We start from the raw sequence: 139,025 nt of genomic DNA, 5'->3' as shown, positions 1-139,025 counted from the left end.
TGTGCGCAACCCCCCTGCCCAGGGAATCCTGATCCTGACATGGAGAGACCACATATAAAGGGTGAGCAACCCCCAGAGTTCATTCTGTCCGTGGCCTGTTTCCAAGCAAAGTATTCAAGCTGAGCCAAACCTTTTGACACTCCCTCACCAGTCGTGTGTGTGTGTGTGTGTGTGCGCGCGCGCAATAGGGGATCCCAGAGGACTTCTCCATGGCCCACCCTCAGTGGCATGCTGCATCACTCCAGCTGCATCACTCTGGTTGTGATCACCTCCACAGACAGGGTTGGTGGGGGTGCCACAGGCTCCAGAATTGCTCAATCTGCTAACGAGCTATGAGTAGAGGGAGAACAAGACATTAACAGCTTCAGTGCTCTGTCACTTACCACCTGTCTCACCTGAGTAGCCAGCACTTCATAGGCTGTTGGCACTGCAAAAGACGCCTTCCCCCCCCCCCCCACCTCCTAGGAGCTAGCAGAGAATGGGTTAAGCAACATCCCAGCCTCCCCTTGCCCTGAAGGTCCAATCGCATTTCCCTCAGGTCTCTCCCATGGTGCTCCCCTGACGTGGGCCTGGTGAGTGGAGCACCTAAGGCAGTTTTTAGCACAATACCCCTGAAATGTTACCTGCACGTGGCTCTGTATCACTCCTCTACTTAAGCAGAGCCTGAAGGCTTCTCGGTGACCACATGTGGATAAAAATAATCCCACCCTTTCTGCCTTCTCCTCCTGCGGGGAGCCACATTGTGCTCACCACAGAGCTGACACATACGCAAAGGCCCCAGGGCTAACCACCAGTGGTCATCGTGCCTGTAACATGTCACGTGCAGCTGCAAGCGATAGAGTTCGAGGGTCTAGCTCCCTGCCGCGGCTCCGCTGGCTCCCCTGACACCCATTTACATCAGCAGAGAACTTTCACGGGAAAAGTCTGCCATGAGGCAGCTCTTCCAGCAGCTCAGCAGAGCTACTAAGACAGTAGGTGCTGCCAAGTGGCGGCACTGAAGACAAATGAGGGGCACTTCATGTCACCATATTTCTTCGCCTGGCATAGCCCTTTGGGCTCTGAGGTGCAGGATGTGTCTGGTCTACGTGGCACTTGTCTTCAGGCCACTCAGCTCTTTGATCTGTGCATTGTCCCAGTGCTGCTTTCTTGATTTCTTCCTCCCAGGTCCCTGCAGAGTGGCCTGCACCACTCACCTTCTAATAGTTCCCTACCTCCCAGGGGCGTTGTGAGGTGCTCACGCACTGCAGTGATGGGAGCCCTAGGAGAGCATAGCCAGAACCTGGAAGGACAGCACACACCCTTGCATTAGCAAAACCATAGACTTGTATGGCGTGGCTAAAAGGCTGCACTGACAAGAAGCCATGAATGCAAAACATTCAGAGCCATGAGTGCAAATCATCAGCACAGAGCTTTAGGGACGCACACTCGCCTCTTGCACTGTTGAAAACAAATAGTTTCTATTCAACCACATTAATGTCATTAAACATAATAATAGTTGTGTTCACGAGCCACCTCCCCCTGCTAAGGCGCTGGGGCTCGGGACCAACGATTCATAATAAAACCTATTCAGAAACCAACCATCTAATCAGCCTTATCTCCCTAAAGCTGCCCCACAGACAAATAGCGGGGGAGACTTTATATAGGATAAAAGGGGCAGGAGAAAGGATTGAAGCAGAAAGGGGACTGTGGTTATAATGAAAAACTCCTCTGGAGAAAGAAAGGAAGTGTGATTAAACATCAAACAGGACCTTGTAATAACTCCTCTGGGTTTAATTTCCATTGCATTTCCCTGAAGCAGTGTGTACTTTCTTGAAATCATTTTGAACGCACAATAAACCTTTGCATTTATCTTAATTTATTAGGCCTTAGAGCCTTTTGTTACTGTATAACAAAGCTGTTGTGTAGCTGAATACAAGCTACTCTTACCGTAAACACATGAGGATTTAGCAACCCAGGGCCATCATGTGACGGGATCCCCGGGGTACAATGTAGAACTGTGGGACTGCTGTGCCCCCTTAACACTCCAGCCTGGGCTGTCTCTCACAATGCTTTGCCAGTGACCAATTCATTTGCAAACTTAACACCATCAATTTGGGCTTGAATAGGGACTGAGAGTGGCTGGCTCACTACAAAAGCAATTTTCCCTCTCTTGGTATTGACACCTCCTCATCAATTATTGGGAGTGGACCACATCCACCCTGACTGAATTGGCCTGGTCAACACTGGTTCTCCACTTGTAAGGTAACTCCCTTCTCTTCATGAGCCAATATATATTTATGCCTGTATCTGTAATTTTCACTCCATGCATCTGAAGAAGTGGGTTTTTTACCCATGAAAGCTTATGCCCAAATAAATCTGTTAGTGCCACCAGACTTCTTGTTGTTTTTGTGGATACAGACTAACACGGCTACCCCCTGATACCTATTACAGATAGCGGAAAAAGAGAGAGACTGTGAGCGTCAGCTAAGAATGAAAGAACTGGAGATGAAAGAGAAAGAGGCTGCTAGAGGGGAGGTAGCACGTCAGTGGGCCCTAGATCTGAAAGCCAAAGAAGCTGAGCAAAGAGAGAGTGAAAACACCAGCTGGACTTGCTAGAAAAGTAGAACCAGAAATCACCAAACCCAACTAGTCCCATCACTCCAAGAATCCACAATTGGGACCAGTTATGTCCTGCATACAAGGAAACAGATGATATCACAGAATATTTTACTACTTTTAAGAGGCTGTGTGCAGTTCATGAAATTCCTGCTGACAAGAAAGTCCCCACCCTGATTGCAAAGTTAACTGGTAACGCTCTAAATATATTCAATGAAATGCCAGTTGAGGATGCTTTCAATTACTGTACATTTAAAAATACTGGTTTGCAAAAGTTTCAAATCACCCCTGAACCATATTGGGTAAAATTTAGAACTCTTAAGAGGGGTGCTGGTACGAATAATGGTGAATATGTAAACAGGATGAATGACCTGATAAGAAAATGGGTGAGGGGGAAAGGGATTGAAAACCTTGAGCAAATGACTGACCTCATTGGCCAATAACATTTCCTAAGTATATGTAAAGATGATGTAAAACAGTGTTCATGGGGTAGAAATGTGCTCTCTGTGGAGGAGATGACTTCTGTAACGGATGCCTTTGGGTAGACCCAGGCATCTATTGAAAGTAAACAACAGAAAGAGGGGTTTAAACCAGGGGGAAGGGAGGTTCCTGTTTTACCACTGGGAGAAAGGAGGGTGGCTGGGAGGCTGGGTATTCACCTTCCCAAAACCATTCCTCCAATCCCCATCACAAACCTCCTATGAACACAGACAAGCCCAAAAGGTGCTATCGCTGGAATTCCACGGATCACCTGAGGAATAAATGCCCTATGCAGGCAACAAGTAGCCCATGTTAATGCTGCTGTCCTCAGCACAGAAGCCTCTGAGGTGAAACTTATCATACTGGTTTTGTGGGATTGGATTCCGCAGAACCAGACATAGAGCATACAAAAGTTGTCAAAATTAATGGCAGGGAATACTTAGGATGGGAAGATACAGGTGCACTGATTTCTGTGGTTAAGCAGAGTTTAATTTAAAAAGGTGACATATTTCCAGGACAAAGGGAGAGCTTTTATTATTAGGAGGATTCAGGATTTTTATGCCTTTAGCCAAAATGCATGTAGAAATGGATGGGTTAGAAAGTGAATTAAAAGTGGGAATAGTGGACAGTATCCCCACTGACATGCTTATTGGGAATGATTTTTCTGGGTAGCTTAGGCTGTTAAGGTGTTTGCCCACAGCAAGAAGGAATACTGTGCTGGGACCCCAGAGGGGAAGGGTGAAGTCCCAAAAACTGCTAAAGGAATGGGAGAAAGTCTCTGATTCCTCTGCAGTATGCTTCCAGGTGTAGTGGGGGGTAGAGACTGGCTCCTGCACCACAGCTAAAGGCAGCATCTCCTCAGGAAGGGAGAGGGGTGGAGTACCTATCACTGTTCCAGATGTTAGCTGCATGCCCGGCAGATGAACCAGGGATAGATCCCACTCTAGTGAGCACAGAAAGATGTGTCCTAGAGGGGACACCAGAGAAGGAAAATGGGGAAAGGATTTCTGTAGGAGATAAGCAACCCTGTAAGCAATTGGCTTTGCCTAGCCAGCATCATGGGGACAGAATAGTTAGAGCACATGAATGTCTCCTCAGTGGTCACTTGGGAGAGCACGCCCAAGACAAAGTGGCTGATTCAGCATCTGTGCACCCACAGCCTGTAATTCAGATCCAGGGAGGGAACTGTGTAACTGACCTTTCAGAGGGAAGCAGTCATACAGCTGACTTCTTGGGGATAGAGAAGGGAGTGATGGGTGGTGCCCCAATCCAGGTCTCAGTTTTCCAGGACATTGGTCCTGACATGCTTGTGGAAAATAACTGTGTCTCTTTAAGTCAAGATGCAGCTCACACACCTGTTACAGCCAAGAGGTTGAGTCCAGGAAGCTTCAAGGCATCGGTTGTCTGTGAGCACAGAAATGACCCCCCTGGCTGAGGGGAGGGGTCTTCCTCCAGGTTGGTAAGGCTGCTGCGAACAGAAACATCTGGTCAAAGAGTGAACACTCTGAACCCAGAGAGCAGGGATCACAACAATCTAGGGAAAGAAGGTGGGGAAGGACTCAGTGCTGGGAGTGGGGAACACAGGGTGATCCTAAGAGGGGAGATGGATTTTTTTTGCATATGTACAGTCCCAGGGTAGAGAGACAGCACCACAAAGGGTCAGCCAAAATGCAGGATCCCCCTTAACCCTTACCTCCCCAGGCCCTGAGGTACCAGAATCCCAGAGCTATACGTAGATTAAGAACCCATGCAGAAGGGAACATGGTAGTGAAAGCAAAGGCAATAAATGATTACATGCAAAGGTTCAAGAAGGAGAAGAAGACACAATGGGTATTGAACAAACAAACCTCAAAACCAGAATGTCTGACCAGAAGGCATGGTATGATAAAGATACTTGTAAACACCCATCTGGTATTAATGTTAAATCTTGTGATAAGATATGATACATGATGCACAATTTTTGGGAAAAGCCTTTGGACATGCTAGGAATGGTAACTGAGGACATTTGTAATGTCAGAAGCCTTACAGCCTTCTCAGTTACTACCTGTAAACAGACTTAAAGCTTCTCACAGCAGAGAACCCATAATAAACCTGGTCTGCTGTGCGGAAGGGAAACTGAGGCCCACCACCTCATTGCTTTAATGACTGGATGCCAAGATAACTACATGCTAGAAAACATTAATATCTACATTGAGTTAACACTAGTTGGGAAAGCAGAAGTGTTACCAGCAATGCAAAGGTACAAAGAGATGCTTTCTAGTAACCCAGAGAAACACACTTGTTAACTTATGAGTTCACCAGACTAGTCAACAGAGTGCTAAAAAGTACATAAACTAAGCAGAAGCATATGTGGTTAACACTACAATGTTTAGCAACACTTGGAAATTATGTTGTTAAAATTCAAAAGAACCTTAACATACACTGCCTTTGAGTTTGTCAGTGACTAATCCTCTTGCAATAAAGTAAGGAGGGAGATGTAACATGCTGTACCTCAAAGTAGCACCCCCATATTCATCACTGGTATATGGTTGTGATATTTCATACACAGCTTGCCATATAAGATACCATAGGAAAGGCCACAATCTGATGAAACTCATTTTCTGTCCAACTATGTATATCATTAGTATGTCTGAAGTTATGAGACTTTGCTATATGCTTGTTATTGAAATATGTTGTGAGTTTGGGAGTCACCCACTGCTACTTCTCTAGTGACAACAAAGGTGGTGACCAACACCCAGGCGGGTGTTAAATGACCACTGACCAATGGGGGAACTGTAAATGAGAAATAAACAATTCAATAAGAGACAGTTGCGCAAACACCACACAATAGGGATTTCTCAGCTCTGTGACTCCGGCAACAAGAACACTGGGATAGAAGGATAAAGGGACACAAATCGGACATCAGGAATGGTAACATACAAAAGCCAGGAGGAGACCACTTCGGTCTCCCTGGACATCCAGTGACAGATTTAAAAGTAGCCATTCTTCAACAAAAAACCTTCAGAAACAGACTTCAAAGAGAAACTGCAGAGCTACAACTTTTAGACTAAGCAAGAGTTGAATCGAACAGCTTTTCTCGCCTCACTGGATGTTGCAGGCAGGTTACAGATCTTAATGCAGATCTTGAATTTCCTTCTCAGTCTGGGACCAGCATCCTCAGTTCAAGTCTTTGTCTTCCCAGTGTTCTTGTTGCCTTCAGCATAGGTGAGGGAGGAGAGAGGTGGTCTCATGATGCCACTGTCATGTCCCTGGAAAGGTACTGGCCTGGGAATGTCCTGGTGAGCCTTGCTGAGTCACAGAGCTGAGAAATCCCTATTGTGTGGTGTTTGCGCAACTGTCTCTTATTGAATTGTTGATTCTCATTTACAGTTCCCCCATTGGTCAGTGGTCCTTTAACGCCCGCCTGGGTGTTGGTCACCTCCTTTGTTGTCACTGGAGAAGTAGCAGTGGGCGACTCCCAAACTCACAACATATTTCAATAACAACCATATAGCAAAATCTCATAACATCACACATACTAATGATATACACAGTTGGACAGAAAATGAGTTTCATCAGATTGTGGCCTTTCCTATGGTATCTTACATGGCATGTTGTATATGATATATCACAACTATATACCAATGATGAATATGGGGGTTACAGGGTGCTACTTTCAGGTACAGCAAGTCACGCCTGATACTTCTAAACTCACCCAGGCAACAAGGTCATCATAATCTCCCTTCAGGGCAATAAAGGTAACTAACTGACTTAACGCCAAACCAGCTGGCTGAATGCTCACTGATTAGGTGGCTGCGGTGCAGCTTTGGTGGAATGATGGCCTCCCAGTGCAAGTCAGCTGCATGGAGCTGATCCTTGCACAGGACCCATTTTTTTGATACTGCTGCTGCTGCAAGGTGGGACCTTTCAGTGAAGGTATATGTGGGAGGTTCCAGGCGGCACTCTAGCCATGCCGTCTCCCACTGCAGGGAATCCTCAGGGGCTTGGTTAGAACAGTTTGTAAATCAATAATAATAATAATGCCCAAGCTGCAACAACCCAAGGGGGCTGAGTGTGACGCAGGATCTGGTCCTTCATATGCAGGTTTCAGTCCTTCACAGAGGTGGGTGTGGGTCATGATTGCCATTTTCCATTAGGGTAATTGAGGCTAAGGTCAAGACGTTAATGCTGCATAAACCTGATGGTCATCTCATAGGTACGTATGCTACTTTAGCAACAGCTTTCCAGGAAAGTTCTTCAGGCACCAAGCCTGGCCATAAGTTTCTTGGACAAGGTCACAGAGGGAGGCAGTGCCACAACCAGGACTAGAATCTGGTTTCATGTCTTATTACTGGACCAAGCAGCCCCTGTGGCATTGCAGAGGGGTAGCGGAGGGCAGAATTGGCCTGCGGAAGCTTTCTTATTGGGACTGACGCACAAGAAGGAAAGACGTCAACTTGACTCTCAGAGTCATAGCTGAGTTTGCAAGACTGGCTGTTAGGAAAAAAACCAAAGCATCTTTTTACTGGTAAAGAGAGCACATTTGCTACAGGCCTCCCTGAGATGACAAGCAGAGCTTCTCCTACCCCCATTTTAACAGAGACACTTTTCAGAGTAGAACCACAATTTAAGGGAAAATATGCTTGACAGAAGGGTGTAGTTTTAAGAAATGTAAATATCTGAAAGGCAGGAAATTCAAAGTAAAGGTTACACTTTAAAAAAACCCATTCTTTGGAAGGTACCAAAACTAACCCGAGGGGTGTCGAGAGACCTCACTAATGCTTTTGGGTCAGAGGAAGGCTCAGGAGTCCCTAGCTCCGCACTTCCAGCTTCTCCTCCAGGATACACGGTGATGGTCATGCACCAGTGACGTGCTTGCCATACGAACCTCACTGTAGAGGATATTGTCAATAAACCATACTCAACATCTCCAAAAATAGCCCAGGGCTCCAGTCCTCTGCAAGGGCAACAGAAGAAAACAAACAGAGTTTCTAGGTCAAACCATTTTTTATGATATGATGAGCCGACAACCACCCAGAAGAGAATAATTCCACACAAATGATTTGCACGCGATCTTCTGCACTCTCATACCAAGCAAATGACTTCTCTGAATTGCCTCAGTCATTCCAAAGAAATTCTACACTGACATGTGATCGTGCATGTGTAAATTTCCAGGGGGCTGGTTTGTTTCAGTCACCTTGGAGAAGGGGGGATCAAAATCAGGCTTTTAATGGACAACTATGCTTCACCCTTAAGTAGGGAAAGGCTAATGCATCCCCATTGATACATCCAATCTGAACCTCAACTTTTTGCATGTCTATGTTCAGATATGAAGTCTTGATGTGACATTAACATAGGCTTTTGTATTTAATTCCCGTGTCTGATTCTCTGTTTTAAAGACAGAAAAGAAACCAAAAGGAGAACATCTTCACTGGGGCTCTATGAGGATGGGAGTGTTGCTCAACTTAATAAAAAAACATCCCGTAGCTTCACTAGCATAATTTCATAGGAAATGATGTAACTAGCAACCAAAATTAATGGGCCTGATCCTCAGCTGATGTGAATCAAGTGCAGCTAATTGCAAGCAATGAAACTATTCAATTCTTGTACTATGCATGCACACTAGGGAGTTTCTATGTATTTTTTTCAGACCGCCCAGCAGGTGTTCCTCATGGAGGACTAACTGCATGTGAAGTTGGATGTCTTACCCTGCTGCCATTTTGGCCTCATCTGCGTTCAGCTAACATCGTATGCGTTGTTTGGAAAGAGGAAAAAAGGGTTTTTTTCTGCCAACTCGCTTACATTGCCATGAGCATCAGCTTTCCAAAGCTATTGATATTTGGGCTGAGAGCAGGCGCAGCCCGAAAGGGAACTGGGGGTGGGGAGGAGTATAATAAATACTGCATTGCAAGTTTAGCGATAGGTTTTGCTACTGCAAAAGCTGCGGTGCTGTCCAACCACACAGGACCTGGCTCCATGACCTTTATTCCCACTGAGTGGTACCTTAGGCTGCAGGCAGGCTCCTGGAAACCCATGGAACTAATCACAGAGTAGGCTGCTGCATGGGGCTTGTCTGCAGTACAGATTTTTGCACCGATGTAAATGACATTGTTACAAAATCGCTAATGTAGGCAGGATAAGTTGCATCGAGGGAACAGTGCTTTACTCCAGGGCTAGGGTTGCCAATTTTGGTTGGCTGTATTCCTGGAAGTTTCATCACATGATGTCATCTATAATGAAAGATTAATCTGTAATTCCTGGAGACTCCCGGGCAATCCTGAAGGGCTGGCAACCCTCACTGGGAGCACACGTATGCTGGCCATTTCACTACGACTGGTGCAAGCAGAACCCCTCCAAGTGGGGAAAGAGTTTTGGCATCCGGACCATAAACATTTAAAGCATTTGATTATGAGGAAGGGATCTCCACCCTAGCTTTGTCCTTCCTCGATTGCCAGGGCGCTTCAGCCCCTACCGTAGGCTAGTCTAATTTACGCTGGCTGGTTACAGACCCCAAGTGGCCATTACACCAACTGGGGCTTGCTGGAGCACGGTAGCACTTAGCCCACACACCTCCTCCTTGGCTATGCCCTCTCCACTAGGGTGTAGCTGGCTGGATTCTTTGTCTGCCTATGCCAGGCAGAGATTTCCCTGTCTCAGGAGTACTGAGTTTATGCCCTGTTATGGCTCCTTTGTGCTGCCAGATTATATGGAGCAGGGCACTGAGGCCCATGACATTCACAGCAGATTGTCTCTATTGGAGACTGGTGTGTTGTGTTCTCCACTGCAGCATTTTGAGCACGAGCTTGATGCCGCCCTGGTGTCTGGACTGTAATGCTTGGCGTGAAATGGTGTCCTTGAGCCCCTGTGACAGGGTGCTCCATGCCCCACTAGGATGGCGTCTCCTCCTGGTCACTCTGGAGAGTAGCTCGCGAAGTCAATGCCCCTTCCCACGGTTGCATGCCATCCTCTGCCTTTCTCTTTGGGTTTGCGGCCCCTCTCTCGCTCCACGAGCTGCTGCTGCTTCTTCATAACTTAGCCCTCCGGCCAGGTCACTAGATGTGTTTTCCCCTTCCGGGGTATCAAAGTCCCTTCTCCCTAGCAGTCTCAGGCAGTCTTCCCTCTCACTGCCCCAAGGTGCCACTCCCTCAGTGTCTGGTCGGGGAAACCGGCCCCATCCTCTACTCTTGGTTCCAGCTCAGGGACCCTCTAGCCAGCAGCTAAGATCTGTTCCCTCTTAGACCTTACTGCCTTTCCCTGAGCCCTTTCCTAACCTTCTGGCTCTCCCTTCCTTCACTGGGTCTGCCAGCTTCACCACTCCCTGCTCCCAGGGAGCAACTGCATGTTACACGACTTTGCAGCCTCCAAACACTCCTCCCTTCTCCCGGGGAGTGACTGCAGCCTTTCCCAGCAGCCCTTTCTGTTGCCAGCTACCTGGCTTTATACAGGCCCCTCCTGTTCCTGCTGGGCTTAATTTACCCTCTCAGGTTTCGTGTGGGGAGTTACACCCCACACAGCCCTCAACCGCAATCTCTGTAAAAATAACCCTTCCTGCTCCCTCAAACCACTGTCTTACTCCTGGAGTCTCTGTATTTGAGGCCTAATCTCTCTCACACCCACTTTCCATGCTGGTCTATCGGTGACAAAGAACTAACCCATTCCCCAACACTCCCTGAACCCACTTGTCCAGGTTGGCCGTCGCAGCGGGAGAATCCCACAAGATCCCTACGTTCTGCTCCCTGAAATTGCCCGTCCTGGAGCTCTCTGTGACTTAGGGTTCATCTCCCAGACCCCTCCGCTCAGCAAAACCTTCTGCTGGACCTGTGCTAACACCTCAGAGGGGCTGAGGCCTGGACGCAGGGAGTGTTCAGCTCAGTGATCACTGCGGGCGTGCCGCAGTTCTGCTCCAACACCACGGGCCATGTTTGTGCAGCCCTAACCAGACAGGAAATGTGATCTGCTGTACTTCAGAGAATGCTATTTGTGTGTATGGGGGACGGGGGGAGGGAGGAGTGGGCGTCAGGGGATGTATGTGCACCACTGCTTGTTGTGAAGTGTGGGACGTTTGAGAATTGGGTGAGTTTGTGTCTATCTGGGTGTGTAGTGGGGGTGGAGGCAATATCTGAGTGTTGTGAAAATGTGCCTGAGTGCATCTTAGGGAATCATCTCTGTGAGGGCTGTAGTGTGAAAGGAGCATTCTGTTCTGGTCACTACAGAGGAGAAGGTGCCAGGACTCCTAGGGCTCTATTCCTGGCACTACCACTTACCTGGCACTTACCACTTCATAACCTCTCTGGGCCATTTGTAAAATGGGCCTGATCCCTGCCTCACAGTTGTGTTGTGGAGATTAATTAACTGAGCCCCTCAGGTGGCAGTCAATGTAGACACCCAGAGCCAGCGATCATTATTTCTGTGGGGCAAGAGGTCTGTTTGTGTGAGTGGCATGTGGGCAGACGAGTTCTGTATGCGGGAAGGATGTGTTTGCATGTGGTGTGACTGTGTGTGTGTGTGAGTGGGGAGGTTGTGTCTCAGGCCCTCTAGACACACAAAGTTGCACTGTCTGAACTACAGGCATGATTTCAAACTGATTTAGTGAAGCTGGTGCAACGTGCGTGTGTGTGGTTGCTTTTAAATCAATTTATGCCTGGCTTATATCGGGGTTGGTACTGGGTATGTGCGGTGGCAATATAACCCAATGTAACTAGTCTTAAACCGATATCAGCATGTCCACGTGTCACTGTGGGCGTGTTTGTGTGCAGGGGGCACAAACCCAGAGATATATCTTTGTGCAGAACTGTGCATAGACCAGTCTTCAGTTCAGCCTAGTGCTGCAGCCTCATACCTGATTCCTTCCCGCCCCCTCTCATCACCTTTACCGTCAGGAAGTGGACGTGGTTTGGGGCTTTTTATTCTCGGCCTCGCTAGCCATTTCGGGACTCCGGCGCTTAATCTCGCTTTGACAGGGCAAGTTAGATGCAGTTTCCTGTGCTCAAGGTGAAGAAACGACAGATCGCTGGCAAGCCCTTTGTGCTTGCAGAACTGCCTGGCTCTGGCCCCTGTCTATTCCCACTAGCAGCGCCATGTGCTGAACTGGAAGACACCCTTGTCCCACCCCACCTCTCGCCATTTGAAGGCCGGCGCCTGAGTTCCACTGGACGGACTCGTCCAGTCCCTGAGGGCCATCTCTGGCACGACTGCACAGCTAAGGAGGCCGTCGCATAGGAAGGTAACGGGGCGATGCCAAGCGGCTCCCACACGGGGGTGGCTGAACTGAGAAGCTTCTTGGAAGGAGTTTCAATCTGACACATTTTTCTAGCTGTTGGCAAGGTCTGATCGCTTGTTTATCTCTGTCTCTCTCTCTCTCTGTTTCCACATCCCTCCTTCTCTCATCGTGCCCCCTATCTCCCAAGAACCGGACGGTTGTTGTTTGTTTGCTCTCTTTCTCTGAACTGAAATCTTTTATCAGAACTGGAATCTGACCGTGCCCCATGGCAGCCCTCTGGCAAGCCGTCACAAGTCCTGCCCCCTCTCACAAGGGTCCAGGGTTTGCTCAAGACCCCATCTCGTTTTGTACAACAAACCCAGGGCTCCTCTTCTGAGCACAGAGAGGGCTATTTCCTCCCCCCCCACACACACCACCATCACCATCCTGGGCAAAACGAGGTGCCATTGGAGGAAAAAAAAAATTGCTGCATGAGTTTGGGTGAAGCCTGGGACTGTACGGATATGGGGAGCGAATGCTCCTTCCAAGGCAGGGCTGGGTGGGGCCCATCCTTGAAGCCATGTGTGGGGTATAGCTCAGGATTGTCCAAACATGGAGACTGGGGGGTGTGAGTATGTTGAAACCTAGCTCTATCAAACATGAAATCCTTTCTATGATCCTAATTTTCCCTGTCCCAGTCAGGTTCTTCTGACTCCGCCCACTAATCCCTAGCCCCTCCACTAACACTCCTGAACACCCAGAAGGCCTCTGACCCCACAGCCAATTAACTACAACCACTCCCTGAAGTCACTAGCCCTTAGTGTTGAAAAGAAACCCCTTCATAATGTAAACTGGGTGTGACTCCAGCAGTACTGTCTGCCTGAGTCAGCAGCCTCCCTGAAACAACAACTCTGAGTGGTGTGCTCTCATATTCATTTCAAGAAGGCATTGACTTTGTTTTCAATTTAAATGCTAGCATTGCAAAGTGTTTCACTGCTGAGCAAAGCACACAAGGAAGGAGACAGGTCAGATTATGGAGATAGGTGCAATCTGTTGAGTGGGATTTCATCTGGGCATCCGGTGTGAGCAGCTTGGGGTGTATGTAGAGCTTCAGTTGGGGGCAGACCTTGGAAGTGCCTCCGACTCCTGGTAATAGCACCAAGGGAGAAGATTACTGCAGGGACCACCTCCACAGAGAAGTGTGGAACTTTGTCATCCTCACCTGTGCTGGGGGTGGGGGTGGGGAATCTTCTTCTCTCTTCCAGTGTGGGCCCCTCCTGTGTACGGCAGGGATGAAGCCTTCTCCTCCCCTTCTGCTTTGCCTCTGGCTGTCCATCCTTCTAGATGTTTCACTGGCATCAAGAATCACTCAGGGTAAGAAAGCATCCCCCTATGTCCCAGCAGGAGAATTAGGGAGGTGTGTGGGTGGGGACACTATTTATCCTTATGTGATATGGGAAGATCACTGCAGTTTGAAGGTTTGTCCATGTCTTGCAACAGGGCAGGAAGCACTAAGGCAAAGCAGCACAAGAGTGACACAATATACAAGTTCCTATTGGGAGTTCTTTGTTTTGGGGCATTGAAGAAGTGAGAAGGGCCATAGGTTTCTTCCATTCTTGTTTGGAGCTGTTCCTTGGATGTTTCTTCAGGGCACTAGCCAGGCTATGAATTGGGCACTGCATGGAACTGGATGATATGATCATTAATGCTTAATGCCTTTGTCATGACAGGGTTGATGTAATGGTATCTTTCTCCATTCACAGGACCCTCAAATCTAACTTGTTTTTATGACTCGCGGGCGACTCTCTTTTGTGCCTGGGCTCCAGACAGGAATCACACAGAAGCACCGTGCCGACTTGATGTTTTTCACAACACTGAGGAGAGGTATGTGGCTGAAATTATTTAGTAAAGCCAGTGAATGTCAGGCTCTAATTGTCATCATGGCTACCTTTGATTCTGCACAAAAAGACCAGCTTCCTTGGAGGTCTAACTCTAATATAAATGTAGGGCCAGATCCTTAGCTGGAGTAGCGTGATTGATTGCAGTGGAGATGCACGGATTGATACATGCTGAGGAGCTGGCTCTCTGGGGCCTCTTCCCCTCTCCCACCTCTAGGCTAATTAAGACCTAGGCCAGCTACTCAAGTGTCACTCCTCTTTTCAGTGGAAATCCAGCTTGAGTTCTTCTTCTCCTTCCTGTTTCTGTAATTGATTCATTTTCCAAAGAGCTCAACTCTTTGTGGGCTGTCCCAGTCCCAGGCCATAGTGTAAGGGACACTAATAACTGGACTGGGGTCTTGCCCATCTGCCGAGAGAGGGGTATAGTTTTAATGGGCCACTATACTCTTCTAGTGAAGGGATGGGCTCCCTCATAGATGTTCTACCTCAGGCAGCAACATGTGGCATTACCTGGGTAAAATATTCTCCCCCCACAATAATATCCGCTAACTCTTCCACCCTTCTCACTTCACCATGCTTACTCTTCCCTATCACCTCCATTACCTGTTCCACGCTGCCCTTGGTGGCTGGCAGGGGCTTGGTGGTCTATAGCTATGGGATTGTTGGTCAGGTGAGGAACCAGTCCCCCTTTGGTGGTTAGGTGGGTGCTCATTTGAGGAACAGGTCTGCTTTGGTTCTTGTGGTTGGTGGGTCTCCACTGTCTGCTGGTGGCTTCCCTGAGACGGTGTGGGTGTATCCACCGTAGTAGTGGGTTCGCCATGGCTGATGTGTGGGGTGGAAAGCAGAGCAGGTTTCCCTTGCATGGGGACGGTGGGTCAGAGCAAATGGGCTCCAGGTGCCCGCTCAGTACTAGGTCTTTGAACTCTGAGCTGGGTGTGGAACTGGGCAGGCCAGTACCAGTGGGGAGGGATGCAGGAGGCAGTTCCTCTTGCAGCAGCAGCTGCCACAGCGGCGTTGGGAATAAAACAGAGTGGGTGGCTGGCAGGGTTTTGCCTGTGAGAGCATCAGGACTCTGCAACTTGCCCCTCTTCCCGGTCCATAATATTTGGAATCTGATGACTTTCTGGGCACACTGTCAAAGCCATCTGTTTGAGATGGGTTTGGGAGAGGGGCTGAGGGTGTGCTCCCCACATCTGCGAAGGGCCTCTGTAGGTGGCCGGCTGAGTTCCTGTTACCATTAGTTTAATTTCATTGTATTGTAGTAGCAAGGATGTCTGGGTGCCTAATGCCTTGGATGGGTGTCTGTGATGATTTCAAATCTAAATAAATAACTACATGCATACAAGCCCCTCCAGCTCAGCAGTATTCTGTTCTTCTCTCTGACAGGAATCTAAAGAGTTGTGAATTTCCTAGCATGGCACCCAGGAGATGTGAACTAGCCTTCCATAAAAATATTGATGTAGGTAACCCAACTGAAATGTACTGGCTAATAAAAGGGGCTGGGGGTGATCGGTATATGGGTTATCTCTGTAATAACAGTGTGACACACAGAAATGCTGCTATGAGATAAAACTTTATTTCCTGGTTCCAGACCCCTGACTTGGGGCAGGGTTGCAAGGGGTTAATACTCTGGCCTCTGACAGAGGTCAGTATCCAGTCACCATCCCAGCCAATCTGTGACAAACCCCAGGAGGTGACACTCTGATATTTAACAGTGTATTTAGCTCCCTTCCTTGCATCACCAGTCACAGCCCATCAAGAACTACGCAGGCCCCCAGTGCCTGTTTCCATGGGTCAGTCCAGAGCTCTGCAGCCTGAGGTCACAGGACAGTTACAGTGCTCACAGAGTTATGTCAGACATGTCAACACAGCCTCCCCAGGCACTGACCGTGTGTACTCACAAGGTGATGCTCTCTGAGGCTGCGTTGTCGTGGCATAAAGACAGAGAAGCTGTGACACAACCTGATTATTGCATCCTGCAGGACTGAGGATACTTAGGAGCAGACCCTGCTACCCCTACCCAGCTTCAATCTGCTTTACACTCCACCCCTTGTGGAAAAAGAGATAACACTTCTTGAATATTTAACTCATCTAATCTCTGTCCCTCATTTCCCCAATGGGGCAAATCTAACACTGCCCTGCTTATTAAGATGTGAAAAGCACTTTGAGATTCTTAGGGTGGGGGGAGTGATGGTTGTGCATTAACGTAGCCTGAGACGCTAGAGGCCTTAGAAATGTGAACAATACATAGTGGGGGGACTAGTAATACTAACAGCAAATTTCCCTGCAGTGTCAGGTCTTCACCATTGTAGACTCACTTCTCCTGACTGTGTCCTGCCAAGCTGGGGAAAACGGGACAACTGTGATACAACAGCAGAAATTCAAACCGTGGGACAACAGTGAGTGTTAATCAGTGTTTGATCCCCCAAGGCTTCAATCTGTGGTTAGATGTGTCCCCTGTGCCACCTTGGCCTTGCCGGGCATCCTTCTGTTTAGCCCATGCCTGATCTCAGGCTTGCCTCATCTCCCTGCCCCACTGCCACTGTATGTTCACTCGGTCATGCCGTGCCACAGATTCGCCATGCCCCCTCCTGTTGCTTCCAGCATGGCACTGCAGCTTCCCTGAGCATTGGCTCTGACATACTGCTTGGTACCAACCACCCTCTGTCCCCAGCCTCGGTGCATTGATCTAGGGATAAGAGCTTCGGCTGTTAAAGCTGTGTCCTTTGGTGGCAACAGTTGAGCTAGATCCTTTGCTGATGTAAATCTATGTAGTGCTACTGACTGCAGTGGGGCAGTGCCCATTTACCCCACCTGAGCAACGGGCCCTTTGTACTTAACGGGAAAAAACATCCTAGCAAGACTACAGATTGCTTGACTCTGATCCTGCTCCACTAAAGTCATCGGGAATTTTGCCATTGATTTCAATGGAGACAGAAGCAGAGTGCCCTGGGGAATAGGAAAAGAGGCAATATTCACAAAATGAATTGTTCAGGATAAATGACTGGGGCGGGTTCACAGATGCGCACACCCAGTGGAACGGCCCGGAGCCCATCCCCGGAGAGGGGTGTCTGCCAATGAAGCCACAAAACACAGAGAGAGCGCAAACCGCTATTGTAGCCTTTGCTTCTGTTTCCCAGGGTGTGTATCCCAGCACCTCTCTCATTCTTCTCTCCCCAGTACAGCTGAGGCCACCTGACAACCTCCAAGTGGTAAACACCAGCGACTCCAGCTGCAACTTAACTTGGAGAATTCCTATTTCCTCTCACTACTTAAACAATAAACGGGAGTTTGAAGTGTGGTGCAGAGATCGCACAAAGCCCCGGGAGGTGAGTGCAGGATCCCAGACTAGCTTCTCCGGCTGATGGGCCTCAGGCCTGTAACTAGTGGAGGAGGCAGAGCCGCCTTACTGCAAAGAACCTGCTATTCCCGCTTGTGCTCTAAACCCTTCCCCAGATGGCTGCAATGCCATCGCTTCAGAGGAGAGGCCAAAGGGGGCAGTGCCTCCTACTTCAGCTTTATCTGCATCATCCGCTTCCAGCATATGGTGATGGCAGGGAAGCAAAGGGAAGTTCTAGTCGGCCCAGTGCTGGGATGAGAGGCATCAGAATGGTGCCCTCCCGGTATGGGACAGAGAAGACTGTGGAGATGAAAAAGGTAGAACGGGACTCCTCCCACTGTAGAGCAGAGGGGCTTTGATGTGAGCAAGAGGTGCCCTCCCAGTACAGCACTGGATATAGGATATGCTGGCTGTGAGAGGCCCAGAGCCAACTCTGCTCTAATTGAACAGCCGAGAGGTGTGATGGTGTGGACTGTGGGTGGGAGAACATAGCAATCACTCTGTAACTTTTACTCCATCCCAGACTGCCATGCTCCTCCCTATCAAGCAGGACCAGGAGTGGGTGAGGATTGAGAACCTTTCGCCTGACTCAGATTATGAGGCTAAAGTTCGCGTGAAGCCAAACCGATATGGCGTGTGGAGCAACTGGAGCAAGACACTCACATGGAGGACAGATCGTAGTAATGTGAATCTTGGATATTCAGGTAATGAGACTCAGAGGAGTGGGTAGGCCAGGGCTTGGAGATAGGTGAGGTGAGAGCAGGGCCAGCCCTAGTCCAAATGGTGCCCCAGGCGAGGCCCCCGTTAAACTTTTGAATACCTTATTTTTTATTGAATGTGTAGGGCATATCACGACTTTGATGCATGATTTGCCTGCATGATTTATCGCTAGCATATAAGATGATACATTTGCAAGCTAGGATCTATAAATCTGTATTTATTCATGCCATATATAAGCAAATAAAAAAATTCATTTCCTCTGAGCTTATAGAAACTTTTTAATTTTAAGGATAACTGAAGTGTACTAACATCAAGAAATTGAACTGTGCACCAACACTGGGTGGGGCAGTATTAAATAGTGTTACAGTGGGCGACAGCCTTAGAATGTTAACTATAGTCCTTTAGTTCAAAAGAAGTAACAGCATATTCTTTTATATTATAACCCCTATAGATAGGAGTTCGATAGATATCTCTGGTGTTTCATTAAATATGTCCTTTATTAGTCGCTACTTACTCTCTTCAAGTCTTAAAACAGAAGTAGACTGTCACAATTACACAATAAAACAAGGTTCACAGTATTGCAGATGGGCTCTCACATCACGTCCCTTCATTCTTATATCTCACTGACTGACTGGCGACGCCCCGCCCCTTATATACCCATGAGGGCATCGCTGACAACATTCTAGGATGTTCAAGGAGAATGTAGTTTTCAGAAATTCTGGAACGTTCCATGAGATTCTACAAAGGTCCAGAACATTCTAGGGGGTTAGTCAAAAATGAATCCCCATACGGAATACCTGAAACATTTTACTTCAAACATTCTATTTTCCCTTTTGTCGCTAACAACAAAAACAGCACCCCAAGCCCAGCACCCCAGGTGCTGACCTGGGTCGCCTGCCCCTAAATCTGGCCCTGGGGGAGAGGCACGGGAGAAAGGGGAGAACAAGAGCTGGAGTTATGTGGGAGCAGGAAAAGTAGGGGAGTGGAGGGATGCACAAACCAAAGTACAATAGAAAGACTAGAAATAGCTTGAGAGGAGCCTTTCCTGTAATCCTAGACCCAGGTCAGGTGAGCAGGGCCTGCTGGTCCAAAGGACAAGAGCTCCAGAGTGAAAACCTGGCCCCATTGAAGTCAATGGGAGTGGGGCCAGGATTCCAGTTACAGACTCCAGTGGAGGCCCCCTCGCTAAGTGCAGCAGAGCAACTCCCTGACCAGGGGAGCAAGAGGCCTGGAAACACTTTCCAGAGGGCCCCTGTAACTTCGGAGCGTAAGTCCCATTTTCAAAAGTGACTTGGGCCTTTCAGGCTTAAGGCTCACTGAAAATCAATGGGACCTAGGCTCCGAAGTGCCGTGGGGCCAGAAGTTTAAATGTCCTTGGGTGCCTAACGCCTCCTGAAATCAATGGGAGTTAGCTGTCTAAACAGCTTCTGCAAAATGTTACCCCAGGCCTCTCCTGTGGGCAGTGCAGAGCAGGGCTAGCTGTCCAGGCCAGTCAGAAGCCTGAGCAGCTTGCAGCCTTGGCAAATACCATCTCCAGCAGGAGTGTCTGGTGAGTCCTCAGCTCCTTGTAGTTTTAGTTTCTTCACAGGAAGTAGGCAGCTCTGGGGTCCCCCCACGCTGAGGCATGTAGTGATATAAACAGAGCAGCTATGTTTAGAAAGGGCAGTGTGTTGCTGTGGCAATCAAACTTTGATAGCATATGATGTCAGTGAAAAGGATTCAGCTACAACCAGTTGTCGTGGCAACTGGGAGCCAAAGTTACCTGAGGTGGAGGAAACAAAGGGATCTTAGTAACATCTCAAGGACATGAAGGAAAAGCTTCTCCAAAGGTGTCCCACTGTTCCAGGGCCACCCAGAGGATTCAGGGGGCCTGTGGCAAAGCAATTTCGGGGGGCCCTTCCATAAAAAAAGTTGCAATACCATGGAATACTATATTCTCGTGGGGGCCCCTGCGGGGCCTGGGGCAAATTGCCCCACTTGCCCCCACCCCGCCCCGCCCCGGGCAGCCCTGCACTGTTCCTCTCTTTCCCCTCCCTCTTCTCTCCTCTGCATCCTTCCCCCTATTCCAATGGTCTCGACAGGTCCAAAACGAGGTGCGCTGGCAGAGGGGACATAGGATGAAGAGTAACAGGAGTGCAGCAGGACGGAGCTGAGGTGCATTTGCAGAGCTGTGTAGGAGAGGGAATAGCAGGGGGGCAGCAGGTCAGGGCTGAAGTGCATGGTCATTGCAATTGTGTGGCAGTCCAGGACAGGAATAGCAGAGAGAGGATGTAGGTGAGCTGTGAGGTGCATTGGCAAGACTAGGGGGGCTCAGATCTGTTCCTAATCACAAAGGCATGCTGGCTGGCAGACTTGTGTGGCCAGTCACCCACTTATCTTACCTGGATCTCAAACCTCTTTGTTCAGAAGTGAAATAAAACCCAACTGGAGTGACTGGGGTTCCCACTTCCTCTGTTCTGGCTGGCATTTTCTAGTAACGCTCTCTCTCCCCTTGCAGAACTTCCCCTGGGAGACCCCCAGCTTACGATGCCAGCCCTTGTGGGGACCATCTGCACCATCTTCTTCGTTGTCATCATTGTCTTGATCATTACCTCACAGCCATTGAAAAGGTAAAAGGGACACAAGTGGTCCTCTCCAGTCCTGTCCCAGGCCCAGTGTGTCTTTCTGTCTTCATTTTCTTTCTCTCAGATGAGGCCAGAGTCTCTTAGTCTGATTTGGAGCCAAGTCATTCTGCCTCTCTGGGTTGCTACTGGCAATGTCTGAAGGGACGCCCTGACGGCGAAGGAATTCAGTGTTTGCACCATGATGCTGAGATACAGTGGCACAGCGTGACGTCATCACATCACCAAGCTCAAAATAGCCACAGGACACTTTCTCTTTGGGCCAGAATTTTAAAGGAACTCACATTGAAATCAACAGGAGTTAGGTTTCTAAATATCTTTAGAAATCTGACCCTCTAGCTGAAATTCACCTTTGTGTAGAAGAACCAGAACAAGGCCTATGCACCTCTTAATCTCTCAAAACAGGGCTAAAGTGGAACAAGAGCAGTGTTTGGATTGCATGCCCATCATTTCTGTTCTAATATTGTTCTTAATCAATGCTGAATGTGCCACACAATGGCACCCGGTACAATAATATAGAGAATAGCCTGACAGCATCATGGAAATTGGAAGTGGCTTCAGATTTAGTCACCTCATTTCAGAAAGGGACACAGCAGAATAGAAAAGGCACAGGGAAAAGCAATCTAAATATCAGAGGGGCGAGGTGCTTCCATATTAAAATGGATTACAGACGGGGACTATTTCATTTGTAGAGGAGGAGAGATTATAGGAGTGTGTAAAATGATTATGGGAATAGAGAAAGCCAACTCGCCTCTCCTGTTTGCCCTGTGTCATAATGCGAGGGCAAGGGAGCACTCCATTTACAACACATATAAACACAGCTAATCCTCTTCCCTTGATGTATAGTTAACCCGTGGAACTCAGTGATGCAGGATAATACTGTGCAGAAAAGGATTAGACATGCAGGAAGGAAAATAGCATCTGCAGTGATGCAAGCTAGTATAAATGTACAAGAACTATCAAATCCTCCTACTTCAGAGCACAGGGGCCAGGAGGAATTTCCCTCACCATAGATTATTGCACAGTAAAGGTGCATTAGGAGACCTTTAGGGATCTGAAGGATTTGGTATTGGCCACCTTGAGAGACAGGAAAAGCAGACCGGATGACTTGGCTCTGGTATGGTCTGGCAATACCAGTGTAGCTTGGTATGTCATGATGGTGTAAGGCATCATGAAGTGGTGCTGCAATGTGAATGCCATACAACACTGCCATGCTGCATCCTGATCACAGGGCACGGAGACTGTGGTGTTGCCATCTCGTGCTGCCATTTCATGATGGCAATGCAATCTCTGCATCACTGTGATGGCAACCAAGTGAGGCACAATCAGCTCATGGCAACCAGGCCTTGGAAACCATGCCAGCAATTTGGACCAAAGATGGCGTCTCTCCCAGCTTGGCAGCTAATGAAAGGAATGGACAGGCCTGGGCAACAGGGAGAGGCAGGCAAGGATGCTGGTGAATGGTGGCATTATCAGCTCTGGGGATAGGGCTGAGGGAAATAGCTTTTGCAATGCCATTTTCTCTCTCAGTTTCTGTGTCCCCAATACATCCATCTGCAAATGCGGAGATTTTCTCAGGCTACTGGTGGGGGATGGGGGATAAAGAGCCCTGGGGCTTGGTTCTCCCTTACGTACACCACTTTTACACCAGCATAACTCCAGTGACTTTAGTGGAGTTACTCTTCATTTACACTGGTGCCAGGGAGCGGAGGGTCAGGCCCCTGGAAGACCGCAGGTCTCCACATCACGTTCATTTCTCTCTCTCTCCGTGTCTCTCTCTCTGGTGAAGGCTTAAGAAGGTGCTGAAGATTTACATTCCCGACCCAGACAAGTTCTTTCCCCCGCTGAGCACTGTGCACAGAGGCGACGTTCAGGTATGGGGACCTGGGGAAGGCGGGCTGTTTGTGGGAGGGGGTCAGAGAAGGATGAGCAGGGAAAGAAGGAGAGGACTGGCTGCCTCCCTCAGGCTGCAGATGGATGGGAAGGACGTCCAGCTCCCAGATCTAGTGTGTGCATCGCTGGACCCTCCAGCACTGGCTGCTGCTGGGGGATTTGCTTTAGTTTTATTTTTGACCTTTCTAAGCTGCCACTTGGCTGCTCCATCTCTAATTACAGAACCGAGAAAGTGCAAACCACCAAACCTCAGAGCTCTGCTCTGCTGACAGTAAGGGCTGAGAGAGCACACAGGAGTATAGGAGAGCTCAAGACTCTTGGAGTCCATCCCACCCTGCCTCCATGTCTTCTTCTTCACTTCCTCTAGCCCCTCCTCCTGCCGTTTGTCATGTTCTCCCCCTTTCACCCTTCAACTCCGCTCTCTGATACTCTCTCTCTTTCTCTATTGCAAGATCCCTTTCTCTTTCCTCCTCCCTTTCCTTATGGAGATCATGCAGGGAAAGCTCTTGAGGCTGGCTCCTTATTTTAAAATGGCTCAGAGCCTGGTGAGGGATCCCCAGGGACCTATTGCCTGTGGAGATCCCAGAGGAGCGATGATAAGGGTGTATATTCTGTATGGGAGATGTCTGGAGTGTATTCATCATGGGCATGAAGTAAGAGACCCTAGGCTTCTGTGTCTCTGCTGTGAGAGTGTTATACTGCTGCCACTTTGAACATAACAATCTCTCTTCTGTGTTTCCCCTGCTTCCCCTTCAGAAGTGGCTCTCCTCTCCATTTTCCACATCTCTCTTCAGCGTGAGCAGTATCTCCCCAGAAATCTCAGAGCTAGAGATAATTCAGAAGGAGAAACAGGACTCCCAGATCCTCCTTCCCAAGGCCTTTCTCACCTCTGGTGCTCCCCCAGAAACCAGTGGGCACTCACTGACCAGCTGCTTCACCAACCAAGGCTACTTCTTTTTCCACCTCCCTGACTCCTATGAGATTGAGCCCTGCCAGGTGTATTTCACCTACGAGCCCTTCACCCGGAAGAGCAGTGGCAGTGAAGATGGCGATTCCTATGGAGCACTCCCCTCCCCAGATCTCTGCATGCTGGAGGACGACCTGCCACTCTTCTCCTCTGGATTTCTTCATTGCATCGAAGCAAACCAAGGTTTCCAGAACAGTTCTTTTGTGGGAGAGATACCGAGCACAACCAATGGGCTTGGGGCACTTCCTGAGGCTCTTCTGTCACCCGAGAGCTCCTCCCCAGCATTGGTATTGGAGCAGGATGAGAAGGTGAATGGAAATGTCACAGTTTTACAGCTCTCTGAATCCCAACAGAAGCCTGGCATGGTCTTCTCAGATATCCCAGGGCTGCCTGACAACGATACCATTCAAACCACAGAAGAGGCTGGGGATGCAGACCCTCAAATCAGTTCCACTACTACTATGGCAGATGCAAGCTCTTCGTTTTCCCAGCCCATGCCTCTGAGGCAAGGTCAAGCTGATGATCTCCACAGGACTGCTTCCTCCAGCCAAGTCCCAAACACTGGGGCCTACCTATCTTTGAGTGAGCTCCAAAGCCAATACAACCATCATTCAGTCTAAGATCTGCCTCAAGAACCTTCTGAGCTTAAGGCCTTCTCTGGAGGGAGAGTTGGACAAACAGACAAATTGTCTGCGAGAACAAGAAGTTGAACATTAGTTTTAACAAACCCAATGGGATTTATCTTTTGAGTAGCATGGAGAGAGACCCTTGTACTTTTCACTGTTGCAAGGGAATGGGACCTTTGGTGGCACATGGAATGAGCATGATCCAAACCTACAACCTGAAGGGAAAGTAAAGGCCTTAATAGGTCAGCTTTGGATTGGGGATGGGTGAACATATGAAGGGATGAAAACCTAAGAAAAAGGATGCTCAGGAAGAGAGATGTGTGCATGGATGGATTCCGTGGTACAGACAACACCATGGATAAGCTGACAGCTTGGTAGATACTGTGGCTGGATGGATACCATGGAAGGAGAACTAGATAGATGAATGGGTAGACAAATGGATAGAGATGAAATTGAGAAAGTCAGAAAGGGGCATTACAACTATTAAAGTACATAGAGCAAATGGAGAAAGAAATTGGATTGCTCTGCAACTCGGCGTGAAGATAGTACCAAACTCTGAGGCTGAGCAGCCAAACTTTCCAGCCCTTAAGTACCAATTTACAGGGCATGCAAGCATCTACAGGGGAATAAACATACTTGAGAAGGTGGAGGTGGTGAACTGCTAGTGAGTGCTGGGAGCTGCTGAGGATGGAGGTGATGGAAGGTGTTAAGGGTGGTCCTTACTGATTGGCCCACGGTTTAGTTCATTTCCTGCATCCTTCCCACTCTAGTCTGTGTGAAGTGAATGTTCTAATTGGCTTGGTCCCAACCAGATATCTGGGTTTGGGCTTGGGTCTTCAAAGACAATTCAAAGCCAGAAATGAGTCAAGTCATGAAAGGGATGTGATAAAAAAACAATCCCTACTATCAGCAAAAAATACTGGGGAAAATTCCCCCATCTTATGGGGTGTGGGGGAAGCAAGCAAGATGCTAGCAATAAAATAGAGCACAACATTTCCCATTCTTGCTGCAATCTCTTAATGAAATCAAAAGTCTCTTTGCCCTACAGACCAAAACCCTGTCATTTGACTGTGATAAGGTATGTGCGGAAGAGTCCATCCCACATCCTGTAGTAAGTGGAAATCATCTAATTGGTAATCCCCATTCCTTCCTTTGCTTGAGGGGAAACATTGCCCAGTTAGCAGTAAAGACAGATAAATCAGCTCCAGATAAATGACTGCAGATCATCACCTTTGCCTAAAACCAAAAATCAGTCCATTAATTTGGCTCAAAAAAAAGTTTGGATAGCATTCTGTAGTGCCTCCATATTTACTGATTTGGGGCAGAAGTGCTGAAATAATCCGGAGAGGTCAGGGATAGGGGGAAGACTGTTGATGTTGGTTCCATGATATCTGTCCATCCACCCCTCTGACTATCTATTGTATCTTTTTCTTGCCATCTTTCCAGACCTGTCTAGACATGGGAAATACCAACCTCATGTTAAAAAGACCTGATCTCACTCACGAGATTTCCAAACCAAAGAAATTTGGATAAGCATCCAAACTTTTGAGGAACTTATCCAAACCTTTAGGAAGCTTCTGTAAACCTTCCGAGATTCACCCAAATTTAGTTCACTGTTCCCCATTTCCACACTAGTGTTGAGTTTCCCCCTTTGTCCTGGTACTCGTGTTCCAGCACCAAAATTATTCACCCGGTTTTTGTTCTCCTGAGTTATTAAATTGAACGCTGTGCTTGTCAGATAAGTGGGTGTCCATTGGGTTTGATTTTGTCCTTGAAAGTGCTGCTGATACTGCAATAGAATGGAGCCTGGCCTGGTTAGCACAAAGAAGGTTGCAGGGAGCCAACCCTTTCCTGTATTGCTTTCTCCAAGCCACTGCACATGTCTCAGGATGCCTGTCAGCCCAGCATCTCAGAGAGACTGGGGATAAAGAAGGGATAACTGCTTCCCAGCTGAAAGAGGACAAGGCTGCTCAGTGTATTTACCGTGCTATTGGGAGCTCTCAAGATGCAGCATAAAGAGTAATAAGCACGGCCAGGCTGGATGCTAGCTTACATGGCCAATGATCTCATAGTGGTTCCTGTGTATTTCTTCATAAGCTTCTTAATCATTCTTGCTGCTAAAATGAGTAACAAAACCCCCCTGCCTTTTTGTCAATAAAATAAAAATTAATGCAGTGTCAAAATAGCACGTTTTTCATTGCCATTTGGTAGGGGAACTTGGATATTCACAAACGCTACTGGTTGGATGGAAGTGAGTTCTCGATGACAGTTCAGGGATCAGGAAGAGGGCATGAGTGGGTTAGCTCTTGGTCACAGATAGTCTGCTGCCTAGACAATGAGTTCAGGGGACAGAAAGGGGATTTGCCTTTAGCCAAAGATTGTTGGGCATTGGTAGATTAGGCTCAGGGAGCAGAAGGGGTATTTTAGGGGATTATCCTTCACTCATAGACAGTTCAGCCATTGAGCCTGATCCAAAGCTAGTATCCTGTGGGCTGCAATCCTTTGGTCTAATTTCAGTGGTTGGGTTTAATGTGAGGGTGTGGCTGGTGTTGGTGGCTATACAGGAGGTCAGATTAATTGTGCTCCCTTCTGGCTGCTTATTAAAAGAATGTCAAGACTCCCATTGACTTCAATGGGCTTTGAATTAGACCCTTTGGACAGCAAATGTAGGGATCAGATAGCAGTTTCAGGGGGATGAACCCTCATTCACAGACAGTCAGGTGCTGGAGTACTGGGCTCAGGGAGTGGAAAGGAGGCATCGGGAGGAATAGTTTCCAGTCACAGACAGCTGGGTAATTGGATAGCCGCTTCAGGGGAAGGGGAAGACATTTCAGGGGAATTAACCCTCAGTCACAGACAGTGATAGGGAGGGTGGAAGTAACATAAATTGTATTTTAGAACCTAGTCACTATGATCCTCTCCAGATAGACTCAGGAAGTATCGCTGGCAGCGAAACTGCTGCAGGCCACCGAGAATCACTTGGCCGACGAAATATTTTCCCACTTCTGAAAATACGCATGGTTTTCAAGCATGTAAGCTGCTAGAAGTGAGACAGCAGCCACTCTGGGGTGTGAATGTGTGACATGCTGTGGCAGGAAGTGCTCAGCGTAAGATCTGAAGATAACTGGACCTTTATTCCAGGAAGCTAGGTCATGTGGTCTAAAGTTGCTGCAGATGTGAGATTAGTTGAGTTGTGGCATAGAAGAGCCATTGCCAGTTGCTTCATGACCCTTTTCTGCTGAGTCCTGAAGACTCTTTGGAAGTGCCATGAAGGTCTAAAGGGCCCCAAGCGGATCCAAATGTAGCATGGATAAAGCCAGAAAAAAAGTGCAACACAGGACAGTGTCCATCAATTATAGTTTCCTTATTAAATTGAACTCCAGCTCCAGTGAAAAGTGCTGGGCCAGCAGTCCTGGAGAGAGTCCACTATTTATCTTGAGCACAGGTACAACATAGATAGCAGCAATGCAGGTTTACACACACACGCTACCCTGACATCCTACCAATGTACCTCATTTCTGACCTGCAGAGAGCTGCACAACAGCCAGTCCCCATCCCGCACCATGGGAAAGTGGAAATTCAGGGCCAAATTCAGCCTTGATGGTGCAACTCCTTTGAAGTCAGATTTACTTTTGGGTCTGTGTTCTTGGTTTATTCATAGATACCACAGTGATGAATGTGGTACTCAGATTGGTTAGATTAGATTAATGTCTACACATACAGCGCTGCAGCGGCATCGCAGCATTGTGTCTCGTGAAGATGCTCCATGCTGATGGGAGAGAACTCTCCCATTGGCATAATAAAACCACCTCCCGACATAAGGCTGTCCACAGCGGTGCTTATGTCAGTGAGATGGTTTACTCACACACCCCTGTGCAACATAATTTCTGCTGACATAAGTTGTAGTGTAGACATAGCCTGGACTCAGTACTTGGCCTCTCTACAAAGACCATAAACAAAGGCGAGGCAATTGTTTTCTGGAAGGAAGGATGGATGATCTTGTACTGAAGGTACTAGCCTGGGAGTCAGGACATCTGGGGTCAATCCCACTGCCACAAACTTCCCATGTGACCTTGGAGCACAATTTTCAAAAGCATCCAAATCACATAGGAGCCTAAGTCCCATTTTCAAAAGGAATTTAAGCACCTAGGAGCACACATCCCATTTACTTTCAATAAGACTTAGGCTCCTAAGTCATGTAGGGGTTTTCTAAAATTTTACCCTTAGGTGCCCAAGTGCCAGATTTGTAAAGGTATTAGCCACCTAGAGAGACAGATAGGCACTTAAATGCCTTTAAAAATATGTCCCTAAATTGCTTTTGAAAATGGGACTTAGGCTTCTACGTCCATTAGGCACTTTTAAAATGTTTACCCTTAGTCTCTCTGTTCCTCAGTTTCCCATCTGTAAAATGGTGGTGATAATAACCCTTCCCTGAGTCCCAGGGTGTAAGGAGGGTAATTTCATTAATGGTGAGAGGAGCTCAGATACTACAGTGACCAGAGTTGGATAATAAACACATAGTTGTGGTGATCTGAGCACTTGTCCACTAAAAACTGAGGTAAAGACACTGTATAGTAACAGATTTCATTCTCCACTGGCCCAAACCTAGATTGGAACCACTGACCTCCCGCTGAAAGACTATTGCTCACCATCTAATAACAGCCTAGTGACCAAATTCTCGCATACCAAGGGAGAGCTATACCAGGGTAACCTCTGTTGGCTAAGAGGGAATTTCCACTAACAATTATCACTGAGGTGACCCCATTTACTTTGTTGCAGCCATGTTGGCCCCAGGAGATTAGCGTGACAAGATGGATAAGCAGCAAAGAGTCCTGTGGCACCTTATAGGCTAACAGACGTACTGAAGCATGAGCTTTCGTGGATGAATACGACAAAGTGAATACCCACGAAAGCTCATGCTCCAATACGTCTGTTAGTCTAGAAGGTGCCACAGGACTCTTTGCTGCTTTTACAGATCCAGACTAACACAGCTACCCCTCTGATACTTGACAAGATGGATAAGGTAACATCTTTTATTGGACCAACTTCTAAAGCTCGTCTCTCTCACCAACAGAAGTTGGTCCAATAAAAGATATTACCTCACCCACCTTGTCTCCCCACTTGGTCTTTATTTATTTATGGTTAAAGCATAGTTACTTCTGGTAAAAAACGAGGTGCATTTACAGAGCACAAGGTGCATGTACAGTGGGGTCCCTGGACTATACACCAGAAGGTGAGTCGGATGAGATGTATTATCAGAGCTGCATGGAGAGCCTGGGGCTAAAGAAATGGGATGCTCCAAGCTGGAAGGAGGGGCATTAGCAAAGCTGCGTGGGAGCCTAGGATTGGATTAGCAAGGGTGCTATAGGGTGAGAGTGAGGAGAATTGGCCAAGAAGGGACAGGGGGAGGCTCAGAATTGGAGTGGCAGGGAGCATTACAGGTCAGGACTGAGGGGCACCGATAAAGCTTTGCCTAGTTCTTACCCGTGCTATTAGTTTGGACAGTGCTAGCCCCTGCCACCTCCCATTGTCCCTCTTTTGTACAGCCCACTGCCTTCAGCCCTCCCCACCCCGTCTGAACAAGCCTTTTCTTCTCAGTGCCATGTGTGCCTTTTAGCTCCACTGGGACCCAGGAGCGTAACTAAGACAGAAAGCAGTTGCTGAGCAACTAGTTGCCCCCATAGAGGGAATCTGTGATCCGTCTGCACCTGCCTTCCAGGTTAGGCTTCTCAGGGGATGGGGGACTGTTACCTGGGCTGTTTACAGCATCGTCTCTTTACAGCCTGCAGATCCTCTCTCTCGGCAAACCTCCTTTCCCTCTGAGCCATCCTCCATTAGAGAAAGCTGTGTCTCTCCTGGGCACACTCAGCCTTCTCTGTAGGGCCGGACAGGGCAAAGGCCAAAACAAAGGGACATGGCCTCAGATTATTGATCGCCAGGGAGGCCTTGGGCTTGAGTAAACACATATCTACCAATGTGTGTGCGCCCGGCCACACGCAGAGCCGGAGGTTTCAAAGGTAGGTCTGTAGCTTTGGGGAAAACCCCAGTGCCTAGAATTGATCTTCTAGCAAAGGGAGGCTCTTTTTGATCAGTTTGTGGTTCTTTATGCGGCTGTTGTTTTGAAGGAATCCCTTGAAGGTGGAGTAGAGACCCTCGCCTCCTCCCTCCTGCTCTGGGGCAGGGGGATACCCCTGAGGAACGTGAAAGGAGATCGCAGTGAAGAGCTCCAATCTCTACTGCATGTGAGAGGGTTGTAGGAGACAGGAAGTGGTGGTGTTAATGGATTCATTGTTGTCTTTGTGCCCGCTCTTGTTAAGTTAGATGTTTCCATTGAGTTGCTTTTTTTTAAACACTCTTTACATGTGTCTCTGTATTTGAGGAGCAAAGTTGAGGGTTGGGAGGAGCCTCAGTATGGGGTGAATAAGGAATGCTGGCTGCCCTTTGTCATTCTCATATGGTCATGCAGCACACACATTAATACAGACTTCCATGTGTGCACATACATGTGCATGCACACGCTTCAGCCCCCTAGGGACCTCCTCTAACAGGCACTCACATGCACCCCTCACCCCTACACTCTAACACACAGGCACAGCCCCATGCATGCACATAACTCACTAACATACACATGTGTGTCCTCCAGGCAGGCAGAGCACCATGTAAACATACTTTGGAACATGCTAACACACACTCAGGCACTCTCTGACACCCCCGCACACTCCCTCACATTCATGTCCATGCACACTCATACGTTGCTTCTCAGTGAAGGAAACATGCAAATCCTTTGGCCTCTGCTAGAATGTTATTGGGTGACAGGACTTTCACTGGGCCTCTTAAGGGACAGTAGAGGGACAGTGTCCGAGGAGGCCAGCCCAGGAGCATCCAGTCTTGGTAGGCTACGGTACTTCTTAGCAGAGAATCACGGGCAATTACAGGAAGGGGAGTAGGCAAGAATAAGTCAGACAATCAAGTGTTGTGGGAGGAGGGTAAAGATGGCGATCTGGAAGATAGAGGGCTGAATTACCTTTGGGGAGTCACCGCTCCCTAGTATCTATCAGTGGGGAGTGGGGAGAGGTGGGGTAGCAAGGAGGTACTTTAGAGTGGGTTATGCAGCATTTGAAAGCATTCCTGTTGCCTTGCAGACCCCTGGAGCTCAGCGGTCTGCTTAGGTGATGCTGTTGCATTCAGTGACATTTGGAGGCAGACACAGGTATGCTGGGGAATGTATTAAAAAGTTAGGACTTACAGACACTAGGAGCACAGAGCCAGCAGGAGGATGGATAGGGCATGATCCTAAAGGTCTCATTCAGCTTCTGCCTAAGTAATGACCGAATAAATTCCTGTGGCAACGGGAGTTTTGCTTGTGTAAGCAATGAGCAAGGTCCTAGGGATTTGGCATAGCTAGGGCCCTACCAAATTCAGGGACCATTTTGGTCAATTTCATAGTCATATGATTTTAAAAATCGTAAATTTCATGATTTTAGCTATTTAAATATGAAATTTCACAGTGTTGTAATTGTAGGGGTCCTGACCCAAAAAAGGATTTGTGGGGGGGTTACAAGGTTATTTTAGAGGGGTTGCAAAGATGTTGTGTGTGTTGGGGGCGGATTGTGGTACTGCTACCCTTACTTCTGCACTGCTGCTGGTGGCGGTGCTGCCTTCAGAGCTGGGCAGCTGGAGAGCGGCAGCTGCTGGCCAGGAGTCCAGCTCTGAAGGCACAGTCACCACCAGCAACAGCGCAGAAGTAAGGATGGCCTGGTATGGTATTGACATCCTTACTTCTAGGCTGCTGCATACAGAGCTGGGCCCTCAGTCAGCAGCCACCACTCTTTGGCCTCCCAGCTCTGCAGGCAGCAGGGCAGAAGGAAGGGTGGCAATACCATACCAGGCCATCCTTACTTCTGCGCTGCTGCTGGCGGCGGCTCTGCCTTCAGAGATGGTACGATATTGTATTGCCACGCTTACTTCTGTGCTGCTGCTGACAGGGTGCTGCTTTCAGAGCTGGGCACCTAGCCAATAGCCGCTGCTCTCCGGCCACCCAGCTCTGAAGGCAGCGCAGAAGTAAGGGTGGCAATATTGCAACCCCCATGCAACTCCCTTTTGGGTCAGGACCCCCAATTTGAGACATTGCTGGTCTCCTCCATGAAATCTGTATAGTAGAGAGTAAAAGCACAGAAAAGACCAGATTTCACAGTCTGTGACGTGATTTTCATGGCCGTGAATTTGATAGGGCCCTATGCATAGATAACAAGGGGATGTACAAATAGGAAGAGGAGCATATAGATGATAAAGGACACATAGGAAGGGAGTGAGGGATGCGAAGATAATACAGCCTGATCCTTGGTCTGCTGCCTGACTAGATGCCCATGATGGAGGCTGAGGAAGATGCAAACACCCCATCTGAGGATGAACCCAAGAGCAAGGCTCGCGACTGCCTGCGCTATGCACCCCTCTGGATAGTCCTTGTGCTGTTGGCTGGAGCTGGAGCGCTGACCTGGTATTTCCTAGGTAACAGTTCTAAGGTGTTTTGTTCTTTATGCTGGTGCTCATGTGTCCTAGCAAGGAGGAAGTCGATTTAGATGACAAAGAGAATCGGTGACTCCTGGATGGGTCACCATGGGTCAACCATCTGTGCGCTGATTCCCTAGGGAGTTAACTAAGTTCCCTCACCCACCCAAAGAGCCCTCTGTCCTTCACATCCATGGGTTAATCTGCCTGTGTCTTTTGTTGTCAGACTACAGACCACGACACTTGGAATCAACCGTCCTGCAGTTCTACTCCGGCAGCCTCCAGATCCTCAATTGTCAGTACTCCCTGGACCTTGGACGGCCAGAATCCAGAGCCTTCTGGATTGAGTCAGCAAAGCTACAGAAGATGGTGAGGGTGGTTTCATGTGTGGGGTCTGAGGCTGAGTCGGGGAATGGGCCAGAGGTGCTTCTGTGAATGGAAGACTAGGTGGGTTATACCAAAACAGAGGGGGCTGGAGCACTGGGTGGGTTCCATGGGAAGTTTGCTGTTGTACTCTTGCTGGCTAGTTATCAGTTGGCATTCTTATTACAGCTGAGGGAACTTATTCGTGTCACAGACCTGGATCCATATTACAACTCCAGCACAGTATATGCCTTCGGGTGAGTGTTACATCCACATTTGTTTGCTTTTCAGGACTCTGTCTCTCCTGTCCTATGTGAAAGTTATAGTTAAGTTGTGATCTTGTTCAGTAGCCATCTGTTCATCTGATAAGAGCTGCTGCAACCTCCATTCTTACTCCACATGGGCTCTGGACTAAAGCTGATTGAAAAATGGAATTTCCATCCCACAGGAAATTCCAATAATTCAACGTTTGTTTTCAGCCCCAACTGAGATGAAAAGTCAAAATATGAAAACTTCTTATGGAATGAAAAGTCCAGAAAAAAATAATTAGGAAATGTCAAACGGTTTAGTCTCAGCATTTTCTATTGAAAGACTGTTTTGACATTCTTGAATCGAAATGTTTCATTTCATACTGTCAACACAAAATGAAATGCCACAAAGACCATGATGCATCCTGGGAGATGTAGTTCTGCATGGGGCAGGGCCCATAAGGGAGAAGTGGAGTAGGAGGGACCTGGAACTACAGCTGCCTCAGGGCACTGTGGTGGCTAGGGCAGATGTGGAGATTAGTGTCAACATGATCCCAACATTTTGTTTTGATTTTCCCAAATGGCAAATTACGTCAACAGCAATCTTTGCCCTCAGAAAATTTCTATTTCAGAAAAAAAAACTTTTTCCAGCAGGAAAATGTTTCATTCACGTTTTTTCACTCAGGCTCCCCAGCTCAGTCCATTTTCTCTGTCATTCAGCTGACAAACTACCGTGGTTGTGATCTCCTGCACTGTATCAGTGGTCCCTGCACAGGATTAAAGGCTCATTCTGATCAGCTGAACAGAGTCTAGCATCAGTCACTTGTCACTACTGGGAGATGGGACATGGAGCCTTAAAGATCAACGTTTTCAATCTATGTCAACAGTGACCACAAGTCATTTCCACCTGAAGCACATTCAAGTGGATTATAAAAAAGTTTAATGATCTAATTTTAGTTTCTAATGGGCAAGTGTCCAGATAATTAAACCCACCATTACCAGTGGCACAAGATGGCTTCCTCAGCAGAAAGACCAACTATTGAATGGACCATGGACCCACTGGCTCTTCTTTTCCACTAAAGGTGCCCTTTCTAGGTCGGGACTGAGGCACATTGGTGGGGCAGTGTGCTTTGGGACGTTTGCACTGATGTGTCTGCTCTGCAGCTAAAGAGAGGAGGACATCTGTCTCCAGGGCTGTCAGTGAGGTGACTCTCACCAGTGCTGAACTCACTTGAAATGAAAAGGATGAAGGAAATTAATGTGATATCTCCCTGCTAGGGAGGGGTCCCTGATCATCTTCTTCTGGTTCGCCCTTCAAGTCCCCGAGAGTCAGCACAAGGAGATGACTGCTGAGAGGGTGAACATGACTCTCTGCAGAGAGCTTCTCTCCAGCGCCAACGGTACAAGCCGCTTCTCCTACCAGACAGAGTACAAGGTCGATCCAGACTCTCTGGTTCTGCTGGGTGAGTATCAGCCACCCAAGTGTGACCTAAACTTTCAGGATTAGGGGCTGAAGCCTATAAGTTGCTGCAGGCAGGCTGAGAGGCTAGACTGAATGGCATTACTGAAAGGGAAGGAGAGAGGAAAGGAGGAGAGGAGTGTGTTAAAGAGGGGAGAGGAAGGGGGATAAGAGGAAAAATAAAGGAAGGGTAGAATGTATGCTAGAGGGAAAGGCAGAAGACAGAATAGGACAGGGGAATGAATTACAAGTGTTTCCTCCTTGTACAGGACACACTTTTAATGAAGTTTGGTTATTCCCCTGAAGAATTATAGACTCATGGAGTAAGAGATGGCAGTGACTGACTAGGTAGCATCTTGTCCTTTCCTCTGCCTCCTCCTTCAGTTTTGGCAAACACAGAGTTGTTCCTTGCACTATATGCTTTGTAGCTTTACTCCAATGTCCCAAGCAACTGGGCTTCCATGACATTCCTTGGGAGACTATTCCACTCTCTGATAGACTGAGAACAGAACTGAATGCAACATACTTAGATTACAATTGTTTCTGCTTCATGATGCTTGTCATATTTCCATCATTTCAATTCCTTATATTGACTTCAAGATTTTTTTTAAATCAGTGCACAAAATAGAGATCATGGCTTGTTAAAGGGTCCTGGGAGGGCCTGGCAACTGCCCTTGATATTTCAGGTCTTTTATAGGCCTTGATCCAAAGTCCATTAAGTCAGTGGGGAAAAAAAATGCCATTGATGGCACTGGGGTTTGGATCAGGCCCAACGTGTGATTGCTCCCTCCTTGCTCTGTGATGCGATACCTCTGTGCATAGAGCCCACAACAACTGTGTTTGTTTGTTTGTTTGTTTAAATTTTGCCCTATTGCATTGCAAACTCATCTCTAATTTGCTATCATTGTTACTCCTAGGGTCTCTTTCACTAGTGCCAATTCCAAGTTTCTCATTAAATAACATGTTTCCAACCATTTCCGCCTAGATATATTAGCTAGCATTTTACCCAGCTTAATCTTATTTTGGTATAGCCCTACTCTATTTCTCACTTCACAAGGTCTTTTTCTCTCTGTTCTCATGGCTGTTTTCTTTAATTTAGTATTGGGGAATGTCATTAAAATGCTTTTTACTCCCTCTTCCAGATCATTAACGAAGATGTTAAATAAGACCAAACCTAACGTCCCATTGAACACCTCTTTCCGTTTAATAAATTGCCATTTATAATTATTTTTTATTTGCAGCTTTTCAGTTTCTGGTGCACTGTATGTGACAGGGCTCCCATTCAAGCCAATTTAAATTAAGATTTCATGAAACATGCCTAATGATTCACTAAAAATCAAGCTATATTGCATCTTCTGTTTTCCCTTTATCCACTAATTTAGTAATTCTATCAAAAAAAGCAATCAAGTTTGTCAGTCCCCTTATCTTCTAAAGGTTTCCAGTTTTTTCCTCTCATTCCCTTCACATTTGTTCATTATTTTATTAGGGTCTAAAGTTAGATTTGCTCAATTCTATTGGCCATGATGATCTATTGGGGTTTCCCTGTTTCTCCATGACATTTCAAAAGTAAAGGTCTGTAGTTGAGTAAGATTTGAGTTTGGGAAGAAGTATGTCTAGCGCCTAGAGCAGGGGGCAAAAATCAGGACCCCAGGATTCTATCCCTGGGACAGACACTGCCTTGGCAAATCACTTAATCTATGTCTTTGTTTAGCCATCTGTAAAGTGGGAATAAAATGTTAGTTAATAATTCCTTTACACTTTCCAACCTCACAGCTTGTTGAGGTGTAATTAATTGACAGCAGTAAAGTGTTTTAAAATCCTCAGCCAAATGCTCCTATGTGAAGACTCTTAATATTACTAAATTTGTTAGCTGCCTCTCTTTATCATAGGGTGCCTATTTTATCAACTCACTGATTTGTATGTGGTCAGATCTTCCAAGTCTTCTCTCACTTTTTTACTAATAGCTATTTGTAAGCCCGCAATCTCTCTCTAGCCACAGGATTTCAGCCCCTTTTCTTTCAGGAACTCATTTTTATTTCTCCAGAATAAAATCTATTTAACACAAGTTCAAAAATATCAACCACATTCTTTCACCCTGACTCAAGGTCTTCTTTAGGAGCCAATCTACTCCCTATAGAATTACCCTCAGCAGGCCATCTGCCTAGGAATCATATATAACCTGGCCTCTTTCCTCTGCCCTAGGAACTCCTGAAACCACAATCGTCCCACCCACCAGCAGCCCTCCACTCAACAAAGCTCTTGCTGGCCTTTATGAGGACCAGGTGATCTACAAATTATCACCTGATCACTTGCCTCTTAGCATGAGCTGGGAGGGAGCTGATCAGTCACAGCTGGGGCTGGGCCCAACTCCCCTAAATGGGCCAACCACAATCTGACACTATTTTTTTAAACAGGGTTGTGGATTGTCCTCTCTTTATGTTCCTTTTTAAAGGGACATTTTATAGAGCAGTTCAATATTCCATCTATTGGACATCACTCCCTGGGGGCTTTGTTCTCTCTCCATCCCTGTCTCTCAGAGACTACAAGAAACTCCCACTGTTTTCAATGGAAGTTATTCATATCCTGCAACAGGAAGAAGAGGGCCCCAAATTTCTTAATTCCCCATAACTGATTTTCTTGTTAAAGAATCCCTTTGGACTGCAGTATTCTGTTAACCTAGTTATTCACTGTGCCAAACTCACATAGCTTGTGGTCACTTGTACCAATCCTCCCTGTTATCCTCACATTTTCAGTTGTTTTTTCCCCCTTCATAACCCTCTTTGACAGCAGATTCAAAGCCCACTGAAGTCACTGGAAAGAATCCCCCCTCCTTGAGGCCCTGAGTGAGAAGAGCCCAATCCCCTTTGGGATTTGGATCCTTCTATCCCCACATCTCTGCTCACCCCAAGGGACTTTCTTTCCATCTAGAGTAAGAGAGAAGAAAGGAGGAAAGTGGATTGGGTCACAGGCAGGTAGCCAGGGTAGAGCCTTGGGAGGCCTGGGAACCAAGGCACTTCCCTGAGGTACTGGTGCTTGACAATGAGCATGGTTAGGAGGGGAAGGGCCTAAGGCCACTTGGGGTGTGGATAAAGAATGGGGGCCTAGGTTAATGACTGACTTGGGTGGGAAGAAGAGAACATGCCTGGGAGAGGACCAGATGATGGCCAAGCAAAGAAGGAGAGAGGTTCATGGCAGGTTGGGGCATCCTGGGTAAGAGGGACAGGGCCCAGGATAGGTTGGACGAGGATAGGAGGAATGGGAGATAGAGGAGGTGACCAAGGAAGATCTTGATAACAGGCATAGTAAGGAACGAAGGCACCCAGGGTAGTGCTTGATGGGGGGGACCACTGGGCACAGGAAGGAGGAGAGGGGCCCATCCTGCAGCTTAGATTTTAGGTACTACAGATTCTTATGGTTTTTTTCTTTCTTTTATATATTTCCTTTCCAACAGAATCCAGTGTGAAAGACATAATAGTGCTGAAATCCACTCTGGGTAGGCCATCCTTTCCCTTGGTTTTTGAGTTCATTTTGTTTGGGGGGATTTGGTGAGGGATCAGAATTATGGTTTACTGTCCTGAGATGTGAGATCAAGGAAAATGAGGGGAAGAGGATTGTATTCACGAAGCACGGATGCTGCACACAGTGAATAACACTTTCAAAAGCACCACTGTGACTTAGCAGCCTCAATCCCATTGACTTTCAGATCCTCAGAGTTGTTTGGTATTTATCTCAATGGAAATTAGGCACTGAAATATCTTTGAGGATCTGGGCTAAGGTGCCTAAATCACATAGGTGCTTTTTGAACATTTAACCCAGTGTCACAAACTCTCTGGCTAATAGCTGGCCATTTGCGCTCAGGCTCTGCGTGTGCATCCATGGTGTGCACTTGGAAACTCACTCTTCCCTTCACTTACAATCCCCATTCAGAGCTGCCAACCCAAAGAGAATTAGAAGTGTCAGTAGGAGAACAGGCAGTGTGTGCTCTAAGTGGGATACACAGTAAGTGGAGGATGGGGCCAGGAACAGGGAAAATGGGTCAAACAGAAGAGAAATATAAGAATGAGAGTCTGCCTAGAAGAAGGCGATAATTAGCTTAGAGTAGCTAGTGAGAGGGGACTGGTGTCACTGGGAGGAACTAGGTAAAGTGTGAAAGTAAAGTGAGATCACTGGGAGGAACTGGGCTAACCCAGAACCTAACCCTGTAGTAGTGGCTTTACTGGTCATCATTAGGGTATCTTGCTAGCAAGAGCCCCTTCCCTGACACTCAGCTAACAGCACTCTGGGGTTCTGTTTGTCTCATGGATTCAGGTTGCTACAGGTACAGCCACATCAGGGCGGAGGAAGTCCTCAGGCTGAAGGGCCCTGACTACTTGGCCTCCAGTTGTCTTTGGCACCTCCGTGGTCCCAAAGGCCACATGATCAAACTACGTCTGGAGTGGACCCTCCCGGACTGCAGGGACCGGCTGGCCATGTATGATGCGGCCGGGCCACTGGAGAACCGTCTCATCACCTCGTAGGTAGCTTTCATACGACAGTGATATAAAATATAGCAAGTGGTAGGAAGAAGGTGAGTCAGTTGGTGCTACTTACCCTTTCTCACAGTACACTAACTCACCTGTAGAACTCACTGCTGTGGGATATGAGGGAGGCAGCCCTTCAGTTTAGTTAAAAAAAAAAAGTTCAACTAGTTGAAGTTATTAAATGAATAGGAACAGCAACTCCACAGTGACAGTGGTAGTGGAACAAGAGATTGTGCTTCAGAGACCGAGGAGCTTCATGAGAACATCACTTTATATAGGACTTCTCCTCAGAGCAGCCCAGATCTTAGGGTCAGGAACCTTATAAGAGGATCCTTGGACAGATCCTTAGCTACTATAATTGGTGTAGCTGCACTGACTTCAGTGTAACTCTGCTGATTTTACACCAGCTGAAGATCTGACTAAGATTCCTTAGGAATGGGGTCTGGTCTATATTAAGGTTAAAGGGAGAACAGGGTTTCCTGAAGGCTCTAAAATGACTGATTTATGGATGAGGGGTATGATGGGTTGGTCCTCCTTCTGGGGACCTGATGTCCTGGGGTTCCACTGAGCTCACCCATACCACCAGCCTGGGCTCCCTCACCCTGTCCTGCTGAACACACACACACACACAGGTAGGGACACACCCAGCTGCAAAGAGACACAGATCAGCGCTCTGTGTAGGAAGACTCAGTTCAGGGATTGCCCAGCACTCAGGTGCACACACCCTCTGGAGTAGAAACCCAAAATTACACTGTCTTGCGCTGGCTAGAGATCTGTACAGCGTAAGTCATGAAATTCGCTCCCCCTCTCAGTGTGGAGGAAGATATGCACAGCTTTTTGGCCTCCCAGTTATGAATTACACAAACTGGTTAGAGAATAAACAAAAAAACAAGTTTATAAACTATTAAAGGTAGATTTTGGGTTATTAAAAGGGATAGCTAACAGATCAAAGTAGATTACTGAGCAAACAAAACATAACACACAACCTAAGCTTAATACACTAAAACAACTAGTTAATAGTAGCACATTCTCACCCTAAATATTGTTTTACGCAGGTTGCAGAGTTTCTTGAAGGTAAACTGCACTGCTTGCAGCTTAAATCTCTGGGTATTCCTCTCACATGCTAGACCAGGCCTACACAACTCGTAAAGCGGCGAGGGCCACATTACTCCAAAGAAAACAGCTGAGGGCCGGACCCCCCGGCCCCGCGGAAACACGACCCCCACCCCCCCAGCACTTCCCGGCCCCGCGAAAACACTCCGCTCCAGCACTGCCCAGCCCTGCAGAAACAAACCCTCCTTCCCCAGCGCCGCCCCACCAAAACAGCTGTGGGCCAAAAAGGAAAGTTGGGGGTGGGGAGGTGATACTTGATTTTAAATCAACCAGGGGCTCCCAGCTGAAAAGGTGACTGGGAGCCCTCAGGGGCAAATTAAAGGGCCCGGGGCTCCGGTGGCTGGGGGAACCCGGAGCTTTTCGGGGCAGGGGCAGGGATTTAAAGGGCCCAGAGCTCCTGCCGCTGAGGGGAGCCCGAGCCCTTTAAATCCCAGCCCCAGCCCATCTGCTGGAGCCGCAGCCGGGATTCAAAGGGCTCTGGGCTGCCTGCAGCGGCGGGGAGCTCTGAGCCCTTTAAATCCCAGCCACGTCCGGGAATCTCTGCGGGCAGCCCAGAGCCCTTTGATTCCCGGCCGCGGCTGAGATTCAAAGGGCTCTGGGCTCCCCGTGGCTGCGGGCAGCCTAGAGCCCTTTGAATCCAGGCCGTGGCTGGGATTTAAAGGGCTCTGGGCTGCCCGCAGAGCACCGTGTGCGGGGGATTTAGAATCCCCCCATGGGCCGCACAGTGAGGCTCCGCGGGCCGTATGTTGTGCAGGCCTGCGCTAGACCTTTCTTACCTGTGCTCCCTGCCCCTGCAGCTTAGTTCTTTTGTTTCTCCAGGTGTTTTCAGCAGTCTTCCTCCTTGGGCAGGGATGCAGTGAAGAAGCACCAAGATTAACTCACTTCCCAGCCTTAACTAGGATTTGCATATGGCAGGAATCCTTTGTTTCCCAGTTTGACCCCCACCTCCTCCTAGTGGAAAAATACCAGCAGTCCAAGATGGTGTCCAGTATCAGGTGACATGATCACATGACCCTGCAGTGTCAAAGCAGCATCCTAAGAAACTTCTCAGGAATGAGGGAGATTAGTATCTTTAAAGTTCTATTGTCCTTCCTAATGGCCCATCCAGGCTGATTGCACATTGTCTGGTGGACGTTCCCCAGGTGTAAACACAGTTGTAGTTGTTATAGTCAATATTCCTAACTTCAGATGCAGAAATGATATATGCATACAAATAGGATAATCATATAAAGTAAGTCATAACTTTTCCAATGATACCTCACATGACCCATCTTGCATAAAATATATCTTAGTTAGGCCATTTTCATATCATAAGAATATCTCTATGAAGAATATGTGGTGTAGTGTCACAAGAGGTACCCTGTAGTCTCAGAGTCCTCATGAAGGTGGTCTGGTCTGAGACAATATACATGGAGATATACCTATCTCATAGAACTGGAAAGGACCTGAAAAGTCATTGAGTCCAGCCCCCCGCCTTCACTAGCAGGACCAAGTACTGATTTTGCCCCAGATCCTTCTAAGTGGCCCTCTCAAGGATTGAGCTGACAACCCTGGGTTTAGCAGGCCAGTGCTCAAACCACTGAGCTATCCCTCCCCTCTGTTTAGGACAAGATGAAGGCCCTGACAAGGGGTGGGGGCATGCTCCCCCACCCTGATCTGAGCCCTTTTCTCCATGCTATTCCTTGATTTGATTACTAGGCCCAGAGCTTCAAAGGTATTTAGGCTCCTAATATCCATTGATTTTGATGAAAGTCAGAAGCCTAAACACCTTTGAGGATCTGGGCCTTAGTGTCTAGCAACATATTGAAGTTAAAGGTCTGAATAATTTCATCCCCTCTTTTTCCTCTCTCCCCGTCTCTTGCCACCACTTTGCTCCTCTCCTTTCCTCACCTCCTTTATTCATTCCCACCCTCTTTCACACTTCCTGCTATCTCTTTCCTCTCAGATTCTATGGCTGCAGCCGTCAGGAGCCCATGGTGGAAGTTCTTTCTTCAGGCCACGTCATGTCCGTGGTATGGAAGAAAGCGATGTACAGCTACTACGATCCTTTCATCCTCACCGCCCAGGCTGTGCCCTCTGAAGGTGAGGAAGGCTGGAGGGAAAGTGTGGAGAATGAAGGAGCTAGGAGAGCTCACACAGTGCAGGTCCCTTGTCAGTGAGCCTCACACATATTCTACAGGTCACTTCACCCACCATCACCAGATACTCCCACTGAGATGGAACGTGGCAGCTGTTTCGCATAGAAACACCACACAACGGTTTGGGATAGGATGGAATTCATTAAAGATTGTGTGGCACTTACATGCTCAAGTGATGGCAGCCAAAAATAGGACGGAGATAGATAGAAGTGAGCAGGGGCGGCTCTAGGTATTTTGCCGCCCCAAGCACGGCAGGCAGGCTGCCTTCGGCGGCTTGCCTGCGGGAGGTCCCCAGTCCCGCGGATTCGGCGGCAGCCTGCGGGAGGTCCACCGAAACCGTGGGACCAGCAGACCCTCTGCAGGCATGCCGCCGAAGGCAACCTGCCTGCCGCCCTCGCGGCGACTGGCAGAGCGCCCCCAGTGGCTTGCCGCTCCAAGCACACGCTTGGCGTGCTGGTGCCTGGAGCCGCCCCTGGAAGTGAGGAGTCCTGCATTCAGCTAAAGCCACAGGGGAATTTAGGTCAGCAGAATGGACTCCTATTGGAAATTGGCTAAAAGGAGGTTAAAACCTTACTTTGCACAAAGTGCCATGGGATCTTTAATAACCAGGAGTGGTCAGGGCATGGGTTGTCCAAGTCAACTGACAGAAGACAACACTAATGTCTCAGGAACCCTGAATGCCAGGCTGGAGCAATGGCACTGAATCAGAGGGAAGAGCAGCGCCTGTTACAGCAGCACCACTGCTTTGGACACTTCTCTGACGGTCTCCCACGCTAGTGCAAGCCAGGCTTGACCCCTGCTTAGCTCACGAGAGCACAGCGTGTAGCCTTTCCCAGTTGGGCTTTCCTCCTTTTCAGCCACTTACTCATTTTTGAGCTGTACCCACTGCCCTTTTCTCTAGCTCTGGTCTCTTGGTATCTCCTGCACTATGATTCTTCACCCTACCATCCCTAGCTCTTCCCGACGTGTACACACTGTGGCATAGCAATGTAGTGCACCAAGCAGGTATCCACTCCTGCAGTTGATTCCTTCAGCTGTCTGCCTCTGAGGTGCCCCCTCGTCAGGAAGTAGCTCCCCTGTGATGTTTCTGGTGCTCCCAGCGAACCCAGCTGGAAAAGCATGATGTTGGTCCCACAGAGAACACAGACCATGAGCACAGCAAGCAGCTTCATGTGTCTCTAGCAAATGTGTAGCCTGCGCCTTCCCCCATTCTTCTCTGGAGGGTGGGGCTTGTCCCTTTTTTCTGCAGCAGGCGAGGATCCAGTTTTCCCAGCTGACGTGGTGGAGGGGTGTGTGTGTGTCTGTGTTTTCAGACTGCCAGGTGAATCTAACATTGCAGGGAGGCCTGGAACTGCAGGGGAAGATCAACACTCCACACTACCCGAGCTACTACTCACCCAACACACAGTGCACCTGGCTCATGATGGTGAGCCCCCCGGCCCCTCCGCTTTCCCTAGCCAAACCTTTCCCCAGCAGTGGCTTTGAATAGAACTCCAGGGCATCCTTTCCCCTTCACCACTGCTCTGTGGCAATGCCCTCTCCACTCAGACCCAAGTGGCACAGGGGGGCTGAGTGCCAGGCAGTTTCATCTCTGCAGGCCCTACTGCAGAGGGTCATGAGATCACAGCCACCCAGCTCTTCCTGTAATGCTAAATGGGAGGGAGTCCCCGCTAGAGCCCCCCCTAGATGGGAGGAAGGTTTGAGGGGAGAGGTTTCCTGTGAGGAAAAAGCTGGAAATCATTGCCCTACAATACTTCCAATTCTGACTTTGGTTCCCGATGAACTGACTCTTGTGGCTCTCCTCCTAGATCTCTGCCCTGGACTTGTGACTATCAAGTAAACTCACTAGGCAGTCACCTTCTGTTCTTCAACTCCGGCCTGTCTCAGTTCAACCAAGACCCAGCATTAGAGTAGCAGGGATGAGGAGAGAGGTGCCTTGGCACAGCTAGAAGGCCCCAGGACTGGAACAGCAGGGTTCCTGCATGTCAGGGCTGAGAGTAGGATCTAGGGCTGGAACAGCCTCCGTGCTGGAGGTGCATTGGGAAAGGTGTTTAGGGGGAGGTAGGAGTGGTCTAGCAGGGAGTGTTGGAGGACATGACTGAGACTGAGATGCTCTGGCAGAGGTCTTGGAGGCAGGTCAGGAATGACAGAGGGTGCCACACTTCAGGATTAAGGTGGGCAGTGGCCTGGTACCTGTGTAGACTGTGCCTAACTCTTGCCAGCTGGGCACTGTGTGAATTCACTGCTCTCCCATTTGTGTTCATTCTGCCCATTTCATGCTGATGGTCCCATTTGGTTGGATGGAAATGTAGTTTTCTGCTGCTACCTCAGCTCTGCTCTTGGACCACTCTCCATGCAGGTCCCATCTCTTGACTACGGAGTTGTCCTGTGGTTCGATGCCTACACACTGAGGAGACAGAAGTATGATCTGCCATGTACTCAAGGCCAGTGGATTATTCAGAACAGAAGGTGTGTGCTCATGTTCTTGGTGGATTGTCACTCTCCACCTCTAACCCCAGATTACTTCTGCATGAGTCTCAATTCACCCCCAGCCCTCTCCTGTTTAGCCAGCCCCCAGGTCTGAAGAAGGAGATTCCTGCTAGGAAACATTTGCCAGCTCTAACGTCGCTCTACTTGCTCTCACTCAGTCATTTGATCTGCGCCATTAACTGTAACAGGGAGGGATAGCTCAGTGGTTTGAGCATTAGCGTGCTAAACCCAGGGTTGTGAGTTTAATCCTTGAGGGGGCCACTTAGGCATCTGGGGCAAAAATCAGTACGTGGTCCTGCTAGTGAAGGCAGGGGGCTGGACTCAATAACCTTTCAGGGTCCCTTCTAGTTCTAGGAGATAGGCATATTTCCAGTTATTAAATTAAAGCTACTGATAGCACTCAGTTGTCAATATCTTTTTCAATACTCTAGTGACTCCTCCTTGTCCACTGACTGCCTAGATTGACCAAGTAAATGTATGGCTTTGCCTCACCTTCCTTCAGAAAAGCATCTTAGAGAAAGAAGTGCTTCTTTTGGGCAAAGGCAACATCCCCAAACCTCTCCAATGTCGCTATCAACTTCCCTTCTTCCTCGTGCTGTGTAAAGCAAACGGTCTAGTTTCCCCCACTGTGTGCAGCCCTGGCATCCTCCCACACCTCTTGTGTTTGCAAATGTGCCTATCACCACCTCTGCAGTAGCGTCTGTGTGTGCTACTGCCTCGAATCCTCCTCCGCACAAATCTGCCTCTGAGTCTCTGCCTCTTCCTGCTTTGCCTATAAAAACTCCCATCTATAAAGACTTCTCTAGGGCCTCTCTAAGCCCAGCTGCCATCATGCACTGGCTGCCACTGCCTACCTTCTCCCATGTACAAAGAAGCTTGGCCACTGTACTGCCATCCTCAGACCCCTCCAGCTGGCTCCGCTTTCATTTCAGGAGCCTGTTCAAAATTGCCTCATTTTAGAACCCTGTATGGGCCTTTTCCAACCTACTTCGCAGACCTTGTCTCTGCTGCTCACCTGACTTCAGCCACCTCTGTCTTTGAACCTGAACCAGGGAGTTGTTTCAATGACCTCAGACTCTCCACTATGGGTGTCACAGCCTGTCATCAGCAACAGCTGTCTTGTATGTCTCATTTCACCAGCTTCCCCTCTATTTGCATCCCTTCCTTGCATGTACCTTCTTCTTCCTTTCTCCCTAGTCCAACCTCTCTTTAACTCTTATTTAACCATGTGAAGCATCTAGGACACGAGTTCATAGGAAAGACAATATAGAAATAGCATTGGATTAGACAGCCTAAATTCTGGTCTTCCCCAGACAGGGATAAATCAGAATTAATGCCTCCAAAGTAGGTGGAGTCATTCTGGATTTATGCCGAGGTAATAGAGCAGAATTTGGGCCAGTGGACTGTGTATAAAATATGGCCCGTTTTCAGAAGAACAACCATGACACCAATTCCCTGTGCCTGGTTTTTGTTACCAAGTGCATAATATTCTCTTCAAAGCTGTTCAGTCCGGAACATCCAGAACCATACACACATCTATCACTCATTTTAAATGGTGTTTACTACCACTTTCATTTCAAACTTCTCTCCATCTTACCCTTAGAAGGTCTCTTTTCCTTTCCCTCCATCTCCATCAGTCTCTAGGGTTGCTTCATTGCACATTTCATTTTCTCTGGCTCCTGATCTTGGTTACACTAGTGTAAAACCAGTGATGTCTCTGGAGTTGCTCTGGCCTCAGGACGTTCCAGCCAAGTAGCTAAGTGCTGGTGCAGTGGAGAAGAATATGCGGTGCTGGATGGCCTGTCTGCTGAAAAAGCCTGGCTTCCCCAGCATTTCCAAGGGCATCACCACTCTTTCCTCTATCACTACTTTACATCCCCAAAACATACAGAGGGTGTTTCCCCATCTCTGCTATCCCAGTCCTTGTGGTTCTCTCTCTCTCTCATGGACCAGACCCCAATTCCCAAGTGCCACGGAACCTTCCTGCCCCAACACCCTTTCCCCTTGAGGACATTTTTTCTCCTTCACACAAACGCTGTGATGTCCTGCCTGTACTTCTCTATCAGGTTGTGTGGCCTGCGGACCCTGCAAGCCTACGCCGAGCGAATTCCTGTTGTGTCCTCTGCCGGCATCACCATCAGCTTCACTTCTCAGATCTCCCTAACCGGACCCGGAGTGCAGGCTGCCTACAGCCTCTATAACCAATCCGATCGTGAGTACAGGGCTTCTTATAGTCTAGAGACACCAACTGAGAATCTAGTCTGCATCTTTCACTGCTACCCAGTCACCAGCAGCTTTCTCAAGATCCTGGCACGTGTTGAGAGCCACACATGCCAAGTCCCAGCTACAGCTCACCTATAGGTACATACACACGTTACCCTCACGAATAACATGTGCACACACCACTCTGAACCATGGACACACAAATACACTTAGGCACTTAACACTTGATCATACACAGCTCACAGAGGTATTGAGGGACTGTATACCTGGGCACAGGCAGACTCACCTCAGCCTCTGTATTACTGAGCTGGCCTTGGAATTAGATGCCTTAGCTTATTTTAATTTGAAATGTCTGTTTCAATCACAAAGGCTCCTGGAGAGTCATTTCCTGCTTTCCCTTGAAATCCATGTATGTGGAAGACAGAGAGAAAGCCAAAGCCTGACACACACCCACATGCACGCATACACACTCTCTCCAAGTCGGTCTGGTCTTACTGTGCAGTACTTGGCAGTGGACATGGTCTCTCTCTGCATACTCCCTGCATGTCCTGGGGGCACCTTTTTCAGGTCCCTGGGCAGGATTTCATAACAGCCCCCAGGGAATCTATCCCAGTATTCCACCCAGCATCATGCAGGGTGTGGCAGGATGTAATAACAGTGTAGCTCCCAGGAGTTCTGGTGAGAGATTGCTCTTGATTTCCTGGACCCTGTCATATGATCTGCATCAGTTACAAATTGTCAATACCCCCATTGCCTAGCCAGGGTCTGTATGCACTGATTCAGGGGCTGCCGTTACACGGGACTTTGGAAATAGAGCAAGTGCTGCATGAACATCCCTGCAGATCTGGCAAGGTCAATAAAGCTTGTAGTCACACATTTTCGAGTCACGCACTTCCGAGTGTTTTGCTTTTAGGAGGTCCTGTAATGGGGACTAAACATTCCCTTGTGATTTTTTCAGCCTGTCCCGGGGAGTTCCTCTGTTCTGTCAATGGACTGTGCGTCCCAGCCTGTGACGGGATTAAAGACTGTCCCAATGGACTGGATGAGAGAAACTGTGGTGAGTGGTCCATTATTTCTACCCTGTCTCTCCTCAGCAATTTGCAGCCCAGTTCAACCCTCTTCTGCACAAAGGAGTTGGCCTCCATGGTCCAAATCCAACTCTCTAATAGGGATCTCTGGGGGAGACAGGAAAACCCCTCAGAGACTTCACTGCATCAGTCGGGGGTGAAAGTAACAAAGGCATTTGCCTGGTTACATACAGGCAGTGAATCTTCAGTCCACCAGAATCACACTGCTTCAGTCTGTTAGGAAGTGATACTGAAAGTTCAAGGTGCACCTGGCTTCTCCGTGCACTCTCAAGGCCACATATCCCACAGACAGCTGGCCCCAGAAAATGGGGCAGTAGAAAAACAAACAGTTTCCGTACATCAAGATGTACAAGTTCCTCAAATAAATCACTGTCCAACCTACAGCGCTACACTACCCCTTCACTGCTGGTACAGTGCATGCCTGACAACTCCTCTGTCTCTCTCGCCACAGTGAACCTGCAGTCCTGGCTTACAGCCCCACCTGCTGTTCTAGGCCTGGGTGTCCCACGCTGCTCTACCAACACACACCAGTCTTGGCCGCCCATAATATATGTAGTGCTTGCTCAGTAGAGCTGTGTGCCGGGGTGCTCTACTCACCACTGGATAGCGTCGCCTGCTGGTCATTCTCGGTATTCGCTCCATCAGGCCAACACCCTTTCCTGCAGTTGCACTCCGTCTCTCCCTTTCAGTCTGCCGTGCTTCTCTCAATCCAGGAGCTACTGCTTCCTCTGCAGGACTTAGCCCTCCAGCCAGTTCACTAAGGTCCCCCCCTTCCAGGGTAGTCTTTCTAAAATCTCTCTACAAGCAGCATCAGGCAGTCCTCACACTGCTGCCCAGACCAAGTCATTCCTACACTGACTCCAGCAGCCTTCATATCCACTGCCCTTAATGGTACCACTCTGCAGTGGGTGGTAGGGAAACCCAGGCCCACCCTCTACTCTGGATTCCAGTCCAGGGTCCTGTACTGAACAGTCAAGGTCTGCATCTCCACCACCTTACTGCTCTCACTCCTGCCTACTTGGCTTCTTCTCCCCCTTCTTTCTCCTTTACCTCAGGGAGAGGGAATGCAGGCTTCCTCCCTGTTGTACCCCCACACTGTGCAGCCTCATGTCTTCATAGAAGCCCCGCCTGTTCCCTCACAGCTGAGCTTCCTTCTAATTAACTCCCTCCACACAGTTTAAAACACTGCTGTTTGCAGTTTAATTGGCCGATTGGGCCCACTTGGCCTAATTCAGCAGCTGTAAGCCCAGGTTTACAATGCAGTGTGGACACTCAGATGCAGGCTTGGCAACACCAAGTCCACAAGCCCAGGTCTCACAGACCTAGGTGTACAATGCAGTGTAGACGTACCCTTTGAGCCCGGCTGTACACTGAGTGGAAGCTTTCAATGAGCTAGCTAGGATGACATCCAAGACTTTTCCCTGCACAGTTAGTTAATTTAAAACAGATCAAGTTTCTTCTTCTTCTTAGAAGCATTACTGAGCATTTGTTAACAATTTGTTTAATCTGCTATCGAGCAGCCCTCTGAAATTCGCTGCAGTCTTCTCTAGTCTTGACTAACCAAAATAATTTTGCAGCAGCTGCAAATGTTGCCACCTCACTGCTCTCTTTTTCCTCAATTATTAATAAATATATTAAACACCAGTCCTAGCATGGAAACTTGGGCATGCCACTATCTTCTGCAGGGCCAGATGAAATTCATGCTAAGGTACCTGCTTCAGCTAGTTCTGTAATCTCAGAACTGTTAGTAATTATCTTTGAGAATTTATGGAAGGCCGGTGAGGTCCCAGAGGACTGGAGAAGGGCAAACAGTACTTAATCTTTAAAAGGGAGAACAAAGAGGACCCCAGAAATTATAGACCAGTCAGCCTAACTTCAATACTTGGAAAGATCCTGGAACACATTCTTAAACAATCAATTTGTAAGCACCTAGAGGATAACAGGATTACAAGAAATAGCCAGCATGGATTTGTCAAGAACTAATCATGCCAAACCAAATTAATTTCTTTCTTTAACAGGGTTACTGGCCTAGTGGATAAGCTGTGGACATTGTATATCTTGATTTTAGTAAGGCTTTTGACATAGTCCCACATGACAGTCTCATCTAGGGAATTATGAATTTACTATATGGCGGGTGCACAACAGATTGAAAGACTGTATCAGTGGTTTGCAGTCAGACTGGGGGTAGGTGTCTAGTGGGGTCCCACAGGGGTCAGACTTGTATCTGGTATTATTCAATATTTTCATTAATGGCTTGGATAATGGAGTGGGGAGTATGCTTATAAAATATGCAGATGACACCAAGCTAGGAGGGGTTGCAAGTGCTTTGGAGGACGGGATTAGAATTCAGAAGGACCTTGCCAAATTGGAGAGTTGGTCCGATTTCAACAAAATGAAAGTCAGTAAAGACAAATGCAAAGTACTTCACATAGGAAGGGGGAAAAAAAATCAAATGCACAACTACAAAATGAGGACTAGCTGCCTAGGTGGTAGCACTGTTGAAAAGGACCTGAGGGTTTACCGAGGATTGGGGCCCATCCTTAGCCCCCTCCTCCTACCGGACCAGGTTTTGCTCTTGCTGAGCCAGCCCACCCCCTGGTGTAATTCTATCTGAGCTCTCTCAAGGAATCCAGGGAAGCAGTTTCCAGCAGGTTTAGTTGTTTTTTATTTTAAGCCGCCTTAACAAATCAAAACCCCCTTCAAAGTCTGTACAGGCTGAGCAGTCCCTTCCCCAAATCTGTCCCTCACACCGGTAAGTGCCACAACCCACTTTTCTGAGGGCCGCCCAGAGGCCGCCGAGCATCTTCGGCGGTAAGTCAGCGGCGGGGGGGTCCTTCCTCTCCGGGACCCGCCGCCAAAGTGCCCCAAAGACCCACGGCGGGGACCCCCCGCCACCAAATTACCGCCGAAGCAGGACCCGCCACCGAAGTGCAGCCCCCACCGTGGGTCTTCGGGGCACTTCAGTGGCAGGTCCCGGAATGGAAGGACCCCCCACCGCCAAATTGCCACCGAAGACCCGGCTGCACTCTGGCGGCAGGTCTCGCTTCCGCGGTAATTCGGCGGCGGGGGGGGTCCTTCTGTCCCGGAGAGGAAGGACCCCCCGGCCAGCGAAGACCGGGAGCAAAGAAGCTCCGGGGGGCCGGGCCCCACGGGAGTTTTCCGGGGCCCCAGAGCGAGTGAAGGACTCTGCTCCAGGGGCCCCAAAAAACTCTCGTGGGGGCCCCTGCTGGGCCCGGGGCCTGGGGCAAATTGCCCCTCTTGCCCGCCCCCTCTGGGCGGCCCTGACTTTCCTGGCTCTTTCCTCAGAGCCTCAGGAATAGAAGGACTTCACACAGTCTCCCTCCTGTCCATTTGGTTTCTGGAACAACCCCTCTGTGCAGTTGCTCCAGCAGCCATGAATTAGGCACACAGTCCCTCAGCTTTTGGGAGAGTCTGGCCATCTCACCATTTCCTGCTGCCCTCTTTTATGAGGATCAGCCAGCTACGGTCCACCTCTTTTCCCAGGTGCAGCAGGTGAGACTAATCAGCCAGCCAGCCAGTCAGCTAGCAGCAGGCCTCTGACCCCAGAGGAATGGTATCCCTTATACTGTCACAGGGATATGGTGGATCACAAATTGAATATCAATCAACAATGTGATGCAGCTGAAAAAAAGGCTAATATCATTATGGGGTGTATTAATGGGAGTGTTGTATGTGAGACATGGGAGATAATTGTCCCACTCTACTTGGCACTGGTGAGGCTCAGCAGGAGTACTGGGTCAAATTCTGGATGCCACATTTTAGGAAAGGTGGGGACAAACTGGAGAGAGTCCAGAGGAGAGCAACAAAAATGATAAAAGGTTTAGAAAATCTGACCTATGAGGAAAGGTTAAAAAAAACTTTAGAGAAAAGAAAACAGAGTAGGGACCAGATAACAGTCTCCAGATGTGTTAAGGGCTGTTATACAGAGGATGGTGATCAATTGTTTTCCATGTTCACTCAAGGCAGGACAAGAAGTAATGGGCTTAATCTGCAGCAAGAGAGATTGAGGTTAGATATTAGGAAAAACTTTCTATCTATAAGGATAGTTAAGCTCTGGAACAGGCTTCCAAGGGAGGTTGTGGAATCCCCGTCACTGGAGGTTTTTAAGAACAGGCTGGACAAACACTGTCAGGGCTGGTCTAGGTTTAGTCGATGCCTCAGCGCAGGGAGCTGGACTTGGTGGCCTCTCGAAGTCCCTTCCAGCCCTATTCTTCTATGATTCTGTGATTAACCTTCTTTAAATCAAGATGGGGCATCTTTCTAAAATATAGGTTCTAGCTCAGCCACAAGTTATTGGGCCTGAAGCAGGAGCCCCTGGTGGAAATCCATAGCCTGTGTTACACAGGAAGTCAGACTAGATGATCAGAACGGTCTCTTCTGACCAGGAGCGGTGCCAGAGTTTCTGGTGTCCTAGGCAGAATTCAGGGGGTGGCATTTTGTGCGCTCCCCATGGGGCGCGCGGGAGCTTCCGGTTCTACTCCCATCGTACCGCCGAAGAAGGACCCTCCGCCGAAATGCCGCAGGCGACAGCGGCAGTCATTGAGCTGCTCAATTGCCTGCCGCTGTTTTCCACGGCACGTCGGCAGAAGGTCCTTCTTCGGCGGCGCGACGAGAGTGGAATTGGAAGCTCCCGTGCGCCCCGTGGGGAGCGCACAAAATGCCACCCTTCCGAATCCTGGCGCCCTAGGCAACCGCCTAGGGTTGCCTAATGGAAGTGTCGGCCCTGCTTCTGACCTTATAATCGCTGACTCTGTGGAACCTTTGCCATGATGAAAAGTTACCGTGCATTTCTACTCTCTGTTTTCTGTTGCTTTCCTGTGCTCAGTGCATTAGTCCATGTTGCCTCTCCTATAGCTCTGCCAGTGCACTACTGTCCTGACCCACAGCACCTTTCTGGTGTGCTCTGTTCGCTATACCACATTGGTGCTCTCTGATACACCTTAATCCTCGTGCACTCCCTTAGCCTCTCTTAAACAAAGGTGGCCAGTCTTGCCAAAAATGGGGCTGTCTGATGGGCACAATATGTGACTAGGCTGAGATTCCCCTTCTCCCCCTAAATCATTTCACACATGACTTGTCCTATATTTGATGCCAGGACTGCAGAGGCAAAATGGGCTGGTCTCTTAACCCTCACACCACTTGGGCCTCCCAGCCTGGGTAGACAGACTGGCGCTAGCGGGGCCGAGCTCGGGCGCTAACAGTAGCAGTGTGGATGTTGCCGCTCAGGCTCTCACACCCACGTGACCCCTGGCTCTGATCTTGGGACACCAGCCTGAATCTCTGCCAGAGCCACAATGTCCCCACTGCTATTTTCAGCACGATAGCTTGAGCCCCACTAGTGCCAGTCTGACTGCCCTGCCCAGGCGGGGAGCTCGCTGCCAGCTGCAGTGCAGACATACCCAAAGTCCCTGTCTCCTCTAGCCAAATGCCACATGGTGTTTCCAGTTGTGGCTAGTGGGTGGGTATTGCTGAGGGATAAGAGACCCGCTCTTTCCCTTTGCCTTGCTTTTCTGAATCCCGCCCATTTCCTCCGGGTGCTTTGGTCTTAGTGTGCTCGGCGAAGTTCCAGTGTCAGGAGGACAGCACTTGCATAGAGTTCACCAAGGTCTGTGACCAACACCTGGACTGCGTCAACGGGAGCGACGAGGAGCAGTGCAATGAAGGTAGGGAGGGGCGATTACTGGGTAGTGATAAAGTTCCCCCTATCAGCTAACAATGCATGCAGTGTTGTTGTAGCTGTGTCAGTCCCAGGATATCAGAGAGACAAGGGAGGTGAGGTAATAGCTTTTATTGGACCAGCTTTTGTTGGTGAGAAGTTAGTCCAATCAAAGATGTTACCTCACCCACCTTGTCTCTCTAATAAGCTATTGATAAAATTCCTCTGCTGAGTCTCAGATCAGAACCCCACTACCAGCTAACACTAAAGTACAGCTAGTAACATTCTCTCTCTTAACCTACCAGCTAATACAGGGGTATTACTGAGGGAACTCCCACCCATCCATCTAGGGGTTCACCAAGGCAGAAGGTTGATGTGGGTTTTTTTGGCTGCCCGATGTTCTCCACTGAAATACTCTAACCCTCATTCAAGTCTCTCCCCTTTACTCCCCCATCCAACTTCATCTTTCCAGGAGTCTCCTGTGGGCCTTTCACTTACCAGTGTGCAGACAGGAGCTGTGTGAAGAAACCCAACCCTCAGTGTGACTCCGCCACTGACTGCAAGGACTTGTCTGATGAGAAGCACTGTGGTGAGGAGTGAGAAGGGAGGGCACTCTCCTAGGCACTGCCAGGGGGAAGCTCCCACTCCTCGAGTTAAGAACGGTGCTGGCTGGGCCCTGCTGTGAGGAACCTTGTTCTACCAGAGCCCTGGCTGGCACTGCTGGAGTCATGGTTGCCAGTAATGGGGCACTGCTCTGAGAAAGCTCACATTAACAGAACACCAACTGGCACGGACCGGGCACTGCTGTGAGGAAGCTCACAGCATGGGTGTCCCGGCTGGTGCTGATTGAGCTCAAGCATGTGGGAAAGGTAGTGCAGGGTTCACTTGTATTAATAATAAGGAAAAACCTCACACTGGAATTTTCAGTCACCTCAGCCTTGACATACTATAAAATGGCTCTAGTCAGTGCCAGGCAGGGTGTAAATGGCCAAGGGTATAAACGGTGTAAATGGCAGATGGGAAAGTCAGTAAAAAAAAGGGGAAGGGCAGACATGATATACAATGGCCTCTTCTACTCTTGCTCCCCTGAGAGACTTGCTATGTCTTCCTCTTCTTAGACTGTGGCTGGCAGGCCCCTCTGAACCGGATTGTGGGTGGTGCCAATTCCGTAGAAGGGGAGTGGCCGTGGCAGGCTAGCCTGCAGGTCCGCGGGAGCCATATTTGCGGTGGAACGCTGATTGCTGATCGGTGGGTGGTCTCGGCTGCTCATTGCTTCCAGGATGACAGGTAAATGGTGAGGGAAGAGCGCTGTGGAGGAGACCGAGTTCAGACTGCTTTCACATCGAAGCTGGTTGGGTCTCAGCCTAAACCAACCTGGAGCCATGTCACAGAATGGAAAGATTGATGGTAGTGGCTCAGAGCTGGAGCAAGGAGGTCAGGCCTGGGAAGCCCTGTTGGAGATGTGTGTGTATAAGGGCAGTACTGTGGTAGCAGGGAGGTGCTGAGGTGCCCTGGGAAGGTATAGAGGGGAGGGAGCTTGCATAGCTCCCATCCACCCTGTGCTTGGCTCTGGTCCCATCACGGTCATGAACCCTAAAAACATACACAATTGGACTTTTCTCCTTCATGTGAGAAAAGAGTAAATGGGGACTCAGGGGGAAGCCCAGCGTAGCTTTATGTGGTGAGAGCATTGGTGGAGCTCAAGCTACCAGTACATTGGCCCCTCACCAGATAGGTGTTAGGCTAGTGATGACTTGCAAACCTCCCCAGGGGAGTCTTCTCAAGCTCTGTCACCCATGTCACAGCCCTCTAGTGGTGACTCGTAGTAAATAATTATATATTGGTAGCACCCAAAGGTGTTATTTAGAATGGGAGCCCCATTTTGCTGGTAACTTGGGCAAGCACCGAAGAGAGACAATCCCTGCCCAGACGAGCTTACCATCCGGAGACACACACAGACGAAGGGTAGAGGAAATGGCTGCAACAGCCCAGCAAATGAATCCGGTGGAGCACTAACACTGTTTTGCTAGTTCTGTGTTTTGTAGGGTGGGGCTTGTTTTTATTACTATTATTATTTGGTACTGGGGTTAGAGGTATGGAGGAAGAAAAGGAGAGAAGGGGAAGAGGAATAGTCACACCTGGGCATGTGCCCAGCCAGGAACAGCAGGCTGGGGTTCAGAGGCATCATGGCAGAGATGAATCTTAAGGAGGGATTTGATGGAGGATAAGGTGGCAGCTGTTTGGAGAGTTTGTTGAGGAGTATTTCCCATGCATTAGGGGCAGCACGGGAGAAGGCACAGAGGTGGAAGGGACCGTGTGTCCAAACAATAAGCCTCTTACAGTTTTTTTCCCCCCAGTCTTCTTCACTGTGTTTTCCAGTCTGCCCTTCACCCTCCCACCTGGAACATGCTCTCCCCTCTCCCATAGGCATGCTAGCTAATCTATTGAAACATCTCCACTGCTCCACCTCCAATCCCCACCTCTCTTGGCTTTTCCCATTAGAAGGTAGGTGCTATTTAATCTATGCTCCCATTTAGGGCTGTTCCTCCTTGTAATGTACCCTTGCTCAACCGAAGGGTATGTCTTCACTAGAAACACTACAGCTGGAGCTGCGCCACTGGCGTGTAGACACTACACCGACAGAAGGGGTTCTTCCATCACTGTAGTAAATCCTAGTTAGATCAATGGAAGAATTCTTCCATTGACTTAGCGCTTTCTACCCTGGGGCTTACATTGGCTTACCTATGTCTCTCGGGGGGTGAATTTTTCACACTCCTGAGCGACGTAGCTAGGTTGATCTACGTTTTCAGCGTAGACCTGCCCTCAGATATGCCTTTCCCCTCCTTTACATCGCTCCCTCTCTGACCTTTTCACAGAGCTTTCACTTTCCCCATGCTCCCTTCCTTTCCTTTGCTTGCCCGTTGTCGCTCTGATTTTCCAGCCTTCTCCTCACTCTCCTTCATTTCCCCTAGTTTCTCACTCTCGCTTTTCATGCCGCACGCCCTGCCTGTCTCTCTAACACTGACACACTTTTTCTCCCCTTGCCCCCAGCAGATTGGCTTCCCCGTCCATCTGGACTGTCTACCTGGGCAAGTACTTTCAGAACGTCAGCAGCCAGAATGAGGTGTCCTTCAAGGTGAGCCGCCTCCTCCTGCACCCGTACTATGAGGAGGACAGCCACGACTACGACGTGGCCCTGCTCCAGCTTGACCACCCAGTTATCAACTCGCCCTTCATTCAGCCCATCTGCTTGCCCACCCACTCCCACCTCTTTGAACCTGGCCTCCGTTGCTGGATCACCGGATGGGGGGCTCTCAAGGAAGGAGGTACATGCCAGATGTCTGCTGCTCTTGTTAGGATCCTCTTTCCTCCAGGGGCTACAAAAGGGGGAATTTTTCAAAGGCACAAATGACAGACAGACCCAGCTCCCACAGAAAGTTGGGCTAATTACTCATTGTGCCTTTGAAAATCTCCTTCCAAATAAATAAATTCTGTTGTGATTCTAGGAGGCTCACATCAGGACTTGGTTGCTTCAGTATGGGATAATGTTCTTGTCAAGGATCTGACGCAGGGTCCCCCAAACAAAAGTCAGAGAATGTTCCAGTTCCAAGCTCCTTGAAACATAATGGAGAGCTTTGATTTCCCCTGGCCCCCTTTACCCAATGCAACTGCAATCTACCATAATCAGCCTTGCCTCAAGGTGCCCTCCAGCTCCCCCTAGTGGATCATCATAGTGCATCAGGCAGAATTATCACATATTGATGTAACATCACAGCATAAAGACACAATCGCGTGAGGCCCTCAAAAGATGAGAGATTTTAACTGTCTGGGTTGCAGGACCTAAGACAGACTCCTAACAGTATGGATCATCCTGGGAGGACTGGGTGCACTGCTCTGGGACAGCTCTCAGCTGGAGGCGTTGGGATCCGAAGCCCTAGAGAAGGGTCTTTGTCAGCAAGTGAAAGGAGCATGAAGGATTTTTGTAGCTATAATTCTTTACGGGGTGTGTGCATGGTGTATTACACACACAACAACACAGTCTCCCAACGGAAGCAGTAGAAGCCCTGGCTTAAATTTTCAAAAGTGGCTGGTGCTCCTGACTGTCAGAAAGAGCTGAGCTCCTGCCTGCTGAAAATCAGGCCCCTTCAAGACATTGAGCATCCCAAATATGGAGGCACCCAAAATCAGGTGTCACTTTGGAAAATGTAACACCTCTCCTCAGCCTAGGTCATTTAAAACTACACCAGACAAAGCACTAGTAAAAGGATAGTAAGGAAGACTCCTACCCTGGCAGGGAACTGGGCTAGATGGGCTACAGTGACAGGTCCTGTCCATCTAATAGCTATAATTCTCTGACTGATGAAAAGGGTCCAAATTCTAACCTGTTGTCAGCTGGACGGTACAACTCCTTTGGGAGTGTTGAACCCAGTTATCGCAGGTTTCAGTTGCAGTGCCCTGCCAGTGAGCTTAGTGTTTAATGTAGACAGGTAAATATGAAACACGGGGAAAGAATTCCCATGGCAATGAGAGGCAATATTGGCATGAAGATCAATGCAGGACAGCTTTGTGAAAGGAGGAGCAGGAGCTCTCTTGGCAGACAAAAAGGCTGGAGCTGTTCCAGACTCGGAACACAAGGGGTGGCATGAGAGAAGGTGTGGAGCAGAGGTCAAGAAAATGAGCCAGAGCACAGTAATGCGAGAGGCCTGAGAAGAGCAGAGCTGGCTGCAAGGACGACACTGGGCCCAGATATAGCCCTGCACTTGTGCAGGGACAAGCACCGTCACAAAGATTCAGGGGCTGCTGCTTGCACTCCACCCCATGAGGGCTGTCCTAACTTGTGCCCCTGGTGAGATGGTCACTACAGCCCTGCTGCTCTTGTACAGTATTGCCCATGTGTCTCCTGTTCCCCTCATGGAGATGGTTGGGACAGTCATGGAGACTTAGCAGTTTGGATGAAGAAAGATTCTGCCTTATTCTGGGATGAAAACGCTGCTCTGAATCAGACAGGACAGGGACTTGAACCTGAGTCTCCCATCTCCCTAACCACCAGGCCACGTAACCACACTACTTCCTGAATCAAAAAGTTCTGGTTTAGATCCAAAACCGGACAGTTCAACACAATTCTGTTTTCATGGGGACGTTCAGAAGGCCGTGTTTTCAGTCCACTGTGGGACAAAAACAAGTTTTGAAAGCGCAAAAGTTGCTGCAAAATGGAACTGTCATCCTCCAGACAGCTCTACCCCCTTCATACCCCACTGGTGCAAAGGGGCTGCAGGGTAATGCTGAATAGGGCCCAGTTGTGTAGAGCCTTGTGGGTGAAGTGAGAAGCTTGAACTGATACAGTAAAAGGTGAGACGTTAAGGTAAGGATTAGGGGAGCGGGGAAGATGTGATGCAAGTAGAGGACAAGATGGTGATCCGAGTGGCAGCTCTTTCCCTGAGCTGGAGAGGTGAGATGTGGCCATGGTATGGGGATAACAGGAAGAGGCAGGGAGCTCTGCTATTACTCACCTGCTGTTCTTGTTCCATATCTAGGGCAACTGAGTAACATCCTGCAGAAGGTGGATGTGCAGCTGATACAGCAGGACATCTGCAGTGAGGCCTATCACTACCAGATCTCTCCCAGAATGCTCTGTGCTGGCTACCGCAAGGGCAAGAAAGATGCCTGCCAGGTGACAGAGGAGACGTGGGACACTTCCACCTTAAAGGGGGATCATCCAGCAATGGATGGGGTTGGGGGGCTGTGAGGTCTTTGTCCCCTGAACATGCACTGTAGCTTTGAATAAGGAGTATATTGATTCCAAGAGGTTAGAAGAAAGACCTTCTTGACCCAACTGTAGGTCACATCCTGTTCATGCTTATCCTCTGGTGCAAACGCAGAAACTTTTCAGTTCCTTAGGATTATGTCCAGTCTCCCATGAGCTCCCCATAGTGATGGAATCTTGGTGGAGCCACACACAGCTCCATAGGGAAGATTATCCACTTCCTCCCACGGGTCCTTGGCCTAGTCAGGAATGCTGGTGACAATATAGCTTGGATTTTCCCTTTTCCAATTTCAGGCCATTATGTCCTCTTCAGCCACTCCTCCGCTTTCCTACTATGAGCATCTTCCCTGTCATCTACCTGAAGACTGTTCCATAAGTCACCCCACCCCAGCATGTGCTGATTGGTGCTGCTGCATTCAGATGCTCCTACATTACCCTTCATCCCCAGGCAATTCCACTGGCACTCCATTCATTTTAGGATCCAGTTCAAATTTGCAATTGGCAAAGCCCTCCCTAGACTTGCTCCAGCCTGTTTCCTCCTGAGGACCTTCCACCGACTAGAAGAATAAGCAAGAGGCTTATTGGGGAAGGGGACACGCATGGCCGAGGATGTGCTAGTGGCCAATACCTTTCCTTAGAAGACTTGGGTTTCTGATTCTATCCTACACCCATCTGCCTGAAATACTTAGCTCCATTGGGGGTTCTGCCAAGGCCTCGGGCAGTGGGATGGAGGGGTTGAATTGCAGCCTGACGATGAGAGGAAGTAGGGGAAATGTATTCTCAAAGCATGTGCGAGTTCTTCATCATGCTCAGGGGCGGCTCCAGGCCCCAGCACGCCAAGCGCGTGCTTGGGGTGGCAAGCTGCGAGGGGCGCTCTGCCGGCACCACGAGGGCAGCAGACAGGCTGCCCTCGGTGGCTTGCCTGCGGAGGGTCCACTGGTCCCGTGGCTTCGGCGGGCCTCCTGCAGGCGTGCCTGCGGAGGGTCCGCTGGTCCCACGGCTTCGGCGGACCTCCCCGCCAAAGCCGCGGGACCAGCAGACCCTCCGCAGGCACGCCGCGGAAGGCAGCCTGCCTGCCGTGCTTGGGGTGGCAAAATCCCTAGAGCAGCCCCATATCATGCTCCACTCCACCACTTTAGTGTCCTGATGGTTCTTTGTTTCCTTCTGCCTCTAGGGTGATTCTGGAGGTCCCCTCGTCTGCAAGGAGCCCAGTGGCAGGTGGTTCCTGGCTGGCCTGGTGAGCTGGGGGCTGGGTTGCGCACGTCCAGATAATTACGGGGTCTACACCAGGATCACCAGGGTGCTAGGCTGGATGAAACAGACAATGAGCTGAGGGATGTCCCCCTGTGCCTTCCCCACTAGGCACAGGCTGCTCTGTTACCTGTTCCTGATATTGATCACTTGTCTCCAGAGGGTTGGGAAAGACAGATTATGTTTTGGGATGGGGGAAAGTAAATCTGCCCCTGGGGGTATGTGAGGACATGTGGGAAGCCCCTCCACCCTCTCCAAGAAATGCCCAGTCATGTATTAAGGCCAGGCACACAAAGGTCTCTGGTACATTAAGGGGAAGGAGGATGGAAAGCCGGGGGTCCTGAGCAGATGCTTTCTGGACAGGAGAATGGGAGACGAACTTTACATGAACTACGTGATTCATCCCCAGTCCCAATGCTGGAACATTTGCTGCAAGAAAATCTGACTGATGTAGATAGAAATGAGATTCCAGTAACTGTGATATCAATCCGTCTCTCTCTCCTTCCCTGCCATTCATTCTTCTCCTCCCCACACTTCCCCCCACCACGCCTCCTCTCCCATGTCTATAATTGCTTCTTTCCTTAGCTATAGGGTGTAGTTAGGTTCAACTGGGCAATTATTTGTCTATTAGAGCCTCCAAGACACGATCCATCACTTTTCCCAAGTACATGTCACTGCCTCAGTGCTGTAATTTCACCATCATTTTATGCTGCAATTGGACTCCCTCCAGGCAGAATTCTTGGCCACTGAGTACATAACATCTGTGCAACCTCCTACCCGCTCCCTTGAATTCATTTAATACCTTTAATACAGAAGATTTTCCTTCACTTCCATCCTCCATTGCCAGCAAAGTGAGGGGAGAAGGCAGCAAGCAAAGTATTTTAGATGGTGATGGCTATGTATTTATAAAGAAATATTATGGGCCAATGTCTGGAATTGGGAATAAAAAGCATTATTTTTTTTGCTCTGCAATTTTCTCTCTGTTTAACTCTCTCTGGGTTGAGAATGTGTCTGTCATCCTAGAATTCCATATGCAGCAACTTGATGAGACCAGATTAGAGAACCTCAAAAAGAGACCAACACCTCCCCCTCAGCTACAGCCTGGGGACAGCATGAACCATCTGTAATCTGTGCGGGTGCTTATACAGTGCTCATCACTGTGGTGTGAACTGCAACAGGAAGAAGTTCCCCCATCAGCCCTGCTGTACACACTTGGGGAACGACACAGACAGTAAAGGGAAGCCCAGCCAGTCTCCCTGGGACTGTGGGAATGTCTTTGTCACTTTAGCCAGGAACCAGGAGAACATCCCCTTCCGCCCCTAAGAATGGAAGACAATGTGTGCAATAAATATCAGTACTTAGGTATGTTAGGGTCAGAATAGGTGACCAGGAGCAAAGGCCAGGGCCAACCCTCCAGGCTGAGCTGCACCCAGCAAACAACTTTTGTATCATGTGTGTTTATGAATTTTATCCTGGGCCGAGTGAGCAATGGACACAGCTTCCTTAGCCCAACAACATTTCCACTGGGACCATAAGTCTCCTGGCCTACAGAGTGCTGGGTACAGGGACTCCATTCACACACACATCCTGCCTCACTTGCCAGTCCTGAACAAAGGGGTGGGGAAGGAAGACTGGCTCTGAGCGGATGAGTTCTAATGTCCTCGTGCAATTAATCTAAGGCCTCAATCCTAGCTCTCGGGTCCTTCCCATGAGCACCAAAGTGCTGTGGCAAAAACGAGAGGAGACAGCCAGTAATGGACAGTGACATTTATTCAGGAGTTATAACACAGCGGAAACATCCCATGCCTAGAAGCACTGGCAGGCATCTCCTTCCTAGAACAGTCAGAAGCTACATCAGAAGCCAGGTACGCCATGCTATATTCCTGCCTCTTTCTCCCCCATTGAAATTAAACCTCTCACTGCAGGGCCTCTGTGTGTATATTACCCAGCAAAGGGTCAGTGCTGCCCCTTTTCTCCTTGTGCTAAGTACAGGCTATCTGGAAAGAGGCAGGGATTCCTCATTTGCCCCCTGGTGACAAGCACAGCTCAACTGCCCTCCCCAACAGTGGCTCTGACAGTAAATCAAACACACAGGCCTGAATCTAGTCAGCAGGTGGGGGTAGGAAGGAAGCGTGTAGCTGCTGAGTTCTGTCCTCTCCAGCAGGGGTCACTGTGACCAGTGCTTAATTTGTATGAAAGAGGTGCCGGGGCTCAAGCAATGATTTACTTTCAAAACTGATGCGGCAAGTCCAGAGGTGCCGGGCCTATGAGCTGCCAAGCCTAGCCTTGGCACAAATTAAGCACTGACTGTGACCCTAAAGAAGGGGAATTCTGTGGGCCTGGGGAGAATGCAGGGTGTGGATTACATCCTCTGCAGCAAGTCAGACACACAGGCGGGGGTATCTGCCTTTCTCAGGGGGGATGCGGGTGTGAGCTTCAGAAACGATATTCCAAAACAGAACTTTAAAAACAAAGGCAACAAGTTGAGGGTGAGGAGTGGAGTCGCTGCGACGCTTTCCCCCAGAGGGCTGCCATAAACTACAGTACAAAAATAAAGATTTTAAATGGAAATTAAAAGGCTGGAGTTGATCGTTGGTATCACATCCTGAGGCCTCTGGCTTGTAACAACTAGAAAACGAGAGAGACACAAAGAACAAAACCAAAGGCAGAGAGAAATCAAGCATGGAGGAGAAAGGGAGAGCAGCACAAATCGAGAGGAAGAGGAAAAGCAAAGTGATGAGAGAACAGAAAAGAAAGAGACATGAAAAAGGAGGGAGGGAGAGAAAGAGAGAGGAAGGAAAATCCATGTGAGTAAAAGATACTGACTCAGTATAATACTCAGGCCCCGCAGCTGAGGGCTGAGAGACCCCTAAACAGAGGGATGGAGAGAACCTGGCAAATACCAGAGAACCAATGACTCCCCCTAATCTTAGGGGTGTGGGAAGAGGGGGTTCAGGAACCTCCAATTTGGCACAAATCCTGTAAGCACCCTAAAAAGAGAGAAGCAAGGCTCCTTCCTCCAGGCCTCCTCACCCCCTTCACCTCCTCCACCCCACAGCTAGGACGATGAGCCAACGTTCTCTCTCTCTCTCTGCCAAAAATTAGGGTGCACTTCACACAGAGCTGCCTAGTTTCTATTTTCACCCCCAGAACGCTTACCCTGTCAGAATCTGCTGGGAAACACCCAGCTGGCAAAGGCTTCTTTTAAAGGCAGGGAAATATATGGAAATCCTCATGCAAAATATTCTTTCAGCTATCAAGAGGAGGATTAAACAGAAGCTGCTGAGGAAAAGTCCTGTGTGCACATATGCCAGACAGAAATACAACACTCTCCCCAGCTCCCCCTCTATCTTCCTTGCCCTGGTTCCCATCCCTCTCAATGTCTCACAGCTTTGCTCTTCCTTCTGCTACCAGAGCCTCTAGTCCAGAACTGTAAGGCCTGCTTAAAAAATCAGACACACATAAAGAGAATCAGAAAAGCACAGAGTAAGGAAAGAATCAACCACTCCCTGCCCCCACCAAAGACCTACAAACCAGGACCAGATCCATAAGAGGGGAGGAGATGAGAGTCACTCATGCAGAGCTCAGAGTCATGTCTGAGAGTGCAGACAGGTACCATACCTGCAGAGGAGGAAGAGTGAGGAGCAGGAGGAGACAGGATCCTGAGCAGGGAGCACACAGGACCCCAGGAGTGGAAGGTGGGAGGGGAGGCAGGAACCTAGGTGCACGAGGAGAGAGAGTGAGGGAAGAGGGGAGTAGAGGGAGGGATTCTTGGGGAAAGGACTGTGTGGAAGGGAGGAAGTAGGAGAGAGGTGACAAGAACCCCATGGGTGGGAAGGGAGCAGGAGAGGAAATCTGGACAGGAGAAAGAATTGGCAGAATCCTGAGTAGATTAATTTGCTGCAAATAAAAATAAAAAAAAATAAAAAGTTAAATATAAAGTAGCAGCCATGTGTAACAGATCTCCCGCCTCTACCACTGAGACCTCAGCCCCACTGCATCCACTGCTCCCTGGAGTGGTTCCCTCAGCCCCGTCCCTAGTGCTTCCCTGACACTAGCTGTGTGGACTCTCACCAGACGGGAACAGACGGCTTTATGGTTGGGTTTTTATTATTATTTTCCTCAGGGATTTGATGCACCTTTCTCCTCTGCCTCCTCCTCCTGCTCTTCCTCCTCTGGATCCTCCTCTGTGCTCTGCAGCCCAGCATGCAGTACAAAGGGAAGAAAGATCGGCGATACTTGCAAGACCTGCCATAGTGATTCTTGCTCATGCGCAAGGGCTCAAAGCAGCGGCCAGATTTGGGTATAGGGAGGAATGGCTTGAAGACCTTTAGGGTTCAGAGAAATTCAGGCTTCCTCTGGAACCCTGAGCGGGGATTGTCCATGGGAATCAGGCAAGTACGTCTCCACACACAGAAATGCAGAGGATTGTCGGGGATCAATGGATTTTGGTCCTTCTCATGTTGTGTGTGTCTGTATCTACCAAAGCATGCCCAAGGGAGTTTCTCCCCTCCCTCTCTGGCCTGACGGTGAGGAGGGCGCCTCCCATTTCCACACACCACAACTCAGTGGAGAAAGCGTTCCTTACTCTCCAGAAAGAGGATATGGTCCTCTAGTCAGCAAATAAAGGTACCCACTGCAAAGCATTATGGGTATTCACACACCAATGGGTCTCATGATAGTGACACACTCAGCGTGGGTAGGAAGAGAGATGAGGAGGCAGACTGGGGAGGCACGAGAAGGACAGGGGTACCTTGTTATAGTGATTTGCCACACACACAAGGTCCTGTTCATTAGGAGTAGCACTTCATGACTCTGAACAAAGGGACAGGCCATGACATTTCACCACCTGGTTAGCCCACCGCTGAGGGGGAGGGAGGAAACAGAGAAGAGGCTCTTATGGTGATGAAGACAAGCCATTAACAGGGATGGTGAAGTGCAGGTTGGTCTCACCTTGGCTTTGCGGCTAGGCTCAGAGCTCAGGCCATTGGGTGAGTTGTACAGCTCTTTGGAGACTACGCACAAAAACTCTGTCTGGTCCTCATTCCCATAGTTGTAGGATGACCCGATATTCACCAGCTGGAAGTGAAAAAAAGTGAAAGTCAAAGATCTCACACATGCTTCGCTACACGTCCACTTCTCACTGGGAACCGGGACATGGACAACGCCTTCAGGGAGCATGGAGTCAGATACTTATGTGCTACTCCCATCAAGAAACCAGAGGGACTGAGGACTAAACAGAGGCTGTGACACAGAGAACTGGGGGTGGAGCTGCTGTAACACAAAGCACTGTAACCTCACAGAGATTCCTCCAAGCTCCCCAGAGAAGAGGTGGCAGAGAGATGGGATCTACTGGCACTGTACCTGGTGAGTAAACAATACCCACAGTGGAAGTGGTGTATTCTGGCGCCTTGGTGTTAGAGCATGTTCCCTGTCTCTCCTCTAGCACACAGCTCCTCTTCTAGCCCACACATCCTGCTCTACCTGCTCAAAGCGCCATCCATCTGACATAGTGGAAACCATCTGAGTGAGCTCTTCTTCCTGGCACTGCAGCACCCGGTACACATGCTTCGGAGGCACCTGTGAGGAAAGTGAGGCACGCTGCTGAGGAACTCTGCCTTCGGGGCAGATGTTCTGGCAGGAAATTGAGCAAAGTGGCTATGTACCCTCAAAAGATTCTGAATGTTATTCTGTGACAAAAGCTGATATACCTGTGGCTGGGATTATAAAAATGAGGGCCTTGCAACCCAACTTCATATTGCCCTGCCCAAAAAGGGGTGGTATGAGAGGACAAAGGTTTCTGAGGGATCACATCTCATGTGCAGCAGTAGAGCACGTGGATTAAAAGGATCAACCGTGAGATGGGGAAGGGTCCAGCACCCAGCATGGGCCACGCTCATTCTTACAGGAAGTTTGCATTTGTTATTGTTAATGAAAGCCATTGATATAGTGCAAGGGTTCTCAAACCGGGGGTCAGGACCCCGCAGGGGGTCAGGAGGTCATTACATGGGGGGTCACAAGCTGTCAACCTCCACCCCAAACCCCGCTTCATGTCCAGCATTTATAATGGTGTTAAATATATTAAAAAAGTGTTTTTAATTTATAAAGGGGGTCACACTCAGAGGCTTGCTATGTGAAAGGGGGCACCAGTATAAAAGTTTGAGAACCACTGATATAGTGCCATAAATGTCCACTGTGCTCAAGTGTGGAGGCACAGTATCTGCTTCAGGGAGTTCACAAACTAAGGCAGATAAGACAAAAAGTAACCCAAGTTCGGACATGGGATCACTGCATAAGGAAAGAGACTATGGAGAGACTACTGGTGAAGCAAAGTAGAAGCTCTGCTGCAGGATTCCTGAGTGACCTTGGGGGAAAAAAACCAAACCACAATCTCTCTGTGTTTGTTTCCAATCTGCAAAGTGGGGGTAATAAGCCTGTTTTTCTCCCACCCTTTCTCTTGTCTATTTAGAATGCAGGCTCTTTGGGGGCAGGGACTGTCTCTAATCGTGTTTGTACAGTGCCTGGCACAATAGGGCTCTAATTTCAGTGTGTGTTACGGTAACGCAAATAGCAAACAATTTTTAACTCTTATTATTCCTGGAACAAATGGTATTAAAGAGCGATTTGAAGGAGGCAATCACAGCCAAAGATGGAGGAGTCACGCCTTAGAGAATTTCCCCACCACAGACATCCCCTCTGCCTCCCACAGCATTAATGCCTCAGTGACTCTCCACCAATATCCCTCTGGCCTCCCACAGTGATACTGCACTAAAAAAACCAGGCTGGCTTCTTTCTGGAGTTGCAGGCGCACACAGACAATGCACCTTCCACCAACCATCCCCTTCCCACACTGAAATAGCCCCTGCAGCTAATGCCCTGTCTGGAGGTTCAGGATATAGCACCCTTCTAGATCAGACAAGCACAGCATCCAGTGCCACCTCTGGGACTTCCATTTTATTTTAACTACAACGATGGTTTCCTGCTGGTGGAAGATTTCATGACACAGCATGTATCAGTGGAATCATCCCTGTGTATTTATGTGCCAGCAAACACCTCCCATTTATGTGAGAGGGCCAGCTGGGCTGACACTCCAGGAATTAAACCAGGAACCTCCAGAACTAAAAGGATTGGCTGCTACAGCTTAAGCTCTGTGGCTGGGGGCTGTAACAACTCATATCCCCTGCAGACAGGCACAGAGAGGGATCAGTAACACCCACCCACTAGTGGGTTATTTTTCCACGGCACTTCCCCATTGTCCCTCCCATATCTGACCTCTCTTCTAGCTCTCCATCCCCTCCCCTCCTCCCGCCAGCCTTCTCTCTCCATTTCCCCTCAGACCTGTGTTACGGTGTAGTTCTTCTCCTCCAGTCTGTCCTTGATTATTCGGATTAAAGGGCCGATGTTATAAAATTCAGCTTCTTCTAGAACCCCTAGAAACACAGAGAGTGTAAAAGACATGGGAATAAGTATTTATCCTTCTTAGGCCCATTTCCCAGTACTTGGAGCTTCCTGAAGGGAAAGCCCCGTCTGGCTGCTTCAGGAATTCACATGGCTCTACGGAGAACACTCTGCCCTGGGGAGAAGGGACACCACAACATCCCACGTTAACAGTTCTCTGCTGCCTGGAAGCTCTTACACCTGGGGATTGAATTCAGGCCCCCTTTATTACTGTCCCAAGGGGAGGCGCAGGGGTGACTAACCTGGTTACGATGTCAGGGTTCTACAACTGGAGACAGAACCCTAGTTCTCTGGTTAATGTTCCCAGGATTCATCCTACTGGGAAGTGCACCCATATCCCTACCCTGGCTGTTATTCCAGGAGGAGGACACTACCCAGGCTTGCAGGTTATTTTCCCAGGGCAGGTTCAGGGCTCTACCTTTTGGACACTGAACCCAGGCACCCTGATTATTGACCCAGAGTGTCTATGAACTAGAATGAAATTAGGCCCCTAGCTACATAAGGGCTCATTCTTGCCCTGTTGGTTACTGTCCTGTGGGCTCTGTTCAGCAGGGATTAAATCCAGATCCCTCAGTTACTGAGTGCTATCCACTTGGGAGTGAATCCTGGTTATTGTTGTAGGTATTGAGCCTAGTCTTCTGGTCCCCATCCTGGGCCTGTTGCTGATCTCTGAATACCACTTTACCCCAAAGCAAGTAAACAAAGATGTGTGTTTCACTTCATTAACCTACAGTAGCTGCATCTGTCTGCTCCCGTGAGACACACATGATCATGTTTTGTAAGAGGGAGGGTGCGGGGCACCTTATGTGTCCACAAGGGAAAACGATGCCTAGGAACCAGCATTCAGTGACTACACAGTTCCCTCTTGAGATCAGTACATAGACAAGGCAAGCAGGTGAGATTTGTCTGCCCCCAACCATCCCAGGTAGGCCTAGGGTACACAGAAAAGTTATACTGGCATTGCTATGTCAGTCGGGGATGTGAAAAAAAACCACACCACTGACCGACATACCTATGCTGACAAAACCCCTAATGTAGATGCAGCTCTGCCAATGGAAGTGGATTTCCATCAACAAAGCTAACTTTGTTTGCAATGACAGGAAAACTCTTTCTGACAGCATATTCATGCCCAGCATAGTTTCCATAGTGTAGACATACCCTGAGATTCCCTCAGAGCTTCTCATTCTCCCACCCCATTGGTCCCTCTCTCATACACTGGGAGAAATGGCATGCTGGGGAGGAAATCAATAATGAAGCACTCTCAGTCACTTAGGGCTCAAACCAGGGAAGGCCATCCATTTCCTACTTGTTAATTCATCAGAGATCCTACTGGGCATCATTACCATAGAATTGATCATAGAATATCAGGGTTGGAAGGGACCTCAGGAGATCATCTAGTCCAAGCCCCTCCTCAAAGCAGGACCAATCCCCAGATCCCTAAGTGGCCCCCTCAAGGATTGAACTCACAACCCTGGGTTTAATAAGCCAATACTCAAACCACTGAGCTATCCCTCCCCCTCTAGCTACTCCTTTCCCAGCCCCAGTGACAAAAGCTTCATGCTCCAAATAGTGGAGCACTGGTGAGGAAATCAGTGCGCACAGGGTTGAATCAGCATGGGTTCACCCTATCATAATATCATACCATCACTAGCGACAAGGGGAAACTCCAGCAAGCTTTTTCTCCCAATTCTCATTCATTTTATTGTACGGCACATGGGGCACAAAGAGTTCCCGGGGATGAGGGCTCCAAACATAGCTGTCTCAAAAATCCTAGCACAGGGGAGAGGGCCTGCCACTTGGGGGGGATTTTTTAGAAAGCAGAATTGGATATGGTCAAGAAACTGGAGTTAACAGCACCTACTGTAACCCACCTCTAAGAGAGGGATTGGGTGTTAAAAGGGAGTTTTCTGGGTTTCAACACTCACCCTCCTCAGCCATGTCTTTATTCAGTACCAGCTTGCCATGACGGAGGAAATTCAGGATGGGTCCAAAATATGTGGGGTCCCGGTCTATAAGGTATGCACCAGTCTCATCCTAACAATAGAGACAAGCCATGATGGGAAGAACCCAGCGGGGAAACTTGCCATTGCCCCTAACTTCTCTAGACAACAGACTATAATAAAACAAGAACTGTAGTAATCCTGGTTTATATTTCTATTGGGGTGACCAGAGAGCAAGTGTGACAAATCGGAATGGAGGTGGGGGTAATAGGATCCTATATAAGAAAAAGGCCCCAAAATCAGGACTGTCCCTATACAAATCAGGACAACTGGTCACCCTAATTTCTATAGCTCCTTTGGTCCAGTGAACAGGACTGAAGGTGAGGAAACCTGGGTCCTTTTGGCTGTTGATTTTAGGGAATTCACTTAAACTTTCTGTGCCTTGTTTTCCCTGTGAAAAATGGGGATAATGATTAGTGCTGGTCAGGAAACAGTTTTCCAGTCTTATGAGAATTTTTGAGATTTCAATAATTTTTTCCACCCTGAATTGGGATGAAAAGTCAAAATCTCAAAACAAAACAAAAATTGTGAATGGAAAATTCAAAAATAAAAGCATTCAAACCAGAGAGATCAAAACATTTCAGTTCAATTTTGACTTTGTCATTTAACATTTTAAACCTTAAAATACCTTAAATTTCAAACCAAAAATAATTTTAATCCAAAACCCAGAAAGTGGGAGAAAGGGGGGCGCCTCTTGTGGGGCCGGTGCAAAGCGTCCCAGACAGCTGGTGCGAGGAAGCAGAGGAGACGGGTGCTGTGTGTGCCACACAGCATCGGGGTAGCAGGCCTGTTTGGTCCCCACCATTAAGCCAGAAACTCCCCCCATTCCCCAGAGGGGACGGGCCAAACCCCCCGAAGAGGCTCTGGCTGGATGGAACGCCGGGAGTGAGTTCCCCGGGGGGACAGGGAAGGGGTCTCATGCCAATTACCCCTGGCCCTGTGCGCGCCGTCCATCAGTCTGTCTCTCCAGCTCCCTCTTGATCCTGCACTAGGACCTCGCCTTCCCCGCCGGGGCTAGCTCCTCCCAGCCCGGCCTGCGCTGTGCTTTGATCCCACCCCGGTCAGGGCTCCGGCCCCCCCGCCGGGCACACGGCAGCCGCAGGCACACGCCCAAGGCGGGGCGGTCAGCAGGAGCCAGCTCGCCGCTTACCCGGTCTGACTGCAGCTCCTCCCCCTGGCACAAGCGGCAGAGGAACGATTTCTGCTCCCGGCACAAGGTCTGCCTGGTGGTGAGGAAAACCGTGCCCCCGACGTTCAGCCGGACCCACTTAGCCCGGCTGCTGTTTGCGGGCTGCGGCGGGTGGCTCTCCCAGCTCAAAGACACCCTCTCTGGAGCCTGCGTTTCCTCCCCTCCTTCCATCCTCATCTCTCCCTCTCCCTCTCCGTCCCTCCCAAGCTGGAGACGCCACTGCAGGTGTGGGCACTGGAGGATTCTGGGATCTGTAGTTTATCTGGTGCTCTCCACCCCACTGGTAGCTGCATTTCACTGGGGCTCAATGTGGGTAGCTATGGGATCTTTCTGAACATTCCCCAAATCCCAGGGGTCCCAGAATAATGGGGTTTGTCTGGGGGCCTTTCTCTGGTCAGCACTGTTCAGCTGATAGCTGTAGAGTACTTTGAAATAATATAAACTCTATTAATTACCATGTTACATCTTTGCAATTGGTCACCAAAGAATCCTGGGAGCTGTAGTTTTGCATGGTCCAGTCTCCCTACACCAGGATCTGCAGTGTAATCTATGCCACCATTGCTGCTGCAGGTGCTAGAGGATTCTGGAAGCTGCAGTTTACACACCTCCAGAGCTGGGTGTGCAGGCAGCGGTGCTTTGGGTTGAGGAGAAAACTGCTCTGTGCTCATGTGCTGGATGTGGCTAACTCTTCCAATGCTGAACCAGACAGATCTCTTCCATGTTCTCCTTTTGCCCAGCAGGGTGTCTAACAATCATAACATTCACTTATCTGTTATTGCTGCAAAACACTCAGAGGATTTGGAGGATTTCTGTCATTGAGACTATGTGGGTGCTCATGGGTGTAGGGGACCAGTGTCCAATATCAAAGCCCTGTTTTTGTTGTTTTTTTTTAAACTTATCTGCAGTAATAATCACCTAGTCAGTAAGTTTTTCCTGTAGTTGCTACCCCACCACCAACTCTAAATTTGCCTTGCATAAACCTCCCTTTCCTGGATGGGTGTCTCTATGTTCATTCAGTCCCAGGCCTTGCCCCCACCCCTATCCAGGGGATTAATTCATTCACAACACCTGCCTTGGTCTCTTGAGTGCCCCATTTTGGGGGAGGTGGGGTTTGAGAAGGAAGAGAGGGTTCCCTTTTGGAAGTCAAGTTGCACATGATACCTGGCCCAGCTGAAACACAAATGCTTTATCTATCCACCCAACCATGCTTCTACTATGCCCAACAGAGGTCACCTGACTTATTAACTGCAGCCACCTATGCCAACATTTCAAACAGTATTCACATCAGGCAGAAAAATGCTGGTAGCTTCCCTCCTGAAGGCTGACACTAGCCCAAAGCCACCCTCCCAAACAGGCACCTGACCCTTTTCTGCCAGGGCAATATCCCTAAAGTGCAGTGCTGAAATGTAGACACACCTCTATTAACCTTACAGTCAGGTCTTTTCTTGAGTCATCCTCACTGCCCTGCCCCCCCCCCTATTTTTATTCCATTTAGGGAGCTAATGCTCTGGTACAATTCAGTCCCCTTATGCCATAGAGGGGGCATAAGGCAACAGTTTTCCCCACAGGTGAGTAACCCTGGAAAACAGAGCCAGCCTATGCCACTCCCTTTACAGGCCCCCCTGTAGGGGGTGTGCTGGGGGTGGGAGGGAGCATGGCTGGAATACGCTGCCCTCCAGCAGCTGAAAATAGCTAAGTAGGCCCTAGGCCACCACTGTAGCTGAGTGTAAATTTGAACAGCCTTGAGTCTCCTCTAATTTACAGCAGGAGACAGATAGGCAGGCCCCTGGATGTACAAAGAAAATAAACTGTAGGTGGCATAGTCACTTTTGCACCCCTGCTTCTTATCTCTGTATGGCATACCTTGGTTAGAGTGGAGACTCAGGCCCAAAGCCTTATTGTCTGTCACTATTTTCCTCTGATTCCACTCACCCACCCAATCTCCTTTTCCTCCGTCTCTTTCCCCACTTTTCTCCACCCCACTTCCTACCCATCTCTTTCCTCCTACAGCATGCACCAGGGAAGATCTTTAGTCATAGCGTGAGCTCTTCTGTCAGCACTGGTCTCTGTTTGTTGTCCAGACTTCAGGACCTGGCCCACTCACAAGAATGAAGTCATCATGGGAGGAAGGGCAAATTGTTAACCCTAACCCACCATATGTAATGCAGTCCAGCTGCTCCCTGGGAATTGATCAGGAGAGAAACACCTCCTTGCCCATCTCTCTCTTCAGGCTGTCTAGAATAATGGGTGTTATGATCAACAGAGACCTTTCTTTAATCAAATATATTGAAGCCACTGTGCTTGTACAAGTGTAACCAAGAGCAGATCAACTCTCCCAATGCACTGAATCAATACCCCTGACATTGTTTGCTGGGGGAGATTTTCAGCAACAAGATTTAAGGCGGTGGCCTTGTGAAAATGACTGCCATTATGGGTAGTTCTTCCCTAGGGCTTCAACTCAGCAAGGTATCGAAGCACGTAACTAATTGTAATCACGTGAACAGTCCTGTGGAAGTACCTGAAGCAGAGCTCTGTATAAGCTCGTCTCCCTCACCAAAAGAAGCTGGTCCAATAAAAGCTATTACTTCACCTACCTTCAGGGCCGGCTCCAGACCCCAGCGCGGCAACGCACGCGGCGGCGCGGCGGCGGGGCGGCGCGGGGGCGGCGCGCGGACCGCGCGCCGCGGCATGCGAGTCCACACTGGGAGCCCCGGGACGGGGACCTGGCGCGGCATGCTGCGGCGGGGGCGGGCCGCTCCCCGGCTCCCCGCGGACGCAGGACGATGACGGGCCCGCTGGCTGCTCGCTGCTGGCTGCGCGCGCTGGCAGCAGCAGGCAGGCAGCAGCAGCAGCAGCGCGCAACCGCCCGCACCGCCGCGCGCCGCGGAGGAGCAGCTGAGCCGCAGCGCAGCCGCGCCTCCGCCCGCATGCATGCCCGCATGCTTGCTGCGCCAAAAGGCAGAGAGCCGCCCCTGCCTACCTTGTCTCACTAATATCTTGGGAACAACACTGCCTACAGTGGGAGTACTCTCTCGTGCCTAGTGTTAGGCACATGTAAGTATCATGCTGAATTGGAGTGTGGTATCTGAAAGTCACACAATTGCATGGCTGCAGATTGAAACAGAGAGGTATGCTGCCCTTTCTTATTTGATCCACAGGGCTCTCCCAGGGAAACTGAAATATACCTACCAAGGATGAAACAAATACTGCATTTACTTCATCAGAAGAGCTTCCTTCACAGAGAATAAGGGTATGTCTACATTGGAAGTGTAATTTGCCACCTGGGTAGACATACCTGCACTAGCTGTGATTGAGTTAGCACACTAAAAACAGCAACGTAGCTGCAGCCGCATGAACTGCATGATATGCTATCAGCCCCAAGCATGATCCAGTCTGAAACTGCAAGTATGTCCTTGGGCCGGCTCCTCACGACGACGCAGCTCCAATGCTGGTACAGGTATGTCTGTCGGAGCTGAATTTTACACCTCCAGCTCCACTGTAGACATATGCTGGATGCATGTAGCTGTGCTAACTAAACACTCCCTGTGGAGGGATACAGAGCAAGATGCCTCTGTGAGTGGGGAAGGAGAAACCCCAGCTATACTGTCCCAGGCTCAGTTCAGGAGAAAAACCTTTAAACTCATTAAATGTTTTTATTATGTAACCTTTGAATTAGATACTTTAAGAAAGAAAGAAAGAAAGAAACATGATTTCAAGTTCCCCAGGAACAATGGTGGATGCAAAACTGGCTGAGAACAAATCAGAGTCCAAATATGAGGAGAAACCTAAACTGCACCTCCACTCATCTTCCTCGTTAAGTGTCCAGTCAGGAGAGCTCATCCCAGCTGATGAGTCCAGCCTGACTCAATTATTCTACCATCCCATGACAAGTGCTTTCCCCCAACCCAGTAAGATGCTGTAAAAAGGCATCTTCCATGCCCAGAAAAATGAGGGGTGGGGAAGGGGCTAGAACCATGTATGTTCTAGATTTGCCACCCAAGACCACTATGATTTGAAAACAGGAAAGGCTAAGACCATCTCCCAAAGCCTGTTCCAAGGCAATTTGTCTGCACTGCAGGGGCAGAAGTGTTGCTTCAGAGGGTCTTGCCTCTACCCTCAGAGATGACCTCTCCAGGCCGCGCCCGCATGTACCACTCCACCCAGGCACCATCGTAGACAGCCACATCTGGCTTGCCACAGAGGTATGCCCCCAGGGCCACATGGCAGGCAGTGACTCCTGAGCCACATGTGGCTACCACTGGCTTTGAGAGGTCCACTTTCTTCTCCTGGAATAAGCTGCAGATTGCCTCAGGGGTCTTCTCAAAGCCAGCTTCTGTGAGGAAATCCAAGAAGGGGATGTTCAGGGAGCCAGGGATATGACCAGGCTCAATTCCTGGAGGAAGAGGAGACCAACACAGATAGGAGTTAATCTTTACATCACAGAGGGTTCCACCGCACAACCCCTCCTTGACTACCCTCCACACATACTCGTGCCACGGCAACCCTCCCTCTACAGCCACTGCACAAGGTTATGTGAGGGTTAATATCTGTACCTTTGACCACAAAGCATCATATCAAAGCTAAATATTATTAAAGGGATGGGGTGTGGGAGCTACCTTCTCTTCCACCTCCCCAGGTCCCTGAGAGATTGAGTGCACTGCTGCCTTTGAAACACGGGACTCCGCATTCATACTAAAATACACAGCTTTCTTCACTTCTTGTACGGACAGAAAGTCACTTTCTGGAGTGCAGCTCCAACAGCTAGGGGTATTAGCTGTTATTCAGCCACATGTATTAAAGTCACAATGTATGCAACACCCCTTCTGTATGCCTGATTTGAAACTCAGCTGTGGCAACAGGTGAATCAGCTGAGAGGAGAGATGGTTGTAGGGTGAAGGCAAGGAATGGGACTCAGCACATCTTATTTCTATTCCTTCCTCTGCCACAGACTTCCTGTTTGACCTTAGATGTGTATCATAACCTCGGTGTGCCTCAGATTCCCAGCAGGAGAACAGCTATAATAATCCTTCCCTTCTCCCACCATTTGTCTGCCTCTTTTGTAAACTCTTTGTGGCAAGAGGCTGTCTCCTACTGTGTGTTTATACAGCACATATAAGAATTGGACCCTCTATGCACTACCATAATACAAATCATAAATACAGTAAATCTGGCTGTCAGATGGAGAACTTCACTGCCAGGATTAAAGTCCTCATGGCTTACTGCTGACACAGATGCTGACCTACTAAACATCTTGTGTTTAGTGTCATAAGGCCTTGCCCCATGGTGAATGTGTTTTAAGCAAGCGTTTCCAGCAGCATATGGAGAACAGAAGAGTGGGAGTGGCAAATAGACATAGGTAACCAGAGACAGCAACCATAAAGAGGGATCAATATCAGCCAAGCATCCTCCTCTTGAAACTCATCTTTTGAAAAAGTGAGTTTCCAGCCTCAATCTTCAGCTGGGAACGAGAGTCATGTTTCTGGGTTTGTGCCTTAAATGGACACCATGTTTGTTACAGTGATGGCTAAGCAGAGGTGTTACCTTCCCTGGGCTCTGCCTCCGTCCCTCTGAACCGCCCTGAAGGGCGAGCATCAACCAGCTGAAAGCGATGTGACTCTATGTTCTCCTCTATGTCCTCATGGGTCTTCACCAGTGACTTGTCCAGGGAGGCATGGAACTCCACAGGAACTGCTCGGTTCTTGCCAGAGCTCAGTGGGTACCCCTCCCGCTGCCAGTTCTTCAGCCCACCATCCAGAAGAGAGACGGCATGGTGCCCAAAGGCCCGGAACATCCACCAGACACGGGGAGCAGAGAAGAGACCCTGATCACTGGCATCATACACAACCACATGGGAGTCGTTCCCCACACCCAGCTTGCCCACATACTCCGCAAAGTCATCCGCACTGGGCAGCATGTGGTCATATGGTGACGTGCGGTCGCTGTATAGGTCGATGTCAAAGAAAGCAGCACCAGGGATATGGCGCTCCTCAAACTCCTGCCGGGGGTCACGCTTCATCTTCGGGAGGTACCAGGATGCATCCAGGATCTTCACAGCCTGCCCAGCCTGAGGGGACTTGATGGTTTCTGAGAGCCACTTAGCCGACACCAGTGCCCGATAAAGGAACTGTTGAGACATTGCTCCTGAGTCCTGGACAGATTCAGACAGTCTCTGGGGTTTTCTGAAGGGGGGAAAAGTCAGGAATTAGTGACAGAAGATATTAAGAGTGAGCTACTGGGGAAAAAAGGGGCTAGAGTTCTTTGGGGAGGAATTGTCTTTTGTTCTGTGTGTACAGCACCTTGCACAATGGGCTCCTGAGCACTACAATAATACAAACAATAAGAATAGTAGAAGAAAAGAACTTGGGCCACAGGTTACAGAATACAATCCCACCTCTGCTTCACTTTGTGCACACCTGGGTAAAGTCAGCTCTGTTGTAACACCACTGGGGCGACATCAGAAATCGGTTTGGTGGTCCAGAGATCATGAAATGAGCCCAGTTAAAGACAGAGAGAGAAATCTAGGGAGAGGAACACCTGCAGAGCCTGCCTGACACCAGGCTGAGTCAGCTGCACATGGGAGGAGCCTGAATTCAAAATCAGGAAGAGAGAACCCTGTGTGCGAGGCACCCTGGCACCTATGCCCCTTGAATTAGAGAGCTGTATATATCAGAGCCAGCACTCTGAACCTCACAAAAGGGAGCTCGGCACGGGTGGGTCCCGAGTTCTGAATTAAGGACTGCCACCACCCCATTTAAAAAGCTGTTTATTTCCCTGGGTCCAAGTTTTGCTGCTACACACTGCCAGCACGGTAACTTTCCTACAACTCCCTGCCCCACAGGAGCATGAGAGGAAAGCACAGGTTTGGGAAGAGTCCTTGCCTCCGCACCAGGCTGAGACCTCCAGGCAGAGAGAGGGTGGTCCCCTAGGACCTGGCTGAGCCAGCAGCATCCCCCCCTGCCGCTGCGGTACTGGTCCCTGGGTTCCCACTGCCAGAGGTGGTACTCAGAAGCAGAGAGGAGTGGCTGGTGCCCACTCAAGGCCACTCCCCTCCCTGACCAGCCCCAACAAGGCACTAACTGCCCTAGATACCCCCCCATCAGATTTTAAGGGACGGTCTCTGCCCAGGGCTCCAGCGGAAAGCATGCCAGCGTGCCAACAAGGCCTGGCACGGCCTCCTTCCAACCCAGAGCCTGGGGACCGGGGCCACCACTCCATGCCCACGAGCGGAGCAAGGGAGTCCTGGAACCCGCAGAAGTTCCTGCCAGGGGGCGTGTTCCCGCCCTCTCCCCATCGAGGGAGGGGCTCCCGTCCAGCAGGCTACTGCCCGTACCTCCGTGCCCCTCCCGCGTCGCTGCTGCTCGGCCGTGTGACTGACACGGGCCCCAGGGCACCTCCCCCAGTGCGCGGCGCTCCCACCCGCTCCGCTCCGGGGAGGAGACAAGCGGCACCTCCCAGCCGGCTGCCCAATGGGGTGGGGGGAAGGGCAGCCCGTGCAAACCAACCCGTAGGAGGCCGGGGCAGCGCGGGGGGCAGATGGGAGCCCACGCACCGGCCCTCCTGGCGCAGAGCCAACCCGCAGCAGCGCCCCTCGGCTCCCAGGCACCAGCGGGTGTGGTTGCCGGAGGGGGTGGCCCCGCTCAGCACTCTCCTGGGAAGCGGAGGCTGTTTCCACCCCCCCCTGCAATAATGGTTCGGGCCGCCTGCAAGGCGAGAAGGAAATGAACCAAACAGGCATTTGGCAGCCAGGGTGCGGCGCCGGGAGCGGCCGCTGCTGAGTCACGGCAATAAATGGGCCTCGTTTGAAATGCAAAGGGAGCGAGGCGCTGCAAGGCTGGCCTCGCCCGGGACAGCCACCCGCCCGCGCTGCACGTGTGCACTGGTGCTCAGTGACCCAGGGCACCCTCCGGAGCGAGCTGCGCTGCAAACGCTGCTCTCCGCACACACCCGCCCCGGAGTCCAGCCTCGCTTCCCTCCCCGTGTGCCTGCCAGGAATCCCGCTCTGGAGCGCTCCCCGCTGCTAGGGTAGCCCTGCCTGGGGGCGTTTCCCGCAGGGGATTTAGTACTCGTGGGTTTCTCTGAGGCGGGTGGGCCTGGGAGCTCCTTCTCCATCACCAGGATTCTTCCTAGAAGAGGAGGACTTTGTGTCCAGAGGTTTCCTTCATTACGAGGGAGTCTTCTGGGTTTGCTGTGTAGTGACATGCCAGCTGGTCTTTAGCTCCTTTCCCTTACACCCTCTAACTCAGGGATCAGCAGCCTTTCAGAAGCGGTGTGCTAAGTCGTCATTTATTCACTCTAATTTAAGGTTTTGTGTGCCAGTAATACATTTTAATGTTTTTAGAATGTTTATAAGTCTGTAATATATAATTAAACTAGTGTTGTATGTAAAGTAAATACTTTTTTAAAATGTTTAAGAAGCTTCATTTAAAATTAAAATGCAAAGCCCCCGGACCGGTGGCCAGGATCTGGGCAGTGTGAGTGCCACTGAAAATCAGCTCATGTGCCACCTTTGGCACGCGTGCCACAGGTTGCCTACCCCTGCCCTAAATGATCCCAGAGGCCTAGCTTTCTGCAGAGCCCCTTACAGTTTCGTCTGTGGGGAGACAAGGTGGGCAAGATAGGTTGAGAGCCACTGCCATAAAAGATACTTTCTGGACTCCTGTAATCCTGTCAGGAGTCTGATTGACTTGCATACCCCCGAGTTACACCTCACTTCACTGTTTGCCAGAAGCTGGGAATGGGCGACAGGATGGATCACTTGATGATTGCCTGTTGTGTTCATTCCCTCTGAAGCACCTGGCATTGTCCACTGTTGGGAGACAGGATACTGGGCTAGACGGACCTTTGGTCTGACCCAGTATGGCCGTTCTTGTGTTCTTAAAAACTGCTTGTTTACAAAATCAGACATAAAAACACAAGTGTCACTGTTACTGAAAAATTGCTCACTTTCTCATTTTTACTATATAATTATAAATCAATTGGAATATAAATATTGGTATAAAGATCTTGCTTGCATATATATACCTACCTCTGGAAATTTCCACTACATGCATCCGACGAAGTGGGTATTCACCCACGAAAGCTCATGCTCCAATACATCTGTTAGTCTATAAGGTGCTACAGGACTCTTTGCTGCTTTTACAGTTCCAGACTAACACGGCTACCCCTCTGATACTTGACTGTTTTATGAGACCAGCTTCTATCTGAGAGAGAGACAAGCTTTCCAGCAGCACAGAGTTCTTCTGGTACCAGTAGCTTGAAAGCTTGTCTCTCACACTAACAGAAGTTGGGTCTCATAGCAGATAGTACCTCACTCACTGTGTCATTCTAATATCCTGGGACCCTTATGGATACAACACTTCACAGTTTCTTCTTTGAGATTTTCCCTTTGCCCTAACACCGATTTAGCCAGTCATCTGACTGTGCTGTCAATGACTCTGGAGTCTGGTTTCACCTTGTTACCTCCCTCCGACACTGTCAGGGTTTCAGATTTATGCCCCACAGGAGGCTGAAGATGGTTCCTTATTCCTAGTTCCTTACTGGTGGTACCAGCTCCTTATTCAAAGGCCAAAATTATTTAAAATATATCAGGGTACGAGTAAATGTTTAGAAATGATACCAAATTAATGTGATGGAATGTGATAAAGATACATTAGTTAATTATTAATTACATAAGCAAATAAGCTGGTATTTGACTGACTGAACATGACCAACTAAGTCTCCAGTCACCTGAAGTGACATGTGCCTGTGACCGACAATCTGTTCTGAGGAGTCCGGTGGCACCTTAAAAACTAACAGATTTATTTGGGCATAAGCTTTTGTGGGTAAAAAACCACTTCTTCAGATGCATGTTCTGAAGGAGCTGGGACAGGCTGCTGCCTGACCCGTAGTGTAGTTCCTGCGCCTTATGCTGCTACATGTCATAGTCCAGCCCACTACTATCTTGTAAACAGGGTTTGAATAAAGATCTGGGATTTGACTGACTGCACGTGACAAAATAAGTCTCGGGTCATCCCAAGTGACATGTCTCTATGACCGTCAGACTGTTCTGAAGGAGCTGGGGCATGCCGCTCGCCGACCTGAAGTGTTCTTCAGCAGTTTGCTGCCACATGTCATGCTCCCACCCCATTTCCATTTTGTACATGGAGTTTGAATAAGGAGCTTGGGCTTGACAGGCTGTACATGACAAAATACATCTTTGGGGTACCCGGAGTGATACGTCCCGGCAACCGTCAGGCTGAAGAAGCTGGGGCGTGTCATTCATCGACCTGAAGCTTTGTTCTTGTGCAGTAAGATGTCACATCTCCACCTTACTTATATTTTCTATATGGAGTTTGAATAAGGAGCTGGGTTTTGACAGGGTGTACCTAACAAAATAAGTCTCAGGACACCCCAGGTAACACAGCTCCTCAACTGCTAAACTGGTCTGATGGTTTTGAGACATCCAACTCCTTGACTTGTAACTTTTTGTATGAGAAAAATTGTGGCCCATATCACCAGCCCTCTTCCCCACCCCACCCCTCAAACACCTATACACCTTTTAGAAGGGAATGGGAACAGGAATGGCAAACAGGGCCATTTCAGAAGGCGAATATGTGGATCCTATGCTTGCAGCTACAGGGACTTGGTGAGTGCTGTGTTTGTTCCATCTGTTTGTTCTCAATCAGGGTTGTGTGGCTGGGCTATGTGCCCCTCGGCTATGTAGCCCTGAACTGCCTGGGTGAGACAGATCTGTTTGGGTCTCAGTGAGGGCCTGGTGGCTGGATTTTGAACAGAACTAGTGTTTGATGGCTCTGAGTGGTTATTCCCTCTCTGTTTGCAAGGGAGGTAGCTGAACAGTGAGGTTTAATATATTAGTTGCCAAGTGAACAGGAGTGACAAACCAGATAAATCTGTGTGGGAGTTTACAGAGGGATTGTGAAACCAGTTTTAGGTATGTCTTTGCATAAGGTAGCAGATAGGGATGATAAGGGAACAACTGCTGTGACTTGCATTGGATGTGCTATGTTTTCCTCTCTGCTGGAAGGCACAATAGATTTATCCGAGGCAGTGAAGACTTCTTGGACAACCAGATTCAGAAATTATTGTCACAGACACCACAAGGTGATAAGAGACTTGGAGAAAGTAGAAACCAAAGAGGCAGTCTGTGACTAAGAGGGGAAAGAGAGTCAGGAGGCATTCAACCCAATGAGAAATATCAAAATGTTTTCAGGTAGAAAATCCACTACAGAAGAACCTTTTCTCTGATGAATGGAACAGAAAGCTACAGAGGACTTACCTGATGGGTGTCCTTACAATATGAAATAAGTAGCTACCAAGAGAGGTTCTTCAGCCATCCTAAGAATGCAAATAATCATCATCATCAGCGACTCCATATTAAAAAGAGCAGACAGAAAATTAAGCAAGGGGCAGAAGGACAATAGGACGGTGTGCTGGCTCCCTGGAATGATGATATGAGAGGTAACTGCAGAGTTAGACAGGTTTATGAAGTCTGGCAACTGACGATGATACACATTGGAACCCATCACAAGCATCACATGGAACTATCCAGATTACAGAAGACCTTAGACATCTTGGAAGCAAGTGGAAGAAAAGGAAGGTGTAAGTGATCGTCTTGGAGATCGTACTGGTCCCTTGAGAGAAGGCAGAAAATACTGGAGGTGAATTGTTGGCTGCGCGGTTGGTGTGAGGCTGAAGGTGTTGATTTTGTTGAACCTTTCAGTGGGAGAGAGACAGGATGGGCTGCATCTCACAGGTAGGGAGCTAACCTTCTCGAATGCAGATGAACTGGAGCAGCTAGGAGGCCGTTAAACTACCAGTGCAAGGGGAGGGTGCTAAGGAGGCAAATGCAGTACAAAAGTTCAGACTTGACATCGTGAAAAAATTGGACTGATGTGGCAAAGACCGCAAAGAGAAGACATTTTTCAATTGCTTATATATCAGTGCTAGGAGTCTGGGTAACGAGTAACAGGAAGTAGAAATTCTCAATGATGAGAAAAAAAATTATATGATTGGCATTACTGAAGCCTGGTGGGACAATTCACATGACTGGTTATAACCTGTTTAGGAAGTATAGAGTTGGTAAAAGAGGTGTGTGCCTTACAATGAGAGACTTAGAGAACTCAGTCTGTTTAGTGTATCAAAAAGAAGATTGAGATGTGACTTGATTATGGTGTATAAATACCTTCACATTAGAGGCCTGCACAGGCCTAAGTTTTAAGCCTGGCTGGATTTGGACTCTGAGTCCAAGAGGGTCAAGTCATTTTCCAACCCAACCCCAACCCCTTGAACCTGAGACAGTGCCACCTCCTGTGACCTGTCCATGTGGTCGACACGAGCACTGTGACTGCTTGGCACGCTCACTCCGCAGCACATACAGTGCAGCAAGGAGGTGGAGACTGGCAGGAGCGAGGCAGGCAGGGACAGAAGATGAGGAGCGGGTTGTTTTCCAATCTGACCTGATCCGAACCTGACACTTCTCATTGGATCCCATCGGTTTGGGTCAGGTGCAGGGCTCTATTTCACATGGACAAAATATTTGGTACTAAAGGGCTCTTTAATCTAGCAGAGAGAGGCAGAACAAGAACCAGTGGCTGGAAGCTGAAGCCAGACAAATTCAAATTAGAACTTAGTCACAATTTTTTACCAGTCAGGATGATCAACAATTGGAACAAACTACCAAGGGCATTGGTGAGTTCTTCAATTTAAGGGTGGAAGCCATTCTCAAAGATGTATTTTAGTCAAACACAAGTTGTTACTGAGCTCAATACAGGGTAACAGGTGGTACAGGAAGGCAGACTAGTTGATCTAATGATCCACTCTGGCCTGAAGATCTCTGAATTTACGAAGCCTTTTTACAAGCCCTTCTGCACACGTACCTTTTTCAAAGTTTCCCACTCCATGTGGAAGTTTGGTGTAGTAGCTGATTGTGTCAGGATTACAGACTATAAAAATTCTCCTTATGGAGAGGCAGGTAGTACCAAATTATGCAGCAATTCTAAGCAGAAATTCACAAGAAACTTCCCTTCTGTGCAAAACAGGGTCTTATTATACAAATCTTTAGGTGCTTAAATACAGCTGCCACCAGTGATCAGCACTAAGAGCAGCAACAATTGCTCAATTAATTAACATTCTTTTATAATAATAAATAGAAACTTCTTTACTTATGTCATAGTCAAAGTGAACAAGTTCAATGAATTTTGTCAGTTGAGTACATGCCATTTCATTAATGGTGAATCATGCATCTTGTTCATTACACCTGCATTTAGTCTGGTCTTAGAAAGATTGAAAATTTTGACCCTTGGCTATTTCCATCAGAGATTTCTATGCATGATAGCAAATAAGTTGAAAGAAAACAAGGATGCATTTTGGAGGTCAAATCAAAGCAGTGATCTGGGTCTTTTCAAATACCGTTCACAGACCATTCAAAAAAAAAAAATGAAATGCCTCTACCTCAGAAAAACCCATTACCTGTCCTCGCTGTAGCTCTTTTCCATGTAAGTTGAATGTAGCATTAATATTTAAAATATTGATTAGGTCAGTAGGCGCCATCAACATTATTTGCATAAACAGTAAAGTTTATTAAAGCAAAGGTGTTGATATTATAGGCCCAAAGTTGTTAGGACACCATAAAACACTGGGAGCCATTTTGTATGTTTCCACAAACTTGGTCAAATTGAGGGCTGGCATTTCTAAGATGGAATTTTGGAATTAAAAAGGAAATGAGGTAGAGATATTCTAGCCACAGATAAAGACTCCAGTCCCTCAAATTCCATTAAAGTGTACCCAGCCACATTGCTGCTGGATAAGCCTGACAGGAACTCTAAAGACACTGGCTGATTCCACCAATTGTAGCATATAGGTGTAGGGCAGGATTCCTTTAAGGAGTTTGTGAGCACTGTAGTGGTACTCCCTGTTTTTCTGTGTTTTAGAAGCCACCAGTAACCACTCAGAGCAGTAGGATAGTATCAACCTAGATCTTGTATGATTGCGGGTAATAAACATGATTATTTGGGAGCCAACTGACCAAGTAGGGTCTCCATATTATTTTTGTTGTGGAATGAGCAAAAGACACAACACTAATAATAAGAAATGCTTTTTTTATATCTGTAATCCAATTAAATGATTTTTGATAAATTTAGCTATTTTTCTGCTTCTTAATTCCTCTAATATCACACCAAAGTTCCTACCATTTTCTTCATTTGTAACTATCATATAATTTATGTGAAAACATCCCAGCTGGATTTGCAACACATTGATTGAATATTGCTTTTTGTTGATTTTTATCTGCATATTGTGTGTTTACTAACAAAGATAACACAAAATAATACATTGGGGTAATATATTTGTCAGACCAAAAATAAAAGGTCACCTCTGGGAGTGGCATTTCCTCATCTCTTCATAATGAAGTAACAATTGCAGGGACTTGTCACTTGGGGTGACCTGAAATACACTTTATCACATACTCAGTCAAAACCCTAGTTCCTTATTCACACTCCATTTAGGGCACAGGAGGCAATCACCTCCCGACTTTAGGAAAGTTTGCATCTAGATCTGAACTTCATAGCTGCCCATATCTTTGGCGAGTGGCATATCTCAGGCCGTAGCTCTTTCATAGCAATTTGATGGTCACTTTGTGGTGATCTGAAATGTGTTATATACAGCCAGTACCAATTACTAATTTAAATGTTTATCACATTCCATCACGTTAATTTGATAACATTTCTAAAACGTTAGCTGTACGTTGATATGTTTTAAAAATAATTTTGGCCTTTAAATAAGGAGATGGTACCACAAATGAGAAATTAAGAATAAGGAACAAATCCACCAATCGCTTGCAAAAGTGTTCTGGGACTAGCAGCTAGCAGGGGAGGAGGGGCACGGGGGAAGAGGAGGGAGAAGAGGGGGTGGAGTTTTTAGAGCTGTCTCAATCCAGACAGTTGATTGGCTGAGAACCAGATACCAGAAGCTGGGATTCCGGTAGACTTGGCTCCTCCCCATATCACCCCTGTGGTGATACAGTTCCTGCATTCACATACAGTGCTAAACTCTCAGTTCACAGCACAAACACAGTCTTGGACACGATGGTGCAGCAAGTACTGTACAGAGCTCTGGTCTCTACCAAGTGGCTCTCAGAATCTGTCCTGGCCAGACGGATTGGGCCCAGCCTGCGTGTGCTAGATGCATCCTGGTACCCTCCTGGGGAGAGGGACGCCCAGCAGGAGTTCCGAGACAGGCATGTACCTGGCGCCTCATTTTTCGATATCGAGGAGTGTAAAGATAAGTCGTCGCCCTATGAGCTCATGCTGCCCAGCGAGGCACACTTCGCCGACTATGTTGGGCACCTGGGGATCAGCAATGACACGCATGTGGTGGTGTATGATGGGGATGACTTAGGGAGCTTCTATGCACCCCGAGCCTGGTGGATGTTCCGGGTCTTCGGGCACAGAACGGTCTCCGTGCTGAACGGCGGGTTCAAGAACTGGGTGAAGGAGGGTCACCCTGTGACATCAGAGATCAGCCGGCCAGAGCCAGCAGTGTTTAAGGCCACCTTGGACAGGTCCCTGCTGAAGACCTATACAGACATGGTAGAGAACATGGAATCCAAGCGGTTCCAGGTGGTGGATTCCAGGTCTGAGGGGAGGTACCGGGGGACAGAACCAGAACCAGGGAACGAAGGTAGGAGCAGTACATGGCATCTCTTAACTTTCAACTACAGCTGGATGTTTGCTGAGGTACTACCCCTCCTCCCTGCTAACACACACACCTTGCAGTAATGCATGCTCGCAACTCACACCTCTCCTCACTGACACATGAACTGACAGCATCCAAATTTCAGCACACAGATCTGAATCTACTCCGAGTTCAGGGCTGTTCAGATCTAGGGTTTTCTTTGGACCTGTTATAAAGACGAGCAGCTGTGAAGTTCAGATCCAGTCACAAACTTCCCTGAAGTCTGGAGGCGTTTGTCCCCTGTGCCCTATTGCCCCCTTGCAAAGTTAATCATACTGCTGATGTGGGAGAATAGGGCGTCCTTATCTAATGTTAACAGATGCACACATGACTGGTTTTCATGCTTGCACTTTGCCTTCCTTATACACACCAGCAAATGCCCAAGCTGCTATAAGCACAGCTCATTTTTTCCTTGTAACATGAGAGTTCTGTTTTCCCTTGAGCCATAAATCCAATTCCCCAGTCGACAGAGAACTTGCTTGACTGGCTGTTTGCCCTTTGGATCCTTACCATATAAACCCAACCATTTTAAAGAGAGCGAGAGAGAGTCCCAAACCCTATCCCAGAGGCTCAGACTCTCCTCCCCTCCCTTTCCCTGACGAGCGGCATGGTTTGTACAACTGTAACGTTATCAGCCTGAACAAAGGGCTAGAGCTGCCGCAGTGGGAGGGGGCAGTGGCTGTGTGTCTGGGGAGAGGTTATATAGAAACATGCCTGGAATGGAATTTTGCTCAATTTGAAATTGAAGGAAAACTCTCTTATTGCCAAATCTGAGTTCACATAGCATGAAAACAACCCCCAAAATCATAGGAGTAACTTAAAAATCACGAGAGCTCTTTAAATCCCAGGATTTTTTGCTCCGCCTTCTGATTTCTGAACACCTAGCAGAAAGCCTGTCAAATTGTGCATATGCACCAAGATTGTTGTTGTTCTTATTTCTAGAGAGCCAGATGTGTGTGCAGGGTGTTTTACAGTTAGAAAGTGAGAGAGGAGCCTACCCAGAGTTTAATTTGTGCCAAGGTTTGCATCTCTGGGCTTGGCAGTTCATAGCCCCGGCACCTCTGGGTTTGCCGTTTCTCTTATGAAAGTAAAAAAATTGCTTGAGCTCCGGCACCTAATTGCTTCAGCCCCAGCACCTCTTTCATTACAAATTAAGCACTGGGCCTGCCCCAAAAAGATTACAATCTAAGATCCTGATCCTCCAGTCGGCTCCATGCAGGCAGACCCCTGAGCCCATCCAGAGCTCCATTGACTTTGATGGGGCTGTACATGGGCACAGGGCCCCACATCTGTGGATCCAATTGCAGGACTGGGATTTAAATTAGACAACACAAGGTGGGATGAGGGGAAGAGGAGGTATGGCATGACAAGGGTCACAGCAGTGAAAAATCATGAGACGTGCTTGTGGTTAGTTCCCTTTTTTAGTGTATTAAGATCTGGGATTGCATCTGAGTTCAGTAAGTGGAGGTTGAAATTCAATCTGAAATGCACAGAAAATGCTCCTCGCTGGTGACAGATGGATTCCACATTCCTTCTCCCTGACCCCTGGAGCGGAAGTAGGGAGTTGTCAGCCTGCAAATGCTGTAAGAACTCCAACATTTCAGTGACTATTCATTCCTAGTTTTGAATTAGTTCCCTGGGACCGGATTGGTCCCCCTTTTGTGTTTGCTTTCTGCAAGTATTCCAGTAGAGCAGCTTTCCAGGCACATATACACACCCACAGCAGGGCACGATCAATAAGTCGCTAAAAGCTGTTTTCAAATCAGTTAACACCCAGAGTGCAAACTGCACATTGTAAAATACAGAACTTACGTTCAGCTGTACAATCTGAAATCCAGGCTGTTGTTGGCTGATTACACAGGCCATTGCCATAGGGCGTAGCTACCCCATAGTGCCAAAGTGTGGCACTGCCAGCATACCCTGCCTCAGTTTCCTTCCCAAGGGTGGAGTTCTCCCCACACCAATCTGTGCTGGAGATGTGGCATAGCCCTCTGTCCAAAAGAGCAAAAGACCAGCTAAAAGGGCCAACAAATAAAAAAAGTTCTTCTGCCTTTCAGGAGCTTTTCTTCAGCCCAGCCTCTGGACTCTGTTCCCAACCCCTTTTTGGGCTACCCGTGCCAGTGTTTATGGCTCTGGCATAGGGCCCTCCACCCCCAGGCTGGTTCCCCTGAAATACTATTCTCAGCCCCTTCTGTGCTCTGTTCCTTGCAGCCTTCCCTACTCTGATATAGGGACTGGGTTCCCTGAACTCCATAGACCATGGCTTGAGGCCTTGCATAGGAGCCTGCCCACTCCCTGTATTTCCACCAGGAGAGTGAGCTGTCTCAGTCCTTTTATAAGGCCCATGTGTTCATTAAACTATCACCTGACCTTTTAGCCCCAACCCCTCAGGTTAGGAAGCAGCTAATTAATTATGGCACAGTTGTTGCTCATTTTCCCTTACAGGGACTAGTCACCCTGTGACAGTCATCCGATCAGGAACTGAAACAAGGGCACGTGGTTTAGAGAAGAAGTGGCCTGGTCCTTAGGAGACTGAGGTTCCATTACTGGCTACGCTATTGACTTCCTTAAGTCCCTTCACCTCTCTGTACCTCAACGCCTCATCTGTAAAATGGGGATAATTCTCTCCTTTCTCCCACCTTTTGCTTGTTAGACTGTAAGCTCCTTGGGGCAGGGACTGCCCTTTTCTATGTGTTTTGAAACAGCATCTAGCACGAGGAGGCTCTGATCTTGGGTGGGGGCTCCCAGTGCTACCATAAATCAAATAAACAATAATAATAATAATAATTAATAACTAATTTACAAGCAATGTCACATTGAAAATATTTGGCACAAACCATCTGCTCAGCAAGAATTATTTGCTTAAGAACTCATAAATAAATACACTTGAGACTCTCTCTGTTTCGTGGCAGATAACAGAAAAAGAGGGTCAACTTTCCAAATTGTTTGTTAGGAACTATTACCCAGATCCCCATGGACAGCACGTGAACCCCCCCATTCGGGGAGGCTAGCCCCTGTGCTGTCCCTTCTGCTTGAGACCCCCACCCCGCCCCTTCCGCCCCCACCTTGACCCCCAGAGCCAGAGGATCCCAGCTGAGCTGCCCCGAACCCAGCCTGCCTGCCCCAGCCACTCCAAGTCCCCAGCCACCGGCCGGCCCAAGCCCCACCGGCTTCAGGGGAGAGGCAGAATGAGGGTAGGAAGAGAAGCAGCGTGGGCAGGGTCACAGGGGAAGAGCAGGATGTGAGAGCTACCCTGTCATCCTTCTGCTTTCCTTTTCTCCTGCTTCTCTTCAGCCCCATCCCCTGTATTCTCTGACTCCTCTGCTTCCCTGCCGCTCCCATTCTCCAGAATTTCATTGCTCCTTGCCCTCCACATACTGCTTTCTGCTCACCCTGAAAGACCCAGGGAGGAGAGAGAGAGATGGGACTCAGAGGACATTTCTATGCTATTTAGCAGCTTGAGGATTGAGCATCTGTTTTCAGACAATATTTTATTAACTCACTTTGTATTGTTTTTGCTAGGTGTGAACGCACACTGAGACTGCTCTGATGGACACGCTTTTAATAATTAAAAACATAAATCAAAATAAATCAAATCTCTAGATGTAGGCCACCTGTGGGCTTGGGTCAGGAGACACCCAAGGACTGAAACAGCAGTTCAAATCAATATATATTTCTTAATTTAAAAAAAGCCAGGCGTGAAAATTGTTCTCAGCTCAGCATTTGCCAGCCAGTGCTGAGCCTGTTTTCAAGGGAAGCATGTGGATACTGCTGGGAGCTGGAGCCAGTTTCTAAGGAGCTCAGAGGAGACAAATCAAGAAGCAAATTAGACGAATAATGTCCATCTGGAATAGTGGGTGATCACACAATCACAGAACAGCCTTCCAAAGGGATCTAGCACTGTCACAGATTCTGCCTCCCAACCCTCTAGCTTTATCTGTGGGACAAAATGACATGTCACAGTCTTTGCAACATCACATTGTGATGCTACATCCATGAGTGATGAAACTGCAACATCATCATATATAGACACACCATTGTGATGCTGAGTTATGATGCAAGGTCATTGTGAGGCCTGAAATTAATAGGTGACTCTGTCTTTGTGGGTTGGGGGACAAATCTATGACCCTCAGGACCATCCCACTGATTTTGGGACTGGTAGTGACCTGTCTTTAAGACGTAGATTATTATCTGATTGTCCCACGACTTGTCTCTTCCAGGCTCTTTAGAAATTCAGACCTGTCTCACTCATGGGAGACTAATTTCAAGCCAGTGTTTAAAGTCTCCTACTCTCGTAGGGCATGATCCAAAGCCCATGACTTCAATGGGCTTTGGATCAGGCCCACAATGGAGTTTGCTACGTGTTTCAGTGAGACATTTAAAATCTCATTCATCATTTTTGAAGCCTCTCTCACACTAAGGGCCTTACCCTTGGGTCAGATTCTCAGCTGGCACAAATTAGCAGAACTTCCTTGAAGTAACTTACACCAGCAGAAAGTCTGACCTTCATTTACACCAAGACAGAGTGGATTTAAAATGCGACAAAAATCTAAATTCTCCACTCATACTAATGGTGAAGTTTTACCTGCACTTGGCCCTGCTGTAAATGACTAGCCAGTGGTGACCCTAAATGCTCCAGGCCTGACAACTCTCTTCTCTAGAAGACCATCTGTGAGTGACACACCCAAATTCTGGGCTCAGAACAGTTTTCATGATATTTCTGGCTTCTGACTATTCACATCACCCCCACCCAACATTGCTGGCAGCAGAAATAATTTCATAAACTCTGGGAGTCAAATTCACCACTGACATAATGCAACTCTAGAGAATTTAGCCCATATAGGCAATGGTAGAGGCCACTGGATCTTCCAATCTGATCCTTTCTTACATATTTTGTTTGGTTTCTCTTTACACCAGGCCATGAATATCTGCTCTAGCCTGCTCTTGAATCTCAGCAGTGATGGTACCTCTGGCCATGAAGAATCTTAGCCCCAAATTCTCAAAGGAATTTAGGTGCCTAACTCTCCTTGAAATCAATGCACTTAAATACCTTTGAGGATCTGGGCCGTAGTGTCTTAGCCAAGGCTTTTACTTCTGTAACTTCTAGCTTGTCACTCCGTACCCCGAATGTCATCTCAGACAATGAAGTAGTCCTTTGAAGGGATTTATAGGCTATGAGTGTGCCATGTTATGTGGATGTCTTTTGAACGCTCTCCTCACACGTCCTTTTCTCTCTCCCTGGGGGTGTTTTAGGGCTTGAACCAGGTCACATCCCCGGCTCACTGAACATGCCCTTCTTTAAATTCCTCACTGAAGCCGGCTTCGAGAAGAGCCCAGAGGAGATTCGGAGCATGTTTCAGGAGAAGAAGGTGGACCTCTCGCAGCCACTCATTGCCACGTGCCGTAAGGGGGTCACAGCGTGCCACATTGCCCTGGCGGCGTACCTCTGTGGCAAGCCAGATGTGGCCATCTATGATGGATCCTGGTCAGAGTGGTTCCGCCGGGCCCCGCCAGAGCACAAGCTCTCTGAGTGGAAGCGCAACAAGGCATAAAGGGAGAGAGGTTGCAATGCAGTCCTTTAGCATTCATTGTGAGTGGGGTTTGTCAGCTGTCTTCATTCAAGGGAGCTGGAAATGAGGGGAAGGAACATAATAAATTCTCTCTCTGTTATAATTAATCCAGTTTTGTAAGAACAATTAGTAGGTTTTAAGTCTATCTTTCTTTTTTAATCGCACCACTGAATAAAATCTCTGCTTTCCAATTACGTGTCTGTATGTGCCTCTAATCCTCCCCAGTGACTGTGGGACCTCATCATACTGTGATGTTACAATATGTGGCTGAAGGAAGAACAGCCATGTTCCTCAGGGGAAAGTTATGCTCTCCTATGAGAGGTTCTGAGAAATCCCAGCTGGGTTAGGAACTACTGAAGCCAAGTTACCAACACCCCCAAAGAAATGGGGAGCACGGTCTTGTGGTGAAAGCACAGGGCTGGACATCAAACATGGTAGGTTCTAGTCCTGGCTTTGCCATAGACTCACTGTGTGACCTTGGGCAAATCACTTAACCTCTCTTTCATACTCTGTAAAAGGGGGGTAATGACACCTCCCTCCTGGGGAGTGTATGAGGCACAGTTAACACCCTCTGGAGATGCTTGGGTGGAAAATGCAGTAGAAGTGCTAAGTCCTATTAATTATTATTTTATTATGTGAGCCACTAAAGATCCCCACACAGATGCTGAAAACTGTTGGGCCTGTGCTCTTTCTGAGACATGAGCTTTTCCCACCCAAGATAAAACCTAACTGTGCCTTGTTTATTTTGGTTCCCATAGTAACTACAGCTCATAGATGGGGAGGGTTGTTCCCTAGCAACCATCCCTGATGCTTACTCTTAGTTCCACCTCTTTGCCTGCACTTCTGGACTTCAGCAGGACCTGCCTGGTTAGAAGAATCACTTTGTCATCTCAACTGAGACCATGGAACAGGTGAGAGAGACATTTATAAGAAAGGCTTCACCTCTGAGCCTCATTCTGGAAACTCAGCCCCCTCCCCCTCCTTCAGAGACACTGAAACTCAGACAGACACACAAACAAAGAAAGGATGAGCCAATCAAAGACAACATTTCATATGCACTGCCACATTGCTTTTCAGGCCTGAGGCAGCACACTGATCACACTGTCTTTTTGATGCCAGTCCAGGCCACATGTGGCAGGCGTGTGGGGCTATTCTTGGCCACCTCTGGCAGCTGATCCTGAGCTCCATTTGGCAGGAGATCCCAGGCCACTTCTGGGAGGTGTATATTTCATCTATAATAATAATAGTGCTTTTCCCAGCCAGAGGTCTTGTGAGAATGGCACAGCAATACCTTCAGCAGCCTGAGGTTAGTCTTTAGCTCCATTGGGACAAGTCTCTTATTTCTCCTTGGTCAGTGGGAGTCAGAATGGCAGGAGAGTATGAACATGGTGAAAATACCCAAGGAACTATGCTAATAATTTATATGGCATCTTCAGAAAAAGGCAGAGAAAAAAGTTTGGTCATTTTATGGCTCTGTGGTCAGGAGTTGTTCTTTTATAACGTGCATGTGGGTAAGGAATGGTGTCCCTAGCCTCTGTTTGTCAGAGGGTGGAGATGGATGGCAGGAGAGAGATTCTGTTAGGTTCACTCCCTCTGGGGCACCTGGCATTGGCCACTGTTGGCAGATAGGATACTGGGCTGGATGGACCTTTGGTCTGACCCAGTACGGCCGTTCTTATGTTCATGTACAGTGCCTAGCACAGTGGGCTCAGTGTAGGAGACTCTGGATGAAATTCTGTGACTTGTGCTATCTCGGAGGTCAGGCTAGATGATCGAATGGTCCCTTGTGGCCTTAAGAGCTATCGATGTTTGAATGGGGCCTCGAGTTCAGTCGGAGCCTCTAGGCACTGCTGTAAGAAAAATATTAAATAGGACTAATATGTAATTAGTTCAAATCCCAGAAAAGAGGATCTGCATGTGAACTTTAAAGTCACTCAGCCTGCCGGAAGAAGCTGGAGCACTCAGAGTTACTAAGGAATGTGCTTTGTGGTACAAGGAAAGCAGTGGAGGCAATACCCCAAGCCTTCTGAGTCAAAAGGTGACCCACAAATGGGAGACTTGCGGGTCTGGGGTACAAGCCGCCCTCTTCCCATGGATATAACAATAATGGCGGTAATTTGGTTCGGCTCTAGGTGGGAGGCAGGAGTTAACATAAGTGGGGGAGATCCATTTAGTTAACACCTAACACCGAGTCCTGCAATCTGATAAAAATACAATTAAAATGCTCTTAAAAGGGATTGAAAATACTACAGAAAAAGAACGTAATTCTGTCCCATGGAGCAATCACGTGCCCTCACTCAGGGCCTGATCTAATGGCGAGAAAGTCAATTGGAGCCTGTCCATGGACAGTTGGAACAGGGCCTTGGGAGTCCTGCATTCAGGTTTGGCCAGCCAACATGTAAGATGAATGGGGGGGGGCAGAGAAGAGCGAAGACAAAGGTTAGAGGTGTGGGTGGGATTTGCATAGGACAGCTCCCTCCCCAGAGAATGCAGTCAGTCTGGGGAGTCTGCTGCCATTGAAGGGCACAGAGTAAAATAGAGTAGCTGCTTTTTTTTAAACAAAAGGGCTGGCTAATTTGTTGACAAATAGCATTTGCAGTTATCGTGGCTTGGGTGAGGGTAGTCAAAGCAAAGCATAAAATGATCACTGCACAAGTCAGTGCTATGCACATCCCCTCCTCACCTTTGTCTGTCTTGTCTGTTTAGACCTTAAGCCCTTTGGGGCAGGGACAGCCTCTTACTGTGTTTGTACAGCACCTGGCACAACGGGGTCCTGATCCTGGCTGAGCCCTCTAGGAGCCACTGTAATATATATAAATAATAATGTTTTTAATGCCCTCTGCCTATGGCAAATGGCATTCTACACCACCATGCTCTGGCGTGGTAATTCCTAGATTGATCCGGTGCAGCAAATTCTATGTTAACGTGGTGTGGCACCCTCTCTATTTGATTGGGCTGTGTCTTACTTCTGACAAACAACCAGCTTAACCCAAATTCTTGGCTCCTGCTCTATGCCTACCTAACACAGCCTTTGTTGCTCTTTCAAGGAGGTGCCTATGACCTCAGCCTCCCTTACACCTCTTGCAGCGAACCACGAGCCTGTGCTAGCCGACAACCAATCAGGTAAGAGACAGGGCTGGTCTACACTGGGCGGGGGAAATCGATCTAAGATACGCAACTTCAGCTACGTGAATAGCGTAGCTGAAGTCGAAGTATCTCAGATCGATTTATCTTGGGTCCTCATGGCGCGGGAGCAGCATCCACGACTCCCCCGTCAACTCCGCTACCGCCGTTCGCGCTGGTGGAGTTCCGGAGTCGATGGGGAGCGCGTTCGGGGATCGATATATCACGTCTAGATGAGACACGATATATCGATCCCCGAGAAATCAATCGCTACCCGCCGATAAGGCGGGTAGTCCGGACGTACCCACAGTGGAACAGCTGCTTTGTTCACTAGCCCCCACTTTGCACTGAGACGTCTGACGTTCATTCCATGAGGGTTTTCCTCCACCCTTTATACCCCACCGGGGTTCCTGTGCTTGTTTGCATGAATGTGTCCTGATTGGATATGCATGTGTATGAGAGGATGGTACACATGGGTTTGTGCACTGATTAGCTACACACCCCTGTGGGAATGAGTTCTCATGGGCATGCCTGTGCTGCTTAGGAATGTGTGTGTGTGTGCAAGAAGGCATTCCTGTGGGTACGTGCCGATTAAAGGCAAGAGATGTGCATGTGTGACAGGACATATGCCTGCTGAGGTGTGAGAAGGTTCAAACCTGGGTTCGAGGGCACAGGCTGACTAGCTACACCTTTGTGTGTATGTGTGCTTCTGGACACGTGACCACATATATGTGCCACAGACACACCCGAGCTCCTCGCAGAGCCTCCACCCAGCTCAGGGGGAGTAGATTATGTACACTGTACATTTTGCTGTAACCATGATGCTGTGCAGTGCAAGATCATTTATTGCCACACTCCTCTATCAAAATGATGGCAAATTCGTTGAGCTTTCCCTTCTATCTTTCAGTGGAACCTGGAGATGTCAACAAGGAGCACATCCTGGCTGGGGCACGGGCCAGCGGCAAGAGAACCTCTTTGAAAAGTTCCAGTAGAACCGCCTGGAAGATCTCCAAGAACCCTACAGATAGCGGAACACCCATGAGTTCTCCTCAAGTCAAATCCCAGGCATCCCCCTCTGCGCAGCATCTACACACCAGAAGCTATAGTAAACAGAGTCTCCGGTCCAAAACTCCTTCTGCGTGGCGTCATCTCACCAGAGAAGAAGAAGAAGCCCGGGATGTCTCAGGTGCCAAAGAACCAGCAGTGGGGCAACATCAAAGAGGAAGGACAGGAAGTCTCCTATATCTTGCAAAGTCTACCCAGAAGGAGGCAGACAGTGTCCAAGCCTACTCAGATGGCAAAGAACCAGCAGCAGGGCAACATCGACAGCTGAGGCCCAGGGTGCCTGGATCTCCCCAAAAGACCACCAAGACCAGCCACAAGGAAGCGAGGGAATTCCGGAATGGCTTAAGTGCAAAGGAATCCTTAGCATCAATAGGGCAAGACGTGAAAGCAGAGGGGAAGCTCTTTCAGGAGAAGAAAAACAGCATAATACCAATTAACATCAAACACAAGTTCGGGAGCAGCATCGTGGATGAGCTCGTCACCGAGGAGCAGGTTGTGGAAGAAGTGGTGACACTGACACCCGAGTAGCGGGGAGGATACTTTGGGGGGGAGTGATTGGAAATACAGCACTTGGAGGAGGGTGTTTTAGGGGAGGCATTTGGGCTTTGCAGCTGGGGGGCAGGTCCAGTGACAAATTCCATACCCAGAGGCACCAGATCTTCAGCAATTTCTTGTGTTCTCTCTCTGTCTCCCCATCCTGACTTATCTCTTCATTCTCTTTCCCTCTCCCTCCTTGCAGTCATGATGAAGAAGCAGAGGGTGAAGGCCATTAGAGACACCAATAGCATTAGAGGGTATGAGGCGGGGGTGGGGGTGTCACAGCACCCACACATGGGCCAAATTCAGACCTGTTGTAAGAAAAGGACACTCCATTGATTTCAGCTAAACTGCACCCATTTATACTAGGTCTGAATTAGCTTATGTATTCAGGGTGTACCCAGAGATTAGGGGTACATGCTGGTGAGAGAGGTACACTCCAGAACCGCGCTTGCCCCTGGGGATTAGGATACATCTAGGGCCTGCATTTAGGGCTGGAGGTGCCTCCAGGGAGTCAGGTGCACTTGGGGTTTGTGGGACAAGACTGACTCCATGACGTTTGTGCTTGCCAGGCGCGCCGTGCTCTGTGTGAGGCTGGATTGATCGAGGGGCAGAAACGACTCAGCAACCGGTCCTCTAAGACACCAGAGAATCCCATGGCCACCACACCCTTTGCTGATTATTATGAACTGGGTTACAACCTGAGGTCAAACATCTTCCAAGGTGAGGGGCCCTCTATTTCTACACTGAGATCTCCCTATACTATTTGCATTGCCCCTGGGCTCCTGCATTGGTCTTTGTGTCTCTTTAACTATAACTCTCCCTCCCCATTCTCCTCCTCTTGCCCCTCTTGTTCAGAACACTCCAGGAGCAGGATACCGAGGGAAAGGAGGGATGGCTATGAGTCCCCTTTTTACCCATTCCCCCTTTTCCTTATCTTCCTCTCTTCCTTCTTTCCAACCAGCAACAGTGAGGCGTGAGGGTCCATCCATCTCCCCGCCATTCGAGAGCTGCCTGGGTGATAGCTTTTGCAATCAAATGTCCCATGTTAATAGCGCCAGTTCAAATCACATGCTTATTCCCCTTTGAGGTCTTCTCAGACATGCTGTTCTGAAGCCTCTCCCCCAAGTCTCTGTGCCTCCAGAGTCCTCAGTGATCCCTCTGTCTCATGGGTGGGCAAACTACAGCCCGGGGGCCGCATCTGGCCCTCGAGCTCCCACTGGGGAGCAGGGTTGGGGGCATGCCTCACTCTGCGCAACTCCTGGAAGCAGCAGCATGTCCCCTGCCCCCCGGCTCCTATGAGTAGGGGCAGCCAGGGGGCTCCGCACACTGCCCCCTCCCCAAGTGATGGGGCAGCACGCACTGCCGGGATGCGCCTCCGCGTAGGAGCCAGAGGGGGGACATGCTGCTGGTTCTGGGAGCTGCTTGAGGTGAGCACCACCCGGAGCCTGAACCCCTGACCTCCTCCCATGCCCCAACATGCTGCCCCAGCCCTGATCCCCCTCCTGCCCTCCAAACCCTTCAGTCCCAGCCCAGAGCACCCTCCTGCACCCCAACCCCTCATCCCCATCCCCACCCCAGAGCCCGCACCCCCAGCCGGAGCCCTCACCCCCTCCCACACCCCAACCCCCAATTTTGTGAGCATTCATGGCCCACTATACAATTTCCATACCCAGATGTGGGCCTCAGGCCAAAAAGTTTGCCCACCCCTGCTCTATCTGATCAAATCTTACTGGGGAGTGATGTACTGCCACCTCTATCTGTGGAAAATGGAGTTTGCAGTCTGGTTCCCATTTATATCAATAACGTCACAACTGCTCTCAACAGCATGGTATCAGAGTGCCTTTTGTGCATGCACCCAATGCCTCACGAGCTGGATTATGATTATTATGCAGTGTGCCCAGTGGTAGCATGTAGGAACCTCAGTCAAGATTTGGGACCTTTGTATAGCCAGGTAAAATGAAGACTGGCCCTCCTTCAGGAAGCTCAGACTTGGCATCAACCAGTGGATGACAGCCAAAACAAGGTCTGGGTGGCTTGGGAGGTGGAGGTAATAATGAAACCAAGAAGAGCTGAGCAAGGCTAGAAGGGACTGACAGAAGTCACAACTCACCATTGCCTAGCCAGGGCCGGATGGGAGTGATCTGGAAGGCCCATAAGTTTGAAGGAGGGATTTAAGAGGGTCAGATGGTGGCTTTGTGAGTTACACCCAGGTAGTGGGAGCAGTAGGGGAGACTGCAGATAAGTGCTTGAGGGAAAAGTAGACCTTGGGACATGACTAGAAATGATGCTCCACCATGGGCCTGCTCTACCTATGGGCAGGAAGTACTAGCAGACAGAGTGCAAGAATGCACTGGACAGAGTCCAAGTGGTCACCGAGCCATACCACAGACCCCATCAGAACACATAGCTGAGTCAAATCTGAATGAAGGTGCTAATGTCAGCTGTGTATCCCTTTTCTCTCTCCCTTTTGGCCGTGGGTGTACATCACTTCTGCCAGCAGCAGAGAGGCTCATGGTAACAAATTCCTGCATGGTCGGTTTCTTGCAGGTGGCCCAATAGAGAGTAAGAGCCTGATGAAGGATTCCTATACCCCAGATGTGATTCAGAGGGCAGTCAGAGACCCCAAGCACTGGCATGGAAGGAAAACCGATGACCTAGGTAAGGCTTCTGTCATGAGCAAGCCACTGATGCACTTCAGAGCTGGGCCTGGACTCAGGGGCGGTTCCAGGCACCAGCACCCCAAGCACGTGCCTGGGGCAGCAAGCCATGGGGGGCGCTCTGACGGTCGCTGTGAGGGCGGCAGGCAGGCTGCCTTCGGCGGCATGCCTGCGGAGGGTCCGCTGGTCCCGCGGCTTCGGCGGACCTCCTGCAGGCGTGCCACCGAATCCGCAGGACCAGAGACCTCCCGCAGGCAAGTCGCCGAAGGCAGCCTGCCTGCCGTGCCTGGGGCGGCAAAATACCTAGAGCCGCCCCTGCATGGACTAAGAAAGGGAGCTGATGGGTTAGAGATGGGCATTATCACAGGAGAAGAGCCATTGAGCTAGGGCAGAGCACTGTCACAGGCAGGTGGAAATCACTGAGGCTGGTTCCTACCCACAGGGAGAGCGGTATCATTAGGAGTGAAGCAGTGATTGAACTGTGGTTTGTCTTCTTTATAGGGCGATGGCACCAGAAAAATGCCCTAAACCTTAACCTGCAAAAAGCTTTGGAGCAGAAATATGGGGAGAAGACCAAAGGCAAATCCTAGAAGGCAAAAGACAGAAAAGCGAAGCGCATTCCGAAAGGGACCCTGCTCTCCCTAGCGCTAGAATAAACCTCCGTGCAGCCTCGATCAGTGTGCTTGCTGAGCATCAGCAATACGAGTGGCAGGAAGAGAACTGGGCAATCAGTGGGCAGAAACACAATGGCAAAGCCTCTTATCCCCGGAAAAGGGAGGGAGAGTCTTTGGGGGCAGCAATGTGTGAGAGGACTGAATGGCCATGGAAACAGTTCTCATGGAATCCCTGCAGGGTGAGACTGGGGTGGGGGTGGGCACTGGAGAAAGCAGTGTGGGGGTGCAGAGAGGAAGCCCAGGACTGAAGGAACAAGGAGACTGACTATCCAGCAGACTGGGGACAGTGTTTAGGAAATAGCATGGCTGGAATGTGTGCGCGCGCGCATGTGTGTGGAGGGAGGATGTCCATGACCATGGACGGCACTTTGATGGCTGCCAGCCCCTTTTCCGTCTCTCCCCTGGATTCTGTACACAGTTCTCCTCCACAGCAGGACTTGGTGAGATATACAAACCAGGCAGAAAGCCGGCGGTCTGTGGGCCCTTTCTGTGGGAACATGCTCTCGCAGGTGTTTCTAGGGGGTCAGTCACGCTCAGTACAGCATCCAGGTGCAACTCTTGTCCCTGTTGGGGACTGAGACCGTGAGGCAGGAGGCAATTTCCTTCCCTCTTATACTTCTGGATGTGTTGCTTTAAGGCGGCTAGACTGAGACTCGCTTGAAGAGCTCCTGCATGGCCAGCAACCTACAGTGACTGTGGGAAAACCTGCCAACACTCACCTCAGCACTGGAGGCAGCAGATCACCCAGCCAAACCCAGGAGGTCCAAAACCCAAACAAATGCTGAAAAGCCCATCCCACCACAAGGGAGCCAGAAGGCTGCAGAGGGACCCCTGGGGGCCCCTGGAATTTGCCATGCTGCTGGGTCACCCCAGAGTGAGCAGGATCATTTTGGGGTCTTTTATGACAAGTTGTTCCTACTTGTCCAAGCCCTGTCTCCCACCATCCCCTATAACAACATCTCTCTGTGGGCAGGAAGGTGCCAGCATTGCATGGTGCTCTGACGTCCAAGACCACCCACAGATAGTAAATCCAAATGGGAATTAATCCCTCACAAGGGAGGAGATGAACCGTGGTGGGCAAGGGGGTGTCACGCAGTAACACTGTCTGCTGGCTAGGGGTGCCATGGTGGTTTAGGATCTGCTCATGGCTGTTATGTCTGACACGGTTTCTCAGAGAACCCAGGGGCTTCTAGTGTTTGTTTCTTCCTGCTGGCCCTACACAGATCACCTACTTGCCACAAAGCTTGCAAGGGGAGAGGGGCCCTCTCTTTCCCCAGCCACAGGTGCTGGAACTAGGGTGCTGGGGTGCTGCCACACCCCCTGGTTTGAAGTGGTTTCCATCAGATAGAAGGTTTACAGTTTGGTTCAGTGGCTCTGAGCACCTCCCACTATGCAAATTGTTCCAGCGCCCCTGGACCCAGCCGCCCCTCCAGGCTTGGAACTGCTGATTATTTTGCCCACAGATGTGAACTGATTCTGGGCACAAATTAGGGCTGTTTCCCCACTATCTGTCAGTGGGATTAGGTCAGAATGAGCTGACTGCAGAAGAATGCCGGAGGTTTGCAAATAGATTAGGTTAAAATGTAATCAGTGGTAACTATGGGCGGGCTACCTCCCACTCTCAGTCATTAACCATGACGGGTACTGAAGTTCCAAGATACATGGGTGAGGGCGGGGAGGGGGGAATAATTGCCCACTGACTTAAAAAAAAAAATGGGGGCCAAATTGCAGGTCACAGAGATCTCCTACTGGGCTTCCTCATGCTTCAGCACAGAGTGCACAGGCCTCAGCATGCAATCTCCAGCCAAGTAGCAAAGCACCCTAGGACATCACAGCTCTGCACACTGCATGCCTGGGCTGATGCAGAAGGAGGCTTCATGTGCCAATTAAGTGCAGCCCTCAAGGCACCCAGCAAGTTAGTGGTGGAGCCCATGCTGCTGCTTCAGCATTCTGACCGTAAAACCTCAGCGCCTAATCCTGCCACTCGTGAGCCTTAGAATAGCACATTGGGTACAGCACCACATATCGTGAGCATGGTGAAAACAGAATCTCAGACAAGCATCCGCCCTGATCAGAACGGAGTCTGCTGCCAGCTGAGGACGCTGCCCTGTGCTTTATTATGCAAACAGAGACAGTGCATTTCTGTTTGCTCGAGGCCATGAGTTTTGGATAATAAACCAGTTTCTCCTGTGCAGCCTACAGGAATTTACCTGGCTCTCAGGTGTGAGCAAGGTAGCGAGTCAGTGAGAATTGCTGATAATTATTTATTCATATAAATAAGGAAAGGGTCCAATAATTAGTTATGCACACCACGGGCCTATGTCACTGCTTGCTTGTATTACTACCTGTATTGGCCTTATCCTTCCTCTAGTTAGTCTCACACTTGTAGAGTCTTGCCTTAAATTACATTGTAAGCACTTCAGAGCTGGGACTGTGTCACCCTATGCATGTGTACAGTGCCTAGGCCAACAGGGCTCCCACAGGCCTACAGAGATTATCTGGGATACAGAAAACAGGGCAGCTCGGAGGCACAGTGAGTTGATACACATCCAGGCATCTGACTGCAGAAGCAGAGTTAATACATGGGGGTTTTATGGTTTCATTCTAATGCCTACATAACATAGACACGTAACAAAACCACAGCACAGACTGGCAAATGTGGCCTGCTCTATTCAGGAAAGGCTCAGGGCTGGATTAACAAGGTGTGCAACAAGTCAGGAATGAGTTGGGCTGGGAATGCTTGGATGGCGTCTATCTCCGCTCTGGTCAACCTGAAGCAGTGCTGTCAGCCCCTTCCTTTCAAGAGCAATCAATTCACTATTCACATATCTTAAAGTTTAAAAATGAATGAGTTTATCAGAATGTAAATTATCCAAAAGAAGAATTACACTGAACAATGCAGGTCTGGCAGCATCCAATTAACATAGCAGGAAAAACAGAAACATACTCCCAGAACTGACCTTTTCTCCCTGTAGCAGATTGAGACTCACTACAGCAGCACCTCCTGCTGGTCATGTGGGAATTAACTTTTTTCCAGCATACGGCGTGCCCTCTGTAGGCTGGTGTCTCGCCTGCAGCTGGCCCTGAACCCTGGTGCCCTTTACCTCAGGGTTCTGCCCCAGCAGTACCCCCACTCTCAGGGTCTCCCCTCCACAGGAGAACCCCCAACCCTCTAAACCCACCTTGCCTCAGTGACTACTGCCAGCCATCATCTAGCCCCTGCTCACTGGGGCAAACTGCAGTCTGTAATGGCCACTCATCATTGGCAAGGGGTTAGGACCAGCTGCCTCTGCCTATTCCCAGGCTGCACCTCTGTAGCCCCAGGATCTTTGTAGGCCTTCACCAAGGCCTGCAGCCTGGGGGTTTCCCAGGCTTTAGCTTGCCAGCGTCTCTTTGCCCTTCCCCAGCACTACTACACTTCGGGTATCTTGCTCCCAGGCAGGCAGCCCTTCCCACTCCAGAACTAGAGGGAGACTCCTCTGTAGCTCCTGGCCTCCAACCCTCTTATCAGGGCCAGCTGTGGCCTGATTAGGCCAGCCACACCTGGGGCCAACTACCTCACCAGCCTCCCTCATCTGCTCTTAATCCCTTTTACTTTGGAGTGGGGCAGCCACCCCACTACACTCCCCTTATCAGCCATGTCACACAAATACACAAAAGTCAGACTCAAACATCCTACCTGGTAGGTGACACATCTAACTCAATCAGTAACAGTCAGAGCTGATCCATGGATTGAGAGACGATTTTGCTAGGTCTGATCACTGGGTGGCAGCTCTGAGCTAATGTTTCTCCCTTGCAGAAAGGAACAGGAAAGAACTGAGTTCTCTTTCCCTGGCACCATTGAGGCCTTGTCTACACTACAAGACTATTTCGAATCAACTTAGTTCGAATTTGTGGATTCGACCTTATGAAGTCGAATTTGTGTATCCATACTAAATACACTAATTCGAATTTCTGAGTCCACATTCACGGGGCCAGCGTCGACTTTGGAAGCGGTGCACTGTGGGAAGCTATCCCACAGTTCCCGCAGTCCCCGCTGCCCATTGGAATGCTGGGTAGAGCCCCCAATGCCTGCTGGGGGGAGAAATGTGTCGAGGGTGGTTTTGGGTAAGTGTCATCATTGAACCGGCAATCACAACCTCCCTCCCTCCGTGAAAGCGCCTGCGGGCAATCTGTTCGTGCACTTTTCTGGTCAGTGACAGCGCGGACGCCACAGCACTGCAAGCATGGAGCCCGCTGCGATCATCGCCGTTTTCTCCTCCTCGCACTTTATCATCCACCTCTTCCACAGTCAGCTGCTGAGAAATTGGGCCACTTTTCAATGGTGCTGCAAGCACTGGGGGACCATAGGGGACGTTTTACAAACATCAACATCGGGTGGCCGGGCAAGGTTCATGATTCGTGTGTTTTCAGGAACTGTGGGCTGCTCAGACGCCTGCAGGAAGGTAGTTTCTTCCCGGACCATGAAATAATTGTTGTGGATGTGCAGATGCCTATAGTCATCCTCGGGGACCTAGCCTGCCCGCTAATGCACTTGCTCATGAAGCCCTATACAGGTGCCTGGGACAGCGACAAGGAACTCTTCAAATACCAGCGAGCAGCGAGCAGCGTGACCTGTGACTGTTCAGTTTCTTTACAGAGAAGCTGAACCTGCCCCTGTTTCTTTACCCAGTTACTGTTGACTCTCCTCTTCGGTTACATACCCCGTTCACCCCGTTACCCCCACTTCCAGCACACGTGTAAAAATAAAATACATGTCCCATTATTACTTAACAAAGGTTTCTTTATTCATGACTTTTCGTGAAAGGGTTGAAACTGGGACGCAGGCTGTGCTGGGTAGGGTGTGCGGTGATGTAAAGACCGCCTCTAAACTCAAGGAATGACAGGCTCCTGCTCCTAGAGCGGTCCGCAGTGCCGGAATGCTTCTTTCAACGGAGCCTGCCATTCCTCTTTATGGAATTCTGTGTGCGGGCGGATATGTGACCTTGTGGTGGAGGAGGACGGATACAGATTCCTCAGCTGCGTGACTCAGCGGTCCAGGACAAGGACCGCTGTATAAGATCTGTAACCGCCCTCCCCCGCTGCAAAGTCACATCTCCCCCGCCCACACAGATCCTGGAAACCACCTCCAAAACCGACCAGGGTGCCTACTGACTGCACCGTGTGTGTGACCCGCTGCTGATCCTGCCCCCGTGTCTGTACCCTGGGAAAGGTGACTGTCCTATGCAATTAACCACCCCCTTCCCCACGCCCCCCATTCAAACACAGTCTTCTTTGAAAAAACATAACGGAAACAGTAATTAACAGCAAAGCATTTTTATTAATTAAGTACACAGTTAGGGGATGGGACTGGGATTGGGACTACTGTGAGTGTGGAAGTGAAGGACTTCGGCAAAGGTAGGGTATGAGAGCTTTTGGGTACTTGAGCACTGTGCTGTGGTGCAGTGACAGTATTCACGTCCCCGGCCGCCCCTCCTCCTGATTACTTTCGTTGAGGGGGGTATGGGACTTTGTGGCAGGGGAGTGCGGTTGCAGATACACTGCAGGGTGTCTCTGTCCTCCTGCGGTCCTGCAGAACATCCACAAGGTGCCTGAGCGTGTCCGTTTGCTCCCTCACTAGTCCAAGCAGCGTTTCAGTCGCATGCTTGTCTTCCTCACGCCACCTCTCCTCCCGTTCGCTGTGTGAGCGCTGGCACAGAGAGACGGTCTCCCTCCACTGGCTCTGCTGGTCCGCCTCTGCTAGGTAGCAGCCCATACGTTCCTCGAACATCTTGTCCCTTGTCTTTTTCTTTCGCCGCCTAATCTTTGCCAGCCTCTGCGGGGGGGATGCTGTGGCAGGTCTGGAGACAGTGGAAGCTGTGAGATGGGAAACAGGGAGTGAATTCCTTGCAAAGATACATTTTGGCGAACAATTAACTGAGTCTAGGCTGTCTCTGTGAATTCTGGGTTGAGACCCCTGTGCCTGCTGGGGCACAAATCATTTTCGCGGTGGATTCTGGGTAAATGTCGCCAGTCATTCCTTCCTCCGGGAAAGCAACGGCAGACAATCATTTCAAGCCCGTTTTCCCAGAATTGCCCTGGCATACGCCATAGCGTGGCAACCATGGACACTGTTTTGCCTTTTGTGTATGTCCCCGTATGTGTACTAGATGCCGCTGACAGAGGCGGGCCAGCAGCGCTACACAGCAGCATGAGTTTGCTTTTGCATGACAGCAGAGATGGTTACCAGCCATATTGTACCATCAACCATACCATAAATTGGTAATAAGATGGTAATAAGATGGGCATGGTTACCTGTCCTTTTGCACTGCACCATTTGCTGCTGTCATAAGTGCCCCTGGCCGAGCAGCCAGGGGCGCAAAAGCAAAAACTGGGAATGACTCCGAGTCAATCCCTCCTTTTTGGTATCTAAAAATAGAATCAGTCCTGCCTAGATTATGGGCAAGTGTACTAGAGAACCACTGTATCATAGAACCAGAGAGCACAGCTGCTCTGTGTCCGATCCTGCAGAAATTATGAGCTGTATGCTATTCACAGGGGGTGCTCCTGCAACAACACCACCTGTTCATTCCGTTCTTACCCCAGCCTTCCTGGGCTACCATACCATTGTCCCCCCACTTGTGTGATGAAGTAATAAAGAATGCAGGAATAAGACACAGTGACTTGTTTGTGAGAAATGACTGGAAGGAAGCCTCCAACTGCAATGATAGTCCAGGCAGGACATTAAGGAGTGTGGATGAAGGAGCCCATCATCCTTCTGCTAGTCCAGGGGCAATTGAATCTTTTATTTACAATGAAGGGTGGGGGCTGATGGAGCTCAGCCCCCTGTTGCAATGATGAGGACGGTTACCAGCCATATTGTACCATCAGCCATCAAAAATTAGGGACAGGCGCCCTTGATCGACCTTACTGATACTAGTCGGCATGGTTACCAGCCCTTTTGCACTGCCCCATGTGCCAAGAGGCTGATGATGAGGACGGATTTCCATCTTTTTGTACCATCAGCCATCCATAGCATGGGGGGAGCAAGGATGTTGGTGTTGAGTGCTGCACCATCGCGTCTATCTGCAGCATTCAGTAAAGATAGGGTGACATGTAAAAGACTCAACAGAGGATTGTTTTCACTTCTGGTGGTGGGTGGGGTGTGTGCGCAAATTGCCGAACTATGCCCTGACCCACCGCAGACACTGTGTTTGACCCTAGAAGCATTTGGAGCTCATCCAAGAATGCAAATATTTTTCGGAGACAGCAGGAACTGTGGGATACCTTGCGTCCTCATTCCCCCCTCCCTCCATGAGCGTCCATTATATTCTTTGGCTTTCCGTTACGCTCGTCACGCAGCTGCGTGCTGAGTCTGTGCTATGCCGTGTGTCCGTAGATTTTTTAAAAATACTTTGGACCAGGCGTAACATTACAGTAATTACCCTAATTAGATGCAGGAGTCTCCGAGCGAGATCACCCTGAGGAGGGTCACTGAAGGAGATATAGAGCGCATGCTGCGTGAAAGTTCGCACGAACCAGGGACCGATGCAGCCGTGCTCGGGGAGGCAGTGCTCCCTGAGTACCTCATGAAAGCCTGGCATGGAAAACTGTGCTACCACGGAGCACCCAATAAGGCAGCTCTCCCCAGGAACCTCCTGCGGAGGCTTTTCGATTACCTCCAGGAGAGCTTCGTGGAGATCTCCCAGGAGGATTTCTGTTCTATCCCCATATATATAGAGACCTCCTTTTCACATACTTCAGATTCCTGTTATATTAAGAATAAAAGTTTACATGTTTAAAGCACTTACCGACTGCTCCTTCCCCTGATTCAGGGTCCGGGTTAACGGCCGGGGAGGGTTGGTAGGGGATCTCCGTGACTGTGATGAAGAAATCCTGGCTGTCGGGGAAACCAGCGTTGTAAGCGCTGTCGCCTGCCTCGTCCTCCACAAACCCTTCCTCATCTTCCCCGTCCGTGAACATCGCCGAGGAACTGTCCGTCGACACTGTCCCATCGTCAGAGTCCACGGTCACTGGTGGGGCAGTGGTTGCAGGCTCCGTAGCGTCCGTTTGCCGCTTTGATTTTTTGGTAGCCTTGTCTGGGGTCCTTGATTTTCACGCGGCGCTGCGTTGCATCCTGGCTGTATCCTCTGTCTCTCATGGCTTTGGAGACCTTCTCGTAGGTCTTCGCATTCCCTGTTTTGGAGCGCAGCTCCAGCACTGAACTCCTCGCCCCACACACCGATCAGATCCAAGAGTTCCCAGTCAGTCTATGCTAGGTCCCTCTTTCTATTCAGAGATTACATGAACTCCTCTGCTGGAGAGCTCTGCAGCGTTGCAGGTGCTGCGGAGCTCGCCCCGATGTCCAGCCAGGACGTCAGATTCAAAGTGCCCAGACAGGAAAATGAATTCAAATTTTCCTGGGTCATTTCCTGTGTGGCTGGTCAGAGAATCAAAGCTCGGACTGCTGTCCAGAGCGTCAACAGAGTGGTGCACTGTGGGATAGCTCCCGGAGCTACTAAGTTCGATTAGCATCCACACCTAGCCTAATTTGAGCTAGCCATGTCGAATTTAGCGTTACTCCACCTGCCGGGGTGGAGTACCAAATTCGAACTAAAGAGCCCTCTAGTTCGAATTAAATGGCTTCCTGGTGTGGACGGTTGAGCGGTTAGTTCGAATTAACGCTGCTAAAATCGAATTAAAGTCCTAGTGTAGACCAGGCCTAACACTCACCAAAGCAGCTAGCTAGCTGCTACCGTCTTCTACAAACAGCCAATGTACTGGGAATCCAGCATGTCATAGTATTGGAGCAATTAGAGACAGAAGAGATCCATTAGACCATAGTTTGTCCAGCCGCACAACCTTTCCCCTGTCCCAACCTCAGTTTTCCCTGCATTAATATATATCCTCCCTGGCTTTGTCCAGTCTGGTTTTATGTGTCCTGGTGATGGGGCTTCCACCACCTCCCTAGAGACATTATTCTGCAGGATAGAGTCACAGATAGGAAAGGTTTCTTTAGCTGCAGCCAAGTTTCCCCACTGCTGTTTCACCCCTTTACTCCAACCCACTTTGTCCCATCCTTAACAATTCCAATCCCTCCTTGGTATCTACATCCTTCCAACACTAATTCTTCTGGATGGGTATTATCTCTCTAAATAAACTAGATCTGTTTTCAGAATGCGAGGCATTTCAGTCCAGGTGCTTGCACCAGAATCTTATGCATGACATGACGTTTGATCATTCATGCCATGAAGTTTGCGCTGAACTCAACATTACATTGCAGCAGAAGCATGGCAAGGCTAACATGATAATGGCAGGAGGATGAGCAGATCTCTCCCATGGGGATAGGTTTCCTGGTTTCTCTAGCCAAGGACACTGATACAGCTGAGGAAGACATGGTGCTGATTAACATCCGCCACGCACTTTGGAAGAAGGAGGGCTGGGAAGAAGAACTGCCCTTTGTGTTTTTCCTGCCTGGGTTCGGAAGGGGAAACAGTGATGACAAGAAGAGGCAACATGCTTCGAGTGGGAGACTTTTCATCCATTCACCTGCTCTCTTGCCCTCACCAGTCCTCTCACAGCGCTAGCACAGTTCCTTGGCCCTGAAAGCCGATTCCTGTCCTGCCCACGGAGGCAACACAAAGTAATCATCACACTTCAGGGCTTTGAAGAGCTGAATGGCCTGCATGTGAAGTGCAGGCTCTTGCTCGCCATTGACAGATCCTCCATCACAGGGTGGCTTTCCAAATGCCTGTCTGGCTTCTGATGTCTGATCAGCCAGGGGGTCTTTCTCACCCATGGGGGTCTTCTCACCAGGTCTGAGGCCGGGAAAGAAGCAGTATTCCCCCACCTGACGTAGAAAAACTGGCCCAGTGCCGTCGGGGTTGAACATGATCACATTGTCCTCTTGCCCAGGCTCTGCTTTAGCTAAATCAACCCCCTCTGAGAGGATGGGTGGGGGAAAACTGATGGGTTCTGGGGTGCCATAGAGAGCATTGGGGAACATAACATAGCTCTCAATTCCAGAGAGATTGGCTGATGCTGGAGACGGAAGTGGGACTGTGACACAAAGTTTTTCAGGGCCCAACTCAGGGCTAGGGGTGCTCTCTGTGGCATGGGGCAGTTGTGGGTTGGATGACAACATGCCAGAAGCAGTGAGAATTACCTCTGGCAGGGCCAGTGCAGGGGACAGATGGGCAGACTCCCTTGCTGGCATCAGTGACAGATCTTCCGTGGTGACGTATCCTGATGGCAATTTCTGACAGGAATTGGCAGCAATTGGTGACCTTTGACCTTCGGAGTCCCCTTGTGCCACTTCCCCACCTGCTGGCTGGCCTTGTGGCCCTTCTTGCCCTCCAGCAAGGGGCTGCTTCATCTCTTTCTGAGCAGGAAGCGAGACGGGGTGGAGCTGAGCTGCTCCTCTCTCCTCCCCCACCAGCAGGGTCTGGGAAGGGGCCCCCTGGGGTAGGGACACGTACTCCAGGGACACAAGCCTCTCCCTGGTTCCCAGTGGGGCAGCTTCCCAGTCCTGATGAACGTCAGGCAGGGAGCACCCATGGGGGAGGCTCAAGTATGGACCATTAAAGTCAAAGCAGGACATGGGTGCCTGAGAAGCAGTGACCTTAGCACTGCTCCTCCAGGGGAGCGTGGCTGGCGACAGGGACTGACTGGTGCCCTGACTTGAATGGCAGCCAGCCGGGGCTGCCGGATGTGGAGCTGGAGTTGTCATTTCAAGAGTCTGATACGGGTTCTCTGGGTCCAGTGCACCAAGGAAGCACATCATCCTATCGGCCACGGCTGCAGGGAGCTCTGCTGAATTAACTTTCATCGGTCTGCAAGAGGGAAACAAGAGGAATCAGAGATGTCACCCTGCAGAGAACATCACATACAGACAGGGAGTGGAGCTGAGGGCCCCCTGGGAGAAAGGTCTCTTGGAGGTTAGAAGGAATCTTTCCCTGGGGGCAGATTATCACATAACTGCCTATGGCAGAGTTTCTTGTGCTTTCCTCTGAAGCAGCTGGCACCGGCACCTGTTCCTGGCAGGATACTGGACTAGATGGACCATTGGCTGGATCCAGTCTGGCAGTTTCTGTGTGTCTAAGGGGCCCAAGAAGCACATCACCCTACAGAGACCGTGATCACCACCACCCACATTATATAGCACCAGACCTTTGCCTGGCACTTGGCAGAGATTGTAAAAAGACATGGCCCCTGCTCCCAGGAGTTTACAGCCACTGAGGTAGAAGATAGAGAAAGGGAGGGGGCAGGCAAGGGGAGATGGGGGTTGAAACAAATACAAATAATGGCCTGCGCTTTCCAAAAGTGACCAGTGATGGCTGGGCAACCACCCATGGGTGGCAGGTATCAAAGGCCAGGGGAGACTAAGCCTCCCCTAACCCAGGCTGTGGCCTTGCCCATGCTCCACCCCAAGACTGTGGCCTCGCTCCCCCTCTCCCCTGAAGCCGGCAGGGGCTCAGCTTCTTCCGGTGGCCTGGAGCTCAGGGCTTGCGCTGGCAGCCAGGGGCTGGGGTGGCTAGAGGCGACTCAAGGAGGGTGAAGTGCTCCTGTCCCCAGCCTGATCTCTGGCTGCAGTCGTCTAAGCCCTGGGACGGGGGGGGGCAACCTATGGCACGGGTGCCGAAGGCAGCACACAAGCTGATTTTCAGTGGCACTCACACTGCCCGGGTCCTGGCCTCCAGTCCGGGGGGGCTCTGCATTTTAATTTAATTTTAAATGAAGCTTCTTAAACATTTTGAAAACCTTATTTACTTTACACACAACAATAGTTTAGTTATATATTATAGAATTATAGAAAGAGACCTTCTACAAACATTAAAATGTATTGCTGGCACGCGAAACTTTAAATTAGAGTGAATAAATGAAGACTCGGCACAGCACTTCTGAAAGGTTGCCGACCCCTGCCCTGGGAAAAGGGGTACAGCTATAAGAGTCTCCAAGTTGGGACTCAGGCTGTTCTAACTGAATACAGCCTTCCTCAGGCTAATCTTCTTAACCCAGAATCCCTCACAGCATAGAGCATGATGGGTACCCTGCCTCAGCACAACCTCCCTACACCAGGAGCTGTGAGGAGGGCAGTCTTGGGCTTCTTACATTGGCCCCACACTTCTGCATTGGATGAATTATCCTCTGGCCTATTGCAGTTCCTACTGGCTCTTGTATGCTGCCAGAGCCAGAATTGGCCCCAAGAGTGGTGGGGGCCTCACTTCCAGATGACAGGGAGTTAGGGCATGTGGGGGAGTGAGCGTGTGTGTATCTGTGTGCTGGGGGTGCTTATCCACCTCCATTTCCTGATTGGGAAATCAAGGGCATTGAGGCAAGCCCATTTTCAGGAGAGATCAGGGAGGAAGGGCTCAGGGTTTGGGACTGGTGTTTCCTGGGAGCCAGGGAGACCAGGGGCTGCAAGTCCATCCATTGACATTTCCAGATGGGCAGGTGGAAGATGTGCCAAGGTTTATCATTCACACCAGTTACATTTGCCACCCCTCCCTGATGGGCCAGCCACCCACAGGAACTGAGATGCGGCCATCACTGAGTAACGTCTCGGAGAGTATCACCAGTGAGCAATGCACCAATCCCTCACCCATCCAGCACTTGGATGCAGCTGGCCAGGTCCGTCTTCTCAGAAGGGCTCTGCTTGCCAAAGTCCAGCTGGCTGCTTGGCAGCGGAATCCCGAGCTGTATTTTCTGAAAAGAGACAAGGGCAGATAGCACTCCTGGCAGACAGAGGGTGATTCCCTGAGGGCAAATTCCCTGTAGTGGAGATACCACAGTGTGTGGTAGCACTTTAACCCCTCGTGAGGGCAACATTGCTTCTGGGGACTGGCCCTTTGATGGGTGGAATAGGTCTGGAGGCCCCTTGCTGAAGGCCTCGTGGCCCTGCCTCACTACATCCCAGAAAAGAGCAGAGGAGAAGTCCTCCAGGCAGTCTAGAGTGGCTGCAGGGGAGCAGCTAATCAGAAGGGCTACTGGAGTGGTCAATCGGGGGCACAAGGGCCATATAAAAGGAAGCAGCAGGGGCATAGCAGTCAGTTGCTGCCTGGAGCTTGAAGAGGGAGAAGTGGGTGCATGGCTGGCAGAAATAGGGTGACCAGACAGCAAGTGTGAAAAATCGAGATGGGGTGGGGGGTAATAGGAGCCTATATAAGAAAAAGACCCAAAAATTGGGACTGTCCCTATAAAATCAGGACATCTGGTCACCTTAGGCAGGAAGAGTAGCAGGACCATGGGCAGCTCAGTGTGGGCAGACTGAGCCCAGAACCTAGCCAGACCAGGCGAGGGTACCATGATGGGCCCTGCTGATCTGGTTGAAGATTGAGCCCAGGGAGAGCTGCCAAAAAAGACATTAACTCAGGGTATCGAGATGGGCCCCTTTTGGGCTGTTAAAGAAGGCAGTGCCTCTGGGGGGAAGCCTTGGTTCCACAGCCCCATACCAGGGCCATGAGCAAGAACTAGAGACTGTACACCCCCGAAGGAGGGACAGTGTGTGTGACTTGGCCAGGTGGGCGGGGGGTGCTTGTGAGAGGCAGGTGCCATGCCATGTAAGAACTGAAAAGAAAGCAGGGTCACACCCAACCAGGAAGGGGGCACCTGTGAGAGATGGGTGCTGCCATGTTCAAAACTGAATAATTGCCATCATGTATTAGCCAGAGAGGGGGCACTCACAAGTGTAAGGTAAAACACAGTGGCAAAAATACTGCTATCTCCTGGGCTTCTCCGATGGGCAGTGTCCTCGGACAATGTAATGGGGTATTTACCCTACAGGTGCTGTGAAAGGGTAAAGGCTTGAGAGGCCAATTAACCTGCCTGCTTGAACCTGGAGGATGGGCCAGGCCAATTAGAAATAAAGCCCAGGTGGGGGAAGAGAAGGGCTTGTGGCCATAAGGAGCTGAGCGAGGCTAGTCGGAGGAAGGAGACCCAGGGGAGAGGAGGCGGGAAGTAGCCTGAGAGGGAGGAGGCAGAGCAGACAGGCTACTCCAGGGGTGAGTAGGAAGCCAGAAAGGAGACAGGGGCCCTGAAAAGCACTAACCTGCCTGAGCCCCTGAGCGAGGGAAGGAGCATGCCAGCCCCTGGACAGTGGGGTTATTGAAGGCACAGGACCTGGAGACAAGCTGTGGGGATAAGCTGTAGTGGAGGCAGGCCTGTGAGGCCAAGGTGGCCAGCTGAGCCCAGCCAGGCTGAGGGATTGGTTTTGTTTACAGTTCTATTGGATTTGGTAAAGAACTCAGCTGGCCAGAAGGGGCAGGAATCTTTCAAGTCATCTGACCAGAGGGCTGGGATACTCTTACAGCTGGAGTAGGCCAAAGTGTAGTAGGGGAAAGCTCAGTTCTCTCTTACCTGGAGGTAGCTCTGGAGCAGCTGACTCCTGCCAGGATTTGGAATCTCTTCCTCCCATTTTTTCTTCTTGCTGTAACAAGACAGAGTTTGCAGCGTCACTTCTCTTGTTGGGAGGCTCCACCAGACACACAGCCTTACCCTGGGCCCCCTTGTCAACACAGAGGTCCTGAAACTCCATGGCCCTCAAGCTGCTGGCCAACATGGAGAGAGCTCTGCACTGCACCCCAGGCATATCTCCCGCTCAACTAAGCCCTAGGATAGGGGTGTGCCCATGCAGCACCTGCCTGCACTCGCTCTATCAATGTGCCTGGCATATCTCCAACTCCCAGTGCACACTTACCTGAGTAGGCATCTATAAATGCACCAGCCAAATGCTATCAGCATGGTGGTGAAGACTGGGACCAGCAGTAGGAGAATCAGTTGTGACTCATCTGAGGCAGAAAAATGAGAGAGCGAGATAAAGAGACAGCAACACAAAATAGCTTCATTCTATTTCAAACCTTACAGTCTGGATGCTCTTGAGGGATGATACTGAAGTCAGGAAAATATAGGTTGCCTATCAAGTCACGTGTCCTAACTGACAGGTCTGTTAGACCATGGAATACTCTCCCAGTTCTCCCAGGAGGTGCTGTGGAAATTGGGTTCCCCTCTACAGATCTCATTAGGTCAAGCCCGAAGGGGATACGATATAGTTCTCAAGCCCCTGTTCTCCCCAGTCTCATGTTAGGACTATTAAAAAAAAAACCTAAAGAAATTCCCAAAGCAAAGAACTTTGTTAAAGTGAAGCTCAGGCTGAGGGCTTGTCTATGCTCTTGGCTAATCAATGTAGAGGTGTCGATTTAGTGGGTCTGGTAAAGATCTGCTAAGATGATGGGAAAGCATTCTCCTGTTGACATCTGTACGCCGTCTTCCTGAGAGGCAGATGGTAAGTCAGCCGGAGAACGTCTCCTGTCAACACAGCATGGGGATCTGGGGGTCATAGTGGACCACAAGGTAAATATGTGTGAACAGTGTAACAGTGTTGCAAAAAAAAAACAAAAACCCGCAAACATCATTCTGGGGTGTATTAGCAGGAGTACTGTAAGCAAGACACAAGAAGTAATTCTTGCGCTCTACTCCACATTTCAGGAAAGATGTGGACAAATTGGAGAAAGTCCAGAGAAGAGCAACAAAAATGATTAATGGTCTAGAAAACATGACCTATGAGGGAATATTGAAAAAATTGGGTTTGTTTAGTCTGGAAAAGAGAAGACTGTGAGGGGACATGAAAACAGTTTTCTAGTACATAAAAGGTTGTTACAAGGAGGCGGGAGAAGAATTATTCTTCTTAACTTCTGAGGATAGGACAAGAAGCAATGGGCTTTAATTGCAGGAAGGGCGGTTTAGGTTGGACATTAGGAAAAACTTCCTAACTGTCAGGTTAGGAAGCACAGGTTAAGTACTGGAATAAATTGCCTAGGGAGAGTGTGGAATCTCCATTATTGGAGATTTTTAAGAGCATGTTAGACAAACACCTGTCAGGGATGGTCTAGATAATACTTAGTCCTGCCATGAGTGCAGGGAACTGGAACAGATGACCTCTCGAGGTCCCTTCCAGTCCTATAATTCTATGGTGTAGACCAGGGGTCCCCAACGTGGTGCCCGCGGGCATGGGCATCTAAATGTGCCTGCGTCCTGGCTGGCGGTGGAGCATCCGCCAAAATGCCGCCGAATTTCGGTGGCATTTCAGCAGCGACGCCTCTCGATGACGCTGCTTGCCGCTGACAAGCGGCGTCATCGAGAGGCATCGCCCCCGAATTTCTGCGGCATTTCGGTGGCGACGCCTCTCAATGACACCGCTTGCCGCCGACAAGTGACATCACCAAGAGGCGTCGCTGCCGAAATGCCGCAGAAATTCGGCGGCATTTCGGCGGATGCTCCACTGCCACCACGGTCCTTCGTCTGGTGCCCGTCAGACGAAAAGGTTGGGGACCACTCGTGTAGACACTGCTGTAAGTTGACCTAAATTTCATCTATTTCAGTTACGTAATTTATGTAATTTATGTAACTGAAGTAACGTCACTGAGATCGACTTACAGCTTTAGTGTAGACCAACCCTCTGAGAACAAATCAGTAACGTCCGGTGAAGATCCTTACAAGAACATTGCAGATATCAACAAAAAAAAGACTTGCAGTTAAGTGTAAATGTACAAGAAACACAAACATTTGAGATTCTGGAAATTCACCATTAAGGCCTATTCAGTCAACTCTCCTGTTTGTACAATCAGGGACCAGGAACCACACGATGATACCTAGTGACCAATCACACAGCCTGAATTCCAAATGCTGAACAACACACCTATGAAGCAATGCTTCTCGGAATGACCAGAGAAACCCCTGTAGGCGCTGACAGATTTGTTTAAAATCAGTTACAAAGAGCCCATCTTTTTGTTATTTCACAGACATGACTTAGATCCACAAATTTCTCTCACTGGCCTTGTAGTGGGCTGAGCACCGCTCCAGCCCTGAAGGGGTTGGAAAAGGCCTGCAGAGGGCTGGGGAAGGAAGCAAAACCCTGGCTGATTGGGGGAAGTGGCTGCAGCTGGGGCCATGCCCCAAACTAAGCAACTGGGACTTATAAGAAGGCCAGGGCAGCCAACAGCTTAGCAGGCTCTCTCTGGTCTGTGAGGGAGCAGGGACTGGCTGCCAAGCAGAGAGGGTACTAGGAGTGAAGCAGGGCTGGGGAAAGCCAGAGGAGCAGGGGAGCTCCTGGCTGGCAACTTCCCCAGGCTGCAAGGCCTGGTTTAAGACCTAAGAGGGTACTGGGTGGTAGAGGAAGGCAGCAGGTCTGAACCCCCTTGCCTGTGATGAGTGGCTTATACTGCAGTCTGCCCCAGGGCGCGGGGGCTAGATGGTGACTGACAGTAGCCCAGACTGAGGCGGGGTGGGATTAGCGGGTGGGGGTTCCCCTGGGTGGGGAGACACAGAACCTGAGTGTGGGGGTACTGCCAGGGGGGCAGCAACCCAGAGAAAGGGGTACTGGGGTCTGGGAGGGACACGGGGGCCCCAGCGGTAGTGGATCACTGGCTGACAAAGGGTGCTCCAGAGGGCTAGTGAGCTAATTCCCACAGATGACCAGCAGGAGGTGCTGCAGGGGTGAGTCCACACTCTTACAAGTGGTGGAGAATGTGGGCAGGAGCGGTCCGCCCCTGACACAAGGGGCCAGAGCAAGGACAGTGGGACTATTGCATAGAGACTTTGGAAGGGGACAATGGAACCCCAGTATACTGGAGTGTATTTTACAGAGGACAATGGAACCCCAGTATACTGGAGTGTAACTCTGGGTGGGGGACAGGCATCAGTGCCCTGGCAGAAGGGGGCTGATGACCCACAGACACTATGGGAGGTGCAGTGGGCCCTCCATGGACAGCGGGTCCGGCTGGCAGAAGAGCAGCGGCCCTGGTAAAACTCCTCTGACAGGAGTTTCAGAGAAAACAGGGAGAGTGGGGTGGAGAAGCTCGGGAGAGACTGAGAGCCAGGGCCAGGGGGCCTGTGGCTGAGTGCCGGACATGTTATGTCTGCTTAAGGCACAGACATGTAAAAAGGCATTGTCCCTACTGGAGTGGAGGCCGGGAGCCTCACCCAGGAGAGAAACAGGGGCAAGTACCGGGGACTGTCCGCCGGGTGAAGAGACCCAGACAGCTGCCAACCTCTTGGGCCTGTGGGCAGAAGGGCCACCTGCAGTGGGCATGCCCAGGCCCAAGTCGGAGGGTCCAGGTCCACCCTGCCAGGGCAGTGGGACCCGAGAGGGACCAAAGGGGAGTGAAGGCGGCAAAGAGGCGGGGAGCCTGTTAGGGCTGCCATCTCCCAGGACACATTAGGAGGCACTGTCCCCTAAGGGGAACTGAGGAGCAGCTGGACAAGGTGCCTGAGGGTCTGGAGGGGCCAAAACTAGAGGAGGCAATGACTGGGATGGAGGGAACCCTGCAGGAAGGTGAGACCCAGACCGTCATGGAGCCTGTCACAGAGAAGGAAACCCAGCCCGAGTGGGGCTGGCAGGAGGCTGGGACTCAGACGGTAATGGAGAAGGGAACTATGGAACCCAGACCCTGAGGGAAGAGGGCTCAGGGGATTCTGGCCTGTGCGCACAGCTGGAGGCTGCAGAGGGGGCAATGCCGAGGTGAAGGCCTTGGACCTCACTAAGGAGTATGAGGCCATTGTCGAGGAGGAGACCCACTTGCAGAAGTGGCTAGAGGACTCCAAGAAGAAGCGCGTGGCTCTGGAGGCCCATGGGCAACTGGTCCAGGCCAGGAGACACCCCTACCCCCAGGGGTGGTGATCTTGAAGAGGGGGGAGGGATGTAGCAGGGTGCAAAAGGCCTGCAGAGGACTGGGGCTGGGGAAGGGAGCAAAACCCCAGCTGACTGGGGGAAGTGGCTGCAGCTGGGGCCACATCCAAACAGACTAATTGGGCCTTATAAGAAGGCCAGGGCAACCAAGAGCTTAGCAGGCTCTCTCTGGTCTGAGAGGGAGCAGGGCCTGGCTGCCTAGCAGAAAGGATACTAGGAGTGAAGCAGGGCTGGGGAAAGACAGCTCCTGGCTGGCAACTCCCCAGGCTGCAAGGCCTGGTTTAAGGCCTAAGAGGGTACTGGGTGGTAGAGGAAGGCAGCAGGTCCAAACCCCCTTGCCTGTGATGAGTGGTTTATACTGCAGGTTGCCCCAGGGTGCGGGGGCTAGATGGTGACTGGCAGTAGCCCAGACTGAGGCGAGGTGGGGTTAGTGGGTGGGGGTTCCCCTGGATGGGGAGACCCAGAACCTGAGAGTGTGGGGGTACTGCCAGGGGGGCAGCAACCCAGAGAAAGGGGTACCGGGGTCCAGGAGGGACCTGGGGGCCCAGCGGTACCAGATCACCAGCTGACAAAGGGTGCTCCAGAGAGCTAGTGAGCTAATTCTCACGGATGACTAGCAGGAGGCACCATAGGGTGAGTCCGCACGCTTACAGGCCTCCAGCCCCATTTTCAACCTGACCACATCCAGTGGGATCCAGTCTGCCTGGTGTGGAAGCAGGGAAAGAATTAATAAGGATTTGAAGGGGATCTTAATGCATGTCAGTCAGTTAGCAAGAGTTAGCCCAGCTGTAACCCTAATGACGTGAGACTTCTAGAAGCAAGGATAGTGTGAGGCAGAGGGAAAGAACTGTGTAAAAAGTTATTACGACCTTGTAACTGATAACCAAATATGCAGCCTGGTGTCTTCTAGGAGTGAGAAAACAAGATAGCAGAATGGCTTATGTATAAACAAAATGTAGTTGTTGCTCTTTATTGTCTGTATTATTGCTAGTTATTGTCTGTAACAAAAGTATAAAGGCTTGCTGTAACTGTTTACCAGTTGAGAGACCTGTCCGGGACTGGGGCGACCCTGTGTCCTATGGCACTCTCTCCCTCCATTGTAATTACTGGAGAAATAATAAAGTATTTGATTTTGCTGCACTCAAACGAAAAAGCGAGAACTGAGTTTTTCTCCGACAATGGTTCCTCTTAAAGGTAGTAACCTGGAAACCTCAAAGGCTGCAGTGCAGACATACAATGTGGAGAAGATTAGTCATGTGACCCTCCTGTGACATTCTGTACCTTTGGGGAGCATGTTGTAACCCCCATATTCCTCATTTTCATATAACTGTGATCTTACGTATAAAGCATGCCTTGTAAGGTATCAGGGGAAAGGTTATGATGTGATGAAAGTAATTTTCTCTATCCATATATGTAGATCATAAATGCATATGAAGTTATTATAATCGCATAGTATGGTTGAAACTAAAACCTGCTGTAAATTAGGAGAATCAGGCAGATATTAGCTCCTCAGAGGCAACAGCAAGGAAAATAACTAATGCCAGGACAGGGTGTCAAACAACTCATCAACAGCCATTGTCCAGCAAGGGAGCTACAATGCAATGACTCACCTGCATGAGGCCACACCAGGGGAATTGCTCAACCTTGCTTGGAGAGATTCAGTAATACTCACCTGACTCTGAAGCAGGGGGCAAAGCCAAGAGAGGAGAAAGGACATGATAAAAGGGAGAGACATTTGGCATGCTCTTCCTGTCTCTTCCACCTACATCTACAGACACCACAGCAAGCGACTGAAGCACTGATCAAAAGGGAGAGCCTGGCTGAAGAGCAACCAGCCAGACTGTGGTGAGAAGCATCTAAGTTTCTAAGTACATTGAAAGTCTTAAGATCAGCTTAGAATGCATTTTGCTTTTATTTCATTTGACCAAATCTGACTTGTTATGCTTTGACTTATAATCACTTAAAATTTATCTTTGTAGTTAATAAATCTGTTTGTTTATTCTACCTAAAGCAGTGTGTGTGGTTTGAACCATGTCAGAGTCTCCCCTTGGGAAAACAAACCTGGTACATATGAATTTCTTTGTTAAATTGACAAACCCATATAAGCTTGCAGCATCCAGCGGGCATAACTGGACACTGCAAGACAGAGGTTCCTAGGGTTGTGTCTGGGACCGGAGATATTGGCTAGTGTCATTTGGTTGCAAGTAGCTGGGAGCAGCTTACATGCCAGAGGCTGTACGTGAACAGCCCAGGAGTGGGGGTTCTCACAGCAGAGCAGGGTAAGGCGGCTCCCAGAGTCAAGGATTGGAGTGACCTAGCAGATCACCAGTCCATATAACACCAGAGGGGAATATCACACCTCCCTAATTTTCCTGGGAATCATGGAACTAAAACCTCTGTAGGACACTCTGACAATGTAGGCAGTTCATACTTCTAATCCTCCTTGTGGAGGCCCCCTTCCCTCCTCACCTAGTGCATCCACTTCCAACCCCTGATTTTCATGTAGTTTTCTTGCTCCCATGGAGAATGGCAGCCCTAGGATCCCATTCAGATAAGCCAATTATACTCCTTCTCTGTGATCTGAAGCATGCAACCAGGTACCAAGGGGACCCTGATCAGGCTCTTTGCTTAAGTAAGTGTATGAAACCCTGGTTCCCCTGAAACTCCAGCCAAGGGACCCATTTCTCTAGGGAGGGAACTGACCCCCTCCCCCAAAGCCCCAAGCCACTAGCCCAGCTGGGATGTACCACTCTCAGTTTCCCAGGTGCACTCCTCACTCCACTCGCTCCAGGGCCCCTTGTAGTCGCCCGAGTGCACCCTCGCCCGCATTCTCCCCCTATAGCGTGTGGAGGGCTCCAGCATCTGCAGGGTGAAGATGAGGGGAGGCTTGTCATTGCTGATGTTTACAAGCTGGGCATTCTGTGAAGAGAAGAGGAGAAGAGATGGAGGAGGGGTGAGGAACTCTCTGTCCCAGCCACCCACCTCCTTGGCAGAGTCCTGGGCTCCCAGCAGTACCATCACCTACCTCTGTGGAGTCACCAGTCTTCCAATACAAGAATTCATATCTCTGGCCTATATACACAAAGCTTAGGATCTGTTTTGTCCACCTCAGCTCATACTTCTGGTCTTTTGTCTTTGTCATTGTCACGTTGACAGGTGCAAGTGGCTTGACTAGAACAAAAACAACGCATTAGGAACATGCATCCATCTCCCAGCTTATCTTCCTGCCCATTCCCTTTCCCACGCTGGGTTGTGGGCAGGACTAAGGATACGCGGGTGCAAAACTTGTTGCCTGAGCAGACTAGCACCAAGGACTGCTAATAGCAGTGCCCCTATCTGACTCATCTCATCTCCACATGCCCATTCTGTACCTCCTCACGGCAGTGCTCTGTCGGTGCCAGTCAGGAGCTCCAGTGCTGGGAGCTTCCTTTACCAGCCCTCTGCCCACCCACACATCACTGTCTAGCTCTTTTGTTAACCGTTCCACCTCTCTGCTAACCCAAGTGTTTCCTAAGCTGGAGGAGAAACCACCAGATAACCCTGGGCAGAGGATCCAAATGGGTTCTCACTGTTTTTGTAGGCTTTAATCAGTTTCTCTTCCTTCTTGGGCCGGACAGTTATGAGGTACTGGCTCAGCCTGCTGGGGTTGGTGACATTGATCTCACAGCTGTGGAACTGGTAGTTGCTGCCAGGCAATTCCTCCTCATGGACTGGAGAGCATTCTGTCTCTCTGGGGAAGAGAGCAGCCAGGCCTGAGTGAGCAGGAGGGATAGTCAGATCCAGGAGGACAGGCATATGCTGCCATGGGCAGGTCACTTACTCTGATGCTGGTGGGGTTCTGTAGAAGAGCGTGAACAAGACAGAGCTGGTGACCTCTCTCCTCACTTCCCAGCTGCACGTTAGCCGATCAACCCCATTGAAGAGGCAGCGAAGGTTCTTGGGCTGAGCCTCATCCCCTAGTGAGGAGCCAGGGATTAGTGTAGCTCTGGGAGGGGCAGGGTTGGGAGGGATGGGGAGGACAGTGGAACAGGGACTGATTGTGACCATTGAGGGAAGAAGGGAAAACTTTTAGACCTGGTCTACAGTACAGAGTTAGGTCAATGTAAGGCAGCTTACATTGACCTAACTAAGTAAATGTCTACATTTAAATTTCATTCCTGCTGATTTAACGCACCTGCAATGCTGACTTAATAATTCCACCTCCATGAGCAGCATAGAATTTAGGTAGATGTAGTTAGGTAGAAGCAGTGTCAGTGTAGACACTGCATTACTTACATCAGCCATTAGTGGCCTTCAGGAGGTGTCCCAGAATGCCCCATTTTGACCGCTGTGGTCAGCATTTTGAATTCCATTGCTCAGCAGCAGGTACACAGGAAGCCACCCCTCCCTTTTAAAGCTCCATGAATTCTTGAAGTTCCATTTCCTGTTTGCCTGGCTTGGAGAGCTCACCTAGCAGCTCTAGAGCACGCCTAGCAACTGACCATGCTGGCTACATGCTACAGACGCATTCCTGCCTGGAGTACACTGGGGATGGGAAGGGAGTCAGATCTCTTGGGTCTGTCAGGAGAAGAAGCTGTGTAGACACAGCTCTGAGCTAGACATAGAAATGTCAACATCTAGGAGAAGGTCACTTGGGGCATGGAGGAGAAGGGCTACAGGAGGGACCAGCAGCAGCATCGTATGAAAGCCAAGGACCTGTGGGAGGTGTATCAGAAGGCAAGGGAGGCTAACAATCAGTCTGATGTGTAGCCGCAGTCCTGCCATTTTTACAAAGAGCTGCATGCCATCCTCGGTGGAGACCCCACTACCACCCCCAAGAGCCCTGTGGATATTTCAGAGGAGCCTGAGTCACAGGTCCCTGCCATGAACACTGAAGAGGAGGTGGAGGAAGAAGAGAAGGAGGAGAATGGAGGACACGTGACTGGGGGTTCCAGCCTCATAGTTAGCCAGGACCTGTTTTTGAGTCCTGGGCAGTCCAGCCAGTCCCTACAGTCCAGCACAGGTGAGTGAGATGCAGGGGAAGGAACCTCTGGTAAGGCTGCAGTTTGCTTTGAAATTGTTGGGATGGAACCCATGAAGTAGCAGGACACATCTGTTGATTTACTCTTTTTTTACTTAGGCTAGAAGAGGTAGTGAAATAACCAATAGAGGTAGTGTCGCTATCTGCTTCTCATCCCCCTCTAGAGTTGGAAAGAAGGGTCCCCACAGAACAGTTTGTTTATGTGCACCAGGATGTCCCAGGAATCCTCCATAAAGATCTTGAGGAAACTTTACTGGAGGTAGTCTGCAATCCCCTGCTGAAGGTTTCTGGGGAGGGCTGCCTTATTTCTTCCACCACAGTAGGACATTTTCCCACACCACTCAACAGACATCTATTCCATCTCCACCCTCCACCCTGGTGGAAACTTTCCCTCCTTTGCTTCACAGATATTATGCAGAACACAGCAGGCAGCTATAACCATTGGGATTTTTTTCACTGAGATCACTCATTTCTCCACTAGGGTGAGCAGATAGCAAGTGTGAAAAATTGGGATGGAGTGCAGGGTAATAGGTGCCGATATAAGACAAAGTCTTGAATATTGGGATTGTCCCTATAAAATCGGGACATCTGGTCACCCTATTCTCCACTGTCCATGCAGCTCTCATTTTGGTGTCTCTGAGTTGGAGGGCTGGGGCAAGCTCTGTACATAGATCCAGGAATATGGCCTTGCACATCTGAAAGTTCTGCAGCCACTGCTCATCATCCCAAACCCACATGACAATGTGATCCCACCAGTCAATGCTTGTTTCTCGGACCCAGAACCGGCTCTCCATCATCTGCAGCTGCTCCGTGAATGCCGTCAACAACTTTGAATTGTTTCTTTCTATGTCCCACAGTAATCTAGCCTCCAAGGAATCATCATAGAAACCACAACTGCATTAAAAAGGCAAGAGGAAAAGCAGCAGAGCAGTCTGCAAAATATCTTCAATGTCTGTACACCAGTGCCAGAAGTATGGGGAATAAGCAGGATGGACTAGAAGTCATGGTATATGAAGAAAATTATGACTTAATTGGCATTACAGAGACTTGGTAGGACACCTCTCATGATTAGAGGGATATAGTTTGTTCCAAAAGGATAGGTATGGGGGGGAAAAGGAGGCAGCATTGTGCTGTACATCAAGAATGAAGACACTTGCTCTGAGGTCCAAGAGGAAGTGAATGGCACACATACTGAGAATTTCTGGGCGAGGATAAAAATGGAAAAGCTTAGTAGCAATGTTATGGTGGGGATCTATTATACAGCACCAAATCAAGAAGAGGAAGTGGATGAGGCATTCTACAAGCAGGTAACAAGATTAGCTAACACACATGAGCTAATATTAATGGGGTATTTTAACTTCCCTGATATCTGCTGGAAGACTATTACAGCGAAATATAATATGTCCTGCAAATTCTTAGCATGTGTAGGGTACAACTTTCTGGATCAGTTGGTCAACTAGGGGGTCATCCATTTTGGACCTGGTGTTGACCAACCAGGGATGAATTAGTTGTGAACATGAAGGTGGCCGGGAACTTAGGAGGAAGTGATCATGATCTGATAGAATTCAAGATCCTAAGGAAAGGAGGACATGAGAACAGCCAAACAAGAACACTGGACTTCAGAAAGATAGATTTCAACCAACTTGGAGAAATAGTAGGCAAGGTCCCATGGAAAGACCAATTAGGAAGAAAAGGAGCCAAAGCAGGCTGGCCGTTCCTAAAAGATGTAATATTAGAGGCTAAACATCAAGCTATTCTAATGCAGAAGAGAGATAAGAAGAGCCACAGGAAGCCAATGTGGCTGCACAAGCAGTTTTTTACCTATCTAAAAACCAAATGGGATACATCCAGGAAATGGAAGGAGGGCCGTGTCACCAAGGAAGTACACATGGGAATATTGTGAGTGTGTAAGGACAAAATCAAGAAAGCCAAGGCAAGAATGAGTTACATCTGGCAAGGAATGTTAGAGACAAGAAGAAAGAGTTCTACAAATGCGTCAGATGAAAAAGAAAAATCAGGAATGATGTGGGCCTGCTGCTCAATGGAGAAGGTGAGCTGGTAATGGAAGATAGTAGGCACTGAGCAGCTATGCCTTCCTTTGCTTCAGTCTTTCACAAAAAATAACGTGACTGGATGACTAATGAAGTTACCATAGATAATAAAGAGGAAGGGATGCAGATCAGAATAAATAAAGAACACGTCAGAGGTCTTCTGACTAATTTGAATGAATTCAAGTTAGCAGGGCCGGATGCAAGGCCAGTGTAACCACTAGGCAAACTAGGTGTCCGCCTAGGGCGCCAAGATTTGGGGGTGCCAAAAAGCGGTGCCCCAATTTTTTTTTTTACACTACAGTGGAGTCACATCTTAGGCGGGGGTTAGGTTCTAAGGTCAGCGCATCAGAGGAAAATCGTGTTTAGTGAAAATTACCATAAAGTACAGTACACACAGTATACACTAGAACAGGGATCCTCAACCTACAGCACGCGTGCCAAAGGTGGCATGTGAGCTGATATTTTTTTAATGGCAGGCCGCTGGCCCGCTCAGCCCACTGCTGGCCTGGGGTTCTGTCTGGGACCCCGGCTTGCAGCAGGCTGAGTGGGCTGGTGGCCGGGACCCTGGCTTGCAGGAGCCGGCAGACAGAACCCCAGACCACTCAGCCCGCTGCTGGCCCTGCTTAGCCCGCTGCCGGCTGAGTGAACGGAACCTTAGGCTGGCAGCAGGTTCAGCAGCGGCCAGGACCCACAGCCTGCCATTAAAACAAAATCAGCTTGCATGCCACCTTTGGCACACATGCTGTAGGTTGAGGACACAGAACATTATGGGATGCAGATGAAATTATGGGATGGAGAACACTACATTCTGGGAAGTTGAAATCATGTTCCCAGTCACCGCTTTGCCACTCATTCTGGCCCAATGAGGCATTGCAAAACCTTCCCAAAACACCCTGTGCTAGATGGTGGTGAGTTGCACACTGGGATAGCTACCCATGGTGCAGTGCTCTCTGCATCGATGCAAGCACTGCTGATGAGGATGCGCACCATCAACACAAGGAGCATAGTGTGGACACACAAAAGTGATTTAATTACCGCGGAGGCTGTATGACAACAACATTTGGGTCAACATCATTTAGTAGTGTAGAGATACCCTCTGTTTCAGGGTTTTCTATGAGAGCCCAGAGCATTACGCTGGTCCATTCATCCAAAAGATACAATCCATATATTGCAAGAGACAGAGAGACTGGCCTCTCCTGAGCCCACATCCCAAAACCCACCATCTCCACCACCTCTCACTGGCCCTATTGCTGAGAGGCCAGATACTGAGCACCCCTAGAAGAGTCCCATCAAGGCGAGGGGTTTCAGGTGCAATGGCAGGGGAAGTGTGTATAAGGAGCTTGTACTGCCCCAGCCAGTGCTGCACTGGGACTGGTACTTGTGCCATGGGACTATAACCAGAGCGCTGAAGTTTCCGCAGCTACTGCTCTGCTACCGGTCAGTGGCACCAAATTCACTTCAAATAAGAGAACACCAGTGAAACTGGACCATTTTCATCAAATTCCAGAGATTCTCATCAGCTCAGCCCCCAAATCCTCTGGAAGCAAAGCACAATATCCCTCTGCTGCCAGCATCTCATCACATCCCCTCTTCCCCCCATGGCCCCTCGGCCTCCTGAATTACCTTCCTGGGACTTCCAGGACACAGCAGTGCTCCATTCGCTGGACTGCCCAGACCAACCAGCGCCCTGGCTCGGCTTGGATCGCACACGAGCTACATAGGTGCTGCCCGGCACAAGGGCATCACGCCTCAGCAGGTAATGGGAGGAGTTTGCGACTGACACCGAGGAAGAGTTCTGCCAGTGGGGAAGAGATAGTGAGGAGTCAGGGGTAGTGGAGAGAGAGAGAGAGACTTGTTAGAGAGGCATGGGAGGATCCTTTTCTTGGGCAATTCTGCTTAGCCAAGCACAGCCAGCACTGTGATCCTGGGGTAAAGTGGAGCCGGATACTGCTTGTGCAGGGTTCATTGCTCTCATAGTGCAGAGGCTGCTTTTTACTTGATAGATCTCTGGCCATGGCTAGCCAAGGCTGGATGGCACAGGATTTGTAAAATGTACACACAGCTAGCTGCAGCGTGCATGGACCCACCCTCAGGTTTCTGAGGATCAGCTGGGTTCAGCAGCAGCCAAGCAGGTTTCAGAGGATTGCAAAGGGTTGTTTTCTACCCTCTAAAAGGTTCAACCTAGAACAGCACATGCCAATGCCTAAGCACATCTCATGCCTACCTCCCAGGATTCCCACTCCCTCCTGTAGGTCACTTCAAACTCCAATTCATCATGCACCCAGTGGCTTCTCTTACTCCCTTCAGCTGCTTCCCAGGCCAGCAAGAAGTCACCTGCTTCTGTGACGTTGATCCAGAGCTTCTGAGGTGGGAGGGGCTGGACTGGAAATGAGAAGGGAAAACACAGGTTGTGGTTATTAGTAGATGGGGATGGAGAGTGGGCAGAGGGCCTGTTTAATTCTTATCCTGTTGGCACTTGGCAGTGTAACAAGTGGAATTGCCAAGGCCATAGTAAAAATGGTGGTGAACAGAACAGAAGGGTAATAGGGACATGAGTGCGGTATTCATTTAAAGGTGAAGACATATTACTGAATATTTTTCTGAGTAAAAAGGTTTGTTTAAGATCAATTTTTTCTTAATGGCAGAGACACTTAGCCAGAGCAAGAGGGTGGGTCAACTGGGAGGAATACGTTCGGCTTTTCTTCCATTGTAGGCCGGTAAGGAAGGAATCAATCCATCCATCATCCTCTAAGTGAGAAACAGGACCACAGGCCTCACAATGGAAATGAAACTATTCCTGGCAAGATCATAGGCTGGCATGCAGAAGTAAGGTTAAAGGTTCGCGATCAGGATTCTTGACTAGGGTTAGGGGATCAGGGCAGAGGAAGAAGTATTAATTTCAAAGGATCTCAAATATTCCTGGAGCAAAGAGAATTGGGTGTCTTGCCCTTACCATGCTGGAAGAGGCTGACGTTCAGCTCGGCCTGCAGAAACCGATCGGGTTTGAAAGTGTAAATATCATTCACCCCCATAGCAAAAAGGGTGCTGTTCCTGTGGCAGCTCCAGCAGACATAGGAGTCCTGGCAGTCAGGCAACCTCTTGGTTCTCTGAGGCTCACATGGCATCTGTGTGCTGTTACTGTGTGTGAAAAGAGAGACCTAGGAGAAGCTGATTTAGGTACAGATAGAAAATCCCAAATTAAGCTCCTGAAACCTTCCCCACATTCTGTTCTAGTCTATATAGATTCTTATGCTGCGCTCATCACTGTAGCATCTGAGCGCCTTTGAGTAGATTATTAAGCAATGTGACTTCACATCTGTCATCTGTGGGCGTGTCTCTCATCCTCTTCTCAGGGGGAAAAGCATATGAAGTGCAGTGTCTTGTGTTGGTAGGGATTTTTTTTTTAAATATACACATGTTGCTGTGTATTTATATTAGCAAAGGCATGTCAAAGAGGTTGCCTTGCACTCGGAGTGGAAGGTGGTGAGGTTGTGACTGTTGTTAAGCTCCCATGGAAGTTGATTCCACAGTCTCAGACTGGCCCCTGAGAAAGCTCTGTCTCCAGCATAGATGAGTGTTACTCTTAGTGACAAGAATTCCATTGTGCCAGAGGAGTGGAGTTGTCAACCACAATTTTTGTTCCAGAACATCAGATGGCCCGTTAGACGGCTTGGGCTCCAACCCTGGAGAGCCTTGAAGATAAGGACAAGACCTTTAACTTCATTTGAAATTCTGTGGAAAGCCAGTGGAGGACAGTGGTGGTGAGTTCCTGATAGCCTGTGTTGCTGAGGAGACGCACTGCAGTGTTCTGTACTAGCTGGTGTTTCCTATACACTGAAGGTTTCATGCCCAGGTACTTTTCCTTGCTGTGGTTCAGCCAAGAAATGACAAAGGTGTGAATAACTGAAGCCAGGTCCACCAGGATGGGACCGAGTCTCCCAGCCAACCAGAGATGATAAAAAGCGTTATTTGCTGGCACTGCTATGTGAGAGCTTAGGGTCAGTGAGGAATCCAGGAGTACTCCTCAGTGATAGACTGAACTGACTGATTGTGGGTATGTGACTTCAGCCAAGAGAGACTGCACTGTGGCTGCAGACTCTTCAAAATGCTTTCCTCTGCCCACCAGCATCACCTCTATCTTGCTCTGGTTCAGCTTCAGCCAGCTGTTCTTCACACATGAGCTGGTCTCATCCAAGCACTGGGCCGTCTTGATGGTAGTGGCCTGCGTGTGTGCGGTGAAGGATAAGTAGAGAGCTGTATTTCATGGGCATATTGCTGGCAGTAGTGTCCATGTTGTCTGACTAGTTCATGCTTATCCCAGGATCCATCCACACAGCTCGTCTGATTGGACTCCAAAGCATTCTCTCAAGGGTCAAGTCCTTGTATGGGTTCTTTTTCCAGAGGTGTTGGGCTCACTTAGATCCCAACCCAAAGCACAGTGAAGTCAGCAGGAGACCTTCCACTGACTTCAATAGGCATGGGATCAAGTCACTAATGATTTCAGCATCTCTTCCCGAAAAGACAACAGAGATGATACCTTCCTATTCTCCACCACTTTCCCCCACTCCTAAACCCTGACCTTCACTCTCCCCATCTCTTGCTTTCCACATCTCCCCTTCTGTCCCTCTCTCTCTCTGCCCATCACATCCCTCCAGGCCTGATGGCTTAGTTCCCCTCTTTAAAGGAAACAGATGTGGTGGGCAGATACTGAGGTACACAGCCCAGTAACTCTGGGCGGAAACCTGATTGCACAACTTTGCATAACCACTTCCCTCTTTTCACAGTCTCTCCACCCATCCTGATTTTGCAGATGTGACCTCACCAGAGCTATGTTCCTTTTGACCCTGCAAGGAAGAAGATCCAGGGGAAAGTTTGGGAGTGGGGAACCATCCTTCTCTCTTCTGCTGATGAATGAACCTCAACCCAGCTGTACTCTAATGCCTATTTCTCCACTCCAGGTACAGTAAGCTAACAGGCCCTGCCATCACTCACACCTGGGATCCCCCAGAAAAATCAAGGGAGAGTGATAGAAAAAGTAATGAAAATAAACTGATCAGCGCACCTTCCTGTATCTCCCCATCCTCCCAATGCAGACCTTAAAAGAATCTCCAACTTTCACCCCCAGCAGGGCCAGCATAAGTGTCCACGTGCTCCTCAAAGCCTGTCTATCAACTCGGATCCCTTTTCCTCCTCCCACTCCCACCTCTTAGGTTCAGCAGCCACAGGCCTCCTGTGTCCTTCTGCAACAGAACAGGGGTCAGGAACTTACTTGTTTAAATTGTCCTCATGGTAAAGAGTCACATTGAGGAAGCGACGTGCTGCTGTGCATTCCTGCCACGTGCAGGTCGTCTGGGAGGTGTAGTCATTGTAGCAGCGCAGGTTCTGCATCGGGAGGCTCTCTGCAGGGGGAAGGAAAGCACAACACTGCCGGTGGGTCATAGAGATGGGCAGTGAGGAATAATAGGATGTGCACACCGGTGCCATGGTGGGGAAGGGCAAAGATGGGGGAACGAGGCGCAAATGGGTAAACTCTCCTGGGAGTCCCTCACATGTCAGTGAGCTCACGTGTCAGGGATGTCATGGACGAAAACCTCCACCTCCCCGATGCTCACTGTCCAGAGGCTGGAAAAGAGAGGTTTACTTACCAGGAGCTGTGGTAATGAGAGAATCGCCCCTGTGCATTCACAGTCTGGCCAACTTGTGTGAGTCTATCATAAGCCTCGGGCTACTGAGTGTTTTTCTTAAAGCCCCAACATCTGCATTGAGGTTATTACCCGAGAATCTCACTTTTCATGTAAAAAAAGTAAGTGTCTGACTTACACAGCTGGGAGGAGAAGCTTGAAGGATGAGCCCTAAATACGCCAACACCAAACGACAAATCAACCCCAACCAAGCTGTAGTCTCATTCAGATCTCATGATATTTAAGTCACTCTCGGGATTTTTTGGGCCTGACCCTTGATTTCTGAACACTGGGGGTTGGCAGTCCTGATTCATATTGTGGGAGTTGCCCTGGTGAAAGCCATGTCCATGGGGGGGTGCATGAGCATCCTCACAGTGTCATTGGTCAGACAACCACCTCTGCATACGGGATTGTGCCCACCAACTGCCTCCATTCCTTCTCCTGAACTGCTTTATTATTGTTGCATTATTTCAGGAGGTGTCGCTAGCAGTAATGCACTATATGACATGTCACATGTCATGCCATGACACAAAATGCTTCTAAGGCCCAAGTGAAGGACTCAGCAATGAAGAGGGCTCACCTGGTGTGAGCATGGGCTTTGGACCTGAGAATGGATCACATAGCTTAATGGCCTCAGAGGTCAAATAGTCCTGGAGACTTGAGTGTCTTTCCCTGAGCGTGTGAGAGGTGAAAGCCCTGCCAATAGCACATAGGGCTGGGGAGTGTGATTGCCCCAGCACAGCAGACATCAGACATGCACATCCACCTCTGGAAAGAGAGATGTGCATGAGGCACCTGCTCTGAAACCCATTTTAGGGTCTGTACGGTGTCTGGGCTTGGTGCAGAGCTGGGGCAGCAGGGGCTCAGAGAGAACATTGTGGAATTTGGAGAAATTCCTCCCTCTCTAAGGTACACTGACTTAGGGTACGTCCATACTAGCCACCGGATCGGTGGGTAGTGTTCGATGTATCGGGGATCGATTTATCACATCTCGTCTGGATGCAATAAATCGATCCGCTAATCGACGCCCGTACTCCACCTCGGCAGGAGGAGTAAGCGGAGTCGACGGGGGAGCCGCGGCAGTCGACTTGCCGCCGTGAGGATGGCCAGGTAAGTCGAACTAAGATACTTTTAATTCAGCTACGCGAATCGCGTAGCTGAAGTTGCGTATCTTAATTCACACACCCCCACTAGTGTAGCCCAGGCCTTAGAACAAGCGACAAACAACTAGCTCAGGGGTGGGCAAACTACAGCCCGGAGGCCACATCCAGCCCTTCAGATATTTTAATCCGGCCCTTGATCTCCCGACGGGCAGCAGGGTCAGGGACTTGCCTTGCTCCGTGCATGCCGTGGCTCTGTGTGGCTCCTGGAAGTAGCGGCATGTCCCCGCTCCGGCTCCTATGCATAGGGGCATCCAGGGGGCTACGTATGCTGCCCCTGCCCCAAGCGCCACCCCCGCAGCTCCCATTGGGAACTGCGGACAATGGGAGCTGCAGGGGTGGCACCTGTGGACGGGGCAGTGTTTTGAGCCACCTGGCTGCACCTCCACGTAGGAGCTGGAGGGGGGACATGCTGCTACTTCCAGGAGCTGCTTGAGGTAAGTGCCACCTGGAGCCTGCACCCCTGACACCTTCCTGTGCCCCAACTCCCTGCCCCAGCCCTGATCCTCCTCTCACCCTCTGAACCCCTTGGTCCCAGCCCAGATAACCCTCCTGCACCCACAACCCCTCATTCCCAGCCCCAGCCCAGAGCCTGCACCACATCCGTACCCTGCACCCCAACCCCCTCCCCCCAGCCTGGAGTTCCCTCCACACTCTGAACTCCCCATTTCCGACCCCCTGCCAGAGCCCTCACCCACAGCCAGAGCCCTCACCCCAAACCAATCTCCAATTTTGTGAACATTCATGGCCCACCACACCATTTCCATATGCACATGTGGTGTTGGGCCAAAAAGTTTGTCCACCCCTGAACTAGCTCTAACTGTGCACAGATGGGAGATTAAACCTAGAAACAGGAGCAGTCAATGGACATGACAGAGGGTCCTGTTTGTTCTCTGCAGCGGTAAAGAAGGAACTAAGGCGGTTCAGGGGGATGGACACCCCTAGACGTGAGCCTTTGACATTGACACTGGTGACTTGCTCTGTCTCCCTGCCCCCCACATTTCCCCCCTCCTCTTGGTCTCTCTCTCACACACACCTCACAGAGTCATCCTCCCATTTGTCCACACCTCCAAATGGATATTCAGTCACTTACACTCCCACCTGAATCTACGTGTCATTCTAGCCCTCCACTCTGCTTCAAGGGTCTGTCTATCCCTGCACTACACCTCCAGTTCATCCACCTACTCACCAGCCAGCTTGTTCACACATTTGCACAATAGCCCACCGGTCCATCCATCCATCTACTCACTCTCCTCCTCTTCCATCCATCCATCCATCCATCCATCCATCCATCCACTTCTCCATCCAACCATCCATCACTTCTCCATCCATCCATTTCTCCATTCATCCATGCACCCTCCCATCTATAAGTCCATCCACATTTCCATCCATTTACCATACCACCCATTCACATAAACAATCACCGTCTTGCCTGTCAGTCTAGTCACCGACATACGCATCTGGAATGGCAGAGGGAGCAGTCGAGCAGAGGAAAGGGGGAAAAGAAGAAAAGGGAATGGAGAAGAGTAAAGGGACTGGAAGGAGGGGAGGAAAGATGATTTAAAAGGCAGGGAAGAAAAAGAAGAGGAAAAGAAACTGAAACTCACCTCGTGATTCTCCAACCCTGAAAGCCCAGCACAGAGCCAGCAGAGCCCTGCAGAACGCCTTCATGTTCACACCAGCCTGAGCCCACCAGCTCAGTCCTGCTCCCTGTGCTCTGGGCTGGTCGCCGGCCTGGGGTTCTTGCACTCACACTTGTTAACTCCTTCTTTGTCACCTGTTGAATGTGGAAGCCAAGCTCTGATGGTCAGGTGGGAGCAGTTGGGACCTTCTGTGAGATACAAAACTTCCCCTGCCTGCACTGAGGGGACCTTTCACTGATCCATCAAGGCCACAAGGGACCATTAAGTCACCTAGTCAGACCTCCTGTAGGCAGGGGCGGCTATAGGGATTTTGCCGCCCCAAGCACAGCAGGCAGGCTGCCTCCGGCGTTTTGCCTGTGGAGGGTCCGCTGGTCCCTTGGCTTCAGCGGACCTTCCGCAGGCGTGCCTGCGGGAGGTCCGCTGAAGCTGCGGGACCAGCGGACCCTCCACAGGCACGCCTGTGGGAGGTCCACCGAAGCCACGGGACCAGCGAACCCTCTGCAGGCATGCCGCCGAAGGCACCCTGCCTGCCGCCCTCGCAGCGCCGGCGGAGCGCCCCCCGTGGCATGCCGCCCCAAGCACACGCTTGGCATGCTCGGGCCTGGAGCCGCCCCTGCCTGTAGGACATAGGCTGGAGAATAAAATTTACTTCCAGGACCGGTTCATTGCAGGAGAGAGGGGAATTCGGTCTCCATGTTCATTCACCACTGGGCTTCCCCCGCACACGTACACAGCTCCCTCATTTGTTCGCAAGCCTGCCCTGGAGACTCACCATTCTACCCTACCCTACCCCATCTCCCCGACTCATATACATCTCCCCTCTCTTGGGATGAGATGGGGATTCAGTCTTCATGTTCCTTCAGTTCTGGGATACTCCCCCATATGCTTCTCCTCCAGCGACACCCCTCGAGAGAGTTGCTTTGAAGTGATTCCAACTGGCAGTTTGCAGCCAGCTCCCCTGGAATTGCTTTGGGACTCACTTCACAGACATAATCCCAAAGGAGATTTATTGTCTCTTTTTGTGGGATCTAGCATTGAATTCGGTGATGCAAAGCCCATGGGCCAAATTCTCCACTGGTGTAACTCAACTGACGTGAAAGGAGTTGCACCACTGGAGAATGTGCTCCCATATTACCGCTCTCTAAAGAGTATAACAGACCCACACCACCTTGGGCACAGCCACAGAGCCAAGCCTCTGTGCTCTGGGGATGTCTGGTCTGTGGCTTTTCCCCACTTGGGGAGCATGGAGATGGGGATCCACCCAAAACAACCCCCAGCTTCCTAAATGCCATTTCCTTTGATAGAATATAGCCTGCTAGACAAGTGAACATTCACCTCAGAGAAGAGATTCCACTGTGACTAATGGCTCCAGAGCTCATGAGCCCTTGTCTGTCTGGGGACAGGCTCTCTCTGCCACGTACCCTTTCCCCAGTAAAGGCAGAGTTTCCTCACCTGAGCCAAGAGCTGCCGGCGGGATGGCTGCCTCCCAGCAGGTGGATCGCTGACCCCCTCAGTTCTCACTCCCTGGCAGCTGGAGCGTCTTTACACATACAGGAATCAGCATTGACCATGGCTGTCCAAAACTGGAATGGATCCCCCTGGGAAATAATGAAGCTGGAGTATCCCCTGCACCTTTTGCCCTCTGCAGGCTTCCACACCCCTATATGCCTCCTTTTAAGGAGCAGATACAGCCCTGAACGCTCTGAAGTTGGAGTGTGACACTCAGACTCTGAACTTCCTATTTTTGCTGTTTGTTTGACACCCTCGGAGTGCCTACTGATGCACTTAAAATCTGGGCGGGGAAGGAAGTATTTCTCTTTTCCTTGTTAAGTTGTATTGTTTCTGATTAAACAGTTTCCAGGAATCAGGGCACACTGTTTTCTCGAAATTAGGAGTAATATGCTGCTAAAAGAGGCTGTCCCTTGCTCCCTATTTCCTTCCTCCACTTCCCCCCCGCCCACCTACTCGGACCCTCGGGAAGAAGACAGATGGAAATGGGAAATAGTTCCCTCCCTTCCTGTCCCTCATTTGTTTCATCCACCTGCTGTATCTTCCCATGACCTAGATTGTAGATCTTTGGGGGCAGGGATTACTCTTTACTACATTGACCCCTGGCGTCCCAGTGAACTCAGTCAGCTTTGCATCATACTTTAAATAATAAAGAGAGCACAAGAGGAGCTAGAAGAAAATTAGAGGGTAGAAATGTAGGCTAACTCACCCAAGAATACCACTTGGTTTTAAATACAACTTCCTGTAACTACCAATTAGCCTTCAACCTAGAGGCCCATGAAGTGGGCTACGGAGAGTTATGAGTGTCAAGGATGGGGCCCTCTGAAGCCTAGCAGCCCCTTGGCATGGGTTATAAGGGTCAAGGTGGTTGCATGAAGGCAAACTGGGGGCCAGCATTTCTCTGAGGTTGGCTGTAAAGGCATGTATAGGCTACGGATGGGGCGCTCTGCAGTGCAGTGCCCAGGGAGACTGTGTGTAAGGGGCACGGCGTGGGGTGACTGGCGACAATGGCAGGCTATAAAAGGTTATATCAGACTGAGTGTTAGGGCACACTGGAGTCCAGCAGCCCCATGAGACAGATGGCAAAGGACCAGAATGAGTCAGACTCAAGAGCAGAGCTCCACTTGCTACAGGGTACATCTGCACTTCAGGCTGGGGTGTGATTCCCAGTTCAAGGAGACATACTAATGCTAGTTTAAAATATAATGCAGACAGCAGTGTGAGCAGTGGGAAGGGCTAGCAGCCCCAAGTATGTACCCATCCAAGACCCTAGGCACAGTGGAAGTATACGGGAACAAGACCCCGAGAATGATTCCTTGCATAGCTTATCAGAAGGGACTTTTGTGGTCATCTAGTTTGACTGCCTGTCCAACTCAGGCCATAGGGCTTCCCTGAATTAAATTCCTTGTTGAACTAGTGCAGATCTTTTAGAAAAACAGCCAATCTTGATTTTAACATTTCCAGTGATGGCAAATCTTCCATAGCCCTTGCTAAATTGTGCCCTGATAAAAATGTTAAATAGTGTAGGGCCAAGAACCAATCCCTATAGACCCCACTAGCAATACAATGCTGATTTCCCATTTACAGTTACATTCTGAGACCTATCCATTAGTCAATTTTTAATTCATTTAATGTGCCATGTTGATTTTGAATCAGTCTAGTTTCCTAATCAAAATACCCAGCAGTACCAACTCAAATGCCTTACAGAAAGCCAAGTATATTACATCTACACTATACCTTCATCAATCAAACTAGTAATCTTATAAAAAATATCAAAACTGACAAGATCTATTTGCCACAAACCCAAGTTGATTGGTATTAACTTTAATTCTTTACTAATTGAGTTCCATCTCAGCTGCTCCATTAATTTACTTGGGATCAACAGGCCTATAATATCCAGGTCATCCTGTTTACTTTTTAAAGTATTGGCACAACATTAGGTTACTTCCAGTCCTCTGGAACTTTTCCAGTGTTCTAAGAAAGACTTATTGAAATCCAACATTCACAGCCCAGACGTCCTCAATCAGCTCTTTTAAATTCCTGGACCTGCTGATTTAAAGATGTCTAACTCATAGGCACTGACTCTGTGGGTGTTCCAGGGCTGGAGCACCCATGGACAAAAATTAGTGGGTGCT

The 139,025-nt window shown here is 49.4% G+C and overlaps 7 protein-coding genes across 26 annotated transcripts; 4 read left to right on the top strand and 3 right to left on the bottom strand.

Annotated features, from left to right (window-relative positions):
- Nucleotides 1-11,862: 11,862 nt before the first annotated feature.
- Nucleotides 11,863-26,455, top strand: IL2RB (interleukin 2 receptor subunit beta). Its single transcript, XM_039520912.1, has 10 exons — nucleotides 11,863-12,277; nucleotides 13,519-13,627; nucleotides 14,017-14,137; nucleotides 15,538-15,610; nucleotides 16,442-16,550; nucleotides 17,332-17,480; nucleotides 18,015-18,195; nucleotides 20,709-20,820; nucleotides 22,622-22,706; nucleotides 23,482-26,455. Exons 2-10 carry the CDS (start codon nucleotides 13,546-13,548, stop codon nucleotides 24,310-24,312), a joined length of 1,743 nt encoding a protein of 580 aa, XP_039376846.1. The 5' UTR covers nucleotides 11,863-12,277; nucleotides 13,519-13,545; the 3' UTR covers nucleotides 24,313-26,455.
- A 3,856-nt stretch (nucleotides 26,456-30,311) lies between these two features.
- On the top strand, nucleotides 30,312-62,071 carry TMPRSS6 (transmembrane serine protease 6). Of its 5 annotated transcripts, none has more exons than XM_039518097.1 (18): nucleotides 30,312-30,335; nucleotides 32,679-32,826; nucleotides 33,053-33,195; nucleotides 33,379-33,446; nucleotides 34,716-34,900; nucleotides 38,348-38,389; nucleotides 39,205-39,409; nucleotides 42,475-42,611; nucleotides 43,981-44,093; nucleotides 45,027-45,136; nucleotides 47,224-47,369; nucleotides 48,339-48,437; nucleotides 54,039-54,152; nucleotides 54,618-54,734; nucleotides 55,264-55,432; nucleotides 57,197-57,471; nucleotides 59,680-59,816; nucleotides 61,084-62,071. In XM_039518097.1, the coding sequence occupies exons 2-18, from the start codon at nucleotides 32,679-32,681 to the stop codon at nucleotides 61,240-61,242; spliced, it is 2,367 nt and encodes a 788-aa protein (XP_039374031.1). In that variant the 5' UTR covers nucleotides 30,312-30,335; the 3' UTR covers nucleotides 61,243-62,071. The 5 variants fall into 5 exon arrangements, with proteins under 5 accessions (XP_039374031.1, XP_039374163.1, XP_039373880.1 ...); XM_039518229.1 differs by lacking the exon at nucleotides 30,312-30,335 and adding an exon at nucleotides 30,391-30,560 and having other exon boundaries at nucleotides 57,200-57,471; XM_039517946.1 differs by lacking the exon at nucleotides 30,312-30,335 and adding an exon at nucleotides 30,391-30,560.
- Nucleotides 62,072-62,338: 267 nt separating this feature from the next.
- KCTD17 (potassium channel tetramerization domain containing 17) lies at nucleotides 62,339-72,040 on the bottom strand. Of its 10 annotated transcripts, XM_039520765.1 has the most exons (7): nucleotides 71,769-72,037; nucleotides 70,544-70,652; nucleotides 68,499-68,590; nucleotides 66,645-66,740; nucleotides 66,114-66,239; nucleotides 65,235-65,354; nucleotides 62,913-63,788 (listed from the first exon to the last, which is right to left on the bottom strand). In XM_039520765.1, exons 1-6 carry the CDS (start codon nucleotides 71,982-71,984, stop codon nucleotides 65,283-65,285), a joined length of 711 nt encoding a protein of 236 aa, XP_039376699.1. In that variant the 5' UTR covers nucleotides 71,985-72,037; the 3' UTR covers nucleotides 62,913-63,788; nucleotides 65,235-65,282. The 10 variants fall into 10 exon arrangements, 8 of the variants coding, with proteins under 8 accessions (XP_039376696.1, XP_039376699.1, XP_039376695.1 ...); XM_039520762.1 differs by lacking the exons at nucleotides 62,913-63,788; nucleotides 65,235-65,354 and adding an exon at nucleotides 62,339-62,479 and having other exon boundaries at nucleotides 71,769-72,039; XR_005592893.1 differs by having other exon boundaries at nucleotides 65,235-66,239; nucleotides 71,769-72,038.
- Nucleotides 72,041-74,850: 2,810 nt separating this feature from the next.
- On the bottom strand, nucleotides 74,851-89,468 carry MPST (mercaptopyruvate sulfurtransferase). 5 transcript variants are annotated; one of them, XM_039487183.1, is made up of 3 exons: nucleotides 79,310-79,557; nucleotides 77,349-77,986; nucleotides 74,851-76,200 (listed from the first exon to the last, which is right to left on the bottom strand). In XM_039487183.1, the coding sequence occupies exons 1-3, from the start codon at nucleotides 79,540-79,542 to the stop codon at nucleotides 75,902-75,904; spliced, it is 1,170 nt and encodes a 389-aa protein (XP_039343117.1). In that variant the 5' UTR covers nucleotides 79,543-79,557; the 3' UTR covers nucleotides 74,851-75,901. The 5 variants fall into 5 exon arrangements, with proteins under 5 accessions (XP_039343117.1, XP_039343139.1, XP_039343133.1 ...); XM_039487205.1 differs by lacking the exon at nucleotides 79,310-79,557 and adding an exon at nucleotides 89,349-89,468 and having other exon boundaries at nucleotides 74,856-76,200; XM_039487199.1 differs by lacking the exon at nucleotides 79,310-79,557 and adding an exon at nucleotides 79,752-79,772 and having other exon boundaries at nucleotides 74,856-76,200.
- TST (thiosulfate sulfurtransferase) lies at nucleotides 86,810-93,297 on the top strand. Its single transcript, XM_039487220.1, has 2 exons — nucleotides 86,810-87,482; nucleotides 92,790-93,297. Exons 1-2 carry the CDS (start codon nucleotides 86,888-86,890, stop codon nucleotides 93,086-93,088), a joined length of 894 nt encoding a protein of 297 aa, XP_039343154.1. The 5' UTR covers nucleotides 86,810-86,887; the 3' UTR covers nucleotides 93,089-93,297.
- Nucleotides 93,298-93,870: 573 nt separating this feature from the next.
- On the top strand, nucleotides 93,871-101,163 carry TEX33 (testis expressed 33). Of its 2 annotated transcripts, none has more exons than XM_039487167.1 (6): nucleotides 93,871-94,017; nucleotides 96,154-96,229; nucleotides 97,137-97,786; nucleotides 98,404-98,554; nucleotides 100,382-100,492; nucleotides 100,993-101,163. In XM_039487167.1, exons 1-6 carry the CDS (start codon nucleotides 94,009-94,011, stop codon nucleotides 101,079-101,081), a joined length of 1,086 nt encoding a protein of 361 aa, XP_039343101.1. In that variant the 5' UTR covers nucleotides 93,871-94,008; the 3' UTR covers nucleotides 101,082-101,163. The 2 variants fall into 2 exon arrangements, with proteins under 2 accessions (XP_039343101.1, XP_039343098.1); XM_039487164.1 differs by lacking the exon at nucleotides 93,871-94,017 and adding an exon at nucleotides 94,219-94,412.
- A 9,333-nt stretch (nucleotides 101,164-110,496) lies between these two features.
- LOC120379174 (cytokine receptor common subunit beta-like) lies at nucleotides 110,497-137,132 on the bottom strand. Of its 2 annotated transcripts, XM_039497148.1 has the most exons (14): nucleotides 136,834-137,132; nucleotides 135,346-135,515; nucleotides 132,167-132,296; nucleotides 129,851-130,035; nucleotides 129,122-129,279; nucleotides 128,521-128,692; nucleotides 123,647-123,782; nucleotides 123,396-123,556; nucleotides 122,852-122,997; nucleotides 122,574-122,745; nucleotides 115,840-115,930; nucleotides 115,500-115,569; nucleotides 113,746-113,849; nucleotides 110,497-111,976 (listed from the first exon to the last, which is right to left on the bottom strand). In XM_039497148.1, the coding sequence occupies exons 2-14, from the start codon at nucleotides 135,407-135,409 to the stop codon at nucleotides 110,728-110,730; spliced, it is 2,838 nt and encodes a 945-aa protein (XP_039353082.1). In that variant the 5' UTR covers nucleotides 135,410-135,515; nucleotides 136,834-137,132; the 3' UTR covers nucleotides 110,497-110,727. The 2 variants fall into 2 exon arrangements, with proteins under 2 accessions (XP_039353082.1, XP_039353083.1); XM_039497149.1 differs by lacking the exon at nucleotides 136,834-137,132 and having other exon boundaries at nucleotides 132,167-132,321; nucleotides 135,346-135,467.
- Between the last annotated feature and the right edge of the window lie 1,893 nt (nucleotides 137,133-139,025).

The sequence above is a fragment of the Mauremys reevesii genome, linkage group 1 (assembly GCF_016161935.1).
Source record: "Mauremys reevesii isolate NIE-2019 linkage group 1, ASM1616193v1, whole genome shotgun sequence".
NCBI lineage: Eukaryota > Metazoa > Chordata > Testudines > Geoemydidae > Mauremys > Mauremys reevesii.
The sequence above is the reverse complement of the archived record's forward strand: the minus strand, read 5'-3'. Positions and strand labels throughout refer to the sequence as shown.

Coding starts and splice junctions, on each gene's coding strand:
- TEX33 (XM_039487164.1), top strand. CDS start 94,236: ATGTGGCAGGCGTGTGGGGCTATTCTTGGCCACCTCTGGCAGCTGATC. Junction 96,230..97,136: donor GCTAGCCGACAACCAATCAG/GTAAGAGACAGG, acceptor TCTATCTTTCAG/TGGAACCTGGAGATGTCAAC. Junction 98,555..100,381: donor GAGGTCAAACATCTTCCAAG/GTGAGGGGCCCT, acceptor GGTTTCTTGCAG/GTGGCCCAATAGAGAGTAAG.
- TST (XM_039487220.1), top strand. CDS start 86,888: ATGGTGCAGCAAGTACTGTACAGAGCTCTGGTCTCTACCAAGTGGCTC. Junction 87,483..92,789: donor ACCAGAACCAGGGAACGAAG/GTAGGAGCAGTA, acceptor GGGGTGTTTTAG/GGCTTGAACCAGGTCACATC.
- MPST (XM_039487183.1), bottom strand. CDS start 79,542: ATGCCTGTTTGGTTCATTTCCTTCTCGCCTTGCAGGCGGCCCGAACCA. Junction 77,987..79,309: donor GCTGCCCCGGCCTCCTACGG/GTTGGTTTGCAC, acceptor TCCCCCCTTCAG/AAAACCCCAGAGACTGTCTG. Junction 76,201..77,348: donor GGAGGCAGAGCCCAGGGAAG/GTAACACCTCTG, acceptor CTCTTCCTCCAG/GAATTGAGCCTGGTCATATC.
- LOC120379174 (XM_039497148.1), bottom strand. CDS start 135,409: ATGAAGGCGTTCTGCAGGGCTCTGCTGGCTCTGTGCTGGGCTTTCAGG. Junction 123,783..128,520: donor GTCCTGGAAGTCCCAGGAAG/GTAATTCAGGAG, acceptor GCTCCTCACTAG/GGGATGAGGCTCAGCCCAAG. Junction 115,931..122,573: donor CACCTGGGAAACTGAGAGTG/GTACATCCCAGC, acceptor TTTCTGCCTCAG/ATGAGTCACAACTGATTCTC.
- KCTD17 (XM_039520761.1), bottom strand. CDS start 71,984: ATGAGGATGGAAGGAGGGGAGGAAACGCAGGCTCCAGAGAGGGTGTCT. Junction 68,591..70,543: donor TAAAGACATGGCTGAGGAGG/GTGAGTGTTGAA, acceptor CTGTGTTTCTAG/GGGTTCTAGAAGAAGCTGAA. Junction 66,240..66,644: donor ATGGATGGCGCTTTGAGCAG/GTAGAGCAGGAT, acceptor TTTCACTTCCAG/CTGGTGAATATCGGGTCATC.
- IL2RB (XM_039520912.1), top strand. CDS start 13,546: ATGAAGCCTTCTCCTCCCCTTCTGCTTTGCCTCTGGCTGTCCATCCTT. Junction 17,481..18,014: donor ATCGCACAAAGCCCCGGGAG/GTGAGTGCAGGA, acceptor ACTCCATCCCAG/ACTGCCATGCTCCTCCCTAT. Junction 22,707..23,481: donor TGCACAGAGGCGACGTTCAG/GTATGGGGACCT, acceptor CTTCCCCTTCAG/AAGTGGCTCTCCTCTCCATT.
- TMPRSS6 (XM_039518097.1), top strand. CDS start 32,679: ATGCCCATGATGGAGGCTGAGGAAGATGCAAACACCCCATCTGAGGAT. Junction 45,137..47,223: donor TGGATTATTCAGAACAGAAG/GTGTGTGCTCAT, acceptor CTTCTCTATCAG/GTTGTGTGGCCTGCGGACCC. Junction 55,433..57,196: donor CATTGCTTCCAGGATGACAG/GTAAATGGTGAG, acceptor CCTTGCCCCCAG/CAGATTGGCTTCCCCGTCCA.